This window comes from Momordica charantia (assembly GCF_013281855.1).
Source record: "Momordica charantia cultivar OHB3-1 chromosome 10 unlocalized genomic scaffold, Mcharantia_2.0 BLBB01000010.1, whole genome shotgun sequence".
In the NCBI taxonomy this organism is placed as follows: Eukaryota; Viridiplantae; Streptophyta; class Magnoliopsida; order Cucurbitales; family Cucurbitaceae; genus Momordica; species Momordica charantia.
The window spans coordinates 19,144,840-19,289,018 of NW_028275158.1; the positions used below are offsets into that span (position 1 = coordinate 19,144,840).

The 144,179-nt window shown below is 35.6% G+C and overlaps 7 protein-coding genes, 5 non-coding genes and 1 pseudogene across 23 annotated transcripts; 8 read left to right on the plus strand and 5 right to left on the minus strand.

Moving 5' to 3' along the window:
- Positions 1-17,462: 17,462 nt before the first annotated feature.
- LOC148208735 (UDP-glucosyl transferase 73CC6-like) lies at positions 17,463-19,037 on the plus strand. The gene is given in 4 exon segments (XM_088118976.1): positions 17,463-18,443; positions 18,446-18,512; positions 18,515-18,675; positions 18,677-19,037. Coding segments are annotated over 4 exon segments (1,482 nt in total). The 3' UTR covers positions 18,950-19,037.
- An 861-nt stretch (positions 19,038-19,898) lies between these two features.
- EMB1586 (P-loop containing nucleoside triphosphate hydrolases superfamily protein) lies at positions 19,899-22,684 on the plus strand. Of its 3 annotated transcripts, none has more exons than XM_022297090.2 (2): positions 19,899-20,063; positions 20,655-22,684. In XM_022297090.2, the coding sequence occupies exon 2, from the start codon at positions 20,792-20,794 to the stop codon at positions 22,457-22,459; it is 1,668 nt and encodes a 555-aa protein (XP_022152782.1). In that variant the 5' UTR covers positions 19,899-20,063; positions 20,655-20,791; the 3' UTR covers positions 22,460-22,684. The 3 variants fall into 3 exon arrangements, with proteins under 3 accessions (XP_022152782.1, XP_022152783.1, XP_022152784.1); XM_022297091.2 differs by having other exon boundaries at positions 20,713-22,684; XM_022297092.2 differs by having other exon boundaries at positions 20,775-22,684.
- Positions 22,685-24,763: 2,079 nt separating this feature from the next.
- LOC111020389 (DNA topoisomerase 4 subunit B (DUF810)) lies at positions 24,764-60,935 on the minus strand. 8 transcript variants are annotated; one of them, XM_022297046.2, is made up of 26 exons: positions 60,665-60,935; positions 60,267-60,331; positions 59,462-59,732; positions 58,811-58,877; positions 58,452-58,602; positions 57,779-57,946; positions 51,523-51,618; positions 51,214-51,381; positions 51,016-51,117; positions 49,814-50,044; positions 41,035-41,115; positions 38,180-38,266; positions 37,895-38,077; positions 37,631-37,789; positions 35,102-35,194; positions 33,560-33,631; positions 33,207-33,324; positions 30,228-30,331; positions 29,601-29,685; positions 27,930-28,064; positions 27,302-27,408; positions 27,100-27,177; positions 26,931-27,026; positions 26,666-26,761; positions 26,405-26,591; positions 24,764-25,112 (listed from the first exon to the last, which is right to left on the minus strand). In XM_022297046.2, the coding sequence occupies exons 1-26, from the start codon at positions 60,840-60,842 to the stop codon at positions 25,072-25,074; spliced, it is 3,219 nt and encodes a 1,072-aa protein (XP_022152738.1). In that variant the 5' UTR covers positions 60,843-60,935; the 3' UTR covers positions 24,764-25,071. The 8 variants fall into 8 exon arrangements, with proteins under 8 accessions (XP_022152738.1, XP_022152737.1, XP_022152740.1 ...); XM_022297045.2 differs by having other exon boundaries at positions 30,165-30,331; XM_022297048.2 differs by having other exon boundaries at positions 30,165-30,331; positions 59,462-59,686; positions 60,665-60,724.
- Positions 60,936-67,092: 6,157 nt separating this feature from the next.
- Positions 67,093-83,329, minus strand: LOC111020442 (E3 ubiquitin-protein ligase At1g12760). Its single transcript, XM_022297126.2, has 5 exons — positions 82,528-83,329; positions 69,430-69,549; positions 69,204-69,336; positions 67,708-67,872; positions 67,093-67,571 (listed from the first exon to the last, which is right to left on the minus strand). The coding sequence occupies exons 1-5, from the start codon at positions 83,085-83,087 to the stop codon at positions 67,398-67,400; spliced, it is 1,152 nt and encodes a 383-aa protein (XP_022152818.1). The 5' UTR covers positions 83,088-83,329; the 3' UTR covers positions 67,093-67,397.
- Positions 83,330-98,751: 15,422 nt separating this feature from the next.
- Positions 98,752-105,918, plus strand: RFC2 (replication factor C 2). The gene is made up of 7 exons (XM_022297132.2): positions 98,752-99,021; positions 99,519-99,625; positions 99,715-99,816; positions 100,080-100,275; positions 105,143-105,271; positions 105,360-105,554; positions 105,628-105,918. The coding sequence occupies exons 1-7, from the start codon at positions 98,863-98,865 to the stop codon at positions 105,736-105,738; spliced, it is 999 nt and encodes a 332-aa protein (XP_022152824.1). The 5' UTR covers positions 98,752-98,862; the 3' UTR covers positions 105,739-105,918.
- Positions 105,919-111,175: 5,257 nt separating this feature from the next.
- On the plus strand, positions 111,176-115,442 carry LOC111020440 (RHOMBOID-like protein 2). Of its 2 annotated transcripts, XM_022297123.2 has the most exons (6): positions 111,176-111,368; positions 111,546-111,878; positions 113,622-113,785; positions 114,332-114,495; positions 114,596-114,846; positions 115,109-115,442. In XM_022297123.2, the coding sequence occupies exons 2-6, from the start codon at positions 111,598-111,600 to the stop codon at positions 115,218-115,220; spliced, it is 972 nt and encodes a 323-aa protein (XP_022152815.2). In that variant the 5' UTR covers positions 111,176-111,368; positions 111,546-111,597; the 3' UTR covers positions 115,221-115,442. The 2 variants fall into 2 exon arrangements, with proteins under 2 accessions (XP_022152815.2, XP_022152814.2); XM_022297122.2 differs by having other exon boundaries at positions 111,177-111,878.
- Positions 115,443-118,384: 2,942 nt separating this feature from the next.
- Positions 118,385-121,711, plus strand: LOC148208736 (rRNA 2'-O-methyltransferase fibrillarin 1-like; annotated as a pseudogene). Its single transcript, XR_015787305.1, has 6 exons — positions 118,385-118,692; positions 118,967-119,063; positions 119,166-119,249; positions 119,323-119,497; positions 121,234-121,302; positions 121,387-121,711. The product of XR_015787305.1 is annotated as an rRNA 2'-O-methyltransferase fibrillarin 1-like (transcript).
- LOC148208737 (small nucleolar RNA snoR60) lies at positions 119,753-119,822 on the plus strand. Its single transcript, XR_015788602.1, has one exon. It is a non-coding gene; the product is annotated as a small nucleolar RNA snoR60 (small nucleolar RNA).
- On the plus strand, positions 120,026-120,096 carry LOC148208738 (small nucleolar RNA snoR60). The gene has a single exon (XR_015788605.1). It is a non-coding gene; the product is annotated as a small nucleolar RNA snoR60 (small nucleolar RNA).
- On the plus strand, positions 121,032-121,102 carry LOC148208739 (small nucleolar RNA snoR60). Its single transcript, XR_015788600.1, has one exon. It is a non-coding gene; the product is annotated as a small nucleolar RNA snoR60 (small nucleolar RNA).
- Positions 121,712-122,402: 691 nt separating the features above from the next.
- On the minus strand, positions 122,403-122,485 carry TRNAL-CAA (transfer RNA leucine (anticodon CAA)). The gene has a single exon. It is a non-coding gene; the product is annotated as a tRNA-Leu (tRNA).
- Positions 122,486-122,854: 369 nt separating this feature from the next.
- On the minus strand, positions 122,855-122,937 carry TRNAL-CAA (transfer RNA leucine (anticodon CAA)). Its single transcript is given in 2 exon segments — positions 122,855-122,892; positions 122,900-122,937. It is a non-coding gene; the product is annotated as a tRNA-Leu (tRNA).
- A 2,696-nt stretch (positions 122,938-125,633) lies between these two features.
- Positions 125,634-139,232, minus strand: LOC148208742 (NADPH-dependent diflavin oxidoreductase 1-like). The gene is given in 19 exon segments (XM_088117000.1): positions 125,634-125,867; positions 125,870-126,099; positions 126,101-126,242; positions 126,771-126,788; positions 126,791-126,986; positions 127,206-127,325; positions 127,703-127,785; positions 127,788-127,833; positions 129,323-129,433; positions 129,512-129,586; positions 130,556-130,653; positions 132,706-132,771; positions 132,774-132,883; positions 136,760-136,851; positions 137,042-137,146; positions 137,260-137,337; positions 138,403-138,549; positions 138,645-138,850; positions 139,060-139,232. Coding segments are annotated over 17 exon segments (1,860 nt in total). The 5' UTR covers positions 138,541-138,549; positions 138,645-138,850; positions 139,060-139,232; the 3' UTR covers positions 125,634-125,715.
- Positions 139,233-144,179: the final 4,947 nt, after the last annotated feature.

A 144,179-nucleotide genomic window follows, 5' to 3' on the forward strand; every position in this document is an offset into this window, starting at 1 on the left:
AATTGTGGTTCTCGTGCAGGCACATGAAATTCTCCACTCAAGTCGACCATACTGCCAAAGCATATGGAAGACTTGGGGGCCATTATCATCTAGGATTCATTAGTACATAACTTCACACCATATTCAAATTGCATTTTATGTGGGTTGTTATGTCATTCATGATATTTTGTTTTTTAGGGTTGATTTGGAGTTTTAACCATAAGGTTTTAAATGAACCATTTTTTTTAAATTAAAAAAAAAAGAAAAAAGCATTTACCTTATTTCTTCCTAACTATTTGCTTAAGTTTAGATAGAAGTGTTGCATTTCAAAGGGGGTTGTAAATGTCTCTGTTGTAGGCACATAAAAACTTTTAAGCTTATTCACTTATTTAGGAGTTCGTCCTTATAACCCTAACGTTTCATTTCATGCGCATATTCATGATCTTCCCTCATGGGATGATTTATAGTCTAGCATTACATTTACATGCATTTAGATTGCATATCATATTACTTCGCGGTAATTGGTAGCACATTTTTTTCTTAAAGTAAATTAAAATTGTTCTTTACTTGCATCATTCTGCATGTCCATAACATAAATTAAAAAAATATTATCTTATGCATGCATCATTTCACATGTTCATAATCATTTAAAATTTCCCTAAATTTGTGATCCAAAATTTGCATAACATTATCTCATGCATATCAATTTCTATCTTAAAAAAATCAAAATCTATGCATTCTCCATTACATCATAATTAACACGAACTCTTAAAAAATAGCTCAACAACCACATATTTATTATTCTTTATATACAAGGTACATAAAGCAGCATAACATGGAAGAATTTAACGCTGAGCTAAAGAAACTTACAATCGAAATTTACGAACGGGTCATGGAAGAATTGAATACTGAGCTAAAGAAAATAAGAGGCGAGATTCAAGAATAGATCATGGAGGTGCAGAATGTAGAGCTAAAGAAAATGAGACAAGACATTGATAAGATTCAGGGACAAATCACAAAAATTTTCAATATCTTAAAAAATATTGTTGGGGCCATTTCTCAACCTAACAATTTAGTCGAACCTCATAATAATTCACCACCTAAGGTGAACTCACATCTTTGTCAGTCAATAGAGGGCTTCCCCCAACATAATTCATCACACGAAACTCAGTTTTCCAAGAAAGACCAACAAGCTCCTACAATTTGCCAGGTTGAATTCACATTCCAAGATGGACAAGCATCAAAGGCCATTCACTCAAATATTTTAAAAGGTAAAGAAAAAGAAAATGTTACCAATGGGAATGCTGAAGAAACTGTAGGGAAAGAATATGCTCAAAGATGGGGAAAAGCAACAGAACAACTGCCAGTGCCTTTAATTAATAAAGAGCCACATTCTGAAACAAATAGAAGCTCTGTTAAAAAGAAAATTAAAGTCGAGGCATTAATCTCGAAGCACAAGTGGATGCACCAGCAAGAACCTATGATATACAGTAATCCGTCTATAGTACCCATAAACTCATTGGCTCTGCAGTATGACCCACAACTAAGGTTGCCAACATTACCAGATAATCATAGTAGCAGGATGCAACTAAAGCGAGAGACCTTTCATCCGATCCCAATATCCTATACTGAGTTGTTATCCCAATTATTTCAAGGTAATATATTAGCTCTCGTACCTGTAGAGCCATTACAACCACCTTATCCAAAGTGGTACACCCGCAAGTTCGTTGTGGTTACCATGCAGGAGCTATAGGTTATTCAACTGAGAATTGTATTTCGTTGAAGCATAAAGTGCAAGTTCTAATGAAGGCAGGATGGCTAAAGTTTTCAAAGGAAGATGGTCAACACGTGAAGTACTAGAATCATGAGTGTACAAGATTATCAAAATCAATGTTGACCTATTGCTTTGCATTATCAATAAAGTTTATTTCTTCTTTGAAGTCATCTTTGAGATTGCTTTCTAGTGTTAAAACGGCAATGAAGCTTTAGTCACCCATGATTTAGCTAAGTACTTGTAAAAAAAGAATGTGAGTGTGTGGAAATTGAGCTATTTTTCGTTAAAAAAAAAATCAAAGTCATACAATCATTCATGCATCACTCATATCATATCATTGGTTGAAAAAACAATGTTTTCTTTGAAAGGCTCTCGATAAAAATGAAATTACATGTGTTGAAATTTCTCAATAATATTTTTAATATGATCTACTCTTATCATTTCTTGTTAGTTGAGACTTTAGCATGAATCAAACAATCATTGTATGTCACTTGGAGGAAACGGAAAAAAGTGGAAAAATAATTATAAAAAAGAAGTTGTGGAAAAAAATGAAAAATGAAAAAAAAAATTTGAAAAAATTGTGAATGCTTTCAAGGTCCTCAACGAGATATAATTTTACCAAGCTTTGTTCTCAAGCTAAATCCTAACTCAAAGCAGCTTTATGTTGGCCTCCATATTTCTTCTCATGTGCAAACCAGTAAACCATCATATTGGGGCAATGATGCCTTTTTCAAGTGGGAATCCAAAATTACTCACTCCCTATAAAACTTTGAGCCTAACCTGCTTTAAGCCTAATCTACCTTGAGCCTAGTCTATCGATATATGGTAAATATGGTCAACATTGAGAGTTGACCATTTACTGCAAAAATCCTTTGCTCAGCCCGTCACATACAATTTTTGTGATGAATATCCATATTTGCATACTTACCATAAAAACCTTTTTCCAAGCCTGCCACATCTAATTGCGTGGCAAATGTCCAAAATTATCCACCTAGTGTTGCCCTGAGAACTTTGAAAGTAATAAAATAACATTGGGCTCTTATGATTGACTGCTTCATGAATTGGTACTTGTAGTTGCTCAAAAATTTCCCTACTAATACTTCATTCTTTCACTTTCTATTTCATCTTGTTCTCCTATCACTATTCTTAGTCTCTTATCTTCTTTTGAGTAAAAGTGATTTCAAGACTGAGGATAGTAGTTTTGAGAATTGAGAAATTAATGACCTGACAAATAGTCTCAAGGTCTCAGTCTCCTTTGATGAGTTTTGCTTGAGATTAGTTTCATCATGATACTGAAGCAGCATCTACAAAGAAATAATTTAGAACAATGGTTAGGGTTGCAAAAGACGACTTGTGGTTGACTTCTTTATATGTGATTGCACCATATTTTGTTTGTAAAAAAAATGTATGTCTCACAAATAAAATTGTGAAAAATGAAAAAGAAAAAAGAAAGAAAATGAAAAAAATTGCAAAAGGAAAAAGAAAAAAGAAAAATAAACAAAAAAAAATGTCTAAGGTCGTGACATTTTTCTAGTTCAATGACTAGGGCAATCAACAGAGATCTACAACAACAATTTCAAAGGCTTCAAGGTCTTCTTTGCAAATCTCCACACTACGGCAAATTTGATCATTACTATATTGGGGCAAAAGCCATCATTTGCTACACTGGAACAAAAATATCATTTGCAAGCTGGGGCAAGGTCATGAGACAAAGGCCAGACTGAGAATATCTCATTTGCAAGCTGGGGCAAGGTCATGAGACAAAGGCCAGACTGAGAATATCTCATTTCTCTCGCAGGAAATCTTTCAATTTTTGAAGGTCATTCACTTCACAGAGTGGGTTGTCTGACAACATTTCCATAAAAAACTACCCTTTGAAGTTGAAGGAAGGAAAGAGAAGTCATTTACATTCAAAATTGGATTGCAGTAATATGGCCGTAAAAAACTATTTTAAAGCTAAAGGCAAAAAAAAAAAGATTTTCATCAAGTGTCCCTAGCTAAGCTCAAAGAAGGAGTGCGGTACATGAGATGAACTCGTGGGGAGTTACGCAACCATTTCTCAAGGTTATCTATCCAAAGAAATTGAATCATTTCTACTCTTATATTCATTTGATCATGCTCTAATCTCTCACCAAAGTTTTAAAAAAAAACATATTCTAGTCTCTTACTGTTCGAGAGATTTGACAAAATATCATTGAACTCTTGGTTTCCTTTTCTTTAAAAAGGAAGCTCGCTGACTTTTCTCATCGTTAAGCTTGATGGAAAATCATGATTTCCATCCTCGTTTGTTGATAAAGCCAAATCTATTTTCTTGTATCCAACATTCTTGTCAACTACAAGGCTGAGTTTATGAAGCAGTTTAATGAAGTAAGATGTATAATGCTATGAATTACTTTTGATAGTTCTCTAAATTGGCACATGAGTTACCACCTCTGCAAAAGAATCCCCACCAAACCTTAGATGGTTGAGAAATTACCTTGATATATATATCTCCTATCGAGTGAAGATATTCAAAAAAAAATTCATATCATGGGTAGATTATGAAAATTTAAGTACCATGCGTTGTGCATTCATAATCACATTCCATTGTCAAAACAAAAATTAGCATCATGCATACATATTGCATCATGCATTGAAGATCAAATTCATTGGTTAAGCTAAATAAAAAACAGATCATATGCTGTCACACATTTTCAAGTGATAAAAATAAATGCAAAATAAAATGGAGCAATATTCATGACATTGGGGCAATACACAGTTGTAGATACACCCATCCATCATAACATAGTCGCATTAGAGGTCACACAATAGCTTCCCAGGGAGAGTTAGAGCTAGTTGATAGGCCACACTCAATTGTCAGCGACAGGGTACCCGATCTTCATTAGCTATTTCTAACAGGAGCTCTACAAGGGGATACAATTTAATATGAGAACAGCTTTCCACAGCCATTTCTATCACATTCTTTATGATCTCTGGGTATTCCAGTCATTAACTCCTCATGCCACTGCGACCGTTTCTAGGACCAACCGACGCCTCACCTCCACAGCTGATACCTACGTAGTGTAGTGTTGGTCGCTAGGATGAATTTGTTCGGTCTGACCTTTCACTCGGATATCAGATTCCCACTACGATAAGTACTGCATACTGCCATTGGAAGTTCGCATTTGCATGAACACATGGTTTTTGATAGTCTTATTGTCATGCGTAAGCGCATATCTCTTGCACTTAGCAAGTTTAAAAGGATTTCTAAACCCTGCACTCAGGTCAACCATTTTACAAGTAAAATAACTTCAACCTTTTCTGGAAATTACATTTTATCTGTTGGAGATAGCTTTCTATGAAGCCAAGTTTTATCACCTCGATAGTTCGACTATCTACCGAGTCGACGCCCGTTATGGCCGAGCCAACCAAGATCTCCTTTGGTCTCGTTCCCAATCTTTGTTTGAACCGACCTAGATGTGTCTTGCTTAGCTACATATGTCAACAAACTCCACGACAGCACGCCGTAATTCACGCTTACCTTAAAGAGCCGTTGAGGCCTGGTCGGGAGTCCTGTCCGTGTCTATATATAAATCATTTGTCTCAATCCCAGGTACGCGAACATTGTATCTTCTCTCGAATACAACTCCGATTCTTCCTGACTTGGGCGTCGGAGTATTTTCTTTTACAGGTCTCCTGCTCAATACGTTTCAGCTCATCCTCAAGGTCATCCTTTCGTCCGAGTCAAGCTCGCAAGGTTGGTCATTTTTATGATCAAACATTTATCTTCGGTTAAATCGAACCCGATCCAAGTCGAGGTCGAAGCCTGTTATTAAAGCCAGGTTCATTTCATTTTATCTTCGGTTAAATGGAACCCGATCCAAGTCGAGGTCGAAGCCTGTTATTAAAGCCAGGTTCATTTCATTTTATCTTCGGTTAAATGAAACCCGATCCAAGTCGAGGTCGAAGCCTGTTGTTAAAGCCAGGTCCATTGCATTTTATCTTTCGGTTAATCGAACCCGATCAAAGTCGAGGTCGAAGCTTGTTGTTAAAGCCAGGTCCATTGCATTATATTTCGGTTAAATCGAACCCGATCAAAGTCGAGGTCGAAGCCTGTTGTTAAAGCCAGGTCCATTGCATTATATTTCTGTTAAATCAAACCCGATCAAAGATCGTGGTCAAGCTTGGCAAGCAAGGTTTGTCATTCTTTTTTTTTTTTAAATCTCGTCTTCCCAATACTCTGTCTTTTGCCTTTGTCTACCTTTTTTCTGTAAGGATACACAAAGGGGGCAAGCTGTAGACACCGTATTAGGTCCGGCTCGCTTTCGTTTTAAAAAAAATTTATTACTGCTTTATTTATAATTTTATTATGATTATTGATTTAGTTTAAAATAATATAATTTACTTTATTATAGAATTTAATGTAAAGTTTTAACTAAATCAAATTAAGTTTTAAAATTAGATTTTATTTGAAAATAATTGGTTTTTTTTAATTGATTATAAGATCTAAAAAACAGTTTTTTTTCTCTCCTTTGATTTTTTCCTTCATACGTGTGTCCCCTCCCCTTCTCCTCCCTCTTTTTCTCTCTTGTCTTGCCTCTTTTTCTTTTTTATCGTTATTTTTAGGTGTATTTAAGGAGGGCTGCAGTGGGGAGGAGAGGGCACACAGAAAACCATACTAGAGGAAATTTGAGGCTTTCATCCCTCCTCTACCTTTCTCTTTCTCTCATCTTCTTCATAATTCCTTCATACACTCATCCCTTGTACTTCTCAATCCCTTTTCTTTACCATCCTGGACCACAAAAATTTGGCGCGCTCAAATTTGTCAATTATTGTGTTCTAGCCTACTCCTCCTCCACTCCTCAATTTCATCATCGTTGTCGGAATTGGCGAATTGAGAATTTTTCAGCCTGTTCCATTGTCAAAGTTTGATCATGGAAAATTCTATATGCGGGATAGCTACGTAACATCTCCGTGTTTGGTCGGTCGAGATCCTCTTTCCTAAAGGCGGCAGTGTGCTTGATCGACGCGAGCAGAGACTATAGGCTTGCTTCTGGTGGCAAAACCCAATGGTACAGTGAAATCCAAGATACTTTTTTTTATAAAAATATATTTTTTTATTAATTTCTTTTTTAAAAAAAAAAGGCTTGTTGTGAAGAAATAAAACGTTTCAAAATAAAAGCATAATTTTCTAAATCAAGATTTCAAATAAGTTTTAGAAATATAAAATTTCTTTAAAAAAGAATTATCTTCTGCAGAGATTTAAGAGGAGGAAGTAAAAAGATTTGAAGATAATCTTTTAGTTTTTAAAAATACATGATTGAAATCTTTTTAAATTTGTTAATTATTCTTTGGGGAATCTCAACAAATAAAATCTGTTTTAAATAAAACATTTTGTTGAATTAAGAAATAAATTTTTCTTTCAAAAATCTCTTTAATTTTGAATTAAATAAAATTTTTGTTTTTTTATTATGTTTACAACTTAGGATGTTGGCATAGTGGTAAGATGATTGATTTTTAATGTATAAGACTTATGTTCGAATCTTTGAATCTTTCATTTTTGTCATTTGTTTGTACTAAATAATTATTTTAAATAAAAGATTTCGTTAAGAGTTTTTTTTAAACAAAATTCAGAAATACAAAATTTGTATTCTAAAAGGGATCGTAGCTTATATTTTAAAGTGTTGGCACATTGGTGTGATGTTTGAGTGTCAACACTCATGTTGCAAGTTCAAGTCTTAATGTTCCCTAAAATTAAAATTATTTTTTTGCTAAATAATTATTTCAAAAACTCCAATGACGGGAATTGGAAACTTCCAGTATTCTCGAGGTGCTTAATTTTCCTAATGGCCTTCGTGCCACTCATACCTATTAATTCATATCTTATTACAAAATGTGAATTAATACAGTATGAGACATTTAAAATAAAATAAAAACATTTTTCTTTGGACCAAATAAAATAATGGGATAATTTTTTACAAAATGTAGTACTGTTTTCGAATGAGTGTCGTACGGTGCTAACACCTTCCCTACGCTCAGTCGACTCCCGAACCAACAATCTATTTTCGCAGACCTTGTTTTTATTTTTAGGTAACCAATCACACCTCTTAGATGATTGGTGGTGACTTTAAACTCTTATCTCGAAAGAGATCCTTCAGGGGATGACGTCGGTCACTCCAAGTCGCGATGACGTTGCGACATACCATATTTTCTCTTGATCCTCATCGTTAGGATTTATTTGGCAACTCCAAAATCTTTCATGTCAAATTCTTTAGATAATTCAGCCTTTATCTTCAAAATTTTCTTTTCGTTTGGTCTTACTATCAACATGTCATCAACATATAGCAATAAAATAATGAATGAGTGACCCTGAGTTCTTATGTAACAACAATAATCTGTCTGACACCTCTAAAATCCACTACTGCACATAAAACCGTCAAACTTCTTATACCATTATTTGGGTGCCTGTTTGAATTACCATACATGTTTTTCTGAAGTTTGCATGTCATTTTCTATTGCCACTGTACTATAAATCCTTATGGATGCACCATGTAATTTCTTCCTCCAAATCACCATGAAGAAAAGCCATTTGTACATCCATTTGTTTCAGGAACAAATCTTCTTCTGCCATTATTGATAGAACAGTCCTAATGATAGTTAGTTTAACTACGGGAGAGAAAATCTCATTAAAGTCAATACATTTCTTTTGTTGAAAGCCTTTGACTATAAGCCTTGTCTTGTACCTTTTACTACCGTCGGGCTCCTATTTGATTCTATGTACCCATTTATTCTGCAAAACATTCTTACCTCTTAGTAACTCAGCAAGTTTCCATGTCTGATTAATTATTAGAGAATTCATTTCATCTTTCATGGCTAACTCCCACTTAATAGAGTCTTCTAGCTGAACCGCCTCTTCATAACATTCAGGTTCACCTCTGTCAGTTAGTAAAATGTAACTCAATGTAGGGGAATACCGATGTGGTGGTCTGATCGTTCTGTTAGATCTTATAACTATTGTTGGTGGTGTTCTCTGAACCTCATCAATTTCCACAACTCGTTCCTCAGATTATCTTGTACCTCTACTTAATATTTATAGGGTAGAGTGCAAGTGCATACTGTCACAAGTAATAATATGGAAATATTTCAAGTTCGTCTCCATAGGGATTAGTTCTCTTTTAAAATAAAATTGCAAACTGCTTGAATGAGCAATCGAGTTTGGGATAAAAGTTGGTGAAATTGTTGGAGCACGATTTAAAAATACACGAAAAATTAGAATTTGAAAAGCAAACCCCTACTACTATTTAGTTCTAAAAAGATGAGTTACATCTACCAAATGTGCCCGCATTTACGCTCAATTTATGCAAACTGGTTCAACTCTTATCCATACCGCTTTTGGTTTGTTTAGAAGCTTAGACTAGTATTTACATATGCCTACGAAACACTAGAATTCTAAATAAAGCAAACTCCAACTTACGTTTAACAGGTAAGAGAGCATATGTCTAGTATCTTGTTTTAGTTCTTATTTCTAAGTAACTTCCCATTTTACCTTGATGAAATCTGTTTGACTCTAACATTTTTAGAATTAAATTCAAGATAGTGTGATTTAACAAGTGGCCAACGAGAAAATCAACTGAATAAATTAAATCAATCAAGATAAGCAAAATGAGCGTAAATACGTCACGCTCACTCATAGATGTAATTTAAAACAAGATTAACTAAATCATTTGTAGGAGAGTTGAAAAAGTAATTTATCTACTCATATAAATAAATGAAATGAAACTACAAGAGAAATTAACAAAAGAATGCATTTTCATTAAAATTGGAAAGGAAGTAAAAAATTAGAACAAATCGAATTGCATTAAAATAAACAAAAAATAATTACAAAAATAGTTAAAGAATGAAACAAAAATTCAACACTGAAAGAGAAAACAAGAAGTTGATAAAAACGTGGAGAATGAAGTGTGTAAAAGTGATCCATGGAAGCTCAATTTATAGGCTTGGAAGATAACAAATTGTTGATGAATCCATGGGGAGTTGGTAACCACTTTGGTTGTAGAGATTTTAGGATGGGAGACCAAATCTTGGACTTTTTACTTGGCTAAAGTTGTTATGCACGGTTTGATAATCTGGACAAAGAATGTGGCTGATGCATTCCTAAAGTAGAATGGAAATTCTTGGAGTGTGATGTGGCTGACATATATTCTGATCTCCAATCTTCAATTTTCTCTAAAAAATAAACATATTTACACCAATTACTTTCCTTCCCTTGCAACTAAATGCTCAATTCTTTAATCACAAAATATGCACATTTTTGCTAATTTATATGCATGAACATATACTTTCCATCATAAATAATCCTCAAATAATCATGATAACCTATACTTTTTCGCCTTTCAACAAAGCTTATCAGATTCCAACACCCGTTCATCAGATCCTCATTTCTTCAGGAGTAATTGTATTTTAATCTTCAATCTCTATTGTTTTGATCTCAACCTCGGGAGTACTTATATACTGAGTCTTCTCTGTGCTTCCATCTGATTCTATATTTCCTAAATCAACTTTATTTTTGTCTTTGTATAAGACTTCCTCATTGAAGATCACGTTCTTGCTTCTGATAATCTTCTTGTCTTGGTCATCCCAAAATATATAACCTATCTCAGCCCCACCATACCCAAAAAAGAAACATATCTTGGATTTGGCTTCCAATTTACTCTTGTCTGTAGCATCAATGTGAAGGTAATATATACTACCAAAAACCTTTAGATGGGAAAGGTTTATCTGTTTACCAGTCCAGTCTTCTTCAGACAATTTGAAGTCTAGTGATGTGGTTGGGCTCCTATTGATTAGATAGGTCGCACAATTGATTGCCTCTGCCCAAAACATCTTAGGCAATTCTACATGTATTCTCATGCTACTATCATACTCATTCAGTGTTCTGTTCATTCTCTTCGCCACATCGTTCTGCTGTGGTGTCCTTGAAAGAGTATTTACCATCACAATTCCACTGTCTATATTTCTTGAATTCCCTACTGACGTACTCACCACCATTATCTAACCTCAAGTTTTTGATGTTCAGGCCGGTCTCATTCTCTACCATAGTCTTCCATGTTTTGAAAACAGAAAACACATCAAACTTATGTTTGGTAAAATTAAGTCCATACCTTCCTACTTGAGTCGTCTATGAAAGTTACATAGTATCTGGAACCTACAATCTAAGAAACTTTAGAAGGCCCCTACACATCGGTGTGAACCGACTCCAATTTTGTAGACTTTGGCGTTGACAAACTGATAGGACTCTGCTTCTCACATATGCATCCTTCACATAACTTGTGTTCTATTGCCTTAAGTCCTTCTAACTTTCCTGCAGAGTGAAGAATTTTCATACCTTTTTCACTCCTATGTCTCAGCCTACTGTGTCATGATTGGGTCTGACTCGAATGATCTACAACAACTATCATATATTTGTCTTTGCTGTTGACAAACAAATTTCCTAACTTTATTCCACGAGCGATCACCATGGAACCCTTTGTAACTTTCCAATTCCTTGACCGAAGGATATTTCACATCCTTCATTATCCAGCTACCCCACGAAAATTAGGTTATTTATCATATTATGAACGTGACGTACCTTGCGAATCTTCCAGACTAAACCGTTCGCAATTTTTAAATAAAAGTCACCAATCCCAATGATGTCCAAAGACTCTCCATCAGCAAGATACACCCTTCCATGATATTCTGCAACATAATTCTCAAGAATATCACGTTGTCCTGTAGTGTGAAAAGACGCACCTGAATCCACCACCTATGTGTTATGAGGGCCTTCAACTGCAAGAACTAAAACATTATGTATTTCTTTAGCAACAAAATTTGCACCAGCTTCTTTCCCCTCAACGTTCTTTGAGGCTTTGCAGTTCCTCCTCAGATGTCCTGTTTTACCACAATTCCAACATTTTAGTTTGTTGTTTCTAGATTTACTTCTGTTGTTTCTTGACTTTCCACATTTTCCATGGTCTCTGTTATTATATTTTCCTCTATCTACAATCAAACTTGTACCATAAGTAAACGCAATATCATAATCCTTTATGTGAATCTCCTTTCCTAGAGTTGCACCTCTGAAATCTTCGAATTTCAATTTCTCTTTTCCACGAGAATTTGAAATAGCTGCCTTCATAGGCTCCCAACTGTCAGGTAAGAATCTTAACAACAAGATAACATTTAATTCATTCGTAAATGTTAAAATCAACAGCAACCATTTTGTTAACCAATGCATCAAACTCATTTATATGGGCAACTACAGATGTATCTTCATCCATCTTCAAATTAAAAAAATTAGTTGCGAGATACACCTTATTATTTACCGAGGGCTTCTCATATATGTTGGACAGTGTAGTCATCAGTCTCATTGTGGTAGTATCCTTAGCTACGCTGCTCTGTACATTATTTTGTTAATGTTAGGCGAATTTTACCCAACACCTTCCTGTCCAACTTTTTCCATTTGGCTTCTTCCATGTCAGGCGGCTTCTTGTCTAATGGCAATTCCAATTCCTTAGAATGTAGATAATCTACTATCTGATCCTTCCAGTACGAAAAATCAATTCCATAAAAAACAACTAATTTATCTTCTCTAGTCATCGTTCTTCAACCTTGGGCTCTGATACCAATTGTTATGAAAAATGCAGCCAACTAATAATTATCTCAATCACAAATACAGACAACATTTGTTAGCTAATCTCATATCAGTAACTAGTTCCAATTAATGCAGAATTCATTCAAATTGGAACTTAAAACTTAAAAGATTATATAAATTAATCAAAACTTCTAAGTAACAAGAATAAAAAAAAATTAAGTTAGGGACAAGAAAATTAACTGTCGAATTTATACTGTCTCACCCAATGTGGACTACGTCCAATTCTCTGTTACTGTTGCAGGTTCTACTTAAATGTTAGGAAGAATCTCCCAAGATTTTACAAGTGCTTTACAATGATTTCTCTTAGTTTTCCCTAATCTACACGACTTTCAAACTCTCGAACGGATACACAAGTAGTTAGCTCTCAAACTCTCTCTTCTTGGAGAATTTCTCACGACTCTCTATTTGTGCACACCAATCAAATGACCAATATATCTCTATTTATAATAGATAGTATGACAAAACTAAAAGGGAAAGGAAAAATAAAACACCCAAACTAAATAGGACAATGAAAAATTCAAAAAGATCTTTTCATTATAGGAAAAAGATTTTCTCTTTGGTTTGACTCCATTATCCTAACACTGTTTTCCTGTCCACAGAACTATGTAAATAGATCGAAGTTGTTTGGTATACAGTAATCACTATCCATACAGATGCTTTCTGTTGCGCCCCTACTTAATAGCTCGAGGGTAAGTTCAAGTGTACACTGTCACAAGTAATAATATGAAAATACTCCAAGTTCTTCTCCACATGGACTAGTTTTCTTTTAAAAATGAATTTGTAAACCGCTTGAATCAGCAATCGAGTTTAAGATAAAAATTGTTGAATTTATTGGAAAACACAATTTGAAAACACAAGGAAAATAGATTTAAAAAGCAAACCTTCTACTAAGATTTAGTTCTAAAAAGATGCATTGCACCTACCAAATGTGTCTGTAATTATGCTCAATTTATGCAAACTGGTTCAACTCCTATTTCGTACAACTTTTGGTTTATTTAGAAGCTTAGGTTAGTGTTTACATATGTCTATGAAATTCTATAATTCTAAATAAATCAAACTTCAACTTACGTTTAACGGGTAAGAGAGCCTATTTCTAGGATCTTGTTTTAGTTCTTATTTCTAACTAAATTCCCGTTTTACCTTGATGAAATCTGTTTGACTCTAACCTTTTTAGAATAAAATTCAAACTAACGTGATTTAAACAAGTGGCCAGCACGAAAATCAACTCGAATAATTATATAAATTAAGATAGGCAAAAGGAGCGTAAAACGTCGTGCTCACTGATAGATGTAATTATTAATGATAAGAACTAAAACATTTGTTTAGGATTGAAGAAATAATTTAGCTACTTATGGAAGTAAAAGAAAGGAAATAACAAGTATATGATATGCATTTGACATAGTACTGAGTATCTGTGCAATATGTATGTGATATATATCTAAATACTATTGATATGAATGTGTGATATACTACTGATATGAGTATATGATATTCTACTGATATAAGTGAAAATTTTAGCTATATTTGAAAATTTAAAAGACATGTGACATATTTTGAAATACATAAAAAAATTTTGCTACCTACGGTAATTTCTCATAAAAAATCCCATATAATTGAAAATAATATGAAATATCAAACTCACTATTATCATGTTAGCCTTCCATTAGTGACTAATGAAAGTTTGACTCTAAAGAGCGTTTAGAACTATTTTCTGAAAGTTGAAGACCAAACTATCAATTCTGCCAAATTACAAAATGCAACACTCAAAATTCGGAAGCAACAAAATCAGACAACAATTTATAGAATTAGGTTGATGAAAAGAAATAGAAAGCATAAAAATGTAGCAAAATCTATCACTTGAGAATGAGATTAATGAATACGATGGATTTGAACAAGATGAAGACGTTTTTGTGGTAGAACAATGCACCTAGATGAAAATCAAACGGGGCTGAATCACGGTGACGACAACTGCGACAGTAAGATGAGACACGATTTAGAGATGGAAACTATAAGGGACGTTTTTCTAAAAATGTCGAGAAAAGAACACAGTCTCATGCTTCTACAAAAACGTGAGATATATTTAGCAGACAATTTTGGTACATTGCTTCAACTTATTCATAATCCCGACGTTTTTATAGAAAGGTCGGAAAGAATCCAACATATTCCAACGTTTTTTACAAAACCTCGGGAAATGTAGAATATTGGCCAACATTTTATAAAAACGTCGGGAAAACATAAATTCTCCCAACATTTTTATATAAACTTCGGGAAAAGTGATCTTATCTCAACGTTTTATATAAAAGTAGGGTAAAGTTATCTTTTCCCAATGTTTCTATAAAAATGTCAGGAAAAGAGCAACTTCTTCTCACATTTCTATAAAAACGTCGGGAATATTTAGTGGGCAATTTGGTATGTTTCAATTTATCAACCCATGTTTTCGAAGAAACTTCGAAGTAAATCTACGACGTTTTGTAAAAAAAATCTACAAATATAGATTTTGTTTCGACATTCTTTTAGAAACGTCAGCAAAGCTTATAATTTCGCGACGATTATATTTCCGTCGGAGAAAATAATTTCTCTCGTCAATTTTTTCAATGTCAGGAAAATTTTTATAAAAAAAACACAATAAATTCTTATAGTGATTTAATAACTCCGCATTTAAATAATAAATCTATTTTCTATTTCTCTTTCTCCCTTTTCAGTTGGATCTCACATCAACTCGCATGTCCTTTCTCTTATATCTCTTCCCCACGGAAAAATTGCACAAATAAGTGTTTTCTCGCGACCAATTTTGTTTTTTAATAACCCTTTTCAAAACACAAGTTTTGTCAAATTTGATGAAATTACGTATTTACCCCTATTCTACCTCTCTCCTCTTTCCTCACTTTTCTCTCTCTTGCCCGTCTTAAGTTCTCTTTCTTCCCTCCCTTATCCCTCTTTCTTCTTTCACGAATTATTTCTACAATTTCCCATTTATCTTTAGATTTTTTTTTCAATTTAATTACTAACAATTTGTAGATAAAAAATTTGTAAACAGAAAGATAATCAAAGACTTCGTTGGATCCTGTATTATTTAGAAAATCCTTTCTTTTCGGTGGATCCATTATTATTTCGAAAATCTTGGGCCATTTTAATTTGTTTTCCAAATTCCTTTCTTTTCGGCGAGAGAGATTTGATCGTCTTTTATCACCAATTTCCATAGTCGGAATCCCCTTCTTCTTGGGCCTTTTAACGATTTTGTCGGTGGTCAATTCTTTTCTAAAGTGGTCGATTCTCGCTCTAGCTCTCTCTCGTTGAAATTCTCCCTCTCCTGCTGAAATTCTTGATCTCGCTCTCCCTCTCTTGCTTTCATCGAAACTCCCTCTCTCCCTCCTCGTTTTAGAAATTGGAAAAAAGATTTTCGAAATAATACTGGATCACCGAAAAAAAAAAACTAAAGACAAATGAGTCTTCGTTGTTTTTTTTATGAAATCTGGGAAAAGACTGCAAAAATAATCGTGAGGGGAGGAGAGAGAATGGAGAGAGAAGGGAGAGAAGAAAGAGTGCATAAGAGAGGGAGAGGGAGGAGAGAGAAAAGTGAGAAATGAGATAAAAGATGAAAAGTTGAAGGAGGATAAATACATAATTTCACCAAAAATTGACATCATCACGTGTTTAAAAAATTTGTGTTTTGAAAGGATGATTAAAAAACAAAATTGGCCCGTGGAAAATGCTTATTTATGCGATTTTCCCCTCCCCACGATATGGCTGCACATCCCTCACCATTTTCTCCTTTTGTTATTTATTATTTATTTTATTTTTAAAATTTTAGTGAATTCTACCGTTGGTCCTTTTTTTTAATTTATTTTATTGCCCTTCATTACTCTATTCAATCTTTTTTCTCATTTTCAATTGACTTCACAATATTAATTGATTTGATTTCACTCCTCTGGTACTCACCATTATACAGATTGAAAATTTCTAAATTATATGTACTTTATGTGTTGATATAAAAAAAAACCTTAAATACTATTTTGTTCACTGTAATTTCAATTTCTTAATTTTCCTATAAAAATGATCATCGTAGTTTCTTAATTTTATTTTTAATCTCATCGTTTGTATCACAATTTCAACACAACACTCCATTAAATAAAATAATTTTATATTTGTTTATGCAAAGAATTGCACAATTGTCAAACTTTGGTCAAATTCTAACACCATCCTAGCTCCAACTTGGAACACAATCGGATCACCTGTACAAAATGGCAAAATTTCCGACGCTCAAGTCAGTAAGCAAGCAGCTCAGACTCTGTATTAAGTTCGAGGAGAAATTCGATACCTGATAATGAAATGAGGTCGTCTATTTATTGGTTTAGGCTCCGAGAGGTGGTTACCTGGTTGGAGTTAAGGTTAAACCTGTCAGGTTGAAACCGTTGCCGAAGAAACTTCGTGTTTACCATTGTCACTGACTCATACATTCCCCTAAAGAGGTACAGGGGAGTCTCCCATCTTTCTCATGCAGACTCAATGTCTCCCACTGAAACTAGTACCTTATCCTTGACCACCATTAGCACAGCTTCGAAGAACTTTTTTTTTATTGTCTACAACTATCGATGCTGTTCATATGCTTTCTTTTGTTGTTTGGCTACAACAACATCACTTGATTGAAGAAGCCATTAGCTCCAGATCTGCGGGCTCCTCTTTTCTCAAGAATGAAAAAAAAAGATCCTGTTCTTTGAGAAGCAACTGCATTCTCATCTTCCAAACATAGTTTAATCAGAAAAACGATGACGAATCACTGTCCTCCATGTGGCGGCACTCTGGTTTCCTTCCCTCAAACAATATTAATTAAAGAGGATCGAAAACAAAGTTGTAATTTTGTTTTAATCAATACTCCCGCAACACATACTCGTTTTAAACGAGCTTAGTTAGTTGTAGCTGCCAGCTGGCTACCCCATTATTGATTTCTATGAGAGAAAAAAAAATAAAGAATTGAAAAGAGATTTGATTTAACTATATATATAGTAATAATACAAATCCAACAAATTGTATCCTCCGGCCGCCATGGATTATTCCGAGTCTGAGAGTCGCCCTCTGGAGATGTTCTTCCTCCCGTACCTGTCGCCGGGCCACATGATCCCGCTCTCCGAAATGGCACGCCTCTTCGCCGCACGTGGCGAGCACGTGACCGTGATCACCACCCCCTCCAACGCCTCTCTTCTGGAGAAGTTCGTGGCGAAGGACGCCGCCGCCGGCCGCCGCATCGCCGTCCACACCGTCCCTTTCCCCTCCGAGAAAGTGGGCCTTCCCGCCGGCCTCGAGAACTTCTTCTCCGTCACCGACCTCGAGACCGCGACCAAGCTGTACCGGGGGATGACTCTGATGCAGGCCCAGATCGAGGAGTTCGTAATTAATCGCTGCGTCGTCGCCGACATGTTCTACCCGTGGACCACCGCCCTCGCCGCCCGTATCGACGTCCCGCGGCTCGTGTTTCAGGCCACGTGTGTTTTTGCGGTGGCGATGAAGGACGCGGTGAGGCGCGAGGACTCGCCGCATCGCCGAGTTTTATCGGACTACGAGCGATTTGTGATCCCGAATCTGCCGCATCCGATTTCCTTGACGCGCTCTCAGCTCCCCGATTACGCGCGTACGCCCAACGGATACACGCAGCTGATGGAGCAATGGAGGGACGCGGAACTGAACAGCTTTGGAGTTTTGGTGAATAACTATGCTGAGCATTACAAGAGAATCATGGGGCATACCGTTTGGCATATTGGCCCCGCCGCGCTCATCCACCGCAACGCCGACGACAAGGTCGAGAGAGGCCACAAGACGGTGGTCGGACAGGCCGAGTGCTTGAGTTGGCTCGATTCCAAGCAACCCAACTCCGTCCTCTATATTTGCTTTGGTAGCGCTTGTAGGTTCCCCGATGACCAGCTGTTCGAGTTCCCCTGCGGGCTCGAAGCGGCCGGCCACCGGTTCATGTGGGTGGTGTTTGGGGAGGAGGACGAGGACGAGAACGAGAACCCAAAATGGCTCCCCGAAACCCCTCGGAGAGGATGAGGGAGGGAGATAAGGGTATGATTGTGAGTGGGTGGGCGCCACAGGTGTTGATATTGGACATCCTGCGGTCGGAGGGTTCATGACGCACTGCGGGTGGAACTCGGTGCTGGAGGGGATCTGTGCGGGAACTCCGATGATTACGTGGCCGCTGTATGCGGAGCATTTTTATAACGAGAAGCTGATAACGCAGGTGCATAAGATTGGGGTGGAAGTGGGGTGGAGGATTGGAACTTTGGGTTGACGCCGGGAAGAAAATGGTGGGGAGAGAGAGTATAGAGACGGCGGTGAGGAAGTTGATGGGCGACGGAGAGGAGGCAGTGGAGACGAGGAGGCATGTGCGGGAGCTCGGAGCAGCGGCGAAGGCGGCGGTGGAGGAGACTGGTTCGTCTCACAACAATTTGACATTGTTAATTGAAGAGTTGAAGAAGATGAGAAGTGAGAAAAAAAAATGCATGGGAGAAATGAAGAGAGAAAATAGGAACGTCTAAATTACACCAATTCTAAGAATGAGTTCTGAAAAGAGAGATTAATGAAAACGAATGTGGGAATCTATAATTTTAAATAAATTGCGTTCCCTGTGAGTGGGGTGGCATCTTTCATTTTTTGTGCACCTATTATGGTAATTAGTGATTCTCCTGCGCGTTTGCAGAGTTTTTATTTTTTATTTTTATTATTAATCACGACAGCAAGAAGGAAAATACTTTACTCCTTCCTAATAACTTCATTAAATATTTAATAATTAAGGATGAGAAACGAAAAAAATAAAAGTGTTTTAGATTATCAATCAAAATAAAAAATTATTCAATAGATCAATCCTTACATCTCCTACTATTGGTGGGGTGATCGCTAATTTTGGTAGATTAGAGGAAAGATGAAATGAAAGTACAGTTTCTCTAGAGGAATTTGAAGAACAAAAATGAGTAAGTGGTGAAAATACGAAAATACTATCCACTTTGAACCAAGGTATAAAATATCGTTGGATACACGCTAAACATATCCCCAGTAGAGGACAACCGATGGCCAAAGGCCTGACATGTCATCTTGCATCGACCTTTTTCTTTTTCCTTTTTAATTGGATCCTTATAGTCCATTTAAAAAAAAATGTCAAAGACAACAAGTTAGGTAATTGTTAAGATATCCCTAAATAATTAAATTTACCCAATACATCAAAACGAGAGGTCCTATATATTGAATAATAATTAGATACTTATTCTCTTAATATTTTTTTCAATGCGGATAACTCAAGATAACAACAATCTCACAAATCAGAGATAATTTAAACTTTTTTAATTAGTTAAGATACATATGTCCTACTTAAAAAAAATACATTACTCAGATAATATATTTTAGAGACAAAATAGTGAAAAGGGTAATGTAGCAAGAAAAAGGGCATTTTTGACCCGATCAAATTCACACGTTCATAAGGGCATTTTGGCCAAAACCCCATTTTTCCGACTTCTTCATGCTTCACCCTTTTGGCTGCTCTACCAAAATTTTCCTTTCCCAAATCTGCTTCTGTGCCGCGGTTGCCGCCGGCGTCTTCATTCCCTGGAGAGTCCCGCCGGAATCTGCATCCCCCGAATTTATCCGCTGGAGTTTACTGTACGTGGAGTTTCTTCTCTTCTTCCTCCCTTTCGCGCATTTAATTTCTCTAATTCCATGCTCCTTATTGAGCTTCTGATACTTTTAATTTCAAGGTTTAATCTCTTCAATGCTCCAAATTTTGGTCATATGTTATCCTTTTTCCCACTGCTTTTGCAATTTGCCCCCATTGAAAAATGACTTCCGCCTGTAATTGAAAAAGGAAAAAAGAAAAAATAAGCAATCGTGTTTTAGGGTTTCTCCTTCATATCTGCCGCCGCTTGGGTTGGAATAACATTTCAATGATTTGGTGTAATGTGGTAGAAGAGAGTAGGAATTTGTAACTAATTTGTAAATAGATTCAACCATCAAAATTTAGTAACTAATTTTTTTTTTCCTTTTTTATCTTTGAATAAAATGAATGGCAAATGCTTTCCAAAAATTTTGTATCCAAGTTAACGCTGTCTGTTGATTCTACAGGTTCTTTCTGTTACTTTGGAATGGTTCTTCTTAATATCTTAATAGTTATAAACACTGAATATTTCTTGATGTAGCAATTAGCATCATTGTTGTTCTAACTAGTTTTTTTTTTTTTTTATGTTTTATTTTCAGATTTATTCAAAATCATCAACTTGAATTCAAATTTATCTTGTTTAGAAAATTTTGGCAGCCATTGTCCTAGCTGGGTTATCAGAATTGAGCTATTTGAACACCATATGTAACTATTTATAGGGAGAACTCTGGTAAAGATGATCGCGTTAGCACCGGGTCGATTATTTCTGTTTGCTGGTGAATCGTTTTCCTTTCAGAAGTTACCGCAAGTTTGTCGTTCGACTTTGTTTCACAGTGGTGTGTTTTCTCTTAACAAGGCTGAGTTGAACCATGGACCACTTACTCTTGCAACCCTTGGGTTCAAAAGTGAGTTTCAAAAGACAGGAAAGAGCAAAGTGAATAAAGTGACTGAGTTAGATTCTCCCCGAGATATCTCCAAAAGTAGAGTAAAGACAGTACGAAACAACGAAAAAAAGGCGGTTGGAGCGAGAAACTTGGTAGAAACAGAGATGGCTCCATTTGCTGCCAAGTCATTTTCTGAGCTTGGTCTCCCAGCCTTGTTGATAGAGAGGTTAGAGAGTGAAGGCTTCACAGTTCCTACTGACATTCAGTCCGCATCGGTTCCCACAATTTTGAAGAAAAACGATGTTGTCATTCAATCTTACACGGGTTCTGGAAAAACTTTGGCATATGTTCTTCCCATCCTTTCAGAAATAGGCCCGTTTAAGAATACAGCTTCCAATAACAATGACGAATTTGAAAAGAAAAAGGAGATAGAGGCAGTTATAGTAGCTCCATCAAGGGAACTTGGAATGCAAATTGTGAGAGAGGTTGAGAAGATATTAGGACCTGCACACCGGAAACTAGTTCAGCAGCTTGTCGGAGGTGCAAATCGGTCGAGACAGGAGGAAGCTTTAAAGAAAAACAAACCCGCCATTGTTGTTGGGACGCCAGGGAGGATTGCAGAGATTAGTGCAGCTGGGAGGCTTCACACACATGGTTGTAGTTACTTGATCTTAGACGAGGTGGACGAGCTACTTTCGTTTAATTTTCGAGAGGACATGCATCGTATATTGGAACATGTTGGAAGAAGATCGGGTGCCGATCCACAAGGATCCAAAAACGCTCCAGCAAGAAGGGCTGAGCGGCAATTAGTCATGGTGTCTGCAACAGTGCCATTCTCAGTAGTAAGAGCAGCTAAAAACTGGGGGTGTGACCCTCTTCTTGTTAAGGCCAACAAGGTTACCCCCCTTGAATCTGTTCCTCCCTCGGGACCGATTAATCTGAGAGGACCTTCTTCTGGATCGACTTCGAATTCAACTCTGCAGAGTCAGACTGCTATTGATACTCTACCTCCCTCTTTAAAACACTACTATTGTGTATCAAGGTTGCAGCATAAGGTCGATACGTTGAGACGATGCGTTCATGCACTCGATGCTAAATATGTAATGGTTTTCATGAACCATACAAAGCAACTAAGGGACGTCGTCTTCAAGTTAAAGGCTCGCGGGATGACCGCAGCGGAGCTACACGGGGATTTGGGCAAACTTGCTAGATCAACTACTTTGAAAAGTTTCAAGAATGGGGAACTAAGAATTTTAGTGACCAACGAATTATCAGCTAGGGGCTTGGACGTTGCTGAATGTGATCTTGTGGTGAATCTGGATTTGCCCACGGATTCGATTCACTATGCACATCGAGCTGGTCGGACTGGTCGGCTTGGTAGGATGGGTACTGTGGTGAGTATCTGTGAAGAGCCAGAAGTGTTTGTGGTGAAAAAGCTGCAGAAGCAACTTGGTGTGCCCATTTCTGCCTGTGAATTTACCGAGGGAAAGCTTGTCGTCGATGACGGAGAGAAGATCTAGAATCACAAGGACGACCAAGACCGAAACCGAAACCTTTTTCAAATTTGAGTTTGATATGGCTTTTGAAGTGATAAAGAAACACTTCTAACCGATCAGAAGTACTTTTTTATTGCTTTTATGTTGTTTGGTTACATAATTGGAAAAGTACTTCCTTCGAAAGTTTTGTATCTCAAACCGTAGTTGAATAATATTCGTGTATACACCCTTCAAATTTGGCTCTGGCAACCATTGTGAACTCGTTTCTCAATTCTCATGCATTTTTGTACTACAGATAAAGATAATTTTAAATAGGGTAAAATAGAGTTTGAAAGTAGATTTCTACTTGGTTCCTATGATTGAAAAAGTGAGTTCATGAATTTTGAAAAATAGTTCTCAAAGGTCCCTAAAATTAAACTTCTGTTAGTCACGTAAATATAATGCTGATGTGGCATGATGAGTGGTATATTTATTCTTTCTTTTTTCTCATTTTTCTCTCTACTTTCTCTCTCTTCCTCTTCTTTCCCCCTCCTTCTCCGGACCACCCCAAAAGAACGCTACATATCCAATCCAAACTGTTCTGAGATTGAAATTAACCTTTGTTTCAAAACAAAAATACCAGAACGGAAAAGGAGTTTATTTTTTTACAATTTCATTGATCCAACAAAGCAGAGTGGACAAAAAAATGAATTAAAAGGAAAAGTAAGAATGGAGAATGGATAAACCTTGTTCATTATGGGGTGAGAAGAGAATAATGAATCGATCTGGGTTGGTTTTTGTGGGCAATCCCTCTTGCAGAAGAGATTTTTTAATGAAAAAATTGTTGCTAACAATTTCTCAATCTAGAACTTGCATCAAACTGGAATATGCTTCAGAGAGAGAAATACAAAAGAGATTTTGAATCGATCTGGTAAGAGCATGAAGTTTGGCGAAGTGGACTAGATGTAGCGTTCTGTTGGGGTGGTCCGGAGAAGAAGGGGCAAGAGAGAGCGTTTCGTTGGGATACTCCCAAGGAGGGTTAAAGAGAGAAAAATCAGAAAATAATTCTAATATAATTTTAAATGATATAAATGAAATAAAATATACCAACTCATCGTGCCATGTCAACATTCCGTTTAGTATGACTAATAGAAGTTTAACTCCAACGACCGTTTAGAACTATTTTTCAAAGGTTATAGGATCAAATAAAAACTTACCTTCACTAAAAAAAAGTGTATTTTTCCCTTTTAAATAATGCATTTTCAAATTTTCGTTATATTTTACCATAAATAGATGTATAAGCTCATTAACTAGTGGCTGAGGCATCTCGAGATCACATGGTGAAAATATTATGGTATTTGAAAGTTACCAATTAACCCAAACACTTAAATTGTATTCAAATTGAATCCATTTATATAGATATGATAGTAAACACATAGTAAACACATGTTGACGCGTCGATTAACATTTCTATATATTCATAAATACGACTTCTATATGTCAGGTAAATTGACATTTCTATCATGCTACAAAAAAAATCGGCAAAATATGAAAAATATTAACAAAATTGTCACTAATATATACTAATATTAATATTAATCATTTTTAACTTATTTAGAAATAGAGAAATATTTATTTGTCAATTTAAATATATTTTTACAATTTTTTAATTTTTCAAATTTTGATAGAAATATCTATTAACATCGACATTTTATCGATATTTTCATAAAGTTGAGATATTGACATTTCCATCGACATTGATATTTAAAACCTTGTTTATAGACACCTTTAAGTACAAGGTGCAACAATCGATAATTCGATATTAAATGGAAAAGAAACGACATTATAAGGATTCAAATACATGATTTCCTGCCCTGATACCATGTTAAATCATCAATCAACCCAAGAGCTGAAGCTATGAGTTAATTGACAAATTTAATCTTTTATAGATAACCTAGTACCAGAGTATCCATCTTGAGCAGCTCGGCCCGAATAAAAATCCCTTTACCAGCCAGTTGGGTAGTACTAGCGCCCTTCCTTCAGCTGCCCCGCCTAATCTATTAATTTTTCTTTTTTATCAAATGGATATTTTAGCAGGATGCCAGCCAAGAAATCCATCCAACTCTCTGCCATCAGCTATGAGCTTGCTTACTACATGCACAAAATCACAACCGCTCATAGAAGTGAGGCTGCTAAAGAAGAGTTTCATAATGCATGGATATGGGGAGGGAACAGAAACAATATTTATATTGTACCTCCCTTTTCCTTCGATGAATCACGAACAAATGGCTTGGCTCGTGATCCGATCGAAAGCCTAACGATGCAATTACTTTATCAAGAATATCATCATATGCAATTGCAAACTAATTTTATTATAAAATGAAATATAATGAAATATATTATGTACATTATACATGATAATAGACTAGTATATTTAAAAGGACAAAACTCTACTCTTTGATTTGATCATCAATCAAAACTTGCTTTTAGCAAGTTAAAGTCTTGCCATGTGTGACCGAACTCTATTTTCTTCCCTTCTCTTTCTTTCTAGCCAAGCGTGAGGACAGCACTTATACCTTTATCCCCGCTGAAATGGCTAAGTCGATGAATTTTTCGATATGTAAGAGCTTTGCTTTCAATGTATCACAAATCAAATGTCATCTCACAATTGAGCTTTTCAATGGGGTATCGTCGTAATCTGCAAGAATGTCAAGAAGTTAGACTATTAGTAGCGATCTTAACGAGAAAAATGCACTCAACTTCTTGAAAACGAGAAATTTTAAAGAGACCAGCAAATTATGTTTGATTAAAAATACATGCTAAAAACAAAGACAGGAAAAACATTGTCTTATTGTTTTAAAAGAGGCTTGGTTCTCTGATCAATGTTACTGATAGAGATAGGTTAGAAAAAAGTAATCTTTAAGGCAACAAGGCCGGTAGTCCCCTGGGATGATGTAGTGGCAAGAACCTTGAGTCTCGTAGTATCACCTACCATGAGGTCGTGGTTTTAAGTTTTAAACCCTGCTAGTTACAACGTTCCTCAACCCAGGCAACGAGTTTCAGTTATAGGGATTCACAACGTAAGTCACACGACATCGATTCCGAACCAAAAAAAAGAAGAAAAAAAAGGCAACAAGGCTGGTAGGTATTGTCTCACTGAAATTTGGATGGGTGAAAGTTGGATTGAGAATTCCATAAGCATGCTGAGTAGTTTAAGAAGCAAATAAAGACTCGTTTAATCAAATGAATAAATTCTCCCCATGAACACGGCCCATTACATGATTTCATGGCAGAGTAACATCCTATTTTCAACCTCAGTAACAAAATTTTGTAGGGGAAGAACTGCAATGAAAAAAAAGGTGGAGGAGAAGGTGGGAGGGAGAGAGGAGGGAGTGAAATTGGATCAGCCTAAATCAGGAAAAGAAAGTAATATAATAACACAACCTTAGAAAGAGAACTCTTTCTTGAAGCATGGGAAATATTTGGCTGAACAAAATTTTCATCTCTATAAATGCCATTGTGTTAAGGGACCTAACAAAGGTTTATTATATAAGTGGACTACTCCTCTCATTGCTAATTGGTTTTCACATGGAATCCCATGAATGTTATCAAAAGCTAAAAGCTCAAACGAGCATCCGGTCCACAAATGGGCCAAGATCGATGAGTTAAAAGAGTCACAATCTTGAGGGAGCATGTTAAGAATCTCATTGAAAAGAAAAGGGATCTAACAAAGGTTTATAATATAAGTGTGTCACTCCTCTTATTGTCAATTGATTTTGAACTGGACCCGATGAATACTAATACATTGAAATTCTATGGTTTCTCCAAATGATCTAGCAAATATGCCACAATAGCATTGGACCAAAACACTTCAGCTCTCCTTCTGAAGGATGTCCAGTGACATCTAATATCTACCAACTATTGCATCATTGTGAAGAAATAAACAATGTGCCAAAGTGTTGTGGAATCTCAGTGGAGAAAAAGAATCACCTGAAGAAGCAGGGAGATTATATTTCTGCTTTAGAAATGCAGAAGCTTCCGTATCTTTTTTGTGGCATAAGACTCGTACCAATGCCTGGGAATCGCTAAATTTAAAATTGCCATTATTACTACATGGATCCAATTCCGTTGGATTTTGCCCACTTGTGCCCATCAGCAATTGGACAATGGTTTCAGTCTGCAGAAAAATGAAACAATTTGAAAACGTGACCTGCAGGAATTACTGTATCATAAGGATGAGATAAAACAAACCGGAAGGGAATATAAGCCCAATATTTCTTCAGCGAATTTTGCTTCCTTCTCAACTAGAGTACGGGGAAGACCTTCTCCATCAGCCACAAAAAAGTCCTGGAATTGACAGATGGAAGAGCAATATTATCGGAAACTTGTGTCACAGACCACAAGTTCAAACAAAAAATTTTCCCCCTTATTATAACAGAGCTGTGGCTTTATTTTTTACTGGAACCTTGTGTCATAAACCACATCCCTAAAAGTAATTTTAATCGAATGCACATACCTTCAATATACCAAGATCTTCCCGGACGAGAACAATATCTGCATCAGAAAATGCACGTGAAGGACCTCCATTAAGCATCACCCATATGAAAGCTTCCTGAAAAACAATATATTTCAGAAGCAAGGAGGGAAAGGTAGTAGATAGAACTAGAATTTTTAAATAAGCGTACCATTGATGCTCGACAGATGCTTAATACCACAAGGTCCCTAAGAGTATCATCGATCTTGCCACATACATTGTTGAGGACCTATAATAGAAACCTTAGATCAGTACAACCCGTGAATGGAAATTAAGGAAAAATATATTATACACACGCAAGCACATACAAGACATTCCAGACAAAATTGGCCACATTGAGTCAAAGATCTTACAGTATCAAGATGCACAAGAATGCCTTCTAATCGAGCCACCTCAACATTACCACGATACAAATAAGAGAGGAATTCATCTTTGAGATCCCAAAAAATGACTCTTATGCCTGGAGTGTAGAATTTCAACATCAGAGATGAAAGTTATAAAAAGTTTGAACTTTGATATAAGCATTCTACAAACATTTTGCAATACTCCCAAAATCTTATTTTTTCTAATTGGGATACTTTTATCAATCCTCTGTAATTTGTTTTCGATGTTTTCTTTATTTATTCCTTTTGTTTCACTATTTCGGGAGTCTGTATCCTTTGAACATTTTATTGTTCATTTTTATTCCATCAAACGAAAAGTTCGTATCTGGTTAAAAAACCAAACATTTTGCAATCCAGTTTAAAAACAAACAAAAAATAGTTGTAAAAGAACTTCATCCTGATCCAGAGTTAGAAATTTTCGCAGATAAACTTGTTGAGATTTCAGATTTATCTTAGTTGCATTAAATTTCAGTTTTGTGTTTTTCAAGTTTCTTACTTTATCGTCAGATTTAATTTTTCAGTTTTAAGTCTTTTAAGTTTCCACTTCAAACAACTGATCGCTAGACCTGACCAATATAAATCAGCATTTGGAACTCACCAGTAAAGTCACAGAACTTGCTGATAACCTTTGCGGCAAAACTCTTAATGTTGTTGAAAGTGGTGGCAAACAATTCATTAGCTTCTTCACTACAGTTACCAATACCACCATTTGCAGTTGTGTAAACCTTTTGGGCTGAATGCATTATATAGATATTAGCATCGAGTAAACATTAAAAGACATTTTGGGTTAAATGAAATTAAATCAGGCAATATGTTGGAAAATTACCAAGGTCAATAACTTTGAAAACAATCGTTCTAAATTTGTTATGGGCATAACACATAAGATCACCAATTCGAGAAAGAAATTGTAAAGAATAATATCAGGAAATTAACAAATTCCTCATTAATATAAGAGAAAAGATGTAGCATTTTGTTGTATATCTGCTGCATAGAAGATTGTTTATAATCCTTTATAGGAATTTTATACTATAAGCAAGTCAAACATAATAGATGACAATGAAATTAAGAAAATATGATTAAGATATTTAATACAGCTTGACATAAATTTTCTTACTGATATTTAATACAGCTTGACATAAATTTTCTTACTAAAACTACTCACATCCGTGAAATACCTTAAAAAGGTAGTAAAATGAGACTAAGTATAGACCCATTAGTTGGGTCCACTACCCTGTTCTTTGTCACAAGTGTCTAGATGATGTGAAAAGTTTTCAATCTTTCCTCATATCTAGAGTCATTTGCAAAGGAACTTAGGTTTCGACATAACTAGTCTACATATCTAGAAGGCACTAGATTTTGTGGATTAAGATTGTATTATAAAATTTTGATCTAGAAGATATCTTGGTCAAAGTGTCTCTACGTGAATTATAACATCAAGTAAGTGTTGCCTGTAAATCTGGTGATAAATTATAACTTTGTAGTCACTTTCTTTGAAGACTTGTTCATCGCACGGGTGCCAACAGTTTTTCTCTGGTGCAGGTTTTTTATGTAAGAAAATTATGGTGATCTATATCTCTTCAACTCTTTACTCTTTACTTAGTTTGCCACTTTAAATTAATTAGTAGTAAAGAAAATTGACTTAAAACAAAACAGAATAATTAAAATGTTTAATATCCACTGTGAAATAATAAACTAAGTTTTCATCCCTCCCTAGGTAGATCCCAGCTACATCTTCAATTATATATCCTATAAATGATTAAATTTATCCAACCCCATCAGCTTAAGCTTTTGGATTCATTGGTGATTTAACATGTTTAATATCTTATTCGAGGCCTCACACTTTCTCCTCAAATTTCTCAATATATATTACAAACTAGCACATCAATTAAAGCAAAATAGTAATGGATAGGAACCTAGCTAAAGAAGTGATCATAAAGTATTAGAATTCCTCAAGCATACACATAACAGACACAAGAAAAGAATGAGGTGACAGTTAAAAATTTTGAAATACGCTATGGAGGACTTGTGGTATAATAGAACTTTACTTCAATAACAAAAATACTGAAGTCACCTTATTCAATCCTTTTCTGCATATGGCTATTCACCATATTGTCATTATGCAAAATGAAAACACACAAGACAGCCCACTAGTGTCAGTCTTTTTTGTTTTTTGTTTTGTTTTTTTTTAAAAAAATTTTTGGCAGAAGTAATCAATAATGTTGTTATGCATGTTGAATGCTAATATCAAGTAAAATACACATTCATGTACCCCGTTTATGTTTAGCAGATCCTCCAAGAAGTGTCCAAGATTTTATAATTCCATCCTCCAGTATTCCAATTTGTTTTTGAATATACTGCATGAAGAGAAAAGAGATGTAGCACATAATTAAACTACCAATTGGCAATGCCATTAAGAATGCATGTTAACTATGGTGGCTCAAACGATTTGAGGGAACCGGCCTTCCCTCTGATCTTGTAGGGTCATTGAGTCATTGACAGACCATACATGTTAAAGACCCACGCTCAAGATAAGTATTGCACATAACTTTTCTTTTTTTTTAACAAGAAACAAACTTTTCATTGATAATATGAAAAGGAAGAAAAAACTTCAAGGATACATGCTCCTAAAGGAAGTGAAAAAAGAAAAAGAAAAACAATCAAAACATAGAAACCAAGAACCCATGAGATAGATGAGATCTTAAAGCCAATAATAGATGCTGAAAAACTGTTATCAATAAAGCTTGTCAAATCAAAAACTTTAGACATGCATACGCTTATATAGGAAAAATTATCACAAAAAATCAACAATCATGTAAATTAAAGCATTACTTACACCAAGAGAATTCAATTTTACACAAAGCTTAGATATTGTCAAGCCATTCAATTTGCTGCTCACATTCTCGTCAAAATGACATTCAGGTAACTTTTTCCTTCCTATTGCAACTGTCTCCATAAAACGAGTCAACAGAGGTACTGGTGAATATAAACAATTCTTCTCAACTGCAATGGAAAGATAATATGATCAAATCTCCAATAAACTCACCATTTAGAGAATTTAGGTCAATAAATTTCTAGTGGTATATATAACATACATATATAATATATTCAAATCACCCATAGACTGACCTTTTGAATCATCATTATTATGAACGTAGATATTAAAACCCAGTACTTCTGTGTCACTAAAGATGTTTACTACTTAGTATTAGCATTGGCACCCACTGACATTTCAATTTACCCAAATCGTTATTAATCAGCATGAGATTTGAAAACTCCAGTTTTATCTTTGACCCACCCAGTCTAAAAATATCATCATTTTCCCTGACCTTATCCTCCTTAGCTACCTCTCCCCTCTCTTTGCCCTTGTTGAACAAGACGACCAGATCTTCCTTCAAGGAAAAATGATGTTGTGCAACTTCTTCCTTGAAGGAAGGGGATTATGAATTTTTAAGAACATTCAACTTCTTCCTCGAAGTCTAACTTTCCAAGGTTTGATACTCTAAGCAAGTACGAACGTAGCAATACCCAAGGCCATTGGTCTATGGCCCCTAACTGATGGTGTTTGAAATTTTAAGAACATTTTAATGATAGAAGGATAGTGAAATGGGCATTAGATAAAATTGAAGGTCCCTTATCACTAATAATCGAGATTCAAGACATTGGAATTTGAGAGTTCTGATCTGATTTCAGGTTGACAATCTTACCTCTGATACTTCAATGTCCGTTCAAAATAATAAGAAGTCGTTTAGAAGTTCAAATGTTCTAAGGTTGTCTCTACCCCTTCGAAGTGCTTTTAACCATATCAGAAGCACTTTTAAATTATTAAAAAGCAATTACCACCTAAACTATTTATATGTGGCCATAATTTTAAAATTCTTTAAAAAGAAAGTAAAAAAGCACATAAAATTGCTTTCTTTTTTAAGAATGCAATTGGTAGGTACTTTATCAAACGTTATAGGTTTAAATACTTGATAACTAGTCCTAGAAACAATTTCTTTCATTTTTTGGTTTTCCATCATTGAAAAGATTAGGAAGAAATTGGATAGATGGAATAGATTCAATTATTTAGAGATGGCTTTCGATATTCCTATTTATTATTTGTCAATTCTTTGCATGCCATTCAAAGTGGTTGGACAAGTTGAAAGGAGTATGAGAAATTTTTTTTGGGAAGGCAGTGATGCTGGAAATCTTAAACATTTAGTTAGATGGAACATTTTCTCTAAATCTCTTGATGGAGGTGGCTGGGAAATTGGAGGTTTAAAGGTGAGAAACCAGGTGTTACTTGCAAAAGGGGTTGGCGATTTTGTAAATTGGCGTCGGGTGATTTCAAGCATACATGGCCTGAACTTTTTGGATGGCACAAAGTTGGTAAAAAGAATGCTAATTTGAGATGTGCATGGGTCAACATTCCTAAACAGTGGAAGAATGTGGAAGATTTTGATAGGCCCCCGATCATTAAACAATATGTAAGAAGAAAGGGCAAGAAGGTAAAAGAATTAGATCCTGGTGGGCCCGAGTTAGTTAGGGGGTAATTTGGTCCTTAAAGGGATATAGGGTGGTTATATGAGCTGCTGTATTGGGAGGGGGGGATTATCTTTGTGGCTGAGTTGTTCCCTGTGAGGAATTGTAGGAGAGGTTAGGGAGCTCTCGAATTCTCCCTCAACTTGTAAATTCCCCTCTCATACATAAATAATAGAGCAGACTCTATCAGATTTATCTATATTCAAGCTTGGCAATGGTAAATGGATTTTCTTTAGGCATAACCTTTGGTAGGTTACTTCCCCTCTTAAATTTACTTTTCAACATTTGTATCGAGTGACTTCTTTACCAAATGGTTCACTTTTTTATTATTGGGATGAAATTATAATATATATTTATTTCTTATATATATATTAGAATTATATATTATGAGAAAAAAAAGTATATTTAATAGCAAGGAGTGAGGGTCGGGTTTAGGTTTGAGTTCGGGGACCACAATCCCTATCCCCATAACCAAAATGGAGAAAATTCCTCGACCCCCTCCTTGTGAAAAACAGAGAATCCCTACCCCATTTGGTACATGACCATGTCGTGAAAATTTTCTTTTCTTTTTTTTTTTAACAAGATACGAACTTTTCATTTTTTCTCTATTCTATACACTTATCCTACCAATAGCCAACTCACGTTTTTCCCTCAGATCCCACAAACTCCTCTCTAGCTTCTCTAAGAAAGAAATATTCTCTCCCTCACTCGCCCACTTATTTCTCTCTTTACACACACTCTCTCACTTCCTCTTCTTTATGCACTTTCTCTCATTAATATCCTTCTACACATTTTACCTCACCCATCTTTCTCTAAACATATTTTTTCTCACTAACTTCAGTCTATAAATACATTTTTCTTACTTATGCCTCTCTACACATGCAAACATACACTTTCGGTAACTACACCTATACTTTCTCTCGTTAGTTCGTCCCTGGACATATAGCTTCTCTTTCAACACCTATGCTTTCTATTACTAATCTCTCTGTAGAAACACACTCTTATTTCTTCTTACGTACACACAAGCTCTCATCACTAGTTTGTCTGAGAGTCTCACTACACATAATCGAAAAATCAATCTATATATTCATTTCTCTCTCTAGCTTCTCAAAACATGATACTTTAACTAATTTCTCTCTACACTTTTTCTCACTTGCATCATATTTTTTTCTAACTTTATCTGGCTAGGCTCTCTAGACATGGCCTGGATCTTCCCACTGCCCGAAGGAAAGGAATACAGGAATGCACTAGTTAAGTATATGCTTGTTTAAGATAATATTTAACAAATATATGTGTGTGTGTTTGCAACTGACCATCAACCTGGGTCTTCCTAAATTCCAAATTGATACATTACCTAACTGGTTGAGCAGACCCGATAAATAGCCATCCAAGCTGTGGTAGATAATTGACAGGAGAGCTTGCAAATGTGTGATGTCCATCGGAAGGTTCAGGTCAAAAAACTGATCAACAGTCTGCAAGTTTTTCTTTGTAAGTCCATAAAATGAAAAAATTTATTGAAATAACCCTTAACAGTAAATTTAAAGGGATAAAAAGAAAGCAGCTACACGCAAATTTTACACGCCACTACTATTTCCATCGGTTGCACTGATATTGATTGTTTGAATAGAATACTAGAGAAACAAACAAGACCAAAAATTCTTGTCTTTAAGACATAACTAAAGTAATTGTCATTACAACAATAAATACCTCCTCAATAATTCTAAAAACTTCAATAACTGATGCTGCCAGATTTTGCTGAAATGATATCGGCTCCCAATCCTTCACTTGCCAAAAACACAAAAGTTAGTTAAGAGTTATCAATCTACACACAATGTAAGAAGTGATTAGCATCTAATGTGTTTGTTCTGTACTTTTCCCAGTTGTTTGATTCCATGTAAGAAGATATAAATTATGTATCTCAATAGTCAATCGTAAACTGACAAAAAAACCCATCTGATGAAAGCAAAAGAACGAAAGTGATGTTGGACTAATTATTTAGATATAAAGAAATGACTACATTTGGGGTAGTTGCAAATATGCAAAAACATTCGGTAAAATTAGAAAAATAGTAACCACTGTAAAATATAGTTTAAATATAATTTAGTTTTTTCAAATATAGCACTTTTAAAAAAAAAATTTGAGGTCCAATTTTAAAATAACAACTTTATCCAAATGATATACATCTGTAATATACTTGTAATATATCTATAATATATATGTAATATATCTTACTACTGATATATGTATGCGATATACATCTGATATACTACTGATATGAGTGCCTGATATACTACTGATATAAGTGAAAATTTGTACTATATTTGAAAATTTTAAAAAATAGGTGACATATTTTGAATTACATAAAAGATTTTTGCTACCCATTACAATTTCCCTATACATTTAGCATCTACTTTAATTTTTAATTTTTTTTTTTACTTCATGGCTAATTCATCTTTAAGACTTGATTCAATTTAAGAATTAAAAAAAAAAAAAAAAAAACAACTCAGGATTAATTTAGAAAGTAATTAATTTATAATTATACTTTCTCTTATTCAATTAAGATTTCTTTTACCCATAAATTCTAGGCTTAAATTGTATCCTTAACATTTTAATAAATCAACTATTTAAAACTTTACTGAGCTTATGAGTAACAAACAAAGCATAAATTAAGTTTCTTTCACTCTCTGCTCTTTATTACCTCTTTCTTCAACTCTTCTACAGTGGTTATACACAACAAAATCAAATAAAATGACGACAAAATTCAGGAAGAAGTTGAAGATGATAATATTTCATATATTTTTCAAATATGTTACAAATATTTCACATTCATGGCTTTTACATATCAGATTAAAAAATGGTCCAGTATATCCTAGTTAAGCTAAAATTAAAGTTTCATTTACTAATTCAAGAACTTTTCACCAATTTCTATGCTTTTTCAAAAAATTTTATTGACATTGATATTTCCAAATAAATATTACTTATAGTTTTACACATAATAACTCAAAATGGTCAATTATAGCATAATTAAACAACAATTAAAGCACATCTACTAATGCAAACAATTTTTCATAATTTTCCATGGTTTCCATAATTTTTACCAAAATTTCCATCGATATTTCTATAAAATGAAGACTTCAACCTTTCCGTCTATTGGAGATCTTTAAAAAAAATTAATAAAAAAAAAGGAATCGGAATTTTAAACCTTGCACTTATTGCTAAATTAGAAAAATTGGTCTGCAAATAACAAACCTCTAACTTGAAAGCACGTCCAGTCCATTCTGAGGTTTGTTCCAGTTGATCGATCATCCAGTCAAGAATTATAGGCTTAGCAATTTGTACAATCTGCCAAAAGACAGAGAGGAAATAAACAAACAGATTACCTGCCTGATATATTGAGAGGATCTAACAAGTAAATACAACACTAAACATGAATATAACACTGCCGTTATTGAAGAGATAAAAACTCCAATCAATTTCATACATCCAAAACAGATTACAACCTAATAAATACAAGCCTACCGAGAGTTTACAAAAGAAATAAGCAATAGTAAAATATTTTACAAGGAGAGAAAATATTGTAGAAGTTAAAAAAAAAAAAAAATTCAAGACTATAATAGAAATATCAACGGTTGGAATCTCGAGGGAGTGGAGTGTAGATGAGAGTGATGATTTTTCCCTCTCTTTTTCTTTGATAACGTGTCTGTCAACCACCACCTGATCCGATTATATTTGGTTGCCAGGATAATTGTAGAATATTAAATCCTAGGTAGGTGGCTACCATGAACCATTCCCTCTAAACCCTTTACGGTTTATATTGCCCTCTAAACCCTTTATGGTTTATATTGGCCCTCATTGACCACTAAGCCAAATATCAATTTTCACCATAAACATTCAATTTCATCAAATTGAATCCTAAACTTACAAGTATTTCAATTTTTATCTTCAATTCAATTTCAACCGCACTCACCCCCTCTATTTAAAAAATTAAAAAAAGCTAGGTAAAAATTTTTCCCGAACCCACTAACAGAGACCTTGCACAAAATTAAGCTTTATCCATACACATGTTCAATAAAAAATAATCAACCTCCAAAAACTTACAAATTTCAATAAAAATCCACTTCTAATGTCGCGATTCTTTGAAAGCCTATGAAAGTACATAAAAATATATTTTTTAATAACTCTTAAACAAAAGTCTATTAAAAAGAAAAAATTACAATATTAGACTAAGTTTAAAATCCAATTGGGTGAAATTGAAAGGGAAAAGATAACCTTGCCAAAATCAAGGGAAAATAGATTTTTTTCCCATATAACATTGTATTTTTTTGGTTGAGCCAGCAAAAAAATACAAAAAGAAAAACAAAACTCAATTCTCTCTTCCCTTCCCCCTTTCATCTCAATCTCTTCCCCTCACCCTACCCCCACCCCGCCCCATCACCCCCCCATGTTGTTGTACCCCCATTGTCCCTCACAGCTGCCACCATCACAACCCCATCGCCCCCTCATGCTCAGTTTTCAGATTTGGAATGGAAAATTCAGATCTCGAGGGGGTATGCGTTCAGGCTCAAAGATTTGAGTGGAAAGAGAAAGGTTCAGCAATTCCATGATGACATGGGTGGAAAGGTGAAAAGGGGATGAGGGTGATAACAGTGGGCCAGGGAGGCAAAGCAATGGGGAGATGAGGCAGGGCAATAACAACAGGAGACAATTTTTTTATATTTTTTGCCAAATTATCCTACAAATATTATAAAATAATTGTTTTTTCCATCAACAACGCTAAAATCAATTTAAAAATGTCATGTCATCTTTCTATTGAAGCAACTTACTAAAAAATAACCTCAAAAACTATTTTGGAACATCTGCAGAACCTCATAGATTTAGTTATAATATTTCGGAAATTAGAGACTACTTGTGAAACCTGATGAACTGAAAAGTGTTTATCCTGAAAGAATAATGTGCTGGAAAGGAATAGTTGGAGACAAATTATCCAGCTTGCAAGAATGGGCCCCACAATTTAACAAACACAACTCAAACACATCATATACTGATTGTTCACAAAATTAAAACATGGATGCATAAAGAACAAGCAGGGAAAAAATATTTTATATACTAGGAAGTAGGAATTAAGCAAACGTGTCCAGTCCTATCTGAGTTTTGTTCAAGTTCATAGACCATCCAATCAAGAATTCTACGTGTTTTTTACAATCTGCCAGACAACAATATAATAGAAAGTGCAAACAGCTAACCTTCTCAAATAGAAAGCATCTAAGAAATACAAAATTGCAAACACAAGACAGCATGAATGTAATAAAATGCAAGACACACCAACACATGATCATTCACAAAATTAATACATGGATACGTAAGGTACAAAGATATGAAGAAAATAAAATATGGATACGTCCGATGCATATATACATATACATATAGTCTACAAAGGTATTAATGGAACATAACATCTCATTATGTAGGTTATAAAGCTAATCAAAAACCATAATTCAAATTCTTGGACCAGAGGTGAAAACTTGTTAGATGATCGTTCCATCAAAGTCAAAATTAGGGTGTTTAAACAATGCACTTCTTCAAATAGGATGGAGAGTTCTAATATGATCCAAATTGATTTGCGTATCCAAATTCCTAATAATGTAAGGATGATTTTGACTTGCTATATTACGTTATCTTGAGTTCAAAATGGCCAAAAGCAAACAGAATAAAAAAAAATTCAAATACAAGAATTACACATCAGATGTTATATTGTAAAAAGGGAAAAGATTGGCTGACCGGATAATGGTCAAGGTCTTCCTTGAGAAGGGAACTTAATCTACTTTCTTTGGAAGCAGAGGTAAATAGATGAGTTAGGTCACGATCTAAGAAATAAGCAGCTGGAAGCACTGACCTTACATCATCAGAAAGATTCGATACTTCCTTAAGGAATGGCTTCTGCATTTTAATGAAATATACATCCAGAATAAGTACAAAAGGAAATAGAAGAAAACCTGCATTGGCAGGACAAAAAAAATCACAAAAGGAATTAACGAAACAAACCAATCTTTCTCCATAATACTGGTGCAGTAGCATGGCTGCAATTATCCCAGAATCAGGACATAACTGACGCAACGCTGGGAAGAATACAGTAATTTCGTTCTCAGCAACCAATCGTAGTCTATTTGCAAGCAGAGCCAGAGAATGTACTCTCTCTCCGGATTGAGAATGTACATTATTTTCTGCCTAACCAAGTAAGTAGATTAAAATCATTATAAATTGCAAAGAAACTACGCTTTCCCTTTTAATTACATTAGGATACTGTCAGTGTCATATATCTTGGTGTACCTCTTTGTAAGCAGCTTCTATGGACCTCTCGACATAGGTTCTGAGTTTTCTAGCTCCAGTCTCTTTCAAATCATCCAATCTTTTTAACTAAAGAAAAATATTGACGATTCACATAAGATTCAAAAGAACAAGTAAAAAAGAAAATCTTAGGGGCAATTGCACATACAACAATGCGGCCCAAAACATTAGCTAATCTAGCACAAGCTAAAAAGATTTGCAATTATGACACAATTTTCTCGCTTACATCTATCAATGATAGACGTCTGCGTCTGCCCTATAAAAAATTGTCATATTTGCAGAACCTAATTCCTTGTTCTATAATTGCAAATATGGCAAAATCATTTGCCACCCATTACAATTACCCAAAAATTTTATAATGCTTACCATACCCTTTCCCTTAGTATCAGTTTAGTTGTTAATGTTAGAGTATATATTAGTATATTTTATATTTTTGTGTTAATATTAATTTGTCTTTTACCTTCTCCTTATAGGATTAGGTCAACCTTGTATATTTGTCTCTATATATATAGACTTTAATAATGAGAATACAGAACATTGGATTCTCTCCAACCTTAGTCTCTACATGGTATCAGAGCTTTAGCTTTTGTGCCTATTAAGGTTTTGGTGCCCATTAGGTTTTGTGCCCATTAGGGTTTTGTGCCTTAGGGTTTTGTTTATTGCTATCCAACACTATGACCGCCGCTGCCGACCACCGCCGACCATCACCGCCACTGCCGGTCGCCGCCGACCACCGCCGCCGGTTGCCGCCGACCACCACTGCCACCGTCGTCACCGCCTATCACGACCACCGCCGCCGTCGTTTGCTGATTTGCCAGTTGTTTTTCCAATTGTTATTCGTGGGTTTCGTCTCGCCGTCCTTCGCACCTTCGTCGCGGTGCGCTTCCTTCACCGCCAATCGCCTTCGCCCCTCTGGTTGTCGTGGGGGAGCACTTGGGGTTTCTGGTTTTAGAAAACACCTAATCCGGTTTGGTTCCAACCGTTTGATTCATCTATTTTGTTTGGTTCGGGTGGTTTGGTCTGATTCTATCGTTTTGTTCAAATAAGTTTGCTTGTTTGTTATGGCTGAGAAGAAATCAATCGTAACTTCTGAGGTGATCCCAATGATATCAAAAATCACAGAACACAAGTTGAATGAAGCACGAATAGATTATTTGTCTAACAAGTTGGGCATGATTAACATATATGCACCAACTTGAGGGGGAGTGTTACAGTATATATTAGTATATTTTATATTTTTGTGTTAATATTAATTTGTCCTTTACCTTCTCCTTATAGGATTAGGTCAACCTTGTATATTTGTCTATATATATAGACTTTAATACCTTAATCTCTACAGTTAAAAAGCAAAGGAAGGAAGTCGGAGAAGGAGAACTCACTTCCCTTAACTATGAATATTTATTATGCCAAAAAGTCATCAAGTTATAACCTCCTACTAATTCGCATGCGAATTTAGAAAATAAATGAAAATTTTGTTTGATGGGCTTTTTGTAATTAGTGCTCTGCTTGAGGGGCTCTTTGTAATCTTCCTAACAGGAGTTTTGCACTATGATTTCTACTGTTGATAATTTTTTTAACCTTTTAGCTCTGTGTGGATACCTCATCTCCCCCATTTTGTATATGTTCTTTTGTTCAAACATATCTTCTATTTCAATATCAATGGAAAGTTTGTTTCCTTTAAAAATAAATAAATAAAAATTATATGCAGCCCTAATTTTAAGAAGTAGACTTGAAATTATCAACATCTTAAAACTAGATCGGTTGAGCTTTAAAAGCCAGGAATCCAAAAGGAGAAACTGTTAGAAAGAAAAAAAATGCACAGAAAGAGAAAGCACCTTAAATGACCTCTTTGATAGAGAAAGAGGGGTAAAGAATAAGGATATCTCATGTCGTTCTTACAACATCTAGAGCTGCCCAGCTGATACCATGAGAACGTCAAGGGGCTTTATGATTTTGTCACAGTTACTGAATTTTGTTTCTGGTAGCATCACAAAGTTTGAATTGATATGGAAGATGGTCTGTTTGACGAGGGCTATTTTCTTCAATGACCAATCCCTCTTGACATTCAATGTCAAAAAAATTGTATCTAACAGTCGATGATGCCTCCAAAAGAGTTGTCTCTTGTCATGTGAGATTGTCAAGGAAGCTTTGTTGTTTCTCCCTTATAAAGTACTGATAAATGATTGAATTTATCGAAATCTATCAATTTATGCTTTTGGATTCAGTGATGATTCAATGGGATATCACATATCAAAAAAAGAGGTCTTGTGTTTGAACTCCTATAATATTAATTCCTCCCTTTTTTCTTTCTTGACAAGATACGAACATCTCATTGATATAATAAAAAGATTTAAAAAAAAGTTCAAAGGGAGCGAGAAAAACAACAATAATAAAAAAATAATAATAATAAAAAGACAATGAAAATTTTGTCTCTTGTTAAAAAAGAATCCCATTATGTCCTCATTGTGAGTCTATGATATGATAAACACACATAACTCCACATGACAGAAGACTTCAGGTATGTTATACTCAAAAAACTCAAAAGTTCAGGTATTGATTATGAATTCAGTCACAAGTATGTTATAGTTCGGTTAATCATTTTCATTTTTCACTTTACTCCTAAGGGAATTTGTAATATTTTAACATACTACTCTCCAATCATCAATGAAAAGTTTATAGCAAAAAAAGAGTAGGAGACCGGATTTTAGCTGGGAGAAAATATTCAATTAGGCATGAACTAGATAAAGGGAAGATTCATGAAAACATAGCTAGTACAAGAAGGCATCTAATCTACAAACCAAATATCCATTCAAGTACGTTGTTGCATTACCACCTACCTTTATAGTATTGCAATCATAAGAAGTAACAACTCCAACGGTGGACAACAGGCTCACCACTTTTCCAAAGTAAGAAGGTTTCTGAGTTCAATGAAAATAGCTAAATTAGTATAGAAAAATGATGCAGGTGCCTAGAACGTTGAAGGATGTGATAACAAATATAAGGGTAATGGTACCCTTGAAATAATAATGAGGATACGATAATATTGGGACATTACATCAAAAACCTAGTAATATGAAAAAGGTTAAATCGTATGAAATGTGATTGAACTTTAAAGTAGGTTTCAATTAAACGACCTTTCTGTCAAATTTCTATTAAAATGAAGATAGAAATGTGACGTTTAGTTGTAAAAATAAAGGTACACATGAGCACAAGTAGCTAGCTATAAATTTTTTAAAAAAAGGAAAACTAATGGTTTTAGTCACACTAGAAATTACATCAATTAAGGAGAGATAGATTTGGGAGGTCAGAGTTCTAGTCAAAATTGCATTGTTTAAAAGGAGAAGCCGCAGACTGAAAAGTTATAGACGAATAGAAATCAATCTTCATTGACAATGAAAAGGCACACATTAGAAAAGTCAAAGGAGAGTGGTTCAACAGGAAGTTTTGCAAGAGGAATATGCTCAAAGAGAAAAATTGTGGAAGAGTGGTATTTGTGGAAAGCAAGGGTCTCCAAAAGCTAGGAGAACAACAAAGAAAACGATTGATTGATGGAGGAATACAATTGTCATTCTCAAATATAAGAAACTTGTCAAGGAATTGTGGTCTCTAGGTTTGGTTGTCTTAAGTTTCTTTGTCTGTCTCTTCTCTCTTCTCTATTTATATCCTAGCCTTAATTTTTGTCCATTGATCATGGGAGGGAAATTCCAAATTTCGTTTGCTTGTGGTTTGCCCTAAAAAATTTTGCTTCCTCCAAATATTATGATTGTGAAAGAATGAACAATATTCTATCCTAACCTCAAACTTGTTCCCTCCAAATCATGGCATTTGAAATGTGACTAAAACCCCCTAATTATATAAGGCTCATTGACACATCATATTTCTATCTTCATTTCAACAGGGAAGTTGTTGAATTAGTTAGAAGTTAAGATTATGTGGACTTAGTTAGAAGTTGTTTTAAAGTTGTTTAGATTTTGTGTTTAAATTTAGCAAATAAATCTTCTTTTTTGTTAGGGAAGTTAGGAGGTTATTCCTAGATTTTGTTTCCTCTTGTAACCTATAAATAGTGCCTCTATTCCTCATCTTTGATCAATCAATTTGAGAATTTATTTCTTCTCTCTTTTCTCATGTATGTCTCTCTGGTGTCTCTATCCTTAGTTTTTATGGTATTAGAGCTAGGTTTAGATTGACACCAGAATGGTTAAAACAGCCATGATGACTGACGCATGAGAGTTCTGACGGATCGAATACGACCTCAATTTCTCTCCCTAAAAGCACATCCACGACACCTCACATCTCTATCTCTGAAAACACTTCGCTCCAAATTACCTCTCCAAAACTCAACGGAAAAAAATTTCTGCAATGGTCTCGATCGACCCTCCTAGTTATTCATGGCCGCAGTCGACTCGGGTACATCAATGGCACGATAGCAGAACCAGATGAAGCAAACCCTTCTTTTTCCGTGTAGGATGCACAAAACTCAATGGTCATGGCATGGCTCATTAACTCGATGGAGGAGGACATTAAAGAATCCTTCATCTTCTACTCAACAGCAAAGGATCTTTGGAATGCGCTCACTATGGCTTTTTCTGATTTTGATAACTCGGCTCAATTGTTTGAATTACGCAATAAGGCACGTTCCTTACGACAAGGTGAATCTGATATCACCCAATACTACAGCTCATTACGTAGGTTGTGGGCTGAACTTGATCTATGTCTCAATCTCGAATGGGAGAACTCGAAGGATGCTGAACGCTTCCGCAAACACGTCGAGAAGGAACGAATTTATGATTTTCTTGCAGGTCTTCGTCCGGAATTAGATGATGTGCGTGGCCGCTTACTTGCCACAAAGCCAATCCCAGCCATTGACAAAATCTTCACAGAAGTTCGTTGGGAGTCAAGCCGTAAACGTGTGATGATAGGTGATACACCCACCAAACCTCTGTCCCTCTCACTGGAATCATCAGTTCTGGCGGCACAAGGTCCACCACCACCTTCATCCCGATCTACTCGTCAGAACAATCTATGGTGTGATCATTGTAAGCGCACAAACCATACAAAAGATCGGTGTTGGGAACTCCATGGTCGTCCTCAACGGAAGAATTTATCAGGGAATTATCGGCCACCTCCACCTACAAATACTCCACCTTCTCAAACCAGCTCCTTCGGCTATCAAGTGGGCCCTAATGTGTCAAACTCCCAAGATTTGGCCACCTCTCTCCCTCCATTTTCTAAGGCACAACTTGAACAACTCTATCGCCTCTTAACACCGCCGGTTGAGTCTACTCCTTCGTTAAGTTTTGTGGCACAACGAGGTATTTTTAGTGCAACTTTAACAAGTCAGCAGCATTCCGATCAGTGGATCTTAGATTCGGGTGCAACTGATCATATGACCGCTTTTCATGATATGTTTACCATGTACTCACCCAACCCGATTCAGACACATGTCAAGCTTGCAGATGGGTCATCGGCCATTATTAAGGGCTTTGGTTCTGTTATTCTTAGCCCAAACATTACATCGCACTCAGTGCTCCATGTGCCTAAATTATGTTGCAATCTAATTTATGTTCAGAAGTTAACTCATGATTTAAAGTGTCAAGCCATGTTCACTGACTCTAAGTATTTGTTTCAGGACTTGATAACGGGAACGACGATTGGCAATGTTGATGGCTTTGAAGGGCTCTACTACTTCAGAGGACCAAGTCTAAGAAATAAACAAGTTCTCCAGGTTGGTAGTGAGTCGAATTCTAGAGAACAACAAATTCTACTTTTACGTCGTCGTTTAGGGCACCCGAGTTTTCAGTATCTTAAACATTTGTATCCTTCACTTTTTCATAAAGATGACCTTTTTACTTGCGAAGTGTGTCAACTTGCAAAACACTCTCGGAAATCTTATCCTTCTGTTGAGTATATACCATCCAGTCCATTCACAATGATTCATAGTGATTTATAGGGGTCGTCTCGCATCAAAACTATGTCCAGTAAACGTTGGTTCCTTACCTTCACTAATGACCACACTAGGGTTTTTTGGGTCTATTTACTTAAAGAAAAATCAGAAACTGCATCAATCTTTCAATAGTTTCATTCTCTCATTTATAATCAATTTAATACGAGAATCAAAATTCTTCGCACAGATAAGGGAACAGAATATTTTAATCAAACATTGGGAACTTTCCTGTCTCAAAATGGAATCATTCACCAAAGTTCCTGTGTCATTACCCCCCAACAAAATGGTATAGCTGAAAGGAAAAATAGGCATCTTTTAGAAACTGCTCGTGCACTCATGGAATCGTTTTTGGGGTGATGCTGTCCTTACTGCTTGTTATCTCATTAATCGAATGTCCTCTCGTGTTCTGAAATTTAACACTCCACTAGAAATCTTACTCACTATCTATCCGCAAATCCGATCTGTCCTCACAATTCCCCTCAAAATATTTGGATGTACTGCATTCACTCATGTTTATGATCATGAACGTCACAAATTGGAGCGAAAAGCCAGAAAGTGTGTCTTCCATGGTTACTCTCCTACTCAAAAAGGCTATAAATGTTATTGTCCATTCACCAATAAATTTTACACTACCATGGATGTCACATTTTTTTAGTCTCGATCTTTTTTCTTCCTAAATTCCCCTCAGGGGGAGACTGAGCCTATTACAAGTAGTCTTGATGGAAATTTTTGGGAGATTGACGATCTAAATACCAGAATTGAGTCCCCTCAGTCAAAAATACCTGAGATTGATGGTCTAAATACCGAGTCACCTCAGCCAAAAATACCTATCCCGATCGTCCCAATTACTCAGATAGAAGAGTCAATTCCTATTATTTCTTGTAATAATGAAGATGATCAAGTCAACCCAAATCGAAGTGACAAGCAACCTGAGACTCTTGTTTATTCTCGGCGACAAACGGTTCAAAGAGGAGTGGAGCCACCACAGCCTCAACAGCAAAGTCATGAATCCATCTCGTCCTTAGATACTGAACAATCTACCCTTGTGCCTCAAGACAATACTAATGATCTTGATCTCCCTATTGCACTTAGGAAGGGTGTAAGATCGTGTACTCAACATTCAATTGCTCGATTTATTGGTTATAGTCATTTATCTTCAGCAGTTCAGACCTTGGCTCTCAATCTAGAAGCCAATGAGGTACCAAAATCTATTCAAGAGGCTATGAGCAATCCACAGTGGAAAAATGCGGTAGATGATGAAATGAAGGCTTTGAAGCTTAATGATACGTGGACAGTAGTTGATCGTCCTCAAGATAAACCAACGGTAAGATGCCGATGGATTTTAACTATCAAATATAATGCTGATGGATCCATTGAAAGGTATAAAGCAAGATTGGTGGCCAAAGGATACTCTCAGACTTTTGGGGTAGACTATCAGGAGACATTTGCACCCGTTGCAAAATTAAACACGATCCGTGTCCTCTTGTCCCTTGCTACAAATCTAGATTGGAAACTACAACAACTGGATGTCAAGAATGCATTCCTCACTGGAGATTTGGAAGAAGAGGTGTACATGGACCTTCCTTCTGGATTTGACATTGATAAGTATGATGGGAAGGTGTGTAAGCTGAAGAAATCTCTCTATGGTTTAAAACAATCCCCACGTGCATGGTTCAGGCGATTTTCAAAGGCTGTTTGTAAACAAGGATATACCCAAGCTCAAACTGACCATACAATGTTCTATAGGCACTCTCAAGGTAAGATCACCATCCTCATTGTTTATGTCAATGATATTATCGTCACAGGTGACCATCATGAAGAAATAGAGAGACTAAAACAGGCACTTGGAAAGGAGTTCGAAATAAAGAACCTGGGAACACTTCGGTATTTTCTAGGGATGGAAGTTGCAAGGAGCAGAACTGGTATATCTGTATGTCAAAGAAAATATGTACTCGACCTCTTGAAGGAAACCGGAATGCTTGGATGTAAACCATCTGATACTCCAATAAGTCCCAATCATAATTTGGGAGAGAGCCTAGATGGGGTACCCGTTGATAAAGGGAGATATCAGCGTCTTGTTGGAAGATTAATCTATTTATCTCACACTAGGCCGGATATTGCATTTGCAGTGAGTGTTGTAAGTCAATACATGCATGCTCCTACTGAAGAACACATGGAAGTCGTGTATCATATTCTTAGATATCTTAAAGGAACTCCAGGACTTGGATTATTTTTCGGAAAAGATGATAACAGAAAGATTAAGGTGTTCACAGATGCTGATTGGGCAGGTTCTATTCAAGATAGGAGATCTACGACAGGATATTGTACCTTCGTATGGGGTAATCTTGTTACATGGAGGAGTAAGAAACAATCAGTTGTTGCAAGAAGTAGTGCTGAGGCTAAATTCAGGGCATTATCTCATGGTATTTGTGAGATAATGTGGCTGAAACTCCTTCTCCAAGAACTCAAGATCAGGTTTGATAGTTCAATGGAAGTCTATTGTGACAACAAGGCTGCAATTGCTATTGCACACCGTTAATAATAAGAAAAGAAAATAATTCTTCCTTAATTACTCCAAATGATTGATACAAGGCTATATAAATAGCAGTCACAAAGAAGAAACTAAAAAGAAATTCTTGCCTATTAGGATAAAGAAATACTTACCTATTAGGACAATAAAACCCTAACCTAAATAAAATAGGAAACCTTTAAAATAAAATAAACTATAATTTAACACTCCCCCTCAAGCTGGTGAATGAATATTTTCCATTCCCAGCTTGTTAACCAAATGCTCAAAGTTGTTGTTGTTCAATCCTTTTGTAAGAATATCTACTATTTGATTGTTTGTTGGTACAAATTGAGTACATATGAGGCCGCTATCTAACTTCTCTTTTATGAAGTGTCTATCAACTTCAACATGCTTGGTTCTGTCATGTTGAACTGGATTATGTGCAATACTAATGGCAGACTTGTTATCACAATAAAGTTTCATAGGCCCTTCCCATGGAATCTTCAAATTTTCTAAAATATTTTTTATCCACAGTAATTCGCAGATGCCCAATGTCATTGCTCTAAATTCCGCTTCTGAACTTGATCTTGCAACTACATTTTGTTTTTTACTTCTCCATGTCACTAAGTTCCCACCAAAGAAAGTACAATAGCCAGAAGTGGATTTTCTATCGTCTATTGATCCTGCATAATCTGCATCTGTATAAACTTTTAGATTGAGTTTCTCGCCTTTCTTAAACAACAATCCTCTCCCAATGGAGTTCTTTAAATAGTGGAGTATTCGGTACACAGCTTGAAGATGAATTTCTTTTGGACTATGCATAAATTGGCTTACCACTCCTACAGCATACGCAATATCTAGTCTCGTATGAGAAAGATATATTAATTTTCCAACTAACCTCTGGTAAGTTTCCTTATTTACTGGAGGACTCTCTTCAGATGCACATAATCTATGGTTTTGATCAATCGGCGTTCCTATTGGTTTGCTGCCAAGCTTTCCTGTTTCAGAAAGTAAGTCAATCACATATTTCTGTTGTGATAAGAATATGCCTTGTTTAGAATAGGCTACTTCTATCCCAAAAAAATATTTCAGTCTTCCCAATTCTTTAACTTCAAACTCTTGGATTAAACAATTTCTCAATTTCTCTTGCTCATTATTATCATTGCCAGTGACGATAATATCGTCCACATAAACAATCAATGCTGTTACTCCCCCTGTAGCAGAATGTTTTATAAACAATGTATGATCTCCTTGACTTTGTTACTGTTACCAAGGTACCATCTGCTGTAGAAATTTTCTTATTGCTCGGACAAATATAGTAAGAGATAAAATGACAGCTACTATTCGTCATATGGTCTGTTGCACCAGAATCAATAATCCAGGTACAAAGTTTAGGCTGGGAGTTTGTACTCGTCAAAGTTACCGAGCATGTACCTTGACTAAGAGCATTATCCAAAGTTTTTAAGAAGCTCCTTAATTGTTTGATCTCATTTACGTCCAAGTTTTTTCTAATTTTGGACGACTGTGACATTGATACCAAGACTAAACTGCAACTCAAAAATGGAGATCCAAAACTGAAAAAACAGTACTGTAACGAACCGAAAAAGGGCTGAACCGAATCAAAAACAGTTGAATCGAACCAAATCTGGCTGAAACGAACTGAAACCTGTCGAAACGATCCGACAATGAACTGAACCGGACTGAAAAACGCTAAACCAGTCCAACAACGATTTGAACCGAGCCTAAAGGAGCCGAACTGGCTGGACCGAACCAAGTGAACCGAACCAGTTGAACCAGACTATCTGAACCGAACTGGACGAGCCGGGTTGACTGGACCGGACGTAACAGCAAAGGACGACGGCGGCAACGGTGGCGGCGACGAATAACAGCGGTGACGGTGATCGTTGTCGGTGACGAAGGACGGCGAGACGAAACCCATGAACAGCACTCGAAAAACAGGAGCGCTGGCGAATCAGCAAACGGTGCCGGCGGTGGTCGACGGTGGTTGGCGGCGGTCGGTGGTGGCCGTGAGTTGAGCGGCGGCAGTAATAAACAAAATCTTAATGGACAAAAAAACCCTAATGGGCATCAAAACCCTAATGGGCACAAAACCCTAGTTAAAAAATTTTTTTGAAGAAACCTAGAGCTCTGATACCATGTTAATAATAAGAAAAGAAAATAATTCTTCCTTAATTACTCCAAATCATTGATACAAGGCTATATAAATAGCAGTCACAAAGAAGAAACTAAAAAGAAATTCTTGCCTATTAGGATAAGGAAATACTTCCCTATTAGGACAATAAAACCCTAACCTAAATAAAATAGGAAACCTTTAAAATAAAATAAACTATAATTTAACATACACAATCCAGTGCATCATGATCGTACTTAACATGTTGAGGTTGACAGGCATTTTATCAAGGAGAAGATTGAAGAGAAAATTATAAATCTGATGTATGTTCCATCATCAGATCAAGCTGCAGATATCCTAACAAAAGGACTCTTGAGACCCGTGTTTGAAAGGTTGTTGATCAAGCTGAAACTGTTCAATCTGTATAGTCCAGCTTGAGGGGAGTGTTGAATTAGTTAGAAGTTAAGATCATGTGGACTTAGAAGTTGTTTTAAAGTTGTTTAGATGTTGTGTTTAAATTTAGCAAATAAATCTCCTTTTTTGTTAGGGAAGTTAGGAGGTTATTCCTAGATTTTGTTTCCTCTTGTAACCTATAAATAGTGTCTCTATTCCTCATCTTTGATCAATCAATTTGAGAATTTATTTCTTCTCTCTTTTCTCGTGTATGTCTCCCTGGTGTCTCTATCCTTAGTTTTAGAAGCTAACAGAATGGTTAACTTAAATAATCAAATTATTTAGTCAAGAGTTAAAATGAAACTTTGGAACGACTAGATCATTAGTTGAAACTACCCATCCCCATGCATACCTCTATTTTTACAACTCACCATCGCGTCATATTTTTGTCTTCATTTTAATGAAAAGTTTACTGAAAGGTTATTTTGAAACAACTTTAAAGGTTAAAAGGTAAAGCTTTTCAAATAATAAGGACATAATTTAACCCATAAAAAATTTGAACAATGCCATCGGGCATCAAATTTATAGGGCTGACAGGATATCATAACGGAAAAAACGTAGTTAATAATTGAAATTCACCTCGCGGAAATGCAAATGGTAGTCTTGTAGTTTAATGTCACACCAACTGCTAATTAAGAAGAAGATGGCCTCCACCAAACTTAACTTCATTTCATTGCCATTACATGATATTGAACATGATAGGCTTTTTAAATATTGTTCCTCTCTCACACCATCATCTTTAGATGAAGAAACTTTCTCTAACTCAAGAATCGCATCGTCCAAGAATGGAGCTTCATCTGTCTTGACAAACTTCAATAGGAAAAATTACATTAGATAAAATGCAATCGAAAATATTTTCCTAAAATAAAACTAATCATTTTTTCTAATAACCAGAGGATACGGCATATTTCTTCACTATTAAAAGTTTTAAATTTTAAATATAATTATAAAAAAAACCACAACAAGGGTAAAGGATTACAGGAACCAGAAAAAAAAAATTTACACTGATTGATAAAAGCCCCCCCGACCCAACCCCAAACATCCACAATTTTTTCATGCTTTCTTCATAAACCTTTGTATTCCATCAAAACGAGCAGAAGTGCTGATTTTGAACACTTCTATATAGCCTTCCTCTTCATAGCATCCGTTAGATTATACTACCACAAAACTTAAAAGCTTAAGCTAACAAGTTATCATATATTCAATCTTGTATCCTTAACACTCTTCCTCCTCAATTGTGGGCTTGAAAATTGACACAAGATCCAACTAAGTGCTATCAATATTAATTAAGAAAGAAATATTACTAGAGTTCGAACATGAATCTTTTGCTCTATTACTATGCTGAATTACTACTAAACTCGAAAGCTTAAATTGATAGATTATAGTACATTTAATCTTTTATTCATAGTCGTAACACCTCCAACTAAAAATATCTCAACATGAACACAAAGCCATTGAAGATAAAAGGAACTTCAACCAATATGTAATTTGAAGGCGTATACAATCAAGAAGAAAGAATAATCAAATATTGTACCTGCAGGTTTGCAACAAAAACATCAGGTCGATTAGTAGAAATAATCAACAATTCCCCGAGAATTAAAGAAACAATTACATGGCATGCCTAACCTATCCTACCATAATAAAGAAGGTATTGAGTAGAGAAAAATCATTAACAAATAACCTAATTTAAATTTTCAATTTGAAGATGAAGAATTCAATCGTGCAGTTTATTGAATAAAACAGGCCCAACTAATGACTTCAAAGAGAATTATCTTTATTACCTGCCGGAAAAGGATCCACCCATGTATCATGTTGTGTACTTCTGGAGTGATGCCTAAAGCAGGCCAAGTCAATTTGACAAGGACGAGAACGTCATCAACTTCCTGTACAAAGGAGAGAGACTAATCATCGTAAGTTATGAACCATAATTAATAGCACATGCAAAATCAACTCAAAGAAAGATTTGAGGAAACACATACCGTAATGAGATGGCTGTCGTCAAGAACATCAAGTACACCTAAAAGCAATTTCTCATATAACCTGATGTTTAAGTGATAACCAGCAAGAGCTGACAACTTTGACAGTACTTGCCCGATACCTGACAATACTTTAGCACGCTCAGATGAAACCATATTGATATCCCATTCCTACCATGTTCAACAATGGAATATGTCAGATTCTTCTATAAGATCCATAGAGGAAATTTAGAAAACTGAGAAAAGCTAGCCACTCTAGACTAGCATTAAATTATCTGTATTCGATTAAAGTAAACAAAATGAAAACAAAACCTTTGTACTTCTGATCTTCAGAAGAGAACTTTCACATATTCGATGTTCGGATGCCACAAGATCAGCAGAGAAACATAATTCTTCCAAAATATTGGCCTACGGATGTAGACGCCAAACTTCATGGTTAAAGGAAGGAGAAGACGTTTTATGTCTGTGAAAGCTAACTCATTAGTACAGCAAGAAAACAGAAAACAGACCCGAAGTGTTTTTATCAAGTCAAGTTCCATAATCAATAATGTGACTGTTCGCTTCTCAAAGAAGACAAGATCTTTCTCTCAAGTGATTAACCAACTATAAAATTTTGAAAGGAACATTGAACTAAAGCCCCTATTTCATCTGAAATATGGCTTAGAAAAAATGTCTGTTGTATATAACGGTGTTACATAATTATATCAAACTTCACTTACGTTAGAGTATAGATATTAGTATATTTTATATTCTTGTATTAATATTAATTTATCTTTTACCTTCTCCGTATAGGATTAGGTCAACCTTGTATATTTGTCAGACTTTAATAATGAGAATACAGAACATTGGATTCTCTCCAACCTTAGTCTCTACATGGTATCAGAGCTCTAGGTTTTGTGCCCATTAGGGTTTTGTACCTTAGGGTTTTGTTCATTGCTATCCAACACAACTCACCGCCGACCGCCGTCGACCACCGTCTCCGCCGCCGATCACCGCCACCGTCGACCGCCTGCCGACCGCCGCCGCCGCCGCCGCCGCCGTTTGCTGATTCGCCAACGTTGCTGTTTTCCAATTGCTATTCGTGGGTTTCGTCTCGCCGTTCTTCGCACCTTCATCGCTGCCAGTTGTCGTGCGCTTCCGTCACCGCCAATCGCCTTGGCCCCTCTGGTTGTCGTGGGGTAGCACTTAGGGTTTCTGGTTCTAGAAAACACCTAATCCGGTTCAAGCGGTCTAGTTCAACCAGTTTGGTTTCAAGTGGTTTGGTTCATCTAGTTCAAGTTCGGTTCGGTCTGGTTCGTCACATTCCGGTTCGGTTTGGTTGGTTCTGGTCCGGTTCGTTTGTTTCAGTTCAATTGGTTTGGTTCGATTCCCTTTCCTCCTTAAGATTTGGTTTGGTCTATTTCAGTGCAGTTTTTGTTTGTGTCCATATTGTTGAAGTTATGATTGAAAAGAAATTAATGGTAACGATCTCTGCAGAAGAGTTTGCTAAATTCGAACAGTATCAAGAGTCATTGATGGCATCATCCTCTAATCCAATCACTGTCATTGCTGATTCAGGTAATACCAATAAATGTCTTATTTCCTCCGCGTCAAAATGGGTCATTGACTCTGGTGCTACGAATCATATGTCAGGTAACCCCAATTTATTTGCTACTTTTTCACCATCTACATCTTTACCTGATGTTACAATAGCGGATGGCACCGCTTCTCCTGTTCTTGGCTCTGGCACAGTTCATCTCTCCAAAACTCTTTCATTGACCTCTGTTTTAAATTTGCCACAATTTTCTTTTAATTTGATCTCTGCCAGTAAACTTACTCATGATCTCAATTGTTGTGTCTTATTCTTTCCTGGTTATTGCTTATTTCAGGATCTTACAACGAAGAAGACTATTGGTAAAGGGCGTGAATCTAATGGCCTCTACACGTATGATACACAAATACCTACGGCCACTGTTTGCACTCGAGTGCCAACTCCTTTCGAAGAACATTGTAGTTTGGGTCATCCATCTCTCTCCGTGTTAAAGAGTCTTCGTCCTCAATTTCACAGTTTGCATTCTTTAGATTGTGAGTCATGTCAATTTGCTAAGTTTCATCGTCTCAGTTCCTATCCTAGAGTCAATACATGAGCTAATGCTCTTTTTGAATTAGTTCATTCTGATGTTTGGGGTCCTTGTCCTATTGAGTCCAAAAATGGATTTCGGTATTTTGTTACTTTTGTTGATGATTTCTCTCGTGTAACTTGGTTATATTTGATGAAACATCATTCTGAGTTACTTTCTCATTTTCGTAACTTTCATGCTGAAATTCGAACTCAATTTGGTGGCTCTCTTAAAGTTCTACGGAGTGATAATGCTAAGGAATATTTTTCTAGTGCTCTTGGCTCCTATTTAAGTGAACATGGTATTATTCATCAATCATCTTGTGTTGATACTCCGTCTCAAAATGGAGTTGCAGAAAGGAAAAATAGACATCTTCTCGAAACAACAAGAGCCTTAATGTTTCAAATGCATGTTCCAAAATACTTTTGGGCTGATGCTGTTTCGACGGCTTGCTTCTTGATTAATCGCATGCCTTCGTCAGTTCTTAAGGGTGGAATACCTTATCGTACTTTGTGTCCTACGCAACCTTTATTTCCTATTAAACCTAAAATATTTGGTTGCACTTGTTTCATTCGGGATGTTCGCCTCCAGCTCACCAAATTAGACCCTAAGTCATTGAAATGCATTTTCCTTGGTTACTCTCGTGTTCAAAAAGGGTATCGATGTTATTGTCCTGATCTCAATAGTATCTTGTCTCTCCTGACGTCACGTTCTTTGAAAATACTCCTTTTTCATCGTCCTTGAGTACCAGTCAGGGAGAGCAGTCACAGGAAGATGATACCTTTCTTGTCTATTCTATTGTCTCTACTTCTACTGAAGAACTTCTTAGCAATACATCTCCCTCTGCGCCTGATCCTTCTCTCCCCACTATTACTCAAGTTTATTCTCGTCGGCAACCTCCTACAGATTCATGCCCTATACCAACAGCTTCTTTGTCTGTGGATCCAGGAACGAGTGATGACCTTCCTATTGCCCTTCGAAAAGGTAAGCGTAAGTGTACTTATCCTGTTTCTTCTTTTGTTTCATATAACCATTTATCATCATCTACTTGTTCGTTTATTTCATCCCTTGAATCTGTATCTATTCCTAAAACTGTTCATGAAGCTTTGTCTCATCCTAGTTGGCGGGCTGCTATGTTGGAGGAGATGACTGCCTTAGATGACAATGGTACTTGGGATTTAGTGTCTCTTCCTGCCGGAAAGAAACCTATCGATTGTAAATGGGTGTTTGTTGTTAAAGTTCGTCCGGATGGATCAATTGCCCGTTTGAAAGCTCACCTTGTTGCTAAAGGATATGCGCAGACTTACGAAATTGATTATTCTGATACTTTTTCTCCGGTTGCTAAATTGGCTTCTGTCAGGTTATTCATTTATTGGCATCTATTCACCATTGGCCCTTGCATCAGCTTGATATTAAAAATGCATTCCTCCATGGTAATCTTCAAGAAGAAGTTTATATAGAGCAACCACCAGGTTTTGTTGCTCAGGGGGAGAATGGAAAGGTATGTCGCCTTCGTAAATCCTTATATGGGTTGAAACAAAGTCTGCGAGCATGGTTTGGAAAATTCAGTCAGGTGATTGAGAATTTTGGAATGAAGAAGAGTAAGTCAAATCATTCTGTTTTTTATAAAAAATCTGAGTCTGGTGTTATCTTACTAGTTGTGTATGTTGATGATATTGTAATTACTGGTAATGATTCATCCGGCATCCTATCACTGAAGTCTTTTCTTCATAGTCAATTTCATACTAAAGATTTGGGAATGTTGAAATATTTCTTAGGAATTGAAGTAACAAGGAACAAGAAGGGGATCTTTTTGTCACAAAGAAAGTATGTACTTGACTTGTTAACTGAAACAGGAAAGTTAGCTGCTAAGCCGCGTAGTACCCCAATGATACCTAATTTACAACTTACAATGGAAGGGGAGTTGTTGAAAGATCTTGAGAAGTATAGGAGATTAGTAGGGAAGCTGAATTATCTTACGGTTACAAGGCCAGACATAGCTTATCCAGTCAGTATTATGAGTCAGTTTATGAGTTCTCCTACAACTGACCATTGGATCGCATTGGAACATATTCTATGTTATTTGAAAGATGCTCCTGGACGTGGCTTGTTATATAAAGATCATGGTCATCTTAATATTGAATGTTTTTCAGATGCTGATTGGGCAGGTTCTAAGGAAAATAGAAGATCAACCTCAGGATATTGTGTATTTGTCGGAGGTAATTTAGTTTCTTGGAAAAGTAAGAAACAAAACGTGGTGTCGCGTTCGAGTGCTGAATCAGAATATAGAGCTATGGCACAGTCGGTGTGTGAATTAGTATGGATACATCAGCTTCTGACTGAATTGGGATTTGGCATCACCACTCCAATAAAACTTTGGTGTGATAATCAAGCAGCTCTTCATATTGCATCTAATCTAGTATTTCATGAACGAACCAAACACATTGAAGTTGATTGTCATTATGTATGTGAGAAAATACTGCAAGGATTGGTGGTTACAGGGTATGTGAAGACTGGAGATCAGCTAGGAGATATCTTTACTAAAGCATTGAATGGAGTACGAATAGATTATTTGTCTAACAAGTTGGGCATGATTAATATATATGCACCAACTTGAGGGGGAGTGTTAGAGTATAGATATTAGTATATTTTATATTCTTGTATTAATATTAATTTGTCTTTTACCTTCTCCGTATAGGATTAGGTCAACCTTGTATATTTGTCTATATATATAGACTTTAATAATGAGAATCCAGAACATTGGATTCTCTCCAACCTTAGTCTCTACAACTTATATTGTCACTCTTACGTGATACTCCATCCGTTTTAAAGAAAAGCCACAACTATAACAGCCATCACCCAGACGTTTATAACTTCTAAATCTAATAACCATTGCACTCCATAACAACTTAAAACAATTATAATCTCTAGACAATTTGTTACAGCTATAAATTCAAAAATTAAAAAATAATAATAAAACCAAATTCAATTAAATTCTTTTACAAAATTTTATATACTCTCACGTGTTTCTTTTTCTTTTTTGCGCTAGTATTTTGTAGAAATTCACTCCAATGCTACCCATTGCATAATATCTATTTCATCCACTCCCTTCAACACGGTTGATTATTGTCACCATACCAATTGTCCACGATTGTCACCCTCACTTTATTGTCATGTTAGATTCTCGATCACGAGAAAGTAACAAGATAACTATATTGCAATATTAAAGAGATGTTATAATATCGATAGCCTTTCGAGAGGGCTATCTCTCTCCCAAGAACAATGCCAAGTTCCTCGCCTTAAACTATTCCCCAAAAGATCTCATCCTTCTCTCCCTACTACACCTATTTATATCCAACTTACCCCTAACTAATTACCATAATGCCCCTAACTAATATACTAATACTATTCTCAAACTATCCTAGGACTCTCACATTATCCCGCCCTTCAAAGACACCTTGTCCTCAAGGTGTGTCAACAAAAACAAAATAACCCTTTTTTTTCTTTTTCTTTTTTTTTAACACCCACAATATTAAAAACCTAGCCAAATATCAAACCCTAGGTTCTGAATCTGCTGTTCTAACAGGTGTGCAGCGGTTCTGAATTTGCTGTTCTGACAGTGTTCAGTGGATGGCAGAGGACAATGGGTCGTGCAGTAGATGGTGGTGGCCGGTGGTATGTGACAGAAGATGGTGCGGCAGCAGTGGCATGTGACAGCAACGACAGGAAGGTGTACCACAGCGAACATCGATGGTGTGACAAACAACGGCGGATGATGGTGTACAGCGGCGGCACACTCTGATACCAATTTGTTAGGTTCCCGATTATGGGAAAGTAACAAGATAACTTTATTTATCAAAGAGACGTTACAATATGGATAGCCTTTCGAGAGGGCTATATCTCTCCCAAGAACTATATCGATAATCTTAAGCCAAGTTCCTCACCTTAAACTATTCCCCAAAATACCATCCTTGTCTCCCTCCTACCCCTACTTATATCCAACTTACCCTTAACTAATTACCATAATGCCCCTAACTAATATACTAATATTCTTTCTCAAACTATCCCTATTAGGACTCTCACATGTCACCCTACCAATTGTCTATGGTGACAATAGTTGCTGGACCCAGCAGAGATGTCAATCTCTACAAAAGAATCATGTTTCTCGGAGTTTCAAAAGGCCAAGTCTAGACTACAATATATGGATCATAAGGTTGTTCTCCTTTTCTCTGTTTTTAGATATATGGCTTCTTATTTATCTATCCCCCCCCCCCTCTCTCGCCTCTAAAATTGCTTGGTCGTAAGGTGCTCGAGATAATACAAGTGTTTATACCCTACTGAATATGTGTAGTCCATAATTAATGAACAGTCACGCATAAAAAAGAACTAGAGAGCTTTCCAGCCATTTAAACTAGGGTAAAAAATGGAAATGTTTTGTCTCCTTCAATTGTCCATAGTTTATTAATTACCTGTCTGAGCTTCCATTGCATATAAGCTTTCTCACTAGGAAAATCAGACCTGAAAACTCCATGCAAAAGGGCCAGCAATATTTGAGGAACATTAATTTGCCCCCAGTTTCTCCTTGCAGCCAATCCCATTAACCTTTTCCTCATGCATGCATCATTAACTGCTGAAATCTGGTCAATTGACATAAATACTGATCTCAAATCAGCAACTGGCCAAGTTAATGGGGAAGAGAGAGGGAGAGAGGGAGGGGAACAGGGAGATGGATAGAAACATCTATTAATGCATTAAGACTTCAACTGGCCCTTCTAACTTCATTAAGCAGCTAAAAATTAAACCATATTTTGATCAGAAAGTGAAACAATATTTAACCTGCTTTATGAGTCATTCCAGGCCAGGCAATTATATCATATAATTTGGGCTTATGATCCATACAATAAACAACTACATGCCATAAGCTAGGAGTGAATGAGAAAACTGAAACCATATATCTTCAAGTTAGAAACACCAATCTATTCAAATTAGAAAACTTCCGTTAACTAGTCTAGGAGAAAAGAAAATCTGTCACTTTATTCAGCAAAATAGCTACAATAATTATTTATTTAATAGATTGTAAAGTTTAAGATGCATGATCTGAATGGCTACAATATCATCTTAGAGAATGAATCTATGCCTTGCCTGCATCTGAGTGCGGACAGCATGAAGCAAATTCAAATGTCTTTCAAAATTCTCTGACCGAACGCCTACTTCATCCCTTTTACTTGTCATCCCTGCAATATGTTTAATACCATTTTCTTTCTTTTTATCCTCAGATGAACAGATTTCGACCCTGGTGATGAAGAGAGAGATAACAAAGAAAAGATAAAGAAGATATACATGTTTTCTGTTTCCTAGCACTATCGGGAAAAGAGAAGAAAGAAAGAGACATGAATTCATAATCAAGTTGGGCGAGATGCATGTTGAAGGAAGTACAAAGTATGAGCAGGAAAAAACTATGAAAAAAAAAATAAAAACATTCTCATAAGAAGAGAACGCACCCCGAAAATGCCATTGATGCAAGCAATATTTCATATGCTACTTCATCCAAGTCATCATCTGTCAATCCTTTAATCATAAAACTATGAATCAAATTTCAGTAAAGGAAGTGATGGTTGGGAAGGGGAGACAAATTTAAACATTGTTTTGGAAAACTAATCAGTAAGAAAAGATAACCAGAACCAGAACATCTAGTCAGATAATTTATTTTCATAAGAAAAAATGAAAGAATATTGGGGATTTATTTCTTCGTTCTACTTGGTGTTCAGTAGCTTTGTAAGTGGTTGGATGCAGTAATCTCTCCTGCTGAAATCTCCTTGGCTTTTGTTTTCAGCATTTTATTCTTTGGACAGTAGATCAGATTTTGGTTCTGCATATGGTTTTAGCTCATATGGGTTTTCGTTTCTTGTGATTTTGATGGGTGTTTTGCTCATCAATGATGTATTTTGGCTTATGCTATTTGTTGGGACCTTTACTCTTTGTGTTTTTTCTGTTTTTGCTCTTTCTTCACTCAGAGTTTGTATGCTTGAACATTTGTTCAATGAAAAGTTTGTACGATGTAAAAAAAAATATGAAATGTTAATAGTATCAGTGTGTGAAACATTATATGAAATGATATCTCATTTGGACAGAAAAATAAAAGCATCAAATACCTGTATACAACTTAGGTAATCCTAAAGCCAGAACTTCAAGATCCTTCACAGGTTTCGAAGGTGTAGCTGTTGTTCCTTTAGATTGAGGACCACATTCATCACTAGAGATTGTAACATTGTCATCCATTGAAGACTCAAGCGGCCTATTTGAACACGATATGTCACTAGAGGATCTTTCCACCATTGTAGGTGGTGGTGCACGGTTAGGAGGTGATCCAGACAAATCTGGATGAGAAAGCAGAAAATAAGAAGTCCGTAGTCGAGATTGTATCTGCATTCATACATCAAATTAGTAATTAATAAACAAATATGCATACAGACCTTCTATTGCAACTCTAAGAGCCAAATGGCAATTATTATTGTTAAATTTTCATTAAAAAAAACATCCAAAATCGATATCGTTTTGGTACAACTCGAAAGTACATTGATAGAAGTCGCAACTTCACTAGGTGATTAACTACCCACTGTAAGGGTTCCCTTAGCCACTCGGGCACAGAGATGATAAATGTGTATAGCTAAATGCGATGGAGATGGTTTTATTGCTAATCGTCATGTACAGGAAATCAACAGAAACTTCAGCAAAGCTTAATTTTCAATCCAGCATTTCAGATAGTTCATAAACTAGACGGTTCATTCAGAGTTTATAATTAAAAAGTTACTAAAAATAGAAAACAGAGGGAGAGGGAGGCACGGAGACAGAAACAGTATAACGTTTTCTTTTCTTTTGATAAAACAACAGCGCAGCAGAATGTTAATCGCAGAGAAAAATGGAAAACCAAATAGCTTATCGCAAGCATATTCTTACCATAATCGGGTAAGAAGATTCATGAAGCTTCTTCTTAGCTGCTGTGGAAATGTCAATAACTCCACCTAAGAACGGAGAAAACAGCAAGAAAATAGTAATGAGATCAAATTTATCACAAGTATATTCGCAGTTATGCTGCTCGATCAACTAAAAATCCGACAACACTCTACAAAAATATGGAAAACAGATTGCACTCCAAAGACACTTTCTGATCCAAAACAAGGAAACCAAATTTAATTTAATCATCTAAAAGAAGAAGAAAAATACACAGAACTGCATAAAAATGAAACAGAATTCCAGCTTCAATCCTAGTGTTGCCTTGAAAAGATCGAAGAACGAGCAGATTATGAGCCATGACAATACCCACCCTTCTCTCGCACTGGAAAAAGCATAATTACCAGATTTAATGCACTCCAAAACATAGGTAGCGCTGAGAGCGTCAAGGTCGACGGCGGAGAGATTGGTGAGAGGACCGGCCGGAGTTCTGAGCTCTCTGATAAAACGCGACGACAGCAAGAAGCCGAGAAGTTTCTGCCGGTCACGGCGGTACCGCTGCAACAGAGAACTCGGCTCCATCGCCGATCACGGCGGAAGGCGAGAAGAGGAAACGGTACGACCAGAGGTGGAAGCAAGCTTCGAGGAGGAGCGCCAGAAAAATGAACTGCAAATGTAATCATTATAAATATAACGGCCTCTTTCTTCTCTCTCTCTACTCCGTGTGGAATGGTGTAAGAAAAGTCGTGGATTCCATATCTTAGTTTTCCCGTTTTGCCCTTACCATTTTTGGGAATTACAATTGATCTATTTGATTTGGACGAGTTTTATTATTATTATTATTATTATTATTATTATTATATTTATGAGTATCCGAGTTAATTTGCGCACACTTCAACTATTTTTATGGGATAATCATCTGACTCTACTACATTACTAAGAAAGTTAATTCATAAACCTCCAATTTGAGTTGAGTTTCAATTTATTCTATATAATTTATGTTTTTTTATTCAAACAAGACGTGGGGATGGAGATTCAAATTCACGATCTTTTTGATGAAAAATACATGTTTTAACGAGTTAAGCAGTTCATCGTCTATATAGTTCATATTTAGTATCAACTTGGTCGCTATAATTTGGGTTTAGCTTCAATTTAGATGTTGTAGTCTTACAATTTTCAATTCAGTTATGCAGGCTTTGTGTCAATTTGGTATATAAAATGTAGTTAAATCTCACATGTCCATTTTTTAAATTTTGTTTACTCGCTTTCCCATCTACTTATTTTATTTTACTTACATCTAAATTATAATACAATCATCTTAAGTAAAAAAAATTATAATACAATCAATTAACACAATTACTCAAATTGAAAATTAAAATTTTGTTTTACCCACCTAAAAATCTACTTATATTATTATATTTTTTACTTAATTCTAAATTCCAAATACTATCTTTCTCTTTTGATTTTATCCATTTTTAGGTGGCTTTCTTCAGTGGATACGTCTGTTCAACTCGAACCCACGACATCTCGATTGGAGATATATAACTATTACCATAGTATTAAAACTTTTAAAACTAATATGAGACTATTTTTGGGACGAAATTCGTAATTTAATTTGGGGTTGGAAGTATTATTGGCTCCGTTGGTCAGCGCGTAGTGTGGGGCCGTTTAAAGTCAACTTTATGATTATTTATTTATATTTTGTTTTTTGAACGTTTTCGCCTGAATGATTTGTCCCACTTGAATTGCGATCTCGGCTGTTATTATTACGGATATACCCCTTTAAGCAACGACTTTCCCCGGAAAGAGGAGTAGACTTATTTTAAGAAATACAAGTTGTAATTAAAAATCTCAATATTATTATTCTTTTCCTCCGTGATACTTTTCAGGAGATTCAAACTCACAACCTCTTGAAAAATATATCAATTACCGTTGAACTATGCTTATTATAACTTTGTAAGTCTTATGTTGTTTATTATTTTTCTTTGCAAAATTATAATTTGAATGTCTACTTATGTTCACATTGTGGTTATTTGCAAGGGAACAAATAACACAATGATTTATATTCTAAACAAATAATGCAAGGACCAAGTTGAAAATGTTCAACTGGTTATAGCATCATCTCCGACTAAAAGGTCGTGAGTTCGAATTCTCACTCCCACTTCTTCTACTCAAAAAAAGAAATAATAAACATGTAATGTCAATGATTTATATTCTCACCACTAATTTTAATTAAAATTATTTTATTTTTGTCATCTTGAGCATAGTCCAACTAGTCAAGACATATGCCTCTCTTAGAGGGTAAAAACCAACATGACATGTGGACCAATCAACTTAGATCGAGAGGAGCAGTCAGACTTATCCATCCAAAAGGAAAGGTCCAACTTATGACTTGAGCCGAGCTTAGACAAGCTGGATAGTCTGTAACCGCTCAATCTCCTGTCGAAACGACAATAACGGACTTGCCTCCCACACCAATTAAAAAAGGGACATCACTCCTACGCTCATGTATGCAGCTCTGTTTTAGGCCAATTTACTAAGCTCAAACTCTCACTTACTGGAGCTTTAGAGTGTCATTTTCTTTTTTGCAAGTCACTCCTCAAGTAGCTCACTCCTTCGTGGTTCGTTTGGATTCATTGGTAGCTTGGCAGAATCCAACATCAAGAGGAATCTTTATCCCACATTTTCTTTGAACAAGATATAAGATCGTCTCATTGATTAATAAAAAGGAACAAAATTGTTCAACTGATACAATCTCCCAAAGGAGAGAAAAAAACAAAACAAACAAAAGGGAGAGTATGAACAAATATTTTATTTATGCCAACCATGAATAGCTCAATTTATTATTAAAAAAAGTTGTCGACTTGAACATAATTAAACTAGTCAAGGCATGTATCTCCGACCAAAAGATCGTGTATTCAAACCCCACCACCCGTCATTTTACCATAAGAAACATATATTCTTTTAATTCTATATGACAATTTTCTATCCGAACTTCCACGGATGAAAGTAATAAAAATGTATGAAGAAAGGAAGAGATACGTTTCAATATAACCATTTTTAGTAACTAGTTTTGAGATTTTTTTTTTTTTAACAAGAAACAAATTTTTCATTGAATATATGAAAATGAAGAAAAATGTTAAACGATACAAACTTCTCAAACGAAGCCAAGAAAAAACCTCCAAATAGCAAAGAACCAAAACTAAGACCGAAGAGACAAAAACCCAAGAAAGGAAAAAACCATGAAAATTTTGAGCTACAACAATTGCAAAAATGAAGATAAACCAAAACAACCACAAGTTGGAGAGATCAAAGCCAAAAACAACGAGCATAGAAACTCTGAATGGCAAGGGGAAAAAAATTGGGCAGAAGCCTCTCCACCTTCAAGTCTAACTGAAACAAAAAAACACCCTCAAAAACCAATACCAACAAAGCTTGAGGACTGTTGATGCAAAAACTCGGCTGAGGTACAGAAGGTAACCTCGAAGGTCGGCCGAGAGCACTTGGACGGTTTTCCAGGTACCTGCAAGGAGGCAACCACTCCGACGTCCAAGTTAACATTTAAACCGAGCTCGATAGGTAAGTATCAAACAGATTTTCATATGTGGAATAGTGGGCGAAAGGTGTATTTATAGCAATAGATGGGTTGATATACGTCTCATCCGGTGTTCAGGGAGGGGCCTGTGGAATAACCGCTGATCCTTGACAGTGACCGGTCCGACCCCCGCTCTAAAGGACGAAATGATGTGGCCGCCTTATTCGCCAAACTACCGAGGCCAACCTCCCAGGTCGGCTCCTCGAGTCTCGCCGCGTCGGCTGTGCATAACTGACCCCGAAACAAGGACCATTGCACTGGAAACCGAGCCACGCCTCTACTAGAACATAAGAACTTCAAGGAATTGGTAAGATTGGGACTAAAGTAATTTCAACATCTTCAAAGTACGACCGAATCCCTTGATCTTCATAGCACAAAATTTCCTCCTTGTCAATCAAGTCATCTTCTTTGCAAGACACTTTCCTTTTTAGGCCGCAAACAAAAACCTTTGAGAAGGAAAATTGCCTTACTTGGAGGCGGCTTGAGATGACAGGGAGCCATAGACAAAATTTTAATAGAGAGTGGTCTTAATACATATATATATATATATATATATCAAAATTTTTAACAACAATCTTGCTAATATTTTATTACAATGTTATTTTTCTTTATTAATTAATTATTGAATATCTTTTGTCAATTGTTAAATTTTTTTAACAATCTAATTTATAAATTAAATTAAATATGTGCTATTTACTAGATTTATAGAACTAAAATTAATCATTTAACTCCTTCCTCCGCTAATTTAACTGTATTAGATTTAGTATCAAATAACTTAAAATAATAAACTTTATCAAAATTGAGTAAACTAGCAAATTTTTATCGTGTTTTTCGCTGTTAGACCATTTTTAGTATAATGAATATTAGAAAAATGTCTAGAATTTTATTCCTTTGGGAAAATTAAATAACCTTCTCAAATAAGACATTTTTCTTCCAATAAAACAATTAATTTAGAATCAATATTTTCCCAACTTCCTAGATCATATATATTATAATTAGAATGCATCATACATGATATTCTAACTAGAACTTTCATATCTATAACAATCAGTTTTTCTATTCTTCTTTTCTTAAGATTTTCATATCTAGATTCATTTTTATGGTAAACGTATTGATATTCTAAATAATTGAACAATCAACAATATGAAAAGAATTAAAAAAAAAAAAGTAAAAGAATTTGAAAAAAAAATCTACAACTTTGAAACTGTTAGATTGATTTGAGCAAATAAGAATTTTTACGCTAGTAATTGATAATCACAATTGAGTTGTGAGACTACACAGAAGATCAAACGGTTGAAAATTGATAGAGAGAGTCAAGAGTTAAAATTAGTATAACGTAGTTAACAGAAAATTTTGAAAGGAATTGTGAGGAAAAAAGCTAAAGTTAACGAATTTGAATTATCCCATTAAAATTGAGAACAATTGATGAGCTCTTGTTTTCAAGGGAACTATATGATATTAGTTTGTATTTTTATTATAAGAAAAATTTATGAAAAGTATAATATTTTATATTTTAAATTATATTTATAGTCTAAAATATGAACAATATGCGATCCTTCTAGAACCGGTGGCTTTGGATGATGTTTTAGTGGCCTATAGCTTAAGCCAGCACTGCCTCTTTCGAAAAATCTTCATAGATATATTCCAATTTTCTAAAAAAGATGGAGATTTAAATCGTCCCCGTCATCTTAATTGGTAGAAATCTCATGATTTTTCCCTGCCACTTCATTGGTCGAGTTATAATGACGTAGAAAAGGGGTGGCTGATGCATTTTTCTTTCTTTCTTCATTAAAGGCATCTTCTAAATTAGTTGGAGATATTCCAACTGGCTTTGAAGAATCGAAATTAATATGTAATCTCGAAGAATATTTACTTCTTGAATAAAAGAAGGAAAGAGGAGGAATGAAATTCCTACGCGGTAAAAATAGGGCTACGTCTCCCGTTGAGGCACATTAACTTCTAAAACTGTCATTTGTTCTCTCAATAACTTATCCGTAATTACCTTTTCTTCCCAAATAAAAAGGGCTCCTCCCCAGATAAAGATGCTTCATCTATTAAAACTCTCTAGTATGGTTCAACCTCTAAAGTCAAATTTAAACTCAAATCCAATAAATTTGAGATGATTATAGTGTTCAAATTTCTCAAACTACATCCGAGGGAAATTTCTAGAATACCCGAAGATATATTCCACTTCTACCCCAAACGCCACATTCATGAAGAATTTCATACTCCCCTTAATTAGGTTGATGGTTTGTAAAGAGTCAGATTCAACTTGCACAAATTTGAGATTTAATCCAAGTCGATGAATTTTTCTCTCGACTCTTCCAATGAATTTTGCATCTATCATTTGCAAACTTTTTGAAAGTTTGAAACAACTCATCACATATGTTGGGATGGGTATATAAGGTTTTAAGTTTTTAGGCTAATTTTTTATTTTCATAGATGTACTTCAATCATTATATCTATTTAAATTTCAAAAAATATATATATTAATGTTGCCATAGATTTCAAATTATATCAATTTTTAGGTCTTCTCACATTCTAGATATTGAAAATTAAATGATGATGAATTGCAATTCAGACATGCTAATTGAGAAATAAGATTATGACCAAGACGTAATTAGATACGCATGTTCTCTCAATTTATCTAGGATAACTAGATATTATATTATATCATCTCATCTAAACTTTATCCAATTGAAAATCGCATCAATACTGTATCGATCAACATTGACGATAGACTCGTGAGATTTTTAATATTGTTGAAGACTTTTATCTAAGCATTTTCCCATCGAGAATTCTTTGTAGAGGTAAACCAAACGCAATAACATGATGAACCAACAAGTCTTTGGGCCAAGTAAAAGGGAATCTTTTTTCTCAATTTTTGTTACGTCATGTCTCCCTTGGAAGTTAGTTAGCTAACTAACATTTTGTTAAGTTAATTAGCTACCTCACATTTTGTTCTAGGATTCTCCATCTTCGTAGGTCATTTATGGCTCACAAGTCCTTGCATAGGCTCTTCGAGGGTTGAATCAGCCTGATATTCGAAGGAATATATGCAAAATGTGTAATTTAACAAATAACATATTTAGAAAAACTTCCCCCATGATAATGAAATTTTGCACAAGACATTATAAATATAAGCATCAAACTACGTACAAAACCAGAATTGTTTGTTTTAAGAGGGATAAGGAGAAATGTGTATATAGAGTAGTTGAGAACAACCACCCAAAGCCAAAAGCCAAAACAAAGATTTTTATACCTTAAATTTATTGAATAATAAGATTACAGTATAGTTGAGGACTAAGGGGAGAAAAAAGATTCATGCCTTGGGTATTAGTCATCACTGAGAACCTTCACATTGCCACCATATACAAAGCACCTGAGCAGAGCAAGAACAACTACAGCAAAGAATAAAAATCACTACAATAACAACAGCAAAAGAAAAGCCTGTACTGAGTTTGCCGATTGATCCCTTTCACAACTACACACAGCTCACCTGTATAATCATAAGGCACACGTATATCGAGTATTTTCTTTTTCTAAACTTCCTCTTGAGCAAGGTTACTACTTTTCAAGATGTTGTACTTGCAGAGGGGACAGGTAGCGTTAATATACAGCCACTTATCGACGCAGGCGCAGTGGAAGTGGTGACCACATGGGAGCTCTCGGAGCTCGACGCCATCATCATATGCAGATAGGCAGATGCAGCACTCCTGAAAGACATCATTTCAGATGTGGTAAAAAATATAATCAAATGAGAGTGCAGGACAAAGGCAATTCTAATTTTTGACACAAATAAGATCATGGCAAAGTTTTGTTAGAATGTGATGATGGGTATGGCAAATGTACCGCATCCTCCTGTGAAAGAGCCCGTTCAATTGGTGAATCTGTACCACACTCAGTCATTATCCCGCCAAGAGGTCCCTGTACATCAGTGGAGAATTTCTCGGCATCGTCGACCTTTCTGAATTTAAATTTTGACAACTGTTCGACATCTTCTTTGGTTGCACCTTCCTGCATATATGCATGATTATGCAGAGCAAGGCAGTGAAGTTGGCACTATCCATCGTTGATGTTTTTTAGTGCAAGCTTATATTGGCTCACAACTCAAGCATAATAACTATCTTCTCTTTTGTTTTCAAATTACAAGTTCAGTACATAACTCTTTAGAGTTGTACATACTAGATCCCTAAATTTTTAACATTTTAGAGTTGTCCATAATAGATCCTTGAACTTTCAATTTGAGTTCAATAGGTCCTATTTTTAAAATAGACAGAAAATTTAGGTGGCCTATCATATAGAAAATTGAAAGATCAAGGTCCTACGAGTCTACTTGAAAAATATTTGTTCCATAAGTTGTACAGATAATCCTTCGAATTCCAAAAAGAAAGATCAAGGTCTTATATCAGGAATTTTAAAAATGTTTAATAGGCAAGATTAGAAGTTAAAAAGACCACCTATTGACACTTTTAAAATCTAGGAACCTATTTGATAAAAAATTTAAAATTTACATACACCTTTTAAAATTCAGTAATAATTGGGGAGCTCTTGTAGATTTGAGGACTCATTTTTATATTATTTTTACTTTTATTAGTCTACCTCTACCTTTGGTAGTCTTTCTTTTTATTTGTATCTTTTCAATTATCAATGAACTGTTTAAAAAAATAAATAGACTAAAATTGTAATTAGCCTTTTTCTTAATAAGAAGGTTGTAATTAAACTTGTAATGTGTGAAGATGTCGCACATTTACTTTTTAAGGAGTGTTGTTTTTAATTTTCCCTGTTTTGTTTTGTTGTTTGTTCGTTTTTATCTAAAAAAATAAAAAAATAATTAAACTTATAATGTGTGAAGATGTTGCACATTTACTTTTTGAGGAGTGTTGTTTTTAATTTCCCCTGTTTTGTTGTTCTGTTCGTTTTTATCTAAAAAAAAAAAAGGGTTGTGACGGACTCCCCACCACTTGCATTATGCTCGTCCACCCCTATAATCCCCAAGTTTTACCTGCCTCAAGACCAGCTCTAAAAGACAACAAGAATGGGTTTACAATGGACAAAGCAGAAGAATTTGATGTCAGGACGACAGGACCTTTTTTTTTTTAACAAGAAACAATTTGATATCAGGATCTTATTACGAGAAAATGTCACATAATAAAAACTAGATGCCTTTCTCTTCTAATTTTTACTTCAATGGTTCTACCATGGACAAAGCAGAAGAATAATATAACAGGATCTTGTTACGTGAAAATGTCACAAAACAAAAAGGAGACAGGGTAATGGTAGACAATAATAATAACCTGCCCTTTAATGGACGCATAAAAAGATATTCAGGGACTCTATACAATTACCTGATCTGCTACAGCATATAAAAGTGCAATGATACAGGGAAGACAGCAGCAAACAGCAATTCCAATGATACATGCCAAAGCAACACAGAAAACCACAAAGAACACATCAAAACCCAAGAATATGATACATAACCTGCAGTGCCAATCACATTAACAGAAGTTAGAATCTATAACAAGATAATATGTCAACTTCAAAATCCGGTACAAGAAAGGAGTGATCACAAACCAGTAGAGCAGAGGGGAGATGTGTGCTAAAGATTGACCTCCTGCAGATACCCAGTAGAATCCAATAATCCACCAGATGAAGGAAAACATTGTATTTGCAGATTCAAGGTGCTTTGCTACACTGTCATGACAGAACCAAAAATGAAATATAGTAAATATGGGGAAAGAATGATGAATATAGTGAACATAAAAAATATACATATAAGAAACACCACATGTACGAGGTCAGAGATCCCATTCACAACATTCCAGAACTATCACAGTAAACAAACTTCAATTTCCAGAACCCAGAAGTCCACCATGCAGGAGATAATCAATGGGCAACATTTTCCTGCCATTTGTTGCTTCAAATTTTTAACATCCAAGATAGAAGGAATATAGTTCTCGATAAAAGATGATCCTCCTAACTAACTGCGATTCTTCCATTCATCTCTATGCTTCTCTTTGCAGTTGCAAGGTTGGAAGTTGGCCTTCATCTTACCTAGGGCAGCCCCTCAATGAAAATCCTAATCAGGTCTCCTTTCCAACCCCTGATTTGGAGAGGATATAGAAGAGGCTTCACAACTGGAAGAACTCCCACTCCAAAGATCACCAAGCAACTCTAATTCAAGCCACTCTTACAAATTTGCCCGTACTTCTTTTCCTCTTTTCAATTTGACTTCCAAGGTCACTAAAGCTATTGAGAAATCATACAGAGCTCAAAGCAATAAAGGAGGTAGCCACCTTATTCATTGGTCAAAGGTTCAACTTCCCCTTGATTGGGTAGGGCTTGGCAGTAGAAACCTAGCAAAGGAATACTTCCCTCCTTGGAAATGGCTTTGGAGATTTCATATCAAGAAAAATTCTCTTTGGAGAAAAACTTTTGTGGCTAAGTCAAGCTCGTCTAACAACCATTTATGGTCAGGTTCTCGTTCTCTTTCCTCTTCTTATGGGCCGTGGCATGTCATCTGCAAGCTAAAGGAGGTCCCCTTTAAGAGATTCTCCTTTCGGGATGATCTTTGGATCCAAACATGTATAGCTATCCAAAAGGATGTATAGCTTCCCTATCTTCATCCTTTCCAAAGATCCATGCTTTCACCTAGCACAATCCTCTCACTGTGGCTGATTCATGGAACCCCTCCTTTCTCCCTGGAACCTTGGTTTTTACAGAAATTTACATGATGGTGAATTTCAAGAATGGCTATAGCTAAAATTTCTTCTTTCGACTTTTAATTTCAGTTGCTCCCACAAATGGTCTTGGACAGCAAGCATTCCCAGAACTTTTTCTTGAAGCTCTATCTTCACTGATCATCATGAGAATAAAAGCCACATAAGCCAGACCCATTCTCCTCGATTTGGCATGATAAAATCTCAAGGTTTCCCAAAGTCACCTCTCTTCAGCACATGCTCTTTTGCTGCTAACTTATAGCCTTCCCTTCTGTTTTCTTTTGGCTGGCACACCCCCCTCTAATGCATTCTCTCTCTGCTGTCCTAGTAGTTGGAAGATCATCCTTTCTCTAAAAAGAAGGAAATCCTAACCAGTGATCACCATCCCTCTTAGTCCTGAGCCATCTTACTTACCTCCAACCTACATGCTATCTTTGACCCCTGTCTAATACCCCTTAACCAATACGCCACCTCTGACCCATTGCCCCTAAAAAAGTCTATCCCTCTCAACCCATAACCACCACACCAAACAAACCCTAAAATCAACCCGACTTCGACACTGAACTGCTTGAATCCACCAAATTTTCCCAACCCAGTTTCCAGAACCGACCTAAATTAGCAGCCATAGACCACCCCTCAGCCCAAACAATTCCCGATTCTTCTGAAAGAACCCTTAACCATCCTCCTCATCAACCTTTGACTCTGTCTGTACTTGATCCTCCCTTCTAACCAGCAATCCAATTAGCTGTTACCATCTATAACAAGAGTACCTACCTCGTCACGAGTTCCAAACACACGACCAGCATCTCTCCTCATAACTCTAAATTAGAAGATGTAGAAAGTCAAGCAGAAATTTAGGAGAAATTACTTCAAATTTATTTCCTTGTATAGTATGTGATTTAGGTTTTCCTTGTAGATCTAGATTGATACCTAATTTCTAGTTTTTGATTGAAGGTCCTATTGTATATATTTTCATCCTATTGTATTGAGAATAATAAGAAAAAATTCTTCTCTCAAAAATCTTCATGGTATCAGAGCTTTAAGAAATAAACCCTAAGTTTTCAAACCCTAGCCGTCACAAGATATAAACCCTAATTTTGTACAAACCCTAGCCGTCATCAGATCTACCTCCGGCGACCTCTTCTCGGCAACCTCGTCGTCGTCTTCACCATCCGCACCGGTGTCATCCGCGCAAATCCATCGCGACTCCGCCGGCTTTATCCACGACGCGACCCTCATCCGCCGGCCTTATCTGCTACGCGATGCTCATCCGCCGGCTTCATCTACGACGCGACCCTCATCTGTTGGCTTCATCCGCGACGCGACGCTCAGATCCACAGAACCAGTCAGCTTCCGCGACATCCATCCTCGCCATCGTCGCCGTCTTTGATTTACCAACGATATCGTTTCTTTTTTCTCTGCTCAGATCTATTCGCAGCCGAAATCACAACCGCCGCCACTGCCCATCGCAGCCTCTCGCTGTCGCTGCCGCCCTTCCAGTCGCCGCTGCAGCCACCCTTACGGCCACTGCCGCCGCCCTCACAGTAGCGGCTGCCACCAATATTCACTTTTTTTTTTGTCTTCTATTTCTTTTTCTCCAGATCACCGTTGTTCGTAGATTCATTCGATATGGCAGAATCAGAATCACATAATATCCCAATTTTTCGCGAAAGCAGCAACACTCAGATAACATGCCACAAACTCACCGTCCACAATTATCTTCAGTGGTCTCAATCAGTGAAGATGTTCATGTATGGTCGTGAACTGGAAGACCATATCACGAATAAAGCAGAACCACCAAAATCTGATGATCCAAAATTTCGCAAATGGAGGGCTGAAAACAATCAAGTAATGAGCTGGTTAATAAACTCCATGGCAACCAAAATTGGAGAAAATTTTCTCCTATTTTCTACTGCCAAAGAAATTTGGGAAGCTGTTCGTGATACTTTCTCCAATAAGGAAAACACTGCTGAAATTTTTCAGATAGAGACTACTCTCCAAGATCTCAAACAAGGTGATTTATCTGTTACAACCTACTACTCCACTTTATCTCGCTATTGGCAACAATTAGATCTATTTGAAACTATTGATTGGAAATGTTCTCATGATCGTACTCTCTTTCGAGAATTTGTGGAAACAAAGAGGATTTTCAAATTCCTAATGGATCTCAATAAATCCCTTGATGAAGTTCGTGGTCGAATTCTTGGAACTAAACCATTACCTAGTATCCGAGAAGTCTTTTTTGAAGTACGCAAGGAGGAAAGTTGAAAGCAAGTCATGTTGGGATCATCTGAACATCCTCCTACTCAAACTGGATTTGCTCTCATTTCCCAACGAGATCACCCCAATGATCCAATTGTTCTGCTGCTCGGGGAAACTTCCAATCCTATGGTGACAAATCGACAGCGCAAAGGGCGACCATGGTGCGATCATTGTCATAAAGTGGGACATGTCAAAGAAACCAGTTGGAAACTACATGGGAAACCAGCAAATTGGAAGTCGAACACTACTAGATCGGATCGAGAAACTAAGGGGAATATTGCTGTATCTGAAACTTCCAATCAACAACCACATGCTAAAGAGTTGTTGAACATGCTGCAACAACTATTGCACAAAACAAATCTATCAACAACAGTAGGTGGTTTTGGGAATGTACAAGGTAACCAGAATTCCCTTGCTCTCCATACTCAAACTCTTCCATCTGAATGGATAGTACACTCTGAAGCATCAGATCATATGACAGGTGATAGACCCTTATTCTCATCCTTTTCAGTTTATACGGGAAACCTCTTTGTTCGAATTGCTAACAGTACACCTACTAAAGTGACCGGTATTGGAAGTATTCAGATATCAAGCTCACATATTCTTGAGTCGTTTTATTTGTGCCAACGTTGGAGTATAATCTGCTATCTGTAAGTAAGTTGAATCGAGACTTGAATTGGGAAACTAAATTGCTTGCAAACTCTTGTATTTTTCAGGACTTGAGATCGGGGAAGATGATTGGCAATGCTGAACTATGTGCTGGATTGTATCTTCTGAGAGCAACTAGTCCTCCACCAACACATGAATGCAATAAACTTGTAGTTCAGTCTAATCATGAGTCAGCTTATATTTCTGAGTCTTTAAATCATAAAGATAGTTGTATCATGATGTTGCACTATCGTTTTGATCATCCAAATTTTGCCTATCTCGAGCGTCTGTTCTCTTCTTTATTTATCAATAAAAAGAGTCAATTTTTCAAGTGTGAGATTAGTCAACTCTCCAAACACACACGTGCCCATTATTCACCTAATATTCATTCTCTGTCTCAACCTCTCTCTCTTATCCATGGAGACATTTGGGGACCTTCAAGGGGAAAAAATATCAACGGGGCTCATTGGTTTCTTCTGTTTGTTGATGATCACACACGTTTGAGTTGGACATTCCTTATGAAAGACAAATCTGGAACTAGCCAATTATTCACAACCTTTCATAAAATGATCCAAAATCAGTTTCAAGTCAATATCCAAGTACTGAAAACTGACAATGCACGTGACTTTTTCAACTCTTCCCTTGGAACATATCTCCAATTTCATGGCATTGTTCACCAAAGTTCTTGTGTTGACACACCACAACAAAATGGTGTCGTTGAACGCCAAAATCGTCATCTTCTCGACGTAGCCCGATCCCTAATGCTCACATCACACATTCCAAAATCTTTTTGGGGTGAAGCTGTTCTCACTGCGACTTCTCATAAACCGATTGTCCTCCCGTATTCTCAAATTCAGCACACCCTTGCAAAGTTTACTTATGGCCTATCCTACATCCCATCTGGTGTCCCAACTACCATTAAAAATATTTGGGTCTACTGCATTCGTTCATGTATATCCTCAGTATCGTAGTAAACTTGATGCAAGATCCATAAAATGTGTCTTCCTTGGATACTCATCAAATAAACAAGGATACAAGTGTTATCATCCTCCATCTCAAAAATTCTTTCATACCATGGATGTCACATTTTTTGAGCATCAACTATATTATCCCAATTCTGTAATTCAGGGGGAGCATTATAATCTTGAATCACAAAATTGGGATTGCACTCCTGATTTCCCAACAATAACTTTAAATCTATCGTCTAAAAGTTCACTTGTACCCTCTTCTGAGTCAACTCTCTTATCTATCCCTGAGCTTGAATTGCAAGTTTATTCGCGAAGAGCGAGACAACCTGAGAGGACTGAGATACAACCTACACAAGTTCAGCAAAGACAAGATCTAAACCAAAATCCTAATGTCCTTGAAATAGCACATGGCATGTCAGAAGATGATAGACCCATTGCTGTAAGGAAAGGTATTAGCTCATGTACTCAACATCTCATACAATATCACTAATCTTACACTAATTTGTCGTCATGTTTCAAAGCTTTTGTGACTTCACTAGATCAGATACAAACTCCCAACTCAGTTCAAGAAGCTCTACAGAGACCTGAATGGAAAGCTTCCACCCTAGAAGAGCTACAGGCTTTGGAGAAAAATGGGACTTGGATCTTTACAGACTTACCCCCAAGTAAACGCACAGTTGGTTGTAAATGGATTTTTTCGACCAAACACAAACCAGATGGTAGTATAGAGTGGTTCAAAGCTCGTCTTGTGGCTAAAGGATTCACCCAAGCTTATGGGATTGACTATCAGGAAACGTTTGCTCCAGTTGCCAAGCTGAATACTATTAGGGTACTTCTCTCTATTGCGACAAATCTAGATTGGCCCTTGTTTCAACTAGATGTAAAGAATGCATTTCTAAATGGCGATTTGGTAGAGGAAGTGTACATGGACATACCTCCTGGATTTGAGAACAGGTATACTAGAGGAAAGGTATGTAAACTCAAGAAGTCTCTTTATGGACTAAAACAGTCACCTCGGGCTTGGTTTGAAAAATTTACAGCTGTGTTAAAACAAGATGGCTATACTCAGTGTCAATCCAACCATACCCTCTTCATCAAGCATTTCTGACCAAGTAAGATCACTGTATTAATAGTATATTTTGATGATATAATTCTCACAGGAATGTTTCTGAGGAGATGATTCGACTGAAGCAACTTCTCTCAAAGAAATTTGAGATCAAAGATTTGAGACACCTAAGGTATTTCCTAGGAATGGAAGTCACAAGATCTAGTAAAGGGATTTCTGTTACTCAAAGAAAGTACACGCTAGATCTCCTAAGAGAAACGGGGATGAGTGGTTGCAAACCAACAGATACACCTATGGATGCAAACTCAAAACTTGGAGTTAATCTCGAAGATGAACCAGTTGATCGAGGTAGATATCAATGTCTAGTTGGGAAGCTTATATACTTAACTCATATGCGACCAGACATTAGCTTTGCAGTTAGTGTGGCAAGTCAATTCCTGAAGAAACCTTCAAATGAACATATGGAAGTTGTATATAGAATATTGTGATATCTGAAGCACGATCCTGGAAAGGGACTCATGTTCAGGAAGACCAGAAACCGAGCTCTTGAAGTCTACACTGATGCAGATTGGGCCGGATCTCTAATTGATCGGAAGTCAACATCAGGATATTGTTCATATGTATGGAGGAACTTAGTAACCTTAAGAAACAACCGGTTGTAGCCCAAAGCAATGCTGAAGCTGAGTTTCGATCATTAACACATGGGATTTGTGAAGGAAGTTGGTTAAAACGCCTTCTCACTGAGCTCGAGATCAAGACTGAAGATACTATAGAGGTACTATGTGACAACCAATCTGCCATAGTCATCGCAAGAAATCCAGTACATCATGACTGGATGAAACACGTTAAAATAGACCGTCATTTCATCAGTGAGAAGATCGAGACGCAGACAATTAACCTAAGATATGTGTCCTCCCAACAACAAGCAGTTGATATATTAACTAAGGCATTGCATCGAACCAGCCTTAGTAGATTGATTTTGAAACTTGGAATGACGAGCATATATCATCCAGCTTGAGGGGGAGTGTAGAAAGTCAAGCTGAAATTTAAGAGAAATTACTTCAAATTTACTTCCTTGTATACTATGTGATTTGGGTTTTCCTTGTAGATCTAGATTGATACCTAATTTCTAGTTTTTGATTGAAGGTACTCTTCTATATATTTTCATCCTATTGTATTGAGAATAATAAGAAAAAATTCTTCTCTCAAAAAGCTTAAGAAGACCTTGTTTCCAGCCCTTATCCAGAAAATGAAGGGCCTCAAGGCAATCATTAGAATCTGGAACAAGGAAGCCTTTGGGTGTATCAAAAATGAAAGGAACGAGCTTCAAACCGAATTATCTCGGGTTGACAGCATGAAGGCATCTGCACTTTTCTTCCCTTACACGAGGTCCAGAACTCCATTAAGTCACAACTCCTATCCTTGACTGCTAAAGAAGAGTTCTTTGGAAACATAATGGCTTAAAGAAGGTGATATCAACTCAAGCTTATTCCACCGTATTATGGCTACAAAACAAAGGAAAAGTTCCATCCATGAGATTCTTCCAAAGGAGGGCAATAGTTTCCAGATTGAAAGTGACAATGAGAATGAATTCATCACTTTTACCAATAGCTTTACACAAAAAGTGCAGGTCTTCGAACCCTTCCAACCTTCTAATCTTGGGATCCTATTGATGAACAGCAAAGTATAGATTTTGAACCCTTCCAACCTTCTAATCTTGGGATCCTATTGATGAGCAGCAAAGTAAAGGTGTAGAAGCACTTTTTACTGAGCAAGAAGTTTGGCTTGCTATATGTGACCTTGGGTCTAATAAATCCCCCGGTTCAGATAGCTTCGCAATAAAGTTCTTTAAAAAACTTTGGAACATTCTCAAGTCCTATGAGAGTGTTCCAAGACATTTTTAGGTACAGGATCATCAATGCTGGCCTAAATGAAACATATATATGCCTCATCCCAAAAAGATCACTGCTCATAAGGTGGAAGACTTCCAGCCTATAAGTCTTACATCATGTTTGTACAAAATTGTGGCTTGAGTCCTTTCTACAAGACTCAAAAAGTACTCCCCCTCACCACATCAGAACAACAATCCACCTTTGTTGAGGGTAGACAAATCCTTGATGAATCTCTTATAGCTAATGAGCTTGTTGATGAACGAGGGAAGGGGTCATTCTCAAATTAGACATTGAGAAGGCATTCAACAAAGTAGATTAGGACTTTCTTGATGGTATTCTCCTTGCAAAAGGTTTTGGTTACAAATGGAGGAAATGGATGAGAGGATGCATATCTCCCACGAATTTCTCAACTATCATCAACGGTTGACCTGAGGTAAAATACTTGCTACTAGAGGTCTTAGACAAGGAGACCCTTTATCACCCTTCCTCTTTTAACATGGTGGTAGATTGCCGAAGTAGACTAATGACACACACTGCCACCAACAATTTGATAAGGGGGTTTGACTTGGGAAATGACACCACACATATTCATCACCTTCAATTTGTCGATGACACCATCTTATTTTCCATACATGAGGATTGGACCATCCAAAACCTCTTTTAACACATGAGGATTGTAATTACTCCCTTAGTTCCATCCTCCAAAATTGGAAGGCCTTTATAAACTAGTTTCTTTGGGGAGGGGTTCTCTCTGCCCCTTGCCCTTCGGTTGTTTTTTTTGTGACTAATACAAGTTCTCCTTTGTTTCTTAAAAAAAAATAAACGTCTATTAACACCATCAAGACTTTTAAGGAAGCATCTAGCAACATCAACTATCTTAAATCTGAAATTTGGCATCAACTTGGAAGAGGACTTGGGTTGTTCTTTTTGTGAGTAATACAAGTTCTCCTTTGTTTCTTATTAAAAAAAAAAGCCTCTATTGACACCATCAAGACTATTGAGGAAGCATCAAGCAACATCAACCATCTTAAATCTGAAATTTGGCATCAACTTGGAAGAGGACTTCGTATTCTCAATCGCCAACAGATTTAGATGGAAGGTAGGAACATGGCCAAATTCTTACCTTGGGCTCCCCTTGAATGGAAACCCGACCATTCGCTTTTTGGGCCTCCATTATTGAGAAGATAGAAAGAAGACTCCACACATGGAAGAACTCATATATATCAGAAGGGGGGAGACTCACCCTCATCCAAGCCACCCTCTCTAATACCCACATTCATTATATATCTCTTATTTCTAAGCCTAACAAAGTGACACTCCCTCTTGTTGAAAATATTTTCGGGAACTTCCTATGGAGAGGAAGTACAGATCATTCATCTATGCACCATGTCAAATGGGATAAAATTTTTCTTCCCACTGAACAAGGTGGCTTAGGTATTCAAAGCATGAGGGACAAGGATCGGGCCTTACTCGCCAAATGGGTTTGGAGATATCAAGCTCAAAAATCAGCTTTGTGGAGGAGAGTTAGTGATGCAAAATTTGGCCCCAATTCTCTCCAAATAAGACCTGGCTCCACATCGTTAAAAACAGCTCGTGGACCATGGAAAACAGGAAAAGTATCTAGAAACATTGAGACCTTGTTCTTGATCGGGTGTCTTCCCAAGTGGGAAATGGAGCAACCACCTTATTATGGTTTGAAAAATGGCTTCTGGATTCATATTTGGCATTAGTTAATTCTCCAATCCATTATAGGGGCCAAGTTTTTTGGTACGCGACTGCCTTTGCAATTTTCTAGAATTTATGCTTCAAAAAAAAAGGAGGATAGGAAATTTAGGGATACTGAGAGGTCTTGATAAGACGTTTGGAGTGTACCTCATAATCTCATTTTGATGCACTCTTCGGAGTTCTCTTCAATGTTTCTTATAATCGACCTTTATTTTTTATTATTAACAATAAAACAGACTTCTAATCTCTAAAAGTCTATCCAATTACTCTTTTTTTATATATAAGAAAAAGGTCAACCCAATTACGTGCCATCTACTCCAGAGATTCCCGGCCAATTGCCCCAGGTAAATGTCGCTAACCCATATCCTTCAAATTCAACAAAGTAAAGTCCTTCATTATTTCCTCCTGCATCTCCTTTTCTTCCACCTTAATTACCCTTTCATTAGAAATCGACTCTAGGACGGAGTTCTTTCTTCTAGATGCCAACATATGAGGGGAAAATGGTATAATTTGCTTCTGCTTTTTCTAACCAAGTTGTTCAGCTTTTGATGATGAATTTTCTCTCCTCATTTGTGCACACATCATGTAATTCTCTTTTCCACTTTTTCCTATGTTCTATCTCAATTATCATTAGGGTCCCACTCACTTTCTTTAAATTTTTTTTATAAGAAACAATTTTTATTAAAAATGAGATAATACAAGAGGGAGGAGAAGAGATCTTCATAAACTACCCAGAAGCTTACATAAAAAGAATTACTTCAATTGGCACAACTAGCTACTAGCAGTAAGAGAATGACTATGAAGAGAGCTCCATTTGAAGCTAAAAAATTCATCCTTCCCCAAAAGTTGTCACTACCAAATTATAAGATATCGAGAGTCCCGTCAATCACTTTTCAATCAAACTTCAGATAAAAAACCTTTAAAAGCATTGCTCAAAAGAATTCCCCCCCCCCCCCAAAAGGCATGCCGCACATGATTTTTTCCAAGGCTTCTTTGATTATCTTCAGAAAGCACCACTGAATACAAAAGGCTATGAGCAGGAGGAACAACCATTTGAGAACAAATTTGCAATTGAAGAAGATATGATAAATTGTTTCGATGTTTTTCGTTTTCCTGCACATGATATACGAACCAGGAGAAATTTGGGTAATAGGGTGAGTTTTTTGAACTCTTGATACTTACTCCTTGCAGCAAAGAAAGACAACAAAGAATTTGATTTTCTTAGGAGTTTTGCCTTTCCGCCATCTTTTTGCAAAGCCTGGTGTGGGGCTGCCATTGTTTGACTGCGAGAAGTTATTCAAAGCCTCCAAATTCCAACTCCTTCTATCTTCATCTCTTTCTTAAAGCCATATTTTTAACCATATTATTTAGAGAAAACCACTTCTCTTTTTATGCATAATGAGATTTGTCCCGAAACCAAAATTCCAACACAAACTTTCTTGATACCACAGCTATTTGTTTGACTTTGATATTTTGACTATTAGTGACTCTATACAGCCTTGGGAGTAAACTATGAGAGCTGCTATCAGAAGCCCACCTTGAAGTTGTAGCATCTTTGAAACCAACTTTTATATTTTGAAATAAAGTTGTATGAGCAAATTTTTTTTTTAACAAGGTACGAACTTTTCATTGATAAATGAAAAGGAACAAAATCGTTCAAAGATACAAACTCCAGGAGGAAATAAAGTTGTATGAGCATCTGCATCTTGAAGTTGCTTATTTGATGTCAATAGCTAGCTAAATTTTGCGAGTATTTTCAAAGAAATTAAGATAAGACTTTGTAAATCTTCATAGGAAAACAGAAACTCTTGCATACAAAGGTATCACAACGACATTGTACTCTACAGTAGCCAGCCCATGAGGTATTCAATCAAGTATTCATCGAACACTAGCTCACCCATGATGGCTAGACTATCAACTATCCTCGTATATGCAAGGTATACTATAATTTAGTCATCCCATCAAGATTATATTTCATAACTCCCTTCTATGGTCCATCATTTTGGCCTTTGACACACAACTATACATGCTAGCTAGGGACCTAATTTAGCGGCCATCATTATGGTTTAATTTTCCAGCCATCATTCTATCTTAAGACATGAGCAACACTAGCTCATAACAAGTCAATTATACCTTTGCCACATACGACATTTTGGATTCGCTTAATTTCAACCCACTCCAAACATTTGCAAGAATGATGTCCTACAACTAATTTCGCCATAAGTTTTTTTACATAATTCTATCTAAGTTAGTAGCCATTACTAAGCTTCATCATGGATGAGTGACTCAAAGAAGGAAGGGGAGTAGAGTTGATAAAAGCCAATGTTTTAAAAGGCTAAAGGCGGCCTCGAGGCTTTTTCTCTTGAAAAGGCGAGGCGTAAGCCTCAAGGCGGTGTGAGGCGTAAGCCTCAATTTTAATTAAAAGAATTAAACAAATCCTAAATTTGTGTGGTCAAGTATTACCAAACATAATAGTTATATAAAATTATCAAAATATCCGCCTGTTACTTGTCACTCAAAAAAAATTCTAAAAAAACATCATAACATCACTACTATTATCACCAATAGAACTTACTTATTCTATAAATTGTTGTCTTCAATATTTTTAAAGTCTAGGTAGTAAAAGTAGTAATAGATTGAATTGTTACACTTACAACTCTTGCTTAGGATTCCATAAAAAAAAAACCTTGATATTTTTTAAGAATTGGAAAAATTAATAGTATTCTTGTAATCATTACACGAGGCGTATACTTTAAGCCTCAGTGCGTTTTCAAAGAGGCGTAAGCCTCTTCTATGCGAGGCGTAAGCCTCTTATAGTCCAAAGAAGGCGTAAGACTTGAGGCTAAAAGTTAGAGCCTTGCCTCGAGGCGGGCCTCAAGGCGTAAGCCTCAAAAGCCTTTTAAAACATTGATAAAAGCAATTGGGTCTGTAATATTTCCTTGACCAAATAGAGCTTGGTTCCATTCAGAGGGAGAGAGAGAGAGCATAACTATTTTCGGCGATGTGAAGGTTATGACTTCAGTATCTCCATCCTCTACTAATGTAGAGCATATAACCAAACGTATCATCATTTTTTTTTTTTGACATCCGTGAGTGTCTGAGTTAGCTTACGCGCACCTCGACTAATCTCACGGGGCAACCGCCTGACTTACAACATTTGATGTCAGAAAACACATAGGAATTACTAATTCCTAAAGTAGGTGGCCATCATGGGGTTTGAACCAAACATATCATCTTTATCGAACAAAGAATTTCTCTTTTGGCTCCCTATAATTCCTAACAGAACAATTTCAAAATTACTGCATGCCAAACATTATATGCCATCTAATCAGACTTCCTAAAAAAAGGAACGACAATAAATATAAATCTTAAGGCAAAAACGTATAAGCAACCTGGTATCGGTATCATCCAGTTGTGCCAATGACACATAGTGACTCGAGTTTCCTCTCGAACCCAAACCAGGAAGCCCGCGGGCGGAATTTCCTTCTTCCATCGAATTGTAGGCCGAATAGCGGCGTTGCCGACGCCGACGATACTCAACACAAACACACACCATATGGAGAACGCATTGGAACGCATAGCCCACAACCCAGAGCCTCAAAGGCATTGTAGGAGACTCGTTGCGGCTCATAACCAAGATGGCAGCAGCAACAACAACAAAAGCGAAATTCCACACGATGTCAAGAATCACAACCGGCTTGGAATACGCCCAATCGCTCTGCCTCTCCTCCAATTGCTCCGCAGCCGTCTCCCGGACCAACATGGACGGCTCACGCATCGTCCTACGACTACTAGCCTGCCTCAGAAACCTAGCGGCCTGACGCAGACTTTGCCTCTGCACAAATCGACGACCCGAATGCGTATCGTCCGGCGAGCGGTTGGGATTCCCCATCAACGGGGTGGTATCGACGATATCGTCAGAGGATCCATTGGGGGACCTAGAAGACGCCATTTCTGAATTCCAAAAGATCAATCGAACCCTAAGTCCGCGAGTTGACCTGCCTCATCCCTCGGGAACAAGAAGCAACAAAGATTGGGAAAATCTGAAGTGGAGAAATCCGAGAGAAGGAACGGGGAATCCAAGATTTCAACTAAGGAGATTTAGAAATTGAAAACAGGGAATGGAAATGGCGTGGGGAAGCTGTGCAATTTTTGGAGCTCCGGCTAAAAATGGAAGACTGGAGACGGTTCGTCCAGTTATGGTTATTAAGAAGATCACGGTTTTTTTCCTTTTTTTTCTTTTTTTCTTTTTTTCCTTTTTCTAATTATTTGTCTTTCTTGTCAGCCGATCGGATCGGAACTACGTGTCGTTTTGTTTTATTGATGATGTGAAAATCGTTCGTGGCCGGACCGGATCGCTGCAACATGTCGACGTAATGGTTCTACGCTCTACTTTTGATTTTGGATAATATATTTTTGACAAAATACGTTTTTAATGTTTGAGGTTTGGGTAGGTGTCTGCTTGATCCCTAAAGTTTCAAAATGAACATGTTTAATCCTTAAGCTTTAAATTAGGTGTCAACTTGATCCATGAAATTTTCAAATGAACACTTTTAGTCCGTGAAATTTGAGAAATAGTTCTAAGTCCCTGATTTTTTTTACTATTAATTAACTAATATTAAAATGATGTGACAAATTCTATTAATTAAACAATATATGTAGGTGATGGTACTTTCTCTCTCCTACCGGACATATGTTATTTAATTAATATAATTTGTCATATCACCAACTACAATAAACTATTTAATTGCAAGTTGCCATGTCATTTTAATATTAGTTAATAACAGTAAAAAAAATTAAGGACCAGAACTATTTCTCAAACTTTAGGGATCAAAGTGTTCATTTGAAAACTTCAGGAACCAAGTTGACACCTAATTTAAACCTCAAGGATCAAAAGTGTACATTATGAAACTTCAGGGACACATTAGACACCTACCTTAAATCTCAGGGACCAAAAGTGTTCATTTTGAAACTTTAGAGACTAAGTAGACACCTACCTCTAACATTAGGGACCAAAAATGTATTTTGTCCTATATTATTTCCAATAGATTATACACAACATTAAAATACTATTTTAGTTCGAATGTTTGTTTTGGTGTCCATAATTTTAAAACGTAATTATTCTGGCTCTTTAATTTTTTTTTCTCATTTTTTATCACAATTTCAAAATAACACGATAGGATTTTTTTAAATGTAATCATGTATTTATATTAAATTGTTTATGTTATGTATAAATTTTGTGTTAAAAATTTTCAAATACAGACTAAAATAGTTACTTTTCAATGAAAATTTTAAAAACATGAGACGGTAATAAACTAAATTTTAAAGTATAGGGACCAAAATGTAAGGTGAATTATGCTTCTGGACTTTCAAAAGTTTCATCTTTATTCTTAACATTTAAAATTATTTCAAACTAATAATTCATCAACGATAAAACTATTACAAAAATGTAATATTGTAGTAAGTCGTAAAAATAGAGGTACATATAGACTAGCCTGTTTTAATTGAACTTCTGAACTTTGGTTTAACGTAGTAGAGAGAAGGCTCGACGATGAGGCAATGAACAAGTTCCAACAAATGATTGTAGGCAACTGCAAAGTAATGTACATAGAATAGGTGGTTATGGACAGCACTAGAACAACTCCCTACTTCATTCGATGGGGAACAATTTCGACCTTGACCTTGTAATGGTAGGAAGATGTCATTGTTCAAGTTTACCACTTGTTCAAGGGTTGGTGTAGATAAAGAACTCAAGACAATTGGGGAGGTATTGACCTCTTTAAATTTGATGGACATTGTTCAACAACACACAAAAGAGAAAAGAGAAAAGAGAAAAAGAGATCAATGAACACCAATAGAATCACCTGTACATTTCAAAATGTACATTTCCATTTCCTCTTGAACCATATCCACGTTAAACCAAACGCCGCCATGTAGTCAGTCAACAACGTACAATTTTGCTAAATTTTGCATTTGGTTAATATATTGATATTTGTTTTTAGTTATGTTTGTTCAATAGTAATGATATATTTGTTTAATCTTAAATTTGTCGTTTAGTTTAGAATGAAAGGTTGATATCATCATTAAAATAAATTAGAAAATTGGTGTTACTGTTTTGTTATTGAAATTATCCTTCTTTGAATTTAGGAGAAAAGTCTATGCGTGTTTAAATTAAAATTCTAGAACTTTTCTACTTCTCATTATTAATTATTATTCTATATATATTATTAGTAAGAAAATGTGTGAGATTTGAATCTCAATGGACAATGTTGTCTTATTGAAGCCGTCGTGTGCGGTGGTGAAGGAGAAGAGGACGAGAGGGGATTGAGACGATGGAGATATGAATGATGGGTTAAAAATTAAAAAAGTAACTACTCATTCCTCCCGTTTTTCTTTTTATGATGTAATTGTTCATTTATTTTTGTCTTTAAAATTGAATAATATAATAATTTTTATAAATTTAAAATCGTGATTTGTATATTATAATTTTATCATTTTCAATCTAACTATAGCCAACATAGAATCAAATAAGTATGTAGGACTTAAAAATTTAAGTGAAAAATACTTTCTTTTTATGTATTTTTTTTAATTGTATTGTATTATATTATTTCAATGATATATTTTACAATTAATTTATTTATAATTGAATTTAAATTATAATTATAATGGAGGGAGTGCAATCTTATTTTGAAAAAAGGGTAAAGTTCCCATATATATTTAAATGGTAAGAAACAAAAATATAACATTATATATAACATTATATAGAAAAGAAATCACAAAAGAAGAATACTATATAGTTTAACATTCATATAATATAGTGTGTGCTAAATTAAATTTTGTATGAAAAAGTTTCTTCAAAATTATTTTTTAATAAGATAGTGTAAATCAGAATAAAATATTTAAATTAATGTGTTCTACTTCTAGAAAACTAATTAAGTCATAATTTTTACTAATTTATTATTTTCTACTATTTTCTTTATACTTTAAAATAAAACTATAAAATTCACGTGTATTGCACGTATTTCTTAGTAGTATATATAAAAGTACAGATGTGGAATAAACCTATTTTTATACCTTTTAAATTATTTTCATTGTTACTTTCATGAATATAAAAAATTATTAGTTTCAATATGTACTTGTACTTTTATTTTAAATTTATCTAATTATTAAAAGTGAAAAAAAATCTTTTATTTTAAAATTTATTTAATTATTAAAAGTGAAAAAAACATAAATCATAGATGTGAATATTTTGAATGAAGAACTCAGAGAAGTTTATTCGATTTAAAATTAAATGTTTATCGAAGGAAAATGAAATCAAACATGTTTACTTGGCACAAGGTATTAATAAAGAAACTTAAATAATATCAGAAAGGGGACTTTGAATGGGTTTTGCGCAATTAAAAATGCATTGTTATTCTTGCGGGCAATTTGTTTATCGCAACCACGGGAATGTGAAGACGCTGGAGGCTATGGATGTGGTGGAAGTGATGTGAAATCTGCAGTTTCTAGTATTCTACCAAATTCAAGGGGAAACTGATTCGACTGGAGTGCAAAGCTATTGCAAAGGGAAAAAGACGATTTTATTGAAATAACGTTAACAAATATTGAATCTTAAGAATTAATGTGGCATCATCTCATTCAATAAGGTGGATAGGGATGGTAATTTTTGTGCCCCACTGTGTAGCACATAGGGCCTTTGAATTAGAGGAAAGTGAACGTTGGTGTCCTCTATCCCTAATTGGCTAATCCTTGTGGCCAATCCAGATTTTTCTATTTCTTAATGAAGTTTTTTCCTAAAAAAAAGAAATAAACTTTAATAAATGTATTCAAAATGACAAAAAAACCCCTTAAATATAGGGGGAATAACCAACCTGAGATTTCGAGTGGGAAGATTTTAATTGAAAAAAACAATAATAAGGTCAGTTCAACCATTATGTTTTCGACATCTGTATATGTTGTTAATAAAAATAAACAAATAAATAAATTATATATATAAACCCCAAGATTATTAATATTGTTGGGAGGTCATACAAAAGTCTTACATGGGCGGGTACCGCAGCAGTTCATCGGCCCAATCTGTGTACACCAAGCATGGCACATACACGCCACCACTACGGCCCATCGGCCTAACCCGTGTCACCAAGCGTGGCACCTATACGCCATCACCGCGGTCCATTGGCTCAACTTGTGCACTCCAAGCGTAGCACCTACATGCCACCATCACGCCCATCGGCCCAACTCGTGCACACCAAGCCTGGCACGTACACGACACCACTGCGGCCGCACAACTTTTCTCCACTCCAAGGGAGCACAGCTCCCACAGCCGCGCAAATCTTCTCCTTTATGACCACCACGACCACCTATTGGAGTATGAAACGCACACCACCACTATGACTTGCTATGCTAACCACCTTTGTGTCATACCCAGCATGGTACGCACACCTCCACCGTAGACATCTTAGTCCGGCCACCGCTTTGATTGCTTTGAAGGAAATAAATCTTCTCCCTCCCCTATGAGCCTATAAATACAATGACCCCAATCCAATTGAAGGACAACAAAACAACTCACTTCACTTCTATATAATTATCTCTCTCATTTCATCAGTTCTTATACTGACTTAAGCATCAGAGTGTATGTTTTCTTTCTGAAGATCATCTTTGGTCTAGGCGTACGAGTCAAGATTTCGTCTTTTCCCTATTCACAACCAGTCGGGTCAAATTCGGACCACCAAGTTCTATTGGCCTCTCCAAATTATGCATTAACAGTTAGCGCCGTCTATGGGGAATAACGATAAAAGAAAATCTTTACTCTACTCTAGCCAAAATTTGTGTTCTAAATTATGAATCTGCTTCATAATCCAACCAACCTCGAACAGGGACTGAATGCTGAACAAGGCGAACATCTCATTCCCTCTCCCAAACCTAGACGTCGTCAAGCCTCTTGCAACAATCATTCTCACAACGAAGATTGGAGGAAAGAAACCCACACCATGGCCACTCAACCGATCGGTCTTGTGGTTGTTCCAAGGCAAACACGAAGTCACCACACTCAAGTCGTCTGAGATGTCCAAAGGTTAAAAGGAGGTATGGCACGAGTACTGGCTTTGTTAACATAGCAAGGTCAAGCTAGAACTTACGCTAGTACTTCATCTCCCACGCCCCACTGAGACCCAGGAAAAGGGAAACAACCCATGGAAGTCGGCGATGAATCGCAGACAAGTCTGATTCTCGTACCACAGGAAATGTTAGTTTTAGGAGGCAATGATCGCGGTCAAAAGCAAGCTAGGGTTAGATGACCGAACAATATTCCCTCACAATATTTTGTAGGGAAAGAACATTGACATACTCACCAGTCACAAGCTTATGGTGGAAGAATTGACAACAATGATCTTCGTAACCTTCTGAATCACATAAGAGAAGAAGGTATCAACCATAACTCAGAGGATTTTCGGAACTTATTGAACCAGGGCCAAAATCCTCCTGAGGAAGGAATGTCAATCCCTTGCAACCTTGTCAGAAATCTCTCTGTAGATGGTGGAAGAATGGGGGGATGGATACGAACCTCTCGGTGAATCTAGTACCTCATTCACTGACAGCGTTATGGCTATGAGTATTCCTTCTAAATTCAAATGGTCCACAATAAAGATTATGACGATATCACTGATCCCATGGATCATGTAGAATCATTAATCACATGGATGGATCTGCAGGGAATCCGAGATGAGATTAAATGTCGGGCATTCTCACTGACCCTCATAGGTTGCGCCAATATCTGGTTTCGGCAGTTCAAAAAACAGTCAATTGCTTTGTTTCGAGAATCGACCCGAGCATTCCTAACCCAATTTGTAGGAGGTCGGGAACAAAAGAAACTAGCTACCTACCTCTTGACTCTTCGCCAAAAGGCCCATGAAAGCTTTCAGGAGTTTATCGTGCGATTCAACAATAAGGCTTTAAAGGTAGAAGGTGATGCAGAGGGGATCACCCTAATAGCCATCATGGCTAGACTACACAATGAAAAATTCTTCTAGTCGCTTGGAAAAAAGACCCCTATCACCTTTGACGATTTTGTGAGTAAAGCACGTGACTGCTAAAAAATTTCTCAATAACATCAACGAGACCAGCTAATTAACAAGAGATTTCGGCATAAAAAGGCAAAAGGACCATGTAAATGCCAACACCGTGAAAAAAGCGAAGCTAGGTGCTCCTTTCAAACCACGAAAGGGCCCCTTGGAAAACTTTCAAAGATACACCCCTATTACTGCACCAGTAGAATACATTTTGATGAAAATCAAGGATAAAAACCTCCTTAAATAGCCGGTCAGAACAAAGCTAATCTCATATCCTCGGGATCAAAGTCGGTATTGCTTGTTCCATTGAGAAACCGGACACAATACCTCCAAATTAATGCATGATAACTCTCCAAAAGAGAGTTATTATAGTGATTATTTGGGTGATTTTATTCAAAGAAATGTCAAAATGTGTCTATTTTAGCTCTTAAACATTATGAATAATATTAAAAATTGAATTCCGAGCTAAAGTCTCATGTCTTGAATGCTTTGACTAAAAATTGTGCTAAACTTTAGTATTTTTGGCTTAATTGCGAATGTTTGAAAGGAGAAGACAAGACATAAAGAAAGCGTTGAGCCCGGAAAATAGTAGATGAGGCATGTTCAAGGTAGGGCAGAAGAAAGATGGAGCGAAGAATCGCTGGAGCATGGATTTACAGCGCAGTAACTGTCCCAGACACAGGAAACTTACCATGTCCGTACAATCTCCAACCGGGTGCCTAAAATGGGGACCCGATATAAAAAGGGACATTCTAACCTAGCCGGCATACAAAGATCTCAAGAAAGACACATTTTTTAGTATTGGAAAAGACAAGGAAGAAGAATCTCACCATTTTTCGGAAAAGAGCTGACGATAGAGGAGGATATACAGCTGCTGCTGCGAGCTGTCATCCACATCTTCAGTTTTCTCCTATTTTCTCTAAATGGGTTGTAACATTTCTTTACCCATAATGTTTTCTTCTTCCTCCATGAGCTAAACCCCATTTTGGGGGAGATTTGCATGATGTAACTGTTGAATAACCAAAACTCTAGCTGATTTCCATTTGTTATTAAATAGAATTGTATTTATTTCTTGAATCTTACTTAACAATTTTTGTCACTCTATTTTGTATGCTAGCATCTGTATGATCCGGGAGGATTTACGGGTAGCTAACTTGCTCTATTTGTGATTAGCTACTTTTTTATAGTAGAGTCGTGGATACTCAAGAATGGGGTCTCCTAATCATGATTAGAACTTATGTTTATTGCTTGGATATTTAGCAACGTGAGTTGTAGGTATTCATGTTTGGGTGTCTCGGAAGGGAACCATGTCGAGTTGAGCATTAACAAATGATTTTGCGCTAGAGTCTAGCTTGGGATTAAGTGAAAGCAAGCTATGTCTCCCCCGTTTTCCCATATCTGTTACTCCCCATTTTCATTTTGTAGCTTCTTCATGTTGTCAACATTTTAAAGCATGTTCATTACTGGGATCGTTTATTGCTTTGTTTGTGATATTTTTCTTTGTTTTCAACAGAATAATCTATATTTTATTGTTTTTGTACTTTTGGTATCTTCAAGCATAATTTAGAATATTTTCCTAAGTCTCTGTGGATTTGACCTCGTTTCGTACTACAATCAACGGATATAGTGTACACTTGCACGTGTATCCAACACAGTTGTGTGGATGCAACAATACATTCGCCTTGAGAAGGAAATTGAGTCCTTAATACAAAATGGGTATCTCAACGAATTTGTAGATCGGCGACGAGAGACTTTTCCCTCCACATCAAAAGAAAAATCGCTAGTCAAAGCCCAAGATCCCACGAGAAAAATTTGAACAACATTCGGTGGCCCCGTAGGAAGGGAGTCAAGTTGAAAGCGAAAGATCCAAGCCCGACGGGCACGGGTAAGGTTATCTAATAACACTATTTATTCTACTACTACTAACCATATCACCCATACTCTGTGTTTCAATACACATGAGGCCCAGGTTCTTCATCAGCCTCATAATGATCCGCTGGTCATTACGTTGGTTATAACAAACGTTAGAGTCCATCGCATTCTAGTGGATGGGGAAGTTCGATTGACACCTTACGAACATTCTACGAAATGCATATTGGAAGAGAGCAATTGAAGAACACTTCATTGGTCGGGTTTGGAGGAGAGTAGGTTCACCCTGTCGGCATCATTGAACTTCTTGTTACCTTGGAGAAAATATGTGCAGTCTAACCAAGCTTATTCACTTATTGGTAGTGGAATTAACATCGGCTTATAACACCATCTTGGGACGACCCATTATACATAACTTGGAAGCTATCCCGTCGACATACCATCAAGTCATGAAATTTCCAACACCGCAGGGGTAGGGATCATTCAGGGCGAGCAGCTTACGGCTCGTGAATGTTATTACATGGCCTTGCGAACCAATTCCCATATAGAAAAGGCGACCTTAAAAAACTCCAGCAAAAACATCTTTGGAACAGATGAGCCTTTAGTAGCACCTCCAGTCAAACTACTAGATAAGGAAAGCACATTCGTGGTGAACCTGTAGAAGAAATTGAGAATGTCCACTTAATCTCTGACGAGCAATGTGTTCAAGTAGGAGGCCAGTTACAAGATGAGGTTACGCAAAGTTTACAGGCATTCTTGATACACCATTGATAACTCTACAAAAGAGAGTTATTTTTTTGGGTTAATTTGTGCTTTAATGTGAAGGCATTTGTGTCTAAATTGCATGCTTAAGTGAGGAATTGAGTGAAAAAGATGATTACCACGTTCTAAATCCTCATGTTGTTGAATTTACGCAAGTTCCTGCTTATTTCCCTATTTTTGGTTTAATTATGCAGAATTTGGAGAACTTGTTGAGGAGCAGCAAAATACCAGGATTAGAGGAGAAATGTCGGAGCGTTGTTGTGCCAGAGCATGTCAATGTTGGAGCATCGCTTGCTACAGAAATTCCTGGGCAGCAGTAACATGCGGGATTTTTACTTTTGTCCGTACAACGAGCGTTTTACTAAGTTTTGCCCTAATTTTCGAGAGAGCTATAAAAACAACAAGATGGACTATCTCATTATCAATCCCCAAGTGGGAAAAGATCCCAAGAGAGGAAAATAGTCCCAAAATGTGCTGAAGACAAGGAAAGCTACTCCCATTTCGAGAAAACCGATGAAATGAGGCTGAAACTGCTGGTTTCTCACTGAGCTGGAGGTTTCAGAGGATTTCTCAAAGCTTTTTTACCAAATGGGTTGTTTCTCTCTTTACCCATTGTATTTTCCCCATTCCCCATGAACTAAACCCCATTTTCGGGGGAGGTCTTTTGCTGTATCTTGTGAACAGAGGCTTACTAGCAGTTTTTGCTGCTGTTAAATAGAGTTGATATAATATTTTCATCTTACTGATCTTTGCTGGCCACATTTATCAGTTTGTTTGCTCTTGTATGACTCGGAAGGTTATATAGCTAGTGTGTTTGGCTCTCTTTGTGGTTAATTACTTTTTTCTAGTAAATTTGTGGATGCTCAGGGATAAGGTCCGCCTAACCATGCTTATAAACTGTTCTTTACGCTTCGGTATTTAGCAATGAAAGTTGTAGATATTTACATTTGGGTGTCTCGGAAGAGAACCACGTCAATTTGAGCATCAGTAGTGATTTTATGCTAGAACATCTTATGTGAACGAGTGAAAGCATGTCAGGATCTTCCCGGTTTCCATCTCATTAACTGTTTCCCTGTTCTGTTCGTTTTGCTACAGCATGTCTTTGCCCCAGCATCTACTAATACAATATTTCTCTCTTGGAATTTCTTTTTGTGTTTTATAGTATTTTACTTAGTTTAATTATACAAACATTGATTATCTTTTATTTGCATTTTTTTGGTATTCTTAAATGTATGCTTAAAGTAACATCCTTAGTCCCTGTGGATTTCGATCTTGTTTATACATCAGCTCAACACTAATCAAAGAAGACCAGGGCACTCAAAAGCCTGTGTATTATACCAACAAAGCTTTAGCTGACGCCGAGACTTAATACCTGCCTATTGGAAAAGCCACACTGGCTCTTGTAATCGTTACTCGACACTTGCAACTGTACTTCCAGGCTCATACCATGACCGTCCATATGAATTTGCCCTTAAGGCAGATTCTTCAGCGACCTAAGACATCAGGTCGGCTTATGAAATGGGTAGTAGAGCTTTGCGGACACGACATACGCTACAAACCACGTACAACCATAAAAGGAACAGGTAGTGGCTGACTTCATTGTCGAATTAACCCCTGCGATAGAAGAACCGCTAGATACAAGTCTCATCATGACCCAAAAAGCTATAGATGAACTCAACTCGACCCCAGGACTAGGGAATATTTTTGTGGACGACTCCGCTAACAACCATGGGTGTAGGGCAGGACTGGTAATTGTTTCTCCAACTGGGAGTCGTTTGGAAACAGCTCTGTGAGTAGGATTCAAAACCTCAAACAATGGGGCTAAGTACGAGGCTTTAGTTGCAGGACTGAAAGCCGCTCAAGAACATGAAGCAACTCGTCTCCGCATATACAGTGACTCAATGTTGGTAGTAAACCAAGTTAAAGGAGACTACCAGGTCAAAGGGATCAAACTAGTCGAATATAAGGCACAGTTAAGAAATTTGCTTACTTCTTTTGCAGAAAGGGAAATTCGACAGATACCACGGTTGAGAACAGAAACGCTGACACGCTAGCACAACTAGCCACTACCTACAGAACGAAAGAAGCACAGGAAATTCCCGTGAAGTTCATTTCAGAGCCAAGCATAAGAATGTCCGAAAGCCTCCTCATGATGATCGTCCCTCAATTAAGTACCTGGATGGATCCCTTGATGAAATACATGACAACAATATAGTTGTCCGAAAGTAAAATGGAGGCCCGATAAATACAACGTTGGTCGACACAATATGTTGTTCACAATAGAACCTTGTACAAACGAGGATTCTCACTACCACTCTTGAAGTATCTTGATAAGGAAGAAGTTGCTTAGAGATGATGAGGGCATTTGTGGCAACCACCTGGGGGCACGATCTCTAGCACACAAAATTGTCAGGCAAGGGCAAAGAACATAATGCGCAACATTATGTCGCTCATATGCAACCACGAGCATTTCAAGTAGGAGACATGGTTTTCCGCAAAGTACTACTTAATACCAAGAACCTAACAGACGGTGTCCTTGGCCCCATATGGGAAGGCCCATATGTGGTCACTAAGCTAGCTCGACCCAAAACTTATTACTTGTCTAATGCAATGGAAGGGTATTAACACATCCGTGGAATGTGGAACATTTAGAATTGTACTACTAGTAAGCGAAATATATCGATAATGAAATGCCATGTGTTAGGAATAAGAGTGTTACTTCTTAAAACAAAAAGAAAAGACATGCTGATCACCAACAAGATTCATAATAAAAAAAATATACTAGGTCAGTATCCACAACAATGCAGCAGTCGCTACACATGACATTCAACAAAAGGGATATGACCCACACCACATATCTATCTACTGATAGCTCATAATGATTAACTTGCTTGCACCACTTTTGAATAATGAAAGACGCATAATTTTCTTTTCTTTTGGAAAATGAAGATATCTATAGATGATGCAATGAGTTGTTGTAGGGTGGAATAGAATGAAATTGAAACGTGCCCAATACTGAACCTTTGATAATTGTCTTGATCCTTGCAACTCCATCATGTAAAACTGTGGCTACGAGCAATTGCATAGTATTCCCGCATTGCTTGAATTAAAGTCTCAAACAAACCAAAATGGAGATTGATGAAACTCGTGTAAGAATATTTAAGAGACCTAAAATGGTGATTGTTGTGGGAATAATAATTAGTTAGAAGGAAATTAAAAATAGGTAGATTTGACGATTTGCTTATGTAAAAATTTTTGTTGTTTGGGTATATAGAGATTTTAGGGATTCATGTGATTTATGTAACCTGGGGGCTGAAAATGTGGAGGGGTAAAATGGAGAAACGACTCGAGGGCATGAACATGAAATCTGGATATGAAATGTGTATGGGAGGGTAAATATGAAATTCTACCCCTCCTTTAACTTTCAAAGAATTCAAATTCGACCATGAAGTACAATTTATGAAACCTTTGACCATTTGTTGTATGTAGGCATTCCTCAAAATTTCCCTTTAATATTTGATAAATGGGCCATCGACCCACATGATATTAAATTAATGGGTAAAATATATTTTTTGTCTATGAATTTGAAGATTAGTTTCTATTTGGTCGCCAAGGAGGTGTTAGGGGGAAGGAGTGGAGTTATTAAGTCTGGACTTGTTTAATCTTGGGAGTAATCTAGGAAGTTAATTAATATGAAGTTGTTAAATCTATGTTTGGGGTGTAGAGCTATTTAGTCTATAGTTATGAAGTATGTGTTTGGGGTGTAGAATATTAAGTACCAAGTTGTTTAATTTGAATTTTTGTTTGCATATTTTTTCACTTCATTTTTACTCTATTGTCCCATTAGAGCTACGTAACACTATTTTTCCAAAATTTAATTAATTAAACTTTCTTTCATGAATTCTGTAATTTAGATCTTAAGTTATATTATTTTATGAATATTTCAAAGTTTTATTTAAGTAGTTATTGTTGTAAAATTGAGGAACGAAACGAGGCAACGTCGGGGAAATAAAATAAACAAAACAATTCAAAAATAAAGAAAATTCAAAATTCAAAATAGCATTTCCAACCAATTTTCAAATTTGATTTCCCACCAAATTTCTCACTAATTTCTCACAAATTCTAACTACTAAATGAGCACCACATTGACCTTATTTATAGCTCATGGATAAGCATGTGGTGTGATTTACATAGCATTAATAATATCTAAAATTGAAACACATGAGACATTTAGAGTTTCAACACAATGAATTTTGAGACATCTCAAAATTGGACACTAAGCAAGGGTTAGTGGGCATCTATTTAATTAAAAATTCATAATAGTTATTTTGATTTTTTTTTTCTTTTGAGAAATTAATGCATTTAAAAATTAAGAAAGAACTCATTTTTAATTTTACACTTAATTTAAAAAAGAAAAAATCAAACTCCCTGCATTTTTTTTAACTTTCTCCAAATCTTTTCATTTTCTTCTATATTTCTCTCTACCATTTAATCTTCTTTTCTCATTTAATCTTCTTTTCTCTTTTTTTTTTCTCCATTTATTTTTCTTTTTCTCTCCCCCTTTAATTTGCATTTAATAAACTTCATCAAAATATTTTTGATAATTAAAAATTTTCTATGAATTATAAAGGTTGAAAATGTTTGATTTTTTTTAGAGAAAAAAATGTTTGATATTTAATAATAAAAAAGGGTTTTTTTTAAATATTTTTGTAACTGAAACTTATTTTAAAAATATAGTTGTTTAATTAAAAATATTTTAAATATTGTAGATTTTGAAACTTATTTTAAAAATATTGTAGTTTTAAAAAATTGAAGGTTGTTCGTTACGTTACACCCACTACACCACTACATCATTGAGAAGTTTTTAACATTAAAACTACTAAATAATATATAATATGAATAATTATATTTTTTTTTCAAAAATGAACCGATCGGATAGTCTAAATGGTCGCCAACTTTCAATTTTTTAAAACTAAAATATTTTTAAAATAAGTTTCAAAATCTACAATATTTTTAATATTTTTAATTATACAACTATATTTTTAAAATAAATTTTATTTACATCAATATTAAAAAAAACCCACAAAAAAGGAGTAGAAACCTAAAAATAGAGAGAAGAAGAAAGGTAAACGTCAAACAAGAGGGAGGGATAAGAGATAGCAGAGAGAAGAGAGAGAGAAAGAGAACGAAAAAAGGGCAGAAGAGAGGGAGCGCATACACAGAGTACAGAGAAGGCCACAAGCACAAGATTTATATGGAAATTAAAGAAATCGTAATCATCGATTTACAAAATCATGCACATGCACCACTCTTCTACTTCGTCTTTCGTCCCCTCGACCCAAAAGTGTAGAGAGAGAAACACTCAACATAGAAAGAATGCAGAAGCAATTTTCCAATTTTCTTCTCTGGTTTGTATCCTTTCTGAGTTGAAGAAACTTCAATAGACAAAAACACTAAAAATACCCACCAGAAAAGCAAAAAACAAAAAAAAAAGAAGAAAAGAACGAACAAAAACACCCACCAGCAAGCATTCAATAGACCAACATTTGCAGCAACGAGAAAGAAAAAAAAAAGAGAGAGAGAGAAAGGAGAAGATGCGTGAGAGGGAGAGAGAGAGGAGAAACTTCCTAAAGAATTGGATGAGAGAGAACTTCGCACGTGGATTGAGGAGGAGTTGTGAATGAACTCCGTGTGGTGGAGTTATTTAACCAAGGTTATACAACTCTTTGGCCCAAACTGAAAGTGGACTTGGAAAGTCTGCTTTCGATTGGGCCAAACAGCCCTTAATTTTAAAAAAGTGGGAGTTTGGTTCTAATCTTTAAAAAATAGTTCTTCCGTTACTGACTGGCACCAGTGAGATGTATATTTATTATTTTATATTATTTTTAAATTATATGATTTTTTTTCATTTTTATCTCCTCTTCTCTCTCTTCCTCTCCTTACCCTCCTCTCTTCCCCCCCCCCCTCCTCCAGACCGTGACCCCAACAAACGAAAAATACTTGCCTCCTCAAGAATGAAGATGCACCTTTGTCTTCCTCGTCCTTAAATGTTTGACCACTAGGAGAGATAAATACAAAAATAAAGATTTTTTTTAAATAATAATGAGTTGTCAAATATTAAATGGTGAGAACAAAGTTCCTTCTCATTGTTGAGGTGGTAAATATTTTCCCCAACAAAATGGAACAAAATGGTACTACGATTGAAACTATCATGGTTATTTCAACCACCAGCTTCTCTAATGGGGAGCTTGAAAATTGGTGATCAATATCAATTGGGAGAACAACCAGCAACCATCCATGGACATTTCCTCTCTCTCTCTCATCCCTTGAAAATTGGTGATCAATATATAAAAACTCCTTTCTTCTTCCTTACCAAATTTTCTTTGTTAATTTACCATTCAACTTTGTTTATGAGGTTAATTACATTTGATTTTCTGACCCACCATCGAATCCACCCTAAAAAATCCTCGAGTTTCTTATGCTCTGCTTCGAATTTGGGATTGGTATGATGGCAGAAAAACCATACTTTTGGTACGATAAAGAAATATGTATAAAGAAACTGGCTGTTCTGACCCTAACTCCATGTTAGCGGAAGCGAGAATACCATTCTGTTGGGGATAAAAATGAAAAAAAGTCACATAATTTTAAAATAATATAAATATACATCCCACCGGTGCCATGTCAGCAGTAAATTTAACTCTAAAGATATTTTAGAACTATTTTTCAAAGATCGAAATTAAACTGTCCCTTTTTGAAAGTTAGACAGACACCAGATAAAAATTTACAGTGCCAAAGTCAATTTTATCCTAAATTAAAATTTTTTTTTAGGTTATTATTTACAGAATTTTGAAAGTACAGGGTCAAAGTTGTCATTTGCGCTAAGAAAATTTAATTTTGCCCTTTCATAAAAAAAACCAAGCAGAGGGCGCGAAGCGGAAGGTCTTAGTTTTTCCTGAGCTTGTTCTTCTCTACTTGGAGCAGCCCCCATTCCATTCAACTGTTCAATCCCCTTTCCATACGAATAATTCTATGGCGTCTTCTTCTTCTGGCAACAGCAGCAGCTACGACATGCCATGGGTGGAGAAGTTCAGACCCACCAAGGTCGCCGACATTGTGGGCAATGAAGATGCAGTTTCAAGGCTCCAAGTTATCGCTCGTGATGGCAACATGCCCAATCTCATATTATCTGTACTTTCCATCTCTAGTCCCCATCCTAATTTTCGGCACTTCAACTTGTATTGCAACCATTAACGATTATTTTTGTTATGGTACATGGGTTTTGAGCTACTTTTTAATCTGGTTTTAAATTAAACTTGTTTCCATGATGGTGGTGGACTGATATTGAGTCATGTGAAGAGAAAAATCATGCAGCTCGAGTATTATGCTGTTTTTGATCGATCATTTTAGGATTTTGAAAGCATTGCTGTCAAATATGCAAAGTTATTCAACCGCCATGGGTTGGGGGCAAAGTAAATGTAGTTTGGGGAAGAGAGTCGAATTGAGTGGTGGCATCTGCTTAGATATTAAACTACTATGGATTTTTTATGACCAAATGTGCTCGTCACTTGAATTTAGTTGAGGGGCATGGAAGTTAACCTAGACACTATTATAAAAAAATGCAAAAATTTTCCTGATGTCTTGCTATCAGTGCTAATCTACGTTGTTGCTATATACTTGTGTTCTAGGGTCCCCCAGGAACTGGGAAGACAACGAGTATTCTGGCTCTTGCACACGAGCTCTTGGGACCAAATTACAAAGAGGGTGTTCTGGAGCTTAATGCATCAGATGATAGGTGGGATACTCTATCCTTCCTAAATTTAGAACGTTTCAAATGTTACTGGATCTGTACGGTTCCCTAATCTTGGTTCTCTTCTTGTTTAGGGGAATAGATGTTGTGAGGAACAAAATCAAGATGTTTGCCCAAAAGAAAGTAACTTTACCTCCTGGTCGTCACAAAGTGGTAATATTGGATGAAGCTGACAGGTAAATTTTCATGGATATATGATATATTTCATATGGTAAGATGCAACCATATTAAAAAATCCGTTTTATGAGTGTGCTAGTTCAACTTTTAGGCATTATTTGTTTCTAAATGGAACCAGGAGGCCTTTCTCGGATGTTTTTCGTTGTTCCCCACTCCCCTTTTGCATTCTTATCCCTCATTTTATTTGGGTTTTTATTTTGCTTTGTTCTTCATTATTTATCTATTGAATTCGGGGATGGTTATGATTGTGAAAATAATTCAGCATGACAACTGGAGCACAACAAGCCTTGAGGCGAACGATGGAAATATACTCAAACACAACTCGTTTTGCCCTTGCATGTAATACCTCTTCAAAAATTATTGAGCCTATTCAGAGTAGATGTGCGATTGTCCGATTTTCAAGATTAACAGATCAAGAGATTCTCGGTCGCCTCATGGTGGTGCTTCAAGCAGAAAAGGTACCTTCTCTTTGTGACTAGGATTAGATTAGAGATGCATTCCTGACTATTCATATCTATTGGTATAATCACAATTATTCTGCTAAATTGAATTGTTGTTACTGGAAATTTCATTCAGTTTAATTATTTTTTTGAAGAGTGTATTACTTCATATTGAAAGTCTGAAAGCAGTACTACTTTGGATCTCATGTAATTTGATTTATTATGTATTGGTCTCATAGCCTTTATATGGAATTGTTTGATGGGCATGGATAGCTTGTTTCGTTATTTCTGCATTTTAAAACTTCCTAGTAGACATTTTTCTTATAGACCAGTATTGAACAACTTAAGTATAATGATAGAATTGCTGATTTTGCATGTTCATGAATATCTTTTCAACATCTAGGAATGGATACATGTACATACTCTTAAAACATTTTTGTTTTCATCTAATGTTGGACATAGATTTTTATTTTATTTTATTATTTTTTAGTGGCGGTGTTGTAGATCATTAGCACCTACATGGTAAGTCTATCAATGCCTTTAGAAAGCATGGTGCTGAAGCATTTTTCCTGGAATGCATTGAACACATTTGGGATCTTTCTTAGTTGGGAACTAATTGGAGTCTAGGTTAACTTGGAAAACAACATTGTAAATTTAGAAGCCCCAAGGGGTGGCCCTGTTGGCAAGGGTATGGGGTCTCTTGGTCATACTGGCTTAGAGGTCTTAAGTTCGAACCTTTGGGTGGGTTTAATACAAAAAACTCTTGATGTCTCCAAGTTTCGGCTTTGGGGCGGGCGTTGGTGTCCCCGAATATAGGGGAGCAAAGCTTCGAATCTTGGTTATCAACAAAAAAAAAAAACATTATAAACTTAGACAATTATGAAAGCTCATGAAGGTAGTGATGGTCTTTCCACGTTTAATGTTCTTAAGAGTGCTAAATGTAAATCTTCACTGTAACAAATCTTTATTATCCATGTTTAAAATAACGTGAACATTTTGACCTGTTTTTATGTTAATAGATGATTCATGAAAAATCAATTGATAGACAGGGTAAAAATGTGTGTAAGGGACAGGTTTCAATAAAATCCATCAAGGCGTTAAGCTCATTTATTTTCATTTAGAAAATGGTTGATGCATGTGGGTCTAATATGTGGGAATTTTCTTCATGGTGTTGTATGACAGATTTATTGTTTCTCCTAATTGAACTTCTTCCTTCAAAATTCTAGTCTATGTTAATAGATGATTCATGAAAAATCAATCGATAGACGGTAAAAATGTGTGTAAGGGATAGGGTTCAATAAAATCCATCGAGGCGTTAAGCTCATTTATTTTCATTTAGAAAATGGTTGATGCATGTGGTCTAATATGTGGGAATTTTCTTCATGGTGTTGTATGACAGATTTATTGTTTCTCCTAATTGAACTTCTTCCTTCAAAATTCTAGTCTCTAAAATGTCGCATGCTACCATAAATTCTTGTCCCGTTTTTTGTGGAGATAAGTTCAAACTTGTTGAGTCTTTGCCACTTTTAGTTGGAGAAAAAAGTGTTTGAACTACTTGAAACTTTAAAGAGAAGTTGTTGGAGATAGGTGGAACCCTACGTAGGTTAAGGGCTTGTCAGAGTTTCTCCTTTTTTATAAAGCTTGGTATGTTAAGAAACAATCTTATTCAGTGGAACAATGAGGTAATTTGGATGAGGTGAGGATTGAATATTTTCATCCCATGAGAATCCTCTCATTTCTTGTTTATGCCTTACAACTTCTCTTTTCTCTTGAAAGTTGGTTCTTCAAATAGGAGGGTTAGTTCTCATTGATTATCGTTTCGTGGAATGTGAGGTGCCTGGGTTCCTTGGCATTTGCTAAAGATAATCTGCTCAAGTTTTAATCCGGACTTTTCCATTTTCACTGAAAAAGTTGAAGTCCATTACTAGGAGGCTTATAAAATTTATTTGGAGTTACAAAGAGGTGTTGCATGAACTTCTTGTAGTGTTGTGGGTTCCTCTTGTGGCATTATTATTCTTTGGAAGAACCTTTTTGTCTGTGTTACCCAGGTGGCAAAAGGTTTGTTCACTCCCAATTCCAATGGTTATGGCTGATATTGTTTGTTGGTGGCTCTCAGATGTCTATAGGCTAGCAAGTAGAAGGGGTGGACACAAGTTCTCTACGACTTTCGAGGAGTGCCTTGTCTTTCACATTGATATTAAATGGGAGATTTTTCCATTCTTTAAAGGCATTTGTACAAGACTTCCAGTCTCTTCTAACTTATCTTGGGATCGTATTTTGGATGTGGATGGTGATTACCTTGAAATACCTTTTTTAGAGGAGATTAATTGGGTTGTGGACAACTTGAGACATGTGCCAATGCCAACTGCTATCAATTTGAATGGTTGTAATGTCGATTTTTTCAGAAAGGGGTGGAACATGTTTAAGATTTGATTTTTTGGACATGTGCCTGACTTTTTCCAGAGAGATGCAATGAACTAATGAGACTTTCATAGCTCTCATTCCTAAAAGAGAGAATGCTTTCGGCTGGTTGCGTATATACCAGTTACTCCCACTGCAATCTACAAAATTTTGGCTGAAGTCCTTGAGCGACTTGAAGGAATCCTTATACCACCTCTGCTAGCCAATTGGTGTTTATTCCTGGAAGACAAATTATTGATCCATTTTTCTTTCAGCAGGAAATTGAAGGGTGATTTTAAGGCTTGATATTTAGAATACCTATGACAAGGTTGGCTGAGATTTCTAGTGTCCTTGTAATAAGTAAAGGAGATGGATGTGTGGTTGTATCTTTAGTGTCACCTATTCTATGATAATTATTGGTAGATCAACAAGGAGGATTAAGGCTTCTAGAGGGCTAAGACCAGAGGACCCTCTTTCCACTTTTCTTTTCCTTCTAGTTCTAGTGGTGATTGCTTCAGCAGGCTGGTTGAAAAGAGGATTGGTGACAATCTTATTGAGGGATATCAAGTTAGCTCTAATGTTGTTCAAATTGAAAATCTTCAATTCATTGGTGATATGTGAGAGTCTTAATAGGGATAGTTTGGGAATAGAACTAGTATATTAGGGAAGGGGCACTATGGTAATTAGTTAGGGATAAGTTGAATATAAATAGGGGTAGTAGGGGGAGAAGGATATGTTGGGAAATACTTTATGAGAAGAACTTGAGAGAGTTCTTGGTAGAGAGATAGCCCTCTCGGAAGGTTATTAATATTGTAATTTCTCTATTTTATTGCAGTATAGTTATTTTGTTTCGTTCCGTGTATTTGGGATCCTAGCATGATACTCTCAATATTCTTCTTGTTGTGGATGAGGACAAAATTCTTAACCGTCTTAACTTGACGAAAGCTTTTGAAGGAGTTTCTAGTCTCAAGATTAACCTCTTGAAGTCAGTGGTGATAGGTGCTCTGTAGAGACAAGACAATTAGGTTGAATTTATGGGGTTGTAGGGGCCAGGAGTTTCTAGTCTCAAGATTAACCTCTTGAAGTCAATGGTGGTAGGTGTCTCTGAAGAGACAAGACAATTAGGTTGAGTTATGCGGTCGTAAGGTGGCCCCTCTCGTCCTTTGACTTACTTGGGGTTTCCTTCCGGAGATAATTCTAAGCCCTTGTCTTTTTGAAACCCTATTATTCAGAAAATTAATTTTCTTTTTTTAATCGAAAAACAAGAGAAAAATAAAATTAGAAAGATCACATGCATTAATTCGTCCTTACCTCTAGCCTTAATGGATTAGACATTGCGTGGTTGAATAGGCTGGAAGAGGAATCCATAAGGGATCTCACCGTGCTATCTCAGGTCTTTACGGGAGAATTTGCAATTAGTCGCAAGCACGGCAATGCCATATTCAATATGTTTAATGTCCTCTAAGAAGAAAATGAAAGCATGAAAGATTGCATGAAGCAATTCAACAAAGTAAATTAGCCCATTTTCATAGTTGGTTGTTGGTTCTTTCTATTACTCTTTTTGGAGGTTGTTTTTAAAGACGTTTTGTATCTTTTCATTTATCAATGAAAAATTATTTCTTGTTAAAAAAAATTGCAAGTTAGGTCAACTGCAATGACCATGTAGTAATGCTGCCTTTAGGTGCACCCTGCCAACATGGAGGAAAATTATATTTCTGTTCTTGGAGCAAGAGGAGCTAGCCTCTGGAGAAGCCTGGAAACATACAGAAAAAGAGGAGCCTAGTCAAGGTAAAGATTCAGACAAGTCATGCAGGTTGATGAAATAGAAAAGGAATGACCAAAAAAAACCTGTCCGTTACCACTCACCTCAGTGTTTCATATGCTAACCCTGTCGCCTTCCTAAATGGCAACTGGCAAGGAGTATGTTAGGTGGCCAAGATAGTCGGATGCTAATCATTCTCGCAAAATAGGAGGGTCCTACTACAAATTCCGTAGAGGCATGAGCATGACATGACACAAATGATTGTCATGTCGTGTCTTGAAGTGTGAAGTAGAATGTTTATGATTGTCGTGTGAAGTGGGCATGAAAGTATATGTGTTATGCACAAGGGCGACAGAAAACTTGGATCATATGCAATGGAACTTCAACTTTCACTTAACTATGAAAATTTAGGACAGCTATCTCGACATGTTTGATATTAGATTGGTTCCTGGTGGAGGTGGTTATCAATCCCCCTTTGACCCTTATAACTGTGGTTTGTTTCTTTGGTAGGCTAAATAGAAGAATTTTTAAGGATACAGAGGGAACTTGGGTAATTAATAACCATTTTTTAGCACTTCATTCAGTTGATTAAAGAATGTTCACGGATGCACAACTCTCTTACTGTATTTTTACAAAAGTTGCAAGTCCTTTTCCATTTGTTTTATGAATATAGAGAATATGTTCAGGTAATTTAGAAATGATCGTTGTTTGAAAAATATGAAGGTACCCTATGTTCCAGAAGGTCTGGAAGCAATCATTTTCACTGCTGATGGTGATATGAGGCAGGCATTGAATAATTTGCAAGCTACATACAGCGGGTTCCGCTTTGTAAACCAAGACAATGTTTTCAAGGTTCCCATCATGTGTTTTTATCTTTGCATATCTTTGTAAACTCATAAAATGCCCATAAGATGTTCTTGACTTGCTTGTTGGTTTTCAGGTTTGTGATCAACCTCATCCGCTGCATGTGAAGAATGTTGTGCGTAATGTGCTTGAAGGTAAATTCGATGATGCTTGTGCGGGTTTGAAGCAACTCTACGACTTGGGCTATTCTCCAACTGACATAATAACCACCCTCTTCCGTATCATTAAGAACTATGATATGGCCGAATATCTGAAACTGGAATTCATGAAGGTACGTTAAAACCCGAGTCATCGTTTGATCATACCTGATTAGCAAGTTACTCACTCTTTTAATGATTTTGCAGGAAACTGGGTTTGCCCATATGAGAATATGTGATGGAGTTGGTTCTTACCTTCAGCTATGCGGTCTTTTGGCCAAGCTTTCGATGGTTCGCGAGACGGCTAAAGCACCATGAGTAGTCGACATGTAGAGGCTGCTTAAAAATTGGCTTAAAGGGAAGGTAGTATGCTTGTGAAAACCTGTGTTCCATATGATATTAACTTTTTATTTTTGTAAGAAGTAGTCAGATTATTGAACACAGATTTGTTATGTTACTATCATCTTGCTAAAGTTTTAGGCCGATGGCATTCCTTTCTCCCCTGCCCCTCCATTGCAGCGAAAACAAGCCCCGACATTTGTCCATGATTCGCAAAGGTTAAAGCTCTTGGTTACATATGTCGGGATCTCGAGTTTTTGTCGAGATAAGTACGGACATAATGATGCGTTATTTTATAAATATCTAGGGTTTGTTTTGTTAGTACATAAATTTCTAGGGGTTGATACAAGGACATGTTTGTTAAAATATAAATTTTCTTTATATGTATATAATTTTCATAAAAAAGAAAATTTGAATTCAATAACCTTATGCATAACCTTATTATTTTTGTGTTCTACTTCTATTACTATTTATGTCTACCCATCTTCTGTAATGCGTGTCCCATATGTGCCTAACTAGTGTTGAACTCGTATTCAATTTATATAACTAGTGTTTGACACATTTTTATTGTGCTAATACATAATGGTGCGACGTGTGTTCGGGTGTTGAAATTATTGGCACATATTAGACATGGATACACCTCGAAGAGGTAAAATTATTTTTATGGGGGATTAGTCACAAAATCATACGTCATGAAAAGCTTCAACATAGGATGCCTCGATGGTGCCCGATTTGCAACAAAAGCTGTGAAACATAGCAACATATTTTGTTACATGTGACACAACCACACTTTTTTGGGGTAATATTCAAACAAAGTTTGAACAGTACGTGGTACTACCCAATAATCCCAGTGGTACTACCCAATAATCCCACATTTCTCTTTAAAATTGTTCTTGCTGGTCATCCTTTTAAAATGGAAAAGAAGTTACTGTGAATGAACTTTACAGTAGCATTTCTATGGGTCATTGGTGAGAAAGAAATCAACAAATCTTCTTCATCGATTTTTCGACGCTGTAGTTTATTTGGTATTTTCTTGGTGTAAATGCGTCGTACATGTTTCATCATTGGAGCTTTTCTTCTCTATTATCCAATTCAAGAAGTTTTTTTAACTCTCTTACACGGAGTTTCTTCCAATTTTATTATAACTAGCGTCTGACTCATGTTTATTGTGCTAAGACATGATGATTTGATTGTGTCAGAGTGTCGAAATGTTTGATACATGTTAGGCACAAACATATTATCCATACTAAAGCGTTCGTGCTTTGTAACTTTGGGGTCGGTTTCGAGTTTTGTGCAGACCTTTATGGTTACAACAGGAATGCCCATATCTACGCCAACAATTGCTGACAAAGGAAGCTTCTGCATGTCCATACCATACCTTATATTTTATTTTATTGGTGATTCGTTTGCAAGTTGGAAACTTGGCTGAGTAACTTAAAAGCCAACTACTACCATCCAACCACCTTTCAGTTGCAATAACATTCAATCTGCAGCGAGAAAGGATCTTCAAGTAAGATTTCAAGTGTCTCGACGTTGAGGTCTCAATTTTGTAAAATGTAGATAAAAGTATCAATTTTGATGAATATTTTTAGAAAAAGATTATAAAAATAGGAAATTCACACAACAAATAAATATTTCACTCTGTTCAGACAAATTAAAATTATTAATATTTATACTAGGTTGATATTAGGGGTATTTTGTTGATATTTTTTGTCATACTATTGAAATGTCAATTCATCCCTTATATTAATGTCGAACCTGTGGATATACAGAAATGTGAATGAAAATGTCGACATGTCAACGAAAATTTAATACTATTTTAAGTCATTTCTTTCTAGATTTTTACCTCACTGAACTTTGGGTGTCAAACTTTTAATAAATATAGATATTACATTTTTTTGAAAAGATCTTTTAAGAAGAAGTTTGTCTAATTATATTACATTCAAAATGATTTTCTTTTTCTTTGTTGGTATACTTTTCAAGTTTTTCTCCAAAAATATTTAAAAATTAATTTGATTGGTTAATATATAGATATATTATATATCATGGTAGATTTTTTAAAGAGATAATATCTTGGGAGGGCTATTTTGAAATCTTAATTACATGAATGTGTTTCGGTTTCAAAATTTACACTTTTAGATATTTGCAGTTAGGATTTTATTTTAATATCGTTTCTACCTTATTTATTGCTTTTTATTTTATTATAATTTTTAAATTTTAAAGATTTGAATCCTTAATTTGTAATTATATTCATTTAATTCTTGTGGCCCCATTCAAAATTTCAACCTTAATTTCTCAAATCTCTCCTTCAAAAAAGATTTTTTTCTCTCACCAATTAACAACTTCCAATTTTGTGAAATGAATTAAATGCTGCCGATTCTCTTTCCTTGTTTGTTGTCGATTTTCTCCAGCCACCGTGCAAAGCCGATTTTCTTCACCGCTGTCTTCGTTTCCAAGGTGCAAAGACGTCGACTGCCTCACCTTCATTTTCCATCTTCAGGGCTTTTATGAACAAGGTATTTATTTCTTTTGCATGTTTCCAACGCCGTTCATTCCCATTCATTCCTGTCGCCGTTCATTCTCGTCGACATCTTTGCAGGTTTCCAACGCCGTTCATTGTACACCAAATCAACGAGGTATTGATTTCTTCTTCCCCAGACACGTCCCAACCTTTAATTTCCGTCGCTGAATAAACTTTCTGTCGACGTCTTTGGACGTTTCCGACGTCGTGCAGCGTGTTCCTCGTCTCCTGTCCCCTTCTATTTATACCATGGGTAATTAATAGTCTTCCGTCGAGATTGATATATATGAGGATATATTTTATGTATGTGTACAGGAAATGGAAGTTCTAAACGTCTCACAGTGTTAGTATTCCTGATTATATTCGTATATATAGGTATATATTGTATATGTGAATATATCTTATATGTGTATACATATATCTTATAGTTCTATAGAAATGGTCCTTCATACCATTTGTAATTATTAGTCTTCCGTTAAGATTGATATATATGGGGATATATTTTGTTTATGTGTATAGAAAATTGAAGTTCTAAATGTCTCATATTCTTAGTATTCCCGATTATATTCGTATGTATAGGTTCTTATATGTGTATATATCTTATAGTTGTATACAAGATATAAATGCATGTAATGTAGAAAGGGTCCTCCAAAACTGAAGTTTTAAACGTCTCATGGATGAAGCGAAAAAAGTTCTTAGATTTCGAATTTGGGAGATTTTTGGACGAGATTTGGAGATATTTTGGGAGGTTATGATTTCAATTTTGGGGAATTTAGGGTTTTGTTTTAAATGTTTTGATGTTTTAATTTGTTTTGGAAAGTATCATTAACCTAAAATTATGGGATCTAAATTGTAACCTTCCAATTAATCAATTTTGCATATTAAAATGAATTTAAAATTAATTTGTAAATACAAGAGGCTATTTAAGTAATTTATATGATGGGTACCCTCTTAAATAGGGTTGATACATGACAAATGTGTAAATTAATTATATACATTCCATCCTTTTATGTAATTAGAAACTTTAAATAGTCCATCAATGTACTAATCCCTTTTTAAAGGTATAAAAAATCACTTAAGAAGCTATATATTAAAAGCAGTTTATATTAATAATTTTTAAAAAAGTACTTGTATAAAAAGTAACTTTTTTCTTTAAAAAAAACATCGGAAACACACGCTAAATCTTTCATTACCATAGAAACAATTTCATCTAATCCAAATTCTTCCTAGAGATCTTCATTTTCACAATATGCTAATTATGTAATGAAAATTTCATACAACTCTTCTACGACTTCTAGCAATTTTTTCTAGTATCTACAATTTCATTTATTTCTTTTAACGTATTCTCCCGTGCAAGTTGCTCCTTATCTTCTCTTGATAAGATATATACATATGGGAGTCTAGGTCTGGTGAAATTTTACGTTGACTATCTTGTCCTTTCACTCGGTAAAATGTTCTCTTATCTTCTTACCAGTAGCATACTCAAAGAGTATTGATAAAATATCAATATCCACAATTGGATGTTTGTAGAGTGCTCGGTAGATTAGATCCCATGTTCTTTCCACTGAAGATGTCAACTTTTTTTTTTAATATTTTTACTATTTATCATTTCTTTCTGTGAATTGAGAAAAAAATTGAAAATTTTAAAATATTGGAAACTTTTTTTTTTTTTGAAAAAATAGGAGAAAGAAGGTGCATGTTTGACCTAAAAACAATGACCAAGTTATTTGTATATTTAAATTTTATCATTAAAATGTATAAACTTGTATATTAGGTAGAAAATTAATTATCTTGGTTGGAGAATAAAAACTACCTTAGGTTAGATTTTAAAAATAAATTACCAGACAAAGAAATTTATTGTTATTAAATGGGTCTATAATTAAATATATTATATATATGTGTTCATTTTTATTTATTTATATATATTATTTTTGGTAAAATTTTAAAATTATTTCTAAACAATGAGAAACAAAATTAAATTTTTTTCTAAATAGAAAATTTAAACAAAATTGTTAAGAGATGAAAATTTTTAGTTGAAAAGAAAGATCAAAATAAGTTGTAATTGATAAGATTTTGCCCACTACAACCTCCTTCCAAACCCATTATAGCAAAACCACTTCCTAAATTTTTTATTTTTATTTCCAACAGAACTTGGTGTTGGATGATTTTGATTATCCATATTTGTAGTGTAGGTGAGAAAAATGAGTTAATCCATCACCATCACTTTTCAACCATTCCCACTTGCAAGCTTTTGACATTAATTTGAGTGGAATTGAAAGTATTTAAAAAAAAACCTTATTATTAAAAATGTCTCTTTTGAGTATTTTCAAGTAAAACTACTTTTAAAGGCTTAGAATTACTACTTATCTAAAATATTTGTGTTTGACATATTATTTAAAATTGCTTTCTACGAAAGTGAAAAAATATCTTGATTTTTTTCGAGATACAAAAGGATAGATCAACAAGATAAAATAAGGGCATAGGTGTAAAGAATTCTATAGAAGGGTATTGGGATAATTTGAAATTTTACAGACTAGTTTGTCCTTAATTTATCTAATTGATATATTTTTTGCACCAACGTTGTCATGTCATTGTCAAATCTATCATTAGTAAGTCCAATGAGCATCCGTGTTGATATTTCAACAATTTTATTAATAACAAGAACTTATTCCAAAAAAAAAAAGTTTAAGTTGTAATTTGAAACTTGGTTATATTAGAAGTTTAGTCTGAATCTTCATAATTATACTTAATAGTCTCTAAATTTTAAAAAATGTACAATAATTCTTAACTTTTTTTTACTTATATCAAATAAGTCACGCATTTATTAGATACAAAATAACAAATTCATGGATCTTAGACACTTTTAAAATTGAAAACGGCCATTACTGATTGTGATTACTCTGAAGTTCTAACAAAACAGGACCCAGTTCCATTTTCATTTTTCATACAGCTTTGATTGAATGAATCCCCCCGGCCCCGGTAGTTGAATCAAACACCCGCTACAGCCTAACATCTAATCCACACAAAATCAAGGAGGCAGATCAAATTTTCAGTCCAAATTTTCCAATTCCTTCCACCATTTGAATCTGTGAGAACCCCCTTTTTCCCCTTTCCATTTCCATTTCTTCCATTGAAGCAACCCATTTCTTCTCTCCCTTTGAAGCCACTCTCTTCCCTTTTTTGCCTTTCATCTTAAAAGAGAAAGTCCTTTTCTCTGAAACCTTCCCAGAAAGTGATTTCTGATTTCCCCTTCGTTCATATACAGATTTAAAGAGCGAGAGAAGGGAAAAAAGTTAGTTTCTGTGGGAATAAGAGCAATGGGTAGTCGAGATCTGGAGAGAGGAGGAGCTAAAACCAGTAACCCACCTGGGAATTACTCGAGCCCGTATTACCAAGACAGCTCAGAGAAGCAATGGACTTCTTGGTTGGTTCCTATGTTCGTGGTGGCTAGTGTTGCTATGTTCATTGTCGTTATGTACGTTAATAATTGTCCCAAGCACAATCTGGGTTCTTCTGAGGAGTGTGTTGCCAAGTTTCTTGGAAGGTTTTCGTTTGAGCCCCTTAGAGTTAACCCTCTGTTTGGCCCCTCTTCTTCTACGTGAGTTTTCTGCTCTCCACTTGTTTCTAAATTGTTCAATTTTTCTGTGGTTTTTCTTTTCTATGGACTCTGTGTTTATTTGGCTTGAATTCTTCATTGAGGATGTTTCATACTTGACTTTTGGTCTTCTTCATCAATTGGGATTTTGGGGTACTGAGATTTCATTCACTTTTTTTTTATGGAAATCTTCTGAATCACTGTGTTAGTTTTCTTTAAGTTTCTTGTTTGTTAATTATCCTGTTTGGGTTTCAGATAATTGTGTGTCAAATGTATCTCCATTAATGGTCAAATTTCTATGATGGCTTTGGAGAACTGGATCAGGGGTTATCGAACGACGTCGCTTTATCTGTAAATTGTTCTTTTTAGAGACATTTTCCTTGGGGAAAGTTCTAATCTGTTCTCTACTTTTGTGCTTTGGAGAAGCTTCTCCAAGGATCCCTTGAATAGTACAAAATTTTCCTAGGTTTCACTTTTCATCTCTAAAACTAATTATCTTATTAGATAACTGTTAGCATAATTTTGGGAAAATCAACGGAGATTCGAGAAATAGCCCTCTCGAAAGGCTCTTATAATATTGTAATTTCCCTTTGATATTGAAATTGTCGTTTTCCTTTGTGGGTCTGTTTCTAAGATTTTTATTAGTTAGGTGTTATTCTTCTAAGTTGGTGCTCCTTTCTCCAGGTGGACTTTCTTTTGTGAGGCTGATTTTTTATATGCCGTTGTTATGTATTCTTTCATTTCTCTCAATAAAACTCGGTTTATCATTAAAAATAATTAATAATTTTTAGAAGAATGACTTGTGAACAATTGAAAGGATGAATCCCATGTTTCAACGTTTGTTAACTTGTAGCTCCTTTTTTAAACTTTTGTGTGCCCCTGACTCTTCCCTGCTGGCACAGCTTTTGCCTCACTTTGGAAAGTTAAAATTCCAAAGGAGATCAAGGTTTTTGTGTGGCAGGTCTTACTTGAAAAAATTAACACCCTGGACCATATTCAGAGGCACTCTTTGGTTTGTTTGGGGCCGCATTGGTGCGTTCTCTGCAAGCAAGAATCAGATGATCTTGATCACATCTTATGGCATTGCACTTTTTCTCAGAACATTTGGAGTTGCTTCTTTAGGACTTTTGAGGTCTCTTGGGCTCGTAATAGAGATTGTGGAGCTATGGTGGAGGAAATGCTTTTAGCTCCTCCTTTTCGTGAGAAAGGAACGTTTTTGTGGCAGACTTGTTTCTTTGCGATATTATGGGGGATTTGGTTGGAAATGAACAATAGGATATTTAGGAGGGTGGAAAGAGATGGAGAATCGGTTTGGGACCTAATTAGATTGAATGTATCTATGCGGGGCTCTGTTTCGAAGTTCTTTCGAAGTTGTTTTGTAATTGTTAGTTAGGTTTGATTCTTTTGGATTGGAAGCCCTTTCTTTAGTTAGGGTTCCCCCTCTTGGGCTGTTGTTTTTGTGTGTCTTTGTTTATGTTTCTATTTTCATTTATCTTAATGAAAAGTTCGATTTCTTATTTAAAAAAAATGACGATCTTCGACATTGATTTTGTGCATTTAAAGTTTCTATTTGCTTATTGCATTAATTCAGCCTTTTCTTTTCCTTTTGTGAAAAATAACACATTTTAAAACCATAAAAGCATCATATCAATATGAATGGTCTAATTTATTTCAGGAAGAATGCAAAGAATAATGTGAAAATACTTTTTAGATACTGAGTTTTTATTTTAACTTCATCTCTTGCAGACTACAGAAACTGGGAGCCCTGGAATGGGATAAAATAGTTCATGGACATCAATCATGGAGACTCATAACTGGTATTTGGCTCCATGCTGGAGTCATTCATTTACTTGCAAATATGTTGAGCTTGGTATTTATCGGGATCCGCCTCGAACAACAATTCGGATTTGGTACGTCACGTGTCTTACTCATACCATGGTCTATATTTTAGTTAATTTTCAGATCCATTCCATTTTGACCCCTGCACTTTCTAAAATGTCTATTTTAATTGTTGAACTTTTATAAAATAATAATTTGGTCTCTGAACTTCTATAATGTCTATTTTAGACCTTGAACTTTCAAAACATAACCATTTTGGTCATTGTTATATTATTTTGCCCCCTAAAATTCACTTACCCAAATACTTGCTTTGAACCTATCTTGTTAGGATGCGTGCTCGTTAACACATTAGTATACATACTCGAAGTTGGGGGACTAAAATGGTTACTTTTATATGACTAAAATAGATACTTCAAAAGTTCAGAAAATAGAACAAACTTGGAAGTTCATGGGTCGAAAAATTAGACATTTCAAAAGTTCAGAGATCAATGGAATAATCTTGAAGTTCGGGAATCAAAATAAGATTCAAAACTTGACTTCATTTCTCTTGAACTCTTGAAGTTGGGCTCTTAGAAATTTCCATGCACATTGATTTGTTTCTCGGTATAATCGAGCAGTTCGGATCGGAATACTCTACTTGTTATCGGGATTTGGTGGAAGCATACTATCTTCTCTTTTCATCCAAAACAACATCTCTGTTGGTGCATCTGGTGCTTTGTTTGGGCTTCTTGGAGCAATGCTATCAGAACTTTTGACAAACTGGACTATATATACAGATAAGGTGAGTTGAAGACACAAACGATGTGTTGGTGACTGCCTTATTTGAACTTAAAATTTGATGACATTACAGTTATCAAACAGCTGATTCATTGTTCTTTCAGGCTGCAGCTCTCATTACACTCATTGTCATCATTGTCATTAACTTGGCGGTCGGGATTCTTCCTCACGTCGACAACTATGCACACATTGGTGGCTTTTTGACAGGCTTCCTCCTCGGCTTTGTTTTGCTTCTCCGTCCCCAGTTCGGGTGGATGGAACGACGACATCTCCCAGCTAACTCACGAGCTGTACCCAAGCACAAGGTTTACCAATACATTTTATGCTTGGTGGCCCTCGCTCTTCTAATTGTCGGGTAAGTGTGTCACTTCTTTCCAAACTCGGTTTTCGGAAGATCGAATCTGTAGGAAGAGGATATCCATCTATCTAGAATCAAGAATCATACATCTAAGATATGGATGGAACTCTGAAGATGACAATAATTCAGCATGTACAAAATTTTACTGATTGATGAATAATGTATGTTATGTTGTTCTGTTTTGTTGCATCTTCTTGACAATTAATGTTGACGAGAGACGAAAAGAAAACTCAGTTACGGTCTTGTTTCGTTGTTGCAGATTCACAGTCGGGTTGGTGATGCTATTTCGAGGTGAGGACGGAAACAACCATTGCAGCTGGTGTCATTACCTAAGTTGTGTGCCAACATCAAAATGGGAATGTGGGAACTGATTACAACACAATTGTATAATATTGTACACTTTTCTGACCCTTGTTTTCCATATTTGTTTTGATTTCTCTTCTTAAATTGTCTATGGGTGCCTTTGTTCATGATGCCATATATTTTCTCTCGTTTTTCTTACTTGAAAGAACACTGTATGTAGAAAAAAGAGTGAGATCATTTCTGTTTGTGAACTCTCTATTGTTTATATAGAGGATCACTTCATTCTTTCATGCATTCTATTTGTATTTTTACTTGGATTTCTAATTATATCACTTCAGACTATAGGAGTTCACGGGTGGGGACGAGGAGGCCTCCTCCGCTCTCATTTTAATTTCTATCCCGTAAAATTTTCACTATATATCACGGAGATTGGAGCGGAGTTTCGAGAATTATTCTTTCACTCATTATTATTAACATTTGCTCAATTAAATTAATTTTAAAAGAAATTTCTAATTAAAGGCTTAATTCTCAATGATGAATCTTCCAAAGCAAAAATGGTTAAACCACCCTATAATATTTCATTTTAGTCCAATTATTCATACATATAAATATAATGGGGTAGGGCACGACTAGGAACGTATTTCACGTCTTAGTCTCTATTTAGGTAACGAGAACAAAATGTCCTCCATCCTCGTCCCCGAAGAGCCTAAATGAAGATATATCTCTCGGATTTAAGGTATGTGACTATTACGAGGTTTGAACTCATTTTCTTTAATTAACTTTGATCTCTTTGAACCAATGAACCACCCTATGGTGATTATGTTATTCATCTCCTCAATCAAAAACTTTAAAAACGTAATTGCAAATAACAAATGAACAATGCCTCAGAATACCATCACGATGTTGATCCTTATAAGCAAGATCTATCAAACAAAGAATCTAACTTTTATTCTAATATACTGTTGTGATATGAAATTAGTAAAAGTAATACTTGACACAAATGAATTTTAACCCCCATTATCAAATAGGTAAAATCAAGTTTTTTTTTTTTTTTTTAATACAACATGTGGAGTGAGGATTTGAACTCGTGACCTTTTGGTCCGAGATAGATACCTTAATCATTTGAATTAGGCTCGATTTGGCATCAAACTTAAAATTTTAATTAAACCAAATTCAATTTTAACTTAAATAAATAGTAAATTTGATACCTTTTTTTATTGAGTTTTCAATCTCGCAAAGGTTTGTGCCGAGTCATGGATGTCCTGGTCGACAAGACTATTTTTGGGCATTAGTTTTTTTCTTCATAATTATTTTCATTAGACATTTATAAGATTACATTTAGGCGTATTTTTTTTCAAGTTATTACCCTAACTCCACCTAGGGGTGAACATTAGTGTAGACGAAACTGACTCTACCGATTGAACTGACGTCGGTCGCTCGATTTTGACGATATAGGATTGGTCGATCGGTTTTTAATTATAGGGGATGGTGGTCGGTTGGCAGAAAAAATCCCATAAACTGCGACATTTATTTTAAAAGAAAATTATATTTATATAATAATAACAATAATAATAATAAATAATAAAAAAAAGTCGTTGAACTATTTTAATAAATCATATGTGTCTTGACTCGATATTTAGGTTTGCTAAATATTTATCCCTTATTTTCAAAAAGGCTCTAATTTTATTATTATTTTATTAACTTTACAAAGGAGTTATGAGTTTGAGTTTGGACTTTCACATCCTTTTAACCTTAAAAAGAGATTTATCTTTACGGAAGGGGCCTGGTTAGAATTTTTTAATACAATAAGGGTAAAGTTGAAAATTTTAAAAGATTTAAGGACAAATTTGAATCATAAATATTAGTCTTTTTAAATAACAAATTGAGTGATTTGGTTGGGTTATTAAAAAGGGAAGAGAACAAAAATTAGGGTTAGCATTTGGGTGAGCAGCCGAATTTCTATCCCTCTGTTTCCCTCTCGGCTCTCCCACTCGATATTAGCTTCCCTTCTCTCCATCTCTCTCTCTCCCTCATCTCCCAGTTTCAAGTTCCAGCCCTTCTTCCGTCGCACCGCCATCGCCGCCGTCGCCCGTCGCTCAAACCCCCGACCAAGTTCCTTTCGGCGCTCCTTCTCTCGGTCACACAAATGAGACCTCCTCGAGGTAAAACAGATTGCATCTTCGTGTTTTTTCTTTCTTTTACTTGACTATGACTTTGTCTTTGTGGGTTTGCCGCTCCACTTAACTTTCGGCGCAATGCTACTCTGCTTGTTTCCAGTTTACTCTGTTTTTTAGCGTTGCATAGCTTTCGTGTTCTTTCTTTATTTTACTTAGATTATCTTATTTGGAGCGTCTGTTTTGTATTGTCTGGGTTGTTAACCAGTCGGTTGAATATTAGTATCTGAGTGATTTATGTTCTTAGTATCTGTAGAAGTGATTTGGTTTCAAGCTGGATTTTGCACCTTCCATCTCCCTACACAGTTCACACGCAATGATTAAAATAAATTGTCGGTTTTGGCGAAACCAGCGATTATATATTATTTAATCAGATGGGATTTCGGCCTAAAAACTGACTCGACCGATGAACACCCCAAAATTATATATTTTAGAGCTGTTGTGGATGTAATATTAGATTATTATTACTTGTAATTCTTACTGTATAGATGTATTTCTTTATTTGTCAACTTTTACCATCAAATATAATTTTCTTATTCAAGTAATATGTTTGATTTAGACAATATTCGAATAGAATCAAAATGCACCCTAGTAAATATAAAGAGTTGCTTGAACATACGAGTTAAGGAATTAGAAAAATTAAGAGTGGAGTGAATAAGGAAGAAGGCAATTGAACCCACTTAATTTATTAGAATTAAAAAAACATTTTTAAATCCTTAAAATGTTTTAGTTATTTTATGCTCTCTGATTTTTAAAATTTGAGACGTGTGTATATATATACAAAGTAAGCATTTAATAGTTTTCATTGTTTAAGAAACTGTGTGGGTTTGCCGCCGCACTTATACCACATGCTAATCTAAACCACCTATAATTAGATCAAACATGTTCTTATTATATATCGCTAATCGGTTGTTTCATTGTTGGTTCCAACTCTTCAGTTTACTCTGTTTTTTTAGCGTTGCATAGCTTTCGTGTTCTTTATTTATTTTACTTAAATTATCTCATTCGGAGCGTCTGTTTTGTATTGTTTGGGTTGTCAAAAGTTGAATGACTTGGATATGTGCAGGCCGCGCGGTGGTGGTGGATTTAGGGGCAGGGGTGATGGAGGAAGGGGCGGTAGAGGCAGAGGTGGTGGAGGTAGAGGTGGTGGTGGAGGCAGAGGTATGCAGAGCCGTGGTGGTGGTCGAGGAGGTGGAAGAGGTCGCGGTGGAGGAAGAGGCGGTGGAATGAAAGTGGAAGCAAAGTTGTGATTGAACCCCACAGACATGAAGGTATTTTCATAGCCAAGGGCAAAGAAGATGCTCTTGTCACTAAGAATATGGTCTCTGGTGAATCTGTCTACAATGAGAAGAGGATATCCGTACAGGTAATCTCACCTTGAAATAATGCTTGCGCCTGGATGTTTGTTATCTCTCATAGTGAATTTTTGAAATTTAGTGACACCATTCTATACGAAATATTGACTATGTGAGTGCTTGATTATTACTCATGAGAAAATCTAGTTGGAATTAATATCTCCAAATAGTTTTGTGTGTTGTTCTGGCACAATAGTTAGGGAGTATATGAAAGTACTTGGCTTTATGCGGGTGCTGTGTTTGTAAGCTTATAAGCTAAATGTTTTATATATACTGTCCTTCCAGAATGAAGATGGAACTAAAGTTGAATACAGAGTTTGGAAACCCATTCAGGTCAAAGTTGGCGGCTGCAGTTCTTGGTGGCGTTGATGACATATGGATTGTTAGTGCTTTTCACCTAAAATTTTGATTTTATCTACTTCAATTTTTCAGTTTGTTATTTCTTTGCTTCTTTATTTTTAATTTGCTAACATGTGTATTGTAGAAACCTGGTGCTCGAGTGTTGTATCTTGGCGCTGCTTCAGGAACAACAGTATCTCATGTATCAGATCTTGTGGGCCTGTAAGTAGTTATTATAGAGTATATGTAGTAGTCTTTCATTGAAGTAAAAAATGCTTAACCACTGTCGTTCTGATTTGCAGACTGGTATAGTGTATGCTGTGGAATTCTCATAGAAGTGGTAGAGATTTGGTGAACATGGCAAAGAAGCGCACAAATGTTATACCCATCATTGAAGATGCTAGACACCCTGCCAAGTATCGAATGTTGGTTGGCATGGTGGATGTGGTCTTTTCAGATGTTGCTCAGCCAGATCAGGTTCACACTTTGTTTTTACTAGTCTTATTATTATTGTATGTTAACGTCATCACCTTTGTTGAGATTGATGGCACACTTCTTCGACTTGTGTGATTAATAGAATCCTACCATTGATTTTTGTATCTTATTGATTAATCTTTTTAAGTGGTGCAGTACATTTCAAACTATAGTTTTCATTTGTACAGTCTTGTTGGATTTAATGCCTACTTATCTCTCCATGTTTCTAGCTTAAAGCCTTTTTATCCTCAAATTATTTAGCATATGATGAATGCTCGGATTCCCCTTCAGACTTCTTGAATGATGCAAGTTTCGAGTTTCTGATGCTTCAACAGACTTACTTTGTCTTAGTTTTTTCATAATTGCTATCTAGCAGACTGTTTATTTTCATACTTTTTCTCCTTGAACCATATAGCATATGACGAATTTCTCGAATTTTCCTTCTTGTATGATGCAAGTCCTGACTTTCAGATCCTTCAAAAAGACTTGATTTTTACTGTTTCTTTTCATACATTTTCTCCTTGAACTATTTGGCATATGATGAATTTCTCAGATTCCATTCAAGACTTCTTGAATGGTGTAAGTCCTGAGTTTCAGATGCTTCAAAAAGACTTGCTTTTGAATTGTCGTCATTGTTTCTTAATAAATGCTTATCAATTCTGGTGATACTATCCGATTCTTCTTTTCAAAATTTCCTGGGTCTGTTTTCCTTTCTCCCATGTTACATCCTATTCCATCTCAAGTAGATTGTATAAAATCAATCCAAGCCTTATTATTTTTGTCTAGGTACCCCTTACCCTGTGCTTAAAGTTCATAAGTGCATTTCTTCATTTTTATATTCATGAAATACTCTATGTAACAATTGCTTTTTTAGAACTTTGGATCAAACCATCTTGTTCTCTCAAGCATTAGTACTAATCAACTGATTCTATATTTTTTATTCCAATACGTGAAATATATTCCACTATCACCTTTACATTCCATATTTACACTGCCCACATTTTCCATCACACCTCTTTTTGTGTATAGTAGAAGATTTTCATCTTTTATTAGCACTGGAAATTAGAAGTCTTTTTCTGTTTAGCTGTATTTTTTTTGAGTTGGATGATTATTCTAATTGCCAACCATTTCTGGATCATTCAATATGTGGGGTCTTTGTGTAAAAATCTCTCTAATTGTTCTCCTATTAAAAGAACCCTTAATTTGAAATTCAGCATATGCTTTATTCATTGTGACCAATGATCTGTTCTGGAATCTGGATCTTATAATACAGAAAGTTAAATTTTGGAGTTTAGAATTTTTCTGTAGTCGATTATAGAGCTCAACTTCAAGCAAGAAGATGAAATTATAAAAGAAAGCATCGGCTATCTTATTTAGTTCTGGGTTATGTGCGGGATAATGAGATTGTGTCAGAAATTTAATAATCTGAAGGTCTCTCACCAACAATTCAATTAAGATAATTTTATCACTTATTAATTTGATTTGATGTCGTGCAGGTAAATTCTCACGTTTTTTTTTTAGGCTCTTCCTATTTGCTAAGCATGTGATGAATTACTCGGATTCCCCTTCAGACTTCTTGAATGATGCATAACCCGAGTTTCTGATGCGTCAAGAATATCACATTTTGATAAAACCTTTCATTTGCTACCAATTTTGCTGGCTTGGCTTATTTTTTTGAAATCATGAACTTCTCGGTCTTTCATCTTCTAAAGTTGACCCTTTTGACTTGTTCAATGCAGGCTAGAATTTTGGCACTTAATGCATCATATTTTCTCAAGGCGGGTGGCCATTTTGTTATATCAATCAAAGTGAGTTCAAGATTTGCATTTGTTAAAGACAATAGACAGTATAATCCATGAATATAAGATAATATGGTATTGAACCTTTTTCAGGCCAACTGCATCGACTCGACCGTTCCAGCAGAGGCAGTGTTTGCAAGTGAGGTGAATAAGCTAAAGGCAGATCAATTCAAACCCACTGAGCAAGTAACTCTTGAACCATTTGAGCGAGATCATGCTTGTGTTGTTGGTATCTATCGGGCGCCGAAGAAACAGAAGCCCGCTGCATAGACTATCCAATGAACTAGGATCTTGATTATGTGAACAGTTTATTGATTGCTACTGCTAGCTTGTAGGCGGGATCATTTTAAAGGGGAGACTATGTTTTTGATATCTTTGGTGATTAATGGAGGACATAAATATGTTGTTTTTTTTTTCACTACTTTGTTTTGTCTCTTTTGAAGTATAAGAATTGATAAATGGTAGAGAGATATATGTTTAGTTTTCTTTCTTTTTGACAGAAGAAATGAATGTGCACTTGCTATGTCTTTTTATAACCTTATTACAAATCAAACTGTAATTCAGTGAACCAACTTTTATATGCAAAGTTGGAACTGGTTTCTGATTTCAATTGTTTTTTAGAAGTAACCAAGCATAGAAATTTCTTTCTTTAGGAATAAATAGAAAATTCGGTTAAAGAAAATATGTATTGAAGATTTGTCGTTTAGATTTTTTGATGTAGAACTAACTGTTTGATAAAAAGCAGCACTGGAGATGTTTTGAAATAAGAAATACTGAAAATAGTACAAATGAATTATCATAAAAATATATACGAGGAACTCAATTTTATTTTCAAGTTTTCTCACTTTCACAATTTTTTTCTTTTTTTTTTTTAATTTTTGAGTTCCACTAATTTGGGAGTTGAAGTACACTGATAATAAACATATAAAATTATAAAATTGTTCACTGATTTAATGAGTAAATATTAGCTAAAGTGACCTCTACGCTTCGTCCCCGTGCGTAACCGATCCCCGTGTGCTAGAGGGAAGACCGGAAAGTTGTAAAATGTTTAATATTTGAGATTTAATGAGTAAACAAGGTACAACACCTTGTTTAAAAAAAAACAAAAAATTCAGAAGTGGGATTTGAACCCACGCCTCTCACGAAGACCAAAACTTGAGTCTGGCGCCTTAGACCACTCGGCTATCCTGAAGTGGGAGATGTTTTGAAATAAGAAATACTGAAAATAGTACAAATGAATTATCATAATATATACGAGGAACTCAATTTTATTTTCAAGTTTTCTCACTTTTCACAATTTTTTCTTTTTTTTTTTTTAATTTTTGAGTTCCACTAATTTGGGAGTTGAAGTATACTGATAATAAACATATAAAATTTATAAAATTGTTCACTGATTTAATGAGTAAATATTAGCTAAAGTGACCTCTACGCTTCGTCCCCGGTGCGTAGGACCGATCCCCGTGTGCTAGAGGGAAGACCGGAAAGTTTGTAAAATGTTTATATATTTTGAGATTTAATGAGTAACAAGGTACAACACCTTGTTAAAAAAAAAACAAAAAATTGTCAGAAGTGGGATTTGAACCCACGCCTTCTCACGAAGACCAAACTTGAGTCTGGCGCCTTAGACCACTCGGCCATCCTGACATTTTTTTTTAAAGAAACTTGACAATTAAATAAATTACATATAAATAGTCCTTAATTTAAACTATCGTTAATGTCATTAACGGAAAGCAAAACCCAACTAAAGTGCCATTACAATTCCAAGCTGCAACTGCCGCAAATTTCACAGTACCATAAACTTATTCGTATGAGTGAGATTGGGTCAAATTTTTATGGCCAATTCCACTGGTTTTTTCGGATAAGGGAGAGGGTTTATTTTGGCTGGCTTTAGTCGTGGCTAATTCAACGAGGAGGAAGAACTTGGTTTGTGCTTGATTGAACATCAAAAATAAATTTAATTATCGGTTCACGTCACCATTCCCTAACGGAAGTTTAACTCCATGGACCATGTAAATAAATATCCATCCTCCCACCCTAATTGTCTTCATAAAGAAAGAGGAAAAAAAAAAAAAACTCATGAACCTATCCAATGTCAAACTAAAACATGTGACAAAGACCTCAATTAAGTCTAAGCTAAAATATCTCATAATAGTAGAATTGTACGCGCAAGCTCCTATTTGAGAGTGGGAACCACTACAATAAGTCTAAGCTAAAATATCTCATAATAGTAGAATTGTAGGCGCAAGCTCCTATTTGAGAGTGGGAACCACTGTTGTGGGTGAAATTAAACAAGAACAAGATAACTGATCAAATGATAAAACTCCAACAGGCCAATCTCAAATCTCGAAGAGTCGCTCGAAATTCATATTGAAATCTAAGAAGTAGATCCAGCCCAAGGACCAAGGCCCATAGACAAACTAATCGGGGGCCAACTCTCGTCTGTGAGTCGTGGGCCAACCTGTCCACGGGTCGATCTAGTCGAAAATGGCCGACCTACCCATGAGTTGGTCTAATTAGCTCACGACGGCCAGGCTATTCTTTGTAGGCCGGTTTGGTCGATCTTAATAATGACACCCATGAAACCCAACTAAGCTAAAATTCAAGTAAAAGCAGTGCGGGATGGTCTCGAATTTAAAGATCATCTTATCTAAGAAATTCAAAAAATATACTCTGATGACTTTAGGAGAAGATATCCTTACATTTTCTACTCTGTAAATGAAGGAAATGCTTTTTCTTTGCTTCACCGAAACTTCAACAGTGACTTATGCATCGAAGTATGTAGCTAGTACCATGCTAGTATATAATCTTTCTATTTGCAATTTCGTCGGATCATTTTTATTATAGAAAATGATACAGATTTGGACCAATTTATGCATCAAAAACTTCAATTTCAAGTTTTTTATTATTTTTTATGTTTAATTTCGCTTTGAAATTTGGTTAGATGAATTTTTTTAATCAAATTTATTATTTTAAAATATTGTAGTGGGAAGAAAACAGGTATGTATGTAATATATACTTTTTTTAGTACTAAGATGACAAGTAATTAGTAATTCAAACCTAGCTTAAGAAGGTAAAACATCCACTACTATTCTTCAAGTTTGGGATTGAACTAATAAATACAAATAGTAATTAATTAAAAGGGCTGTGCCCAAATAATTATTTAAGCATTAAAATTATAATACGATGCTAAAATTCTTTTACTTTTCACGTTTTTTCCTGAGAATATTAAAAAAAAATCTTGCAATTGATTGAAATAAAAAAGTGCTTTCTAAACCGAACGTAAAAATCGTTTTTCATCATCAATATCTGTTTCCGTAACACCACTCTCGACTTGGATTATAAATCCAAAAAAGTCCCTCTCAACCATAACACACCTACCTTCTCTTTTCAAATCTCTATTTATGTTATTTATGAATTTATATGTTAATTCTATTGAAAGAATCAAAGTACCATAATTGTCTTCCTAAAGAAAGAAAAAAAGAAAAAGAAAAACTCATGAACATGTCCAATAAGAAAAACCTCATGAACATGTCCAATATCATAAAGCTAACGTGCGATGGAAGACGTACAATTAAGTCTAAGCTAAAATACCTCATAATTCTTACCTTATCAATAATTCCCGTGTAGCTTCCATCACTTATCTATTTACAAAAATCTTCTAACATAAATTTTTTAGAATAAATTATATTTTTTGATTCCAAAGTTTTGACTAACAAGTCTATTTGCTCTTTAGATTTCAAAATCTCATACATTGCCCCTCAAGGTTTATGAAATTATCCCTAACATGAGGTTTGTATTAGTCCCCTTAACAGAAATATGATAGGATATATTAAATTATTTAAACGTTGATGTGACTTTTTTTCTTCTTTAGTACAACAAATAGGGGTGGGATTTTGAACCCACAATCTCTTGATCATATATAAGTGTCAATTACCACTGAACTAAGTTCATCTTTGACTGTGACTTTTTATTGTTCTAAATCTCTCCTTCCCCAACTTCTACCCTAACCCTCATCCCCACACCCACCCCTACAATCGTTGGAGCCCACCTCCTCGCGTTCTCCTCTCTATTCTGCCTCCCATAAATTCACTCACTCTCTTTTCCCAGCCCCCATCCTGTTCAGTTAGCTAACGTAAGATTCCCGTCAAGGACTAAAATGGAGTATTTCTTAAATCTTAGAAAATAAAACTTGTAGACCAAATGACCTATTACCCAATCGTCATGTACCAAAAGATAATTTACCTAACACAAATGCATGCTAAGCAAGTCTCCTATTGAACAATAATTAAATTATGTACTCGAAGTAATAATGTTTACAATCCCTAAAAATAAATTTTCCTCATGATGTGACCATTTCAAAGTGAACAATGGGAAGGGAAGAGCAAAAGGAAAATATATATATTAAACAATAGACAAGCAAGGTCAAGACCAAGCTTCAACATGGTACTTACCAGCCTTCTCCAATGCCCTTAGCCACCTTACAGCATATTCCCGTGGAAGCTGAGTTTCTTTCGATATAATTTCCTCAAAACTTGACCATACATCCGAAGGCATCTTTGTTGAAGAACCTGCACATATACAGCCGCACCCGTGCTAAGCATGCTCCAAATTCTTTCACTATGTTCCACCATCTTATGTTGTACGTAAACCTTTTGTGGTTGATCTCGGGAGAAAGCTACGTAAAAGCCCCCACCTTTCTCCTCAGAAAGTACTCTGGAATTTGTTGAATTCGATAACCAAAAATCTCGATATAAAAAGTCATTATCCTCATTGCGACAGCCAAAGAAGAACAAATTGGAGCAGTTACATAGAGTGGTTTTCCATGGACCTTTCCTCTACGAATCCTCTGAAGGGTGCACACCCTGTTCCAGGTCCAACAAGAACTATGGGAAGGGATGGGGACGGGGCGGGAAGATAACCCTTACGGAACCATACTGGGACATAAACACCTGTTATGACATAAAACATATCCAAATACATCAATAAGTAGATCAAAATTAAGTGCTACAACATCAATAACGGATGCTAAATTACCCTCAAGGTGTCTGGCACCAAATGCTTTAGATCTTGGGTTCAAGCCTTCAAGTTAAAAATTAATAACTTAAAACCTTAGTATCTTAGAATTGGCTTTGAGGTAAGTGAAGCCCTCCTAAGATTAGTGGGGTGGGCTAAAAGCATAATGCAAAATGTGGCCAGTGGCACCAATAAATTTTTTTTTTTTTTTTTTCTTTTTTTTTTTTTCTTTTTTCTTTAAATAAAAACGACTCAACGGCCTAAGAACAGGGGGCGAGGAGGCCCCTCACCAAAAAAACTAGTAAAGCAAAGCTCTCTAGTCTTGAAGGATCCTAGAGAGGTTGTAGTTATAAAAAATTTTGTATTCCTATGACCCACCATAGTAACTCATATTGTTCGTTTTATTGGATGCCACCGATAATAATAACAATAATAACAATAGATGCTAAGTTCTATTCCCGTACATTGTCTAGGATCGAGTTCGGCAGCCAACTTGAGCAAAGACCCGAGCGGTTCCTTTTATATGGTGTCGTCCAAGATACTACATTTACAGTTAAGTGCACCTGATTTGGGTGAGCTAAACGGGAAGAAGATATGGAGAATGCTCTTGTTTTCAATGGAGGAACCAACTGCACCAACCAATCAAATGGCATTTTGACAGAAGGAAAATCTTGTAATACCTGTGGTACAATACAAAAACAAGTAAATGGGTATGTTTTCATCTCTAGCTCACTATTGGGTATATTTCAACTACAGAAACGGGCATGTTTTTTGCTAAAGACAAAATGCAGCAAAAATATTTGGGGTATGCAAAATGATTATTAAAATGAATTTCCAATAAAAGCTTTCAAGTTATGACAATGATTAGAGCCTGCATTTATGTAAATATTTGGAATTACCTCGAGAACGTTTCTTCTTTCCTTTTGATTGTACTGATATAAATCATCTCTTCCTTCAGGTGAGGCAAAATATTGAAGTCTATCCTTTTCATGTGGAGCTGTCGCATAGTAACTCATAACCTGGAAGAAAAATTAACTTAAACATAGATGCAGAAAAAGAAACCAAAGAAATAAACACTTAAACTTATATTCTTTCCTTTTTTCAATCCCAAAATTAGTGGCTGCCTTAGCACTTTCTCCACTGTTACTTTTGTTTCTATATTTGGCATGTAGTTTGTATATATTGTAAGATTGTATTGTATGCAAAATATGGGTTAGGGTACCAGTTACTCTCTAAAGGTCAGAGGCTTGAGTCCCCACCCCTCCCACACACCTTGTACCAAAAAAAGTACATGGGTAATAAAATAGTAATCTATAACTCTCTCTTTCCCATCAATAATAGTTACATGCTGCAGCAACTGAACACCATGGAAAAATGAGAAAAAAACATAAAGGACTTGCCTCAAAAAGTAGCGTCGAGGAGAAGCTGAGGCAACATCCATTGTCAATTCAATGAAAGTTTTCAATTTGGTAGGACCATTTTGGCATTTAGGACAGGATCCTGCTGCCGTCCATTTCTTGGAGAAACCTGAAATGAGATGTGTTATTTGTATAGAGAAGATTTACTTACACACAACAAGTTCATTTGAAGATGAACTTTAAGGATTAACGTCAACAAATGAAAAATGCAGAGTAGGAAGAAAGTATAGATTTGACTACCGATAGAAACTCGAACTTTTCATTGTATCATATCTTCTCTTTCAAATACATAGTATTTGCCTAGAAGATAAAGAAACAGCTAAAAGAAAACATAGCAAATGACAGTACAATTTGCCAACCCTAACGAATGTCACCAATGAGATCTAGACTCGAACTCAACGAATTAGACTAAAAGGATAATACGAGAGGATAAGAAACAGAAGTCCTTAATAAGGAAGTTTCATTGAAGCATGTCAATGAATCAAGGAGGGCTTTAGTTTGTTCTTTTTTCTAAAAATCCGGAATACAATGTTCTAAAACTGAGACGAAGCAGCCAAATAAACCAACTCATTCTTTGACTCATCCTCAAACTTCGGTAGCTATCCACCATACCAAGCATTTCAACTATATATATCGTTACTTAATGAATATACCATGTCATTTCTTTCTAAATTAACTAGGATGTGCTGACTGGTGGACTTATCATTTGTCCAACAGTCTTCATATTTAGTTTAGTCATGTTGCACAGTACTATAAGCAATTAACACAACCATATTATTATCAGGGCTAAAATTTGTCTCTGTCTCAATCTTGAATTTCAAGCAAAAACAGATCTACTTCGGATTAGTACACAAATTACTAGTGCTGTAGCCAGACTAAGGCATAGATGGTAGATCTAGAAAAAAATGTTTCTTGTTCCTCAGCGGTTACCAAATATCCACCAAGAACAGTATATAGTAAAGGGAGGTTAATCCTCCATCATCAACAAAAACCTACCTAACTCATCAGTTAGTTCTTTTTAGATTATGGACTTGGATCAAGTCCATATAATTATAACGGTTTGTTATTTCCTTTCCAAATATCATTTTTCCTTGATTGCGTTAGGCCTCCTATTGTAAGTGTCTATGCCACGAGGTAGAAAAGGATATAGCCTCCAAAGTTAGTGTGACGTTGACGTTCCACGCTTTATATATAATTAGAATGTTTGTGAGGTAACCATTTTGTTAAGAGTGACTGGAGAGAGAAGCTATCCATCTCAAATTGGTCTAGCATAATTCATGAATTTTTCTATTTGTTTTGTTTGTGAACTCTTTATTTTATGAATAGGAGTGGTAACTATCAGATTACAGAAAATAAATAAATAAGTTCTTCCACACTTAATAAAACCAGTGGAAGAAAGTTTTCAAAGAATTGACAAAAGAGTACATAGAATTTCAATTTTGCACATCTTCAAAGTGATGAAATAAAATAATTAATTAATTAATCTAGCACATGTGCATCCCACACAATGAAAGGATGATCCTGGAGAAGTATTTTCCCAAAAAATCTATAATAAGATGACCACTTAGAATTTACGAACTGGCAAGCCAAACTCTTACAGTGATAAACGACTCGGGGTCCAAATTGCAATGTTGTATGAAAGCATCTACAGCAGCAGGATTCTGACTAGGAAGAACCTCGAGGACGTCACCAACTTCATATTCTATTACCTAAAATTAGTTCAGAATGCAATTAATGTCAAAAAAGAACAAAAAAGGATAATGAAAAAGTGGACATTACCAACTTACAGAAGAAACAAATTCAAATTCAAAGTGGCGCACATCCTTTCCGGAGCCTACTTTACACAAATGCTGATTTTTTATCTACATATATAAAAAAAGTTAATAAATGATTTGAGAATAGAAAAGATATTAAGAATTGATCTAAGTTATTAAAAAATCTCAAAATAAAAAGAAAAGCCCTGTGGGCAAGAATTGAGATAAAGACGATACAATATCTAACCTTGCAAACAAAAAATGAGTTATTTAGCAATATTTAAAGAGACAGGTCATTTTATTTTAATGCAAAGTTAAGCCTAGTAAATTAAACCAACAATTCACCCCCCAGCCCTTTGTGATGTCGTGTGATCTAGGTTAACATTGCATTTCAGTTTACATGCTGTTTAGTTAGTTGTCCTACTGTTAATTCACTTGTTACGTGTTAGTCAATTAGTTCTCGTGCGGGCAGAATGGTTGTCACTGGAGAGCATCCTTAAAGGCGTCATTAAATAGTATATCTTATTCCAAAAAGAGATTGAAAAAGATTCCCGGAAGTAATCAGCTAGAATATTGAAATTTTCTCTCAACTAGTTGGAAGAGTATAAGTAAGAAGAAAGCATCAAGCCGCCAAGGTACATCATTCCACGGTCAAAATCCAAATGTCTTACGAGAACCTATACTCAGTAAGGTTTTCACCCTTAGTTGATTAACAAAGTGGATATGATACTACAAAGCTAGCGAACTCTTCCAGAATTCCAGGTTTTATCCTATTAATGAATCACACCACAAGACATGCCAAGTTCTTCATCATCAATAATTTTGGACGTTTTGCGAATAAGTTTAGACAATCCCAATTATTTGTCATCAGGAAGATATTGAGTCAATTGACCAATGACTTCAATGGGGGAATTGGAAAAATAGTTCACCTAGGGTTCAAATTGAATTCAGCTTCCATCCCATGATTAATACTCCCTCGCTCTTTGTATCACACCCATATACAACAAAATCTCTATATATTAAGTGATGTCAAACTTTGAGAAGAAACAATAGAGTCAACTAGCCAAGGTTTAATACCATATTAAGAAAGCAATCAGGTTTTTTCTTGCCAAGGGAACATTTTCCAGGAGACATCAAGCGAGCACTCTCAATTTGTATCTCCATCCGCTTCAAATCTGAGAGACAACAGCAATGTCAATTAGTCAATAAATGTAGGAAGGCTACCAAAAAGAATTAACATCACATCAATCATGAAAAAAATTAGAAGAAAATAATTCATAGAGTAAACTAAAAAACACAGCAAGTTGCAGACAGAAAAAAAAAACCATGGTCCACTGAACACAGAATTGAAGACAGATTAAGATATAAGTAGATCTTAAATATTCCCATGAATTGCTATGTTTCTTATGAAATAATAAATAAATAAATATTCATATGAATCAGAACCAAGATATTCTACTCCAAGAAAAGAATAATATATCAATAAGAATGCTGCAGAAAGTATTCTTTGTTTTTTACTTTCTCTTTTATTATTTTCTCTCTCACTCCTTTGGGAGTTTGAATCTTTGAACAATTTTTGTTCCTTTTCATACCTTCAATGAAAAGTTCATATCTTGTTAAAAAAATGAAGGCTAAAAAAAGTTTGAATCATGTTCTTTGGGATTGTCAGTATGCTTCAGCTATTGGGATAGTTTCTTTGGGAATTTTGATATGCAGTTGGCTTGTAGCTGTTCATGCATGCTTATCATGGAGGAAGTCTTGTTTCATCCCCCCTTGTCGTGATAAAGGGGCGTTTTATGGCAGGCATCCTTTTTTGTGATTTTGTGAACATTTGGCTTGAGAGAAATAAGAGAGTCTTTAGCAATAAGGAAAGTTTCTGGGAGGAGGTTTAACATTTGGCTAAGTTCAATGCCTCTCTTTACGCTTCCGTCACCAAAGAATCTAGTGATTACCATTTATCTCTCGTTCTTTTGAATTGGAGCTCACTTATATAATTTGCTTTTCTTAGTACTTTAATCTTTATTTTTACTTTCTTTTGTCTTTGGTTGTTTTCTTGGCTCATTTTGGCTTGGCATTTCCTCCTTTTTTTATTGCCCTCTTGTATTCTTTCATTTGTTCTCAATGAAATTTGTGGTTTTCATAAAAGAAAAAAAATGATACGTGCCCTTCAAATGAGGAAATAATAAAAAATTGAAGGAAACATGTTAAGTCAGAGAAGAGATGAGATAATAGTTTCTGTAATACTCAATTTCACAAGATTATACAGCCTAATTAAATAAACTTGGACCTAAAACCAAACTAGGAAGACCAAGATGCATAAGGCAACTAAGTTACTAGCAGGGTGGGGGTGGGGCTTGGGCCCAAGGCCATATACACCCAGACAGACCCGAATAAACAAGACTCCTCAAGATGGGTATCCATATTGGAGTTTTATGAGAATACTGCTTTTGGAGACTTGAAAAGGCTTAGAGATTATTCTGTTAACTTTTTCTTATTGTCTGTAAATCTTGAAATGCTTTGTGGTAATTCTTTAGTCTAGATATTGGGTGGAGGTGGGAGAGTGTTCTAAAACTAATTGTTCTTTAAAGGTTTCATTAGGCGGAGAGTTTTGGTGGTTTTTATTATTATTATTACTATTATTTTTTTTTTTTTTTTATACTGGGAGTCAGAGCTTTACTCCTCTATATCCAAGGGCACCCATACCAACTAAGGCTCGGACCCAAAAGACATCAAAGGTTTTAACTCACCAGAAGGTTTGAACTTGAAACCTCTAAACCAGACCAAGAACTCGAGGCCTTGCCAACCGAGCTGCCTCTTGGGGGCTAGTTCGATGGTTATTCTTATTCCATAATAAACTCTAGTCGATAAGTTTTTCCTAAAGATTTCAGGTTGGGTTGTGTGATATGTACTCAGGGAAGTTCTTAAAGGGAAATGCTTTTACAGGTTTGGTTATTGTGTAGTGTAATTTAGGAATTCCAAAACCAATTCAGACATAAAGCCCTTTCGTCTTTTGGTTGCAAGAAACTTGTGAAAAAAATGCTGAATTTTCAAAAGAATTTTCGATTATGAAGAGTGTAATAGAAGGTTGTAATTACAAAAGAATTTTCTGATGCACCACGAAGAAGTAGTGTGATGTAAACTTCTACAAAAAAATATCAATGAATTTTCTATTAATTTTGAATCTTTCATTACACTCTTCATAATCGAAATTCAGGAAACTAGCATACCTGAGGTTAATTGTGTATCCAACTTGCCCACATCGTGATATATAACATGAATGCTTGGTTGATCATTAATGTGTCACTTGAAAATGCAAAATCAATGCCTTTTGGAAAGAACATTGGAGTAATATCATTCAATGACCTCCACAATGATAACATCCAAGGATCTAGAGCAGCCTCATACCTGGTGGAGAGTGAGAGCATTAATCTTTCAATCACTTAATTTTATCGCCATAAAATGCAGGTTAAGGAAGACATTAAAAACATTCAAGCAACTATGTTTGTAAATGTTGTCGGGGTTCCTTCTAACCCTGACTCATAGGCTGTTCCTTTTTTCCTTTTGTGGAAAATACTATCTGTTTCCTATTAAATAAATAAATAAATAAATATATATATATATATACATATATATACATATATACTTAGTTTTGATGGAATCAAATTATTTGTATTCCAATATATTAATCATAAGAAATACATGGCCTTCTTATATAGAAGATAGGCTCAAACATAAATGGAAATAAAGATAAAATAATAATTAATATTGACAACTAATTTACAGTTAATATTTACAAATAATAAACCAACACTCCCCCTCAAGCTGGTTGAAAGATATCTTCCATTGCCAGCTTGTCAAATTGTACTTTCGGTAGTCCTTTTGTCAACACATCGGCAGTCTGCTCCATTGTTGGGAGGTAAGGGATACATATCACGCCGGTATCAACTTTTTCTTTATGAAATGTTTGTCAATTTCAATATGCTTAGTCCTATCATGTTGAACTGGATTGTGGGCTATGGAGATGGCAGCCTTGTTGTCGCAATAAACTTTTATGGGTGCTTTCTGAAATACTCTCAATTCTTCAAGTAACCTTTTTATCACACATCCCTTCACAAATACCATGGGCCAGGGCCCTAAATTCTGCTTCAGCACTGCTTCTAGCAACTACATTTTGTTTCTTACTTCGCCAAGTTACTAAGTTACCTCCAACAAATGAACAATAACTAGAAGTAGATCTTCTATCTGTCATACTTCCTGCCCAATCAGCATCGGTATAAACTTCAACCTGCAAATGGTTGTGTTTTTTGAACAATATACCTTTTCCTGGAGTTCCTTTCAGATATCTTAAAATTCTATAGGCAGCTTCAAAGTGAACTGATCCTGGTGAGTGCATAAATTGACTTACCATGCTTACTGCAAAGGTAATATCTGGACGTGTGTGAGACAAGTAGATGAGTCTTCCCACAAGACTTTGATATCGTTCCTTATCCTTTACTTCTTCTTCTCTTGCAGCTTCCAGTTTCAAATTAGGTTCAACAGGGGTCTCAGCTACCTTCCATCCAAGCAAACCTGTTTCTCTAAGTAAATCAAGAATATATTTTCTTTGGTTAACAAAGATACCTTTCTTAGATCTTGCAAACTCCATTCCTAGGAAGTACTTTAACGTTCCTAGGTCCTTGATTTGAAATTCGCTTGCGAGTCTTTTTTTTAAAGTAGCCAGTTCTACTTCGTCATCACCTGTAAGCACATGTCATCTACATAGACAATCAAAATTGCAGTTTTATTGCTTTCAGAACGTTTGTAAAAAATGGTATGATCAGCTTGACTTTGAAGGAATCCATAGCTCATGACTACTTTACCAAATCGTTCAAAACCATGCTCTCGGAGATTGTTTGAGTCCATACAGAGATTTCTTTAACTGACATACTTTATCCTTTCCAAGATTAGCTTCAAACCTGGTGGTAAACTCATAAAACTTCTTCTTCAAGATCTCCATTCAGAAAAGCATTTTTTACATCGAGTTGATGAAGAGGCCAATCTAAATTTGCAGCTAGAGATAAAAGTATCCTAATGAAGTTGATTTTAGCAACAGGAGCAAAAGTTTCCTGATAATCAATCTCATAGGTTTGAGTAAATCTCTTAGCAACTAGTCTAGCTTTATACCTTTCAACACTACTATCAGCATTACACTGATTGTAAAAACTGATTTACACCCCCACAGTTTCTTATCTCTTGGTAAATCTACAATCTCCCATGTACAATTATGTCTTAGAGCATTCATCTCCTCCATAACAGCTAGTTTCCAATTTGGATCATTTAGGGCTTCTTGTATGTTTCTTGGAATAAACAAGTTAGTTATCCTAGACGTAAAGGCTTTATGACTACTTGATAATTTTTCATAGGAGATATAGTTTGCAATGGGATATTGGTGCAAGTTCGAGTTCCTTTTCTTAAGGCTATAGGAACATCAAGATCATAAACAACAGGTGTGATATTTTCAATATTTGGAGTGACAAGAATGGAGCTCGGAGATTGATTACCTGGAGTTTCAGAATTATCCCTCGGAGTTTCAGATTGGGTCTGTGATGAGTCAGCTATCTGGTCCTCATTCGTTTGATTGAGTCTTCCTCTAGTGTAAAACTTAAACTCAGGATTTGGACAATGTGATCATTTCGTAGTAATTCTCCCCCGAATCAGAATTTTCTACACTTGGCATTGAAGGACTCGTAAAGATCGGACTAGGACTAGTAAAGTTGGGACTTAAAACATTAGGAAGAGGAACAGGTATATTGTTCAAAAAACACAACCATTTGCAGATGGATTGGCATTGAATGCTCTAGGGTAATTACCTGTTTGTGCCAAGGAATACAAAGATTACCAAATGACGAATTGGTCTCTAGCTGTTGTGATAGATGCTCTTTAATAGATGGATTTGAGTCAACACTATTAGTGTGAACTTGCTCCCGGTCACTCTCATATTCCGCTAGACTTTGGTTGGAACTTTGAGTTACTTCAACGATTTCTTCAACCATGGTGGCAAAAACAGATTAACTATAACAATCAGACCACAAAACTGATATTAGAGTAGAAAGACTGAACCAGAAAGCCAAAAAAAAATGGCAAGAAATAGACAGAACCGATGAACCAAACCAGGCCAAACCGGATGGACCAGACCGATCTGAGTGAACCGGTCCGAACCGGACCAAACAGATCCTAAATGCAAACCGAACCAAACTGAGCCGAGCCGAATCGAGCGAATCGACCAAATCGGTCTAGGGTTTGTAAGACAGCCACAACCCACGAACTAAAAAAAGCAGACGGTCACCAGAAAATTTCGGTTGGTCTTCCTCCTTACGAACGCTGGTGACCTGCAGAGGTGGGTCTGTCATTCCCTTTCGGTGGCGCAACTACCCACGACCAGCAGCAAATGACGATGGAAAGAAGGCACACTGCTCGAATCAACGTCAGACGGCATCGGAATAGGCACAGACGGCGACGGGCGACGGGCGACGGGCGGAGGTGCGACGAATCTCAATGTCCTCGGAGCTCCGAATCTGCAATCAGTGATACAGAATCCACGACGAAATAAACCCAGCAAGCGAACAACCCGAGCCTGAAGGAGTCGTCCGGAAGTAAGGTGCGCCTTTTGACGACGGCGGCTAGGTTTCGGCAATGAAAAGGGGGCGGCGGCAGCTGCTCAGAGGCTAGGGTTTCTAAATGTCTTTAGGATATTTGAATTTATTTGATCTGTGCGGATGACACCGGTGCAGATCGATGGTGAGGACGACGGATCAACGGCAACAGTTGCGTTGCCGTGGGGAGTTCGCCGGAGGTAGATGACGGCTAGGGTTTTAAAATTAGGTTTGGTATTTTTTATGATGGCTAGGGTTTTGAGAGTTAGGGTTTACTTCCTAAGCTCTGATACCAACTTAGTTTTGATGGAATCAAATTATTTGTATTCCAATATATTAATCATAAGAAATACATGGCCTTCTTATATAGAAGATAGGCTCAAACATAAATGGAAATAAAGATAAAATAATAATTAATATTGACAACTAATTTACAGCTAATATTTACAAATAATAAACCAACATATATATATATATATTTGTAAACGTTGTCACCAACAAAATAAGATCAATTCCAAATGAAACTTCCTATTGCTTTGAGGACCATAAAATTAGATCTATTTAAGGGCAAGGTAGATCCAACGGAAAGAAGAAGAAATAGCTTCTTCAGAGATTCATTCAACAAAATTAGAGGTTAAAGGAAGCCTACCCTGAAGGGTGCTGATCATCACCCAACCCTCTTTCCAGAATAGCTCTTGCTCCCAGATCAGAAAGTCTCTTGTCCAGCTTCTTTGCAACAAACTGAATCAATAGTATACATTAGCAGGTACTTTAATATGTAGCCACAAAATTATAATGCAATCAATTTGTAATCATCAAATCCTTGTCTAGCACATTCAAGATGCAGGAGGAAAATAAACTTCATAATGTACAAAAAATGGGGAATGCATATATTGGCTTTACTTCCAAAGAAAAGTAGAAAAAATATTACATTATATTTTTGATAACCAGAATCACCTAATCCAAATACAGCATAAGGTACTCCTTCAAGCCAATATTGACTTAAACTTCTTTGTAAAAGGGACCTCCAAAAGACCTGATATAAATCAAATGAGGAACAGGCAGCCAAAACAAATCATATAAGAAAGCATGTTTCGCAGAATAATATAAATAATATCTTCTGTACCCAAAAATTAAAAACTCACTAACCCTCATGGAATCTGGTGTTTCACCCTGGCCTGTGGTAGAGACAACAAAAATTATAGCATCTTCATGAGGTAAAGAACTCTGAAACGTTCAATACAAACAATAAGGCCAGATTACTTTACACACCATGATGGTTAAAAAAAGATTACTGGAGCAGGCAAAGTGTCTGTCTATACAAATATATATAGAAAATCTAGCATGCAGAAGCTAAATACAATGCAACTCCTAGTACAGTGAACGAAAGGTTAAAGTTCTTTAAAGAAATTAAACAAAACTTAGAGGAGGAAAGGAACAGATGTAACTACAAACAAAAAAAAAAATTTAGTGACTACACAAGTTGAAACTACCTCAAGACATTCATTCAACAAGTGTTTTAATTGGGTGTCATGATGATAGAAGACTTTGGCTCCTTAAGGCTAATTGTGCATTTTCAACATTTCATCTCATTTCCATTTTAAACCCGTTGTATTGAGGATAGGAGACTTTGGCTATTCAATTCTAATCGTGAATTTTCTAGAAATCTTAATAAGTTATTTATTGCAATGTTCCTTCCAATTGCCATTTTGAATTTCTTGTATTGTGTCCTAGCAAAAATATATAACAAAGAAAGATTGTATCAAGAAGGATCTGATGGTTAAGATTAGGCAACAACGAGCTTCTCCTTCACACAAGAGTAGCTAGGCCCTCCTAATCACCTAGTCTAAAATCCAAACACGTCCACCGAGCTTCTGCCATTGCAGTATTTAAGGTAGTCGGTTCTGTACCCAAACCATTTTTCCTAAAACACTAAACCCCAAATCCTTGTCCGTTAGTAAAATAAGGCTTTCCTTTCTTCCATTATCATCTCCATAAACTACTTGCCCCTGGCCGTCCTTCTTATATTCTTAAATTTGCTTAGGCTTACCAATCCTATCATTGGCGTAGATATTGAAATCTCATTCTAACAATTAGGCGGAACAAGACTATAAAATCAGGGGTTGAGACAAAATGTTCAATCCTTGTGAATAGAAAATGAGTTGAGCAGATTATGCCGTCCCTTTGGCCTTCACCACAACACCAAATATACATATGATTGGTAATGATCTCATAATTCTAGCTTCTCGTTAACTACAGAACAAAGGGGATAACGAAAAGATGAAAACTTACAGCATCATATTCATCCATTGAAAGAAGCCTCACAGAACAACCTCTATGCTCGGCTTCACGGCCAAGCCTCTCTGCAGCATCTTGTGCATTGCCAGTTTGAGTTGCATACAGAATCAGTAACTCAGGTTGGTCTTTCATGTCTTTCAACTGAAAACACGTTCAAACAATTTTAAAAAGAAAAAAAAAAAAAAAAAACCCAGAAATTCGTAGAAAATTGGCAACAAATTCGTCATGATACTGGCCTGACAAGTATAAAGACTCGAGGGGTAAGGCAAAATGGATCAACTTCAGACTAAAAAGAGGGGTGTAAATTTGTTGGGTCGGGGTCGGTTTTCGTACAAACCCGAACCGACCCGAATATATATTCGGTTTGGATCGGGTCGGGTCTCGTCTTTGTTTCGGTCATCTGCGGCTCTCTTGTAACCCTCATCAAAGAAGTCTACAAAACCTTTGCAAGAAAAAAAAATTTATGTAAAATCAAAAACCCAAAACGCAATAGAAGATGAAGAAAAGTCCAAACAGAGTGAAAATCTAAGAAAATCGTTGTTCTACCCTAAAGCAGATCTACAAAACCTTAGCCAAAAAGAAAAAAGACCGACATCCCAGAACTAGAAAAGATGAAGAAAAATCGCAACTATTATGAAGGGGAAAAGTCACCACTGGGCGCTTGGATCGACACCGCTGGCGCCTTTCGCTGGGATCGACGCCGCTGCTTCTTTGGGTTGCCGCCGCCCGCCGTCGCTGGGATCTCCGCCGTCACCGTTGAGATCGATGCGGCTGCCGTCGTGTGGAGAGAGATGGGGAGGAGGGATGGTCTGTATGGTGAGAGTGGAAGGGGCCGGGGGGGGGGGGACGAGGGTTAAAATTTTCTGTTTTTTGGATAAACCGAACCGACCCGAACCGCTTTGAATCGGGTCGGTTTTCGGTTTGGTTCGGTGTCTCACCCCTATAAAAACAAGGATTTTGTGATTGAATCCCACTTCTTTTACTTTTGTTCTTTTTTAAAATAACTTTTACCATCTATTTGGAACTAGGATCTGTTAAATCAGAAATAATTTTAAATTATTTACTGTGTTTGCTTGGAAAAAAAAATTTTAATCACAACAAATTTGAAATCATTCCAAATAGCTCAGATTTGTCAATATTTGAAATTAAAAAGAATCTCATTCTAAATTACCCAGATACATGGTTAAATATTCATTCAAACAAACTACTTTTTTTTCTCGGTCTCTAAGAACATTTTTCTGAATTATTGTTGAAGGCAAAATACATTTAAAATTTCTTAATAAATTCTTCTAAAAGCATTTTTGTAATTTTTTGTCCCCTTGTGTTTTTCTTCATGAAATTCTCTCTTCTATCAAAAGATCCTGTTAAAAAAATAAAAATAAAATCAGTGAGAGGTTGCACTAAAAGGAAAATATATATATATATGGATTTCTTTTTATTTTAGATTTGAAATAATTCAAATTTCGATGTTTTTCTTTAAAAAAATAATTGTTTACAAGGTTTATTTTTTAAATTTTATTAGCAAGGTATAATTTAGTATATCTTGATTTTGATTAAATGATTTCATTTCTATATGTGATTGATATTACTATTTCATATTAAAATATTATAGTATTATTAATATAATATCATGTTAAAGTATAACTATAGCATAACCGTAAAATATTATATTTTCTTTTCATTTTCATTATTTTAAATTTTGAAATTTGAAATCATTTCTCACCTTAATCCTAAAAGATAAAAGAAAATAAAATCCCAAAAAATTGCAAAGCAAAGCAGGTGATGAAAACTCTAGTTTCTACAATAAAATCCTCATAGCCAAGAAATCGGCGAACTAGCTGTCAGCGAAAGAGGCGATTTTGAAGCTGACGTGCCCAAAAAAATGTTGAAAATCCAAGTGTTGAGATTGGGCTGGGCTTGAAATTTAAATTAGAAGGTAAGCTCTGAGAACATATTGAAAAGAAAACTAAGATCAACTTACTAAAAAAAACCCAAAACCTACTCCGTTATGTCCGTCGTTCGACTCGGGTTATTTTACATCTTGTAATAAGTGATGTATATGTGTGTGTCCGATTGTCACCCTATTTAAGTTACCTCAGAGGATTCCAAATCACCCGACACAGTATCTTTCTTTTAAGCAGCGGAATCATTACGTTGCGCAGATTATGACTACTCCAGAAGATTAGCAGTTTGTTACCTCCTCTCTTTTTCTTTTATCTCTTCTTCAAATTTTGGATCTCTCCCAGATTTGTCAATTCTAATGGGAGTGATAATTCCTGAATATTGATACTGTTTGGATTTATTTTCATGAATGGGTTTTTATTTTTCATCTAACTCAAGATGCTCTCATTATTATGTTGTTTGTTTGCTTAGATTTGTTATTTTTTTTTTCTCTCTGTGATATTTTTTATAATAAGATTCATCCTACGACACCACAAAAAATCAATTTTGAGCATAGGTATTCTTTCTGGGCAGTATGGGCTAATGAGACATGGGGATCATATTGGAATTGGGACCCGAAGGAAACTTCATATTCACAATTTATTTACATACATGTATAAATAAAAATTTTGAAGGTGTAAATTCCGCGATTTAACCTCACAAAAAAATCTCAATTTTATTATATTCACAGCAAATTGAAACCAAACCTCGAGTCTAAGGTTGGGAGGAACCTTTGAAACGAAATCCAACTGGAGCTTTTAGGGAAAAAAATACATAGAATTTTAAGATTTTTAAAAAGATTCTTATTTAGATTTAATACAATGATCTATTTATAGAGATTTATGACATAGTCTGAGGCAAAACCAAATCTTATATTTTAATATTTCATAAATAAAAATATATTACTTTTTTTAAAAACATATTAAAATATATTTCAATTAACAATTTCTATTCAAATTTCATATATTTTTTATATCCCTAACATTTTCTTGACACAACATCCATTAATTAAATATTAATAATTATTCTTTTTAATATTTAACGTGTTTGTTTATTTAAATAATATATATGTATATTTTCTTTTTAAGTAATCTGGGTATTAAAATACGTCAACTAAAGAAAGATTAAATATTCAATTACCCACCCTATAAACTTATATTTTAAAATTTGTAATAGTTACGATCTCTAAAAAAGCTTACTCTTGAGATTGAATTTGTCGAACTCACAACCTCATGGTTAGAGGTATATGTCAATTACGACTGAGCTATGCTCTTTGACCTTCAAAAATTAGATGTTCTTTTAAGTTGTTGAGAGTTTTTAATCTTTGGGAGTATTCTCTAAACTTTTAAATTTGGTAGCTCATCTATTTATAAAAAAAAAAAAAAAAAAAAAAAAATTGGGCCTTATTTGGATTTAGACTTGATTGACTTTGGACCTAACTTTTGGATATGGGCTTATTTGGGCTTGACCTAATTCCCTCAAGTATATTTGAATTATTTCGGGTTTTGTTTTCCCTTATGTTATTTGAGTTTAATCCAATTAATCTCGGTGGACTTGAACTTATTTGACTTTAATCTAACTATCTCGTGACATAATATAATAATATATTGATATAAATTGACCGGTCAAATTTATATCTTAAATTTAATTTGGAAACACATATTAATTTGAAATTGGTCTTGAATTTAATAAATATATAATTTCACTATTAGTTTGAAATAATGACATGTCGATGTGTGAGCTTCTATGAAATTTTAATACTAAATCATAAAGAAAATGTGTTCTTGATCAATCATATACGTTTTTCTTTATTCATATTATATTATACAATATAAAAATATTGATAACGAGCAATTTTTTAAAAGAATAATATATCCTTGCCATTTTTAGAAAATTTGACAAGTTTCAATTCCTTAATTTCATACTTAAAAGTTTCAATCTTCATTTTTGCATATCAAGTTTTTTCAACAAATTAGTATTTATGATTGGTAAATATTAAGACTAATATGTAGCAGACGAAAGTATAAACTCTGGGACTTCATGTATTTTTTATTAACAAAGTGATTTCCGATTCAATAATCTGAGGTTAATGCTCTTGTAGTTGCTTAGGGCTAGTTAGGTAACATTTTCGTTTGTTGTTTGTTTTTGTTTGTTATTTTTTGTTTTCTATTTGTAATTTTTTTAGAACTAAAAACAGGAATACGTTTAGTGATCATTTTTATTTCTTGTTTCTTGAAAAAAAATAGAAACAAAAATATGTTTGATAATTATATATATATATATATATATATATATATATATATTAATTACAACAACTTGTGGAGGTAGGGATTCGAAATTATGACATATTTGATCGGGATGTATACTTAGAACAAATATTGAGTTCTTTTAAATTTTTAGTTAAACTAAAATTCAGTAGATTTAATATAAGAAGATATAACGTATACTCAAGAAATATAATTCATTAAAGAAAATATAATTTACAATATATATTTCTTTGATGATCTAAATTATTAGACTAAAATAATGATTAAATTTTCAAAATATTTTTGTTGAGGGTGACAATCGAGCTAGACACATGTGTGAGGTTCGAGTGACGACAGCTAGCAGTGGGGACTATAACACCCACGATTGGCGTACGACTGGAAGAGGGAGCGATGTAGGTACCCATGGTAGTTTACGAGAGGCGCGACACCTCTTGCAGCTGACAGTCTGCAGAGGAATAGGGCGACAAGGCGACGGGGTAGCACCACGTGCCGAGAATGTTCCCTAACGACGTGCCATAATCTCCTACGATGGTGAGCCCCACCTTGTCGCATGCTACATGTCCTCCCTAGTCAACCCTGAACGCCTATAAAAGGGATAGATCATCACAACCACCAAGTAAGTGAAAAATATGTCACTAATTTATTTAGGTGCTCTTAATTGCTCTTTGCTCTTCCTTACTCTGATTACCAACTTAATCGTTGGAGAACATTAGACACAACATTGCACTAGTGTCGAGTATCGAGAATCATTGTTGCAGACTCATTTATTCGGCGGTCGGTCACCATTTTGAAGGACACATGAACCTCACTGATTTTTTGCATCAACATTTTTAACTTAAAAAATATAAAATATTTATAATATATATATATTAAAAAGTATAAATTAAAAGAAAATATAATTTACAATATATATTTCTGGATTGAGGAGTCTAATTGAGTAGGTTTAGATAAATAATAAATTTTCAATAGAATAAATATTTTTAAGTTAAAAAGAATATTTTAAAAAAAGAAATAGAAAATATTTAAAAAAATAAAACTTAATATTTATGATAATCAAACCAAATTATAGGATACTTGTGCGCACCTACACTAGCAGAGCTATTGATCAATTTTGCTTATAATTACACAATGTATTACTTAACCCGAGACCAAGAAAAAGAAACAGAACAAACGAAACAACATAGTAACTTTTGGGGGGAACGTTTATCAAATTTTAGAAACGAGAAATATAATTGGTTACCAAACATGTATGTTTCTAAAAAATAACAAGAAATTAAAACGTTACCAAACGAGCATTTAATGTCGCACACACAGATAGATAGATAGATAGATATTTTAATACTACATGTGGAGATCGAACTCACAATTTTTTGGTTGGAGATATATGTAAATTACCACTGAATTATGTTCATTTTGGCTATCCACATCTGCATATTAAAGAAATTATGTACAGTAAAAAACTACATATTATAAATAAAATTGATTCACAGGTGAATTATGTGTTTTTCTGAACGAATTTTCAATTTTGAAATTCATGAATTTTACCTACCCACTCCTACCAAA

Excerpts from the sequence above, each read along its gene's own strand:
- EMB1586 (XM_022297090.2), top strand. The coding sequence starts at position 20,792 with ATGATCGCGTTAGCACCGGGTCGATTATTTCTGTTTGCTGGTGAATCG.
- LOC111020389 (XM_022297045.2), bottom strand. The coding sequence starts at position 60,842 with ATGGAGCCGAGTTCTCTGTTGCAGCGGTACCGCCGTGACCGGCAGAAA. Across the intron at positions 51,382-51,522 it reads TGAAGATCAGAAGTACAAAG|GAATGGGATATCAATATGGT; the intron begins GTTTTGTTTTCA and ends TGAACATGGTAG. Across the intron at positions 29,686-30,164 it reads TAAAATTGAATTCTCTTGGT|TATATTCAAAAACAAATTGG; the intron begins GTAAGTAATGCT and ends CTCTTCATGCAG.
- LOC111020442 (XM_022297126.2), bottom strand. The coding sequence starts at position 83,087 with ATGGCGTCTTCTAGGTCCCCCAATGGATCCTCTGACGATATCGTCGAT. Across the intron at positions 69,337-69,429 it reads ATCTCCCCTCTGCTCTACTG|GTTATGTATCATATTCTTGG; the intron begins GTTTGTGATCAC and ends TTGGCACTGCAG. Across the intron at positions 67,873-69,203 it reads TATATGCTGTAGCAGATCAG|GAAGGTGCAACCAAAGAAGA; the intron begins GTAATTGTATAG and ends GCATATATGCAG.
- RFC2 (XM_022297132.2), top strand. The coding sequence starts at position 98,863 with ATGGCGTCTTCTTCTTCTGGCAACAGCAGCAGCTACGACATGCCATGG. Across the intron at positions 105,272-105,359 it reads ACCAAGACAATGTTTTCAAG|GTTTGTGATCAACCTCATCC; the intron begins GTTCCCATCATG and ends GTTGGTTTTCAG. Across the intron at positions 105,555-105,627 it reads TGAAACTGGAATTCATGAAG|GAAACTGGGTTTGCCCATAT; the intron begins GTACGTTAAAAC and ends ATGATTTTGCAG.
- LOC111020440 (XM_022297123.2), top strand. The coding sequence starts at position 111,598 with ATGGGTAGTCGAGATCTGGAGAGAGGAGGAGCTAAAACCAGTAACCCA. Across the intron at positions 111,879-113,621 it reads TTTGGCCCCTCTTCTTCTAC|ACTACAGAAACTGGGAGCCC; the intron begins GTGAGTTTTCTG and ends CATCTCTTGCAG. Across the intron at positions 114,496-114,595 it reads GGACTATATATACAGATAAG|GCTGCAGCTCTCATTACACT; the intron begins GTGAGTTGAAGA and ends TTGTTCTTTCAG.